Below are 141833 nucleotides of genomic sequence, written 5' to 3' on the forward strand. Positions count from 1 at the left end.
TCTGTAAATAAAGCACAATAATAATTACATATAGAAAAGTATTAGATTAAAACATGATTAAATGTGGAAGTAATAAACATTATTTTAAATGGTACTTTGTTTTATTGTTCCAGAATAGCCCATCACACTAGGGGATACAGACATGTACGGAGAAGAGGCCACAATCTTGAATTCTATCTTAACAAAATCTCCCATTTTTATGTTCACTTTATATTTAAAATGTGAAGATCAAAAGATGATCATCTTCCTTTTAGCTCTGAAAACAAATAACTATATCCTTAGAAATCCACTAGTTTCTGATTGGTTGAAGCACAGAGAGTCAATTCTCTGGGCTAATCATAAAATATATTTTTATGAATGGTGATCACCATATAATCAACATCCATCAGACAAAATGACAGCACTTACATTACACTGGCTAGGCCATATGAGTAATGAAGTGAAGTTACTGGAAAAGAATATTTTTGCAAGAAAAGTATCGGCTCTGAGCGTAGCTATCTTTTGCCAAGAAGTTTATTTTATATCAGTATCTTAGCTTTGACTTTGTACAGATTTTGCAGCATCAGAACATGCTATATTTTATTAGCATTACTTGATTTAATCAGCTTTTTTCTTGAAAGCCAACTTGAGAGCACGCTACATGCCAGTACAATCTGATATAAAAGAGATACTCTTCTTGAGGTATTCCTTGCCCCCTAGAAGTTAACAACTATTCAACATGTTCCATTTCAGAACATTCAGACAACAAGCACGTTATAATACTTTGCATTTCTAGGACCCCTTTCACACGAATATCTCAAAGCATTTAACAAACATGAATCCTCAAATCACCTGTTAGATGGATAGATATTCTCATCATCCCCATTTTGCAGATAGAGAAACTAAGGCATAGAAGTTAAGGCCAACATTTTCAAACTTGTGTGCCTAAGGATGGACACTTAAATCCATAATTAGAGGCCTGAATAAAACGGCCTGATCTTTAGGTATTAAGTACCCAAAGCTCCCGCTGAAGTCAATGGGAGTTAGACCTCCAACTCAAGCCACTTTTCTTCAGGGTCCCTATATATGGATTTAAATCTCTAATTTTAGGCACTCAAGTTTGAAAATGTTGGCATAGGTTATTTGCCAAAGACAAGACTGAATCAGAACCCAGGACTCCTGCTAGTGCCCTATTTTAACTCCTAGATTACACATTTTTATTAAGACAACAGTTATGGGGCAATAAGTCTTAGGGTGTCCAAAAATTCACATTGCATATTGTTTGGTGGGATAGCCATGATTTATGAAGAGCCAGTAAAATTAAACTGTATCTTACTGAGGATCTAATGCGGAGTCTGTTGCATTAAGATTTTTGTATTGAAGGAGGTCATGTGGTCCCTATTGTATGTAGCTAATATGCATTGCCTGCAACATTTCTATCCTTTATGGGTCTATTGACTTCATATCCTCATTAAGGAAACAAATTTGGGGGCTAAACTACATGACAATCACTTTAAAATAAGTGTTATGTAGATGTTTGAGTGAAATCTCAAAATGCCCAGTCCCTTGAAGATCCCAAATGTATCATATATACGAAAGACTGCTGTCTGCACTAGGAAAAGCATCTGTTGACCAATTCTCCTCTGCCTTTCTTCAAATGGGGTTGAAAACAGTTTGGCTGCTAGTGTAAACAGGGAAACCATTTGGATAGGGTCTGGACCTAGCAACCAAACCATTTTCATCCCTGACCCAGTTTTAACCAGTTTTTTGAAACAATGCTGAACATTTGTTCTGATCCACACTGGTAGAAAAGCCATGTCCAGATGAACCTGTTCCTGACACCCATCATCAGCAATAGGTTATTTTCCTCACACAGGCAGCACATTCAGACTGTGGGAAGCAGGACTCAACAGCAAAACCTCCAAGCTGTTTGGCAGTCTACAAAGGAAGTATCACTTAAGTCAAAAGGATACAAACTGCAAGAGCATACCAGGACAAACATCCTAAGGACAAGTTTGTGGACGTAAAAAGGATTTGATACGCTACCCCTGCTACATTTTATATGTTGGAATGAATAAGCGCCTTCTATTCATCAGTTTGCAAGACTAGTTGAGGGAAAAAAAATCTCTGAAGGATTTGTGGACAATAGTTTTAGTTATCAAATATTTTTAAGACAATAGGAGTTTGTACTCAAACAGTCATCTTCCAGTACTACTGAAGACAGCTGTTTGAGCAGACACTTTCAGGCAACATCAACTGGAGAATGAGGTACTAGACACAAAGAAATTGAAGTTAACCGATTGTGGCTTTTGTTTTAGTAACATGTTGAAATCCTTCTGCAAGGACTTAACATAAGATGTAGAGGGATATTCTTAAAGCTACAGTACCTGACTCATTGCTACAGAGAATTATATTTTTCCTCCCTCTTTTACACAGTGAAACATTTGTAAATTGGATATAAACCCATTTTAAAGGTCTAGTTTCCTTGACTACTCCCCTTGATATTGACAGGAATTCAATGGGCAGGTTAATGACAAATGCAGTACCATTGAACTTCTGTATGAGGTTTAAGGGATACCATACCACTTTTGAAAACATATGGGTGCTCCCTGCCTGTTTTTTTTGTTTGTTTTGTTTTATTTTTTTAACTCCTAACCCCTGAGGGAAGAAGGAACATGAATCAAAATGCAACTGGAAGTTTTCAGCCTACCTGTAGGCGGGAGAGATCAATAAATGAAATGTAAGAAGACCTCATCCTCTATTTTAGAAGCTTAAGCAAGTTCAAACAGATCTCTTCCGGATGAACAGAGAGCTTTTTCCAAAGAACTAAGTCTTGGCATGATACCATCCAGATGAAAGAAATTGTAGAGACTCGGGGTGGGTTTTCAGAAATGTTGGGCTAGACAAGTCTTTCCTGGCCAGGTTGAATGGCAGAGCTTTTGAAGCTCTCTCAGAATCCCACATAGGAATCTGAAGGAGGAAACAAAGACTAAACAGAGTCATTGAACTATTTTTTAAAAGGAATCATTTTGCCTGTGGCTCCAAATATAGAAATATCTGCAGCAAAGAGCAATTTCATCTCTGCAGGACAGTGTAGATCAGAAGTGCAGTCCAGAACAAGTGCATGCTGAGGAAGGAAAGACTCTGCTTACTAGGACTGGGGATTCCTTAAAATTAACTGAAGTGGCCTACAACCAGAAACTAATACTCCCAATAGTTATTTGAAAAATTACCACAAAGCACAGGCTCGTTCAGTAGTTTATTCTTCACAGATGTTTATGAGTCCTCTGAAGGTGGGTAACAATGTGTTACCAGGTGATCTGAGAAAACACCATTCAATCATCTAACTTTTCTAAAGCATAGAGGCCATCTCATTCTACCATGCATGGAATCATTGTGAGTGAAATTATTTCATTTGCTTGGGCAGCAGGCAGAGGGATCACTCACACAATGATCAACTCTTGGGGCTATTTGTCTTCTTGCAAAAGCTGGTCATAAAGGACAGGGCTTTACTTCCTACTTCCTTTATGCATAAAGGACTATGACTAGCCAAAAGCCTTAGGAGACTCCTGGTGAAGTAGAACAGACCTAAAGCCAAACAGGAACATTCTATACAGACAGTGAAGGGAGAAAGTAATAAGAGATCTTCATGGTCTTTCATTGAAGTCTTGGATTACAGCTCCACTCCACTGTAGCCCTCATATTTTGTACTCTTCTTTGATATATGACTCAGTGCTTAAATAGGGCTTGGACTCTTTCTCTTTCACCCTGTAACACAGCATAATGTTGAAGCAGGGTTTGGAACCTTCTTTACAATAAATGAATGTACCCATGGACAGAGATCAAGTTTCTGATCTATCTTCTATACTTCATGGATTCTCACCTTGATATTCCAAACATATCTCCCCTAATACACATTAATGTAAACTGAACACTCTTCCTACCTCAGTTTCTCCATCTGTAAAATGGGGACTATACTTATTTGCTTACCACATAGGGTATGTCTGCACTACAGCTGGTAGCCAACCTCCCAGCATGGGCAGACAGACTTGCACTAGCAGAGCTCAAGTTGGGTGCTTCAAAATAGCAGTGTGGATGTTGCATCTCAAGATGACCCCTTAGTTTGAGTTCTGGTGGCTAGCCTGAGCCTCTGCCGGGGCTGCAACATCCAAGCTGGTATTTTCAGGGTACTAGCTCAAGCCCCACTAGTGCAAGTGTCTACCTGGGCTGAGAGGCTTGCTCCCAGCTGCAGCGTAGACATACCCATACAGGTATAGGCGTTTGAGGATTAAAGTTTGTAAATCATTGTGGAGATATAAAGAGCTACAAGTGCTAAGTATTATCACTATGCAGAAAAATAAAGAAAAACTGATTATTTTAAACAAGAAGTTTATTTAAACAACAAGATGCTTTACTTGAAGGGAAAACTATCTAGGATCAATGTTTTTTGGAGTAATTTACCCCTACTTAGACAGAGATTGCTCTACATGTAACAGCTACGTACAAAAAAGTTATAAAATCGTCCTTGGTTTTACAATGATAAAAGAAAAACATTGAAATTATCCAATCAAACAAAGTATGCAATATTTTTGTTTGTCAACAGTGAGAGCAAAATAACTTACTGGAATATAAAGATAAAAGTTGAAGGAGCATGCCACGATGGAGAAAAGGGGTATTTTCACAGAACCAGTTTTTTTTCCCACCCCATCTCCGTTCCATGTTGATCAAAACATACCATTGGCCATTTAGTTAAAAAAAATATGCATTGTGTCTGTGCACATACACCAGTTACTTTATGTACAATAGAAGGAAGAGGGAAAAAGAGAGAAGAGAAAAAACTATACTGCAGTAGTCAGGATGTGGCTGAACCAAGTCTCATTTTTCTAATTGTGAATGTGTCATCTGTGGGAGCACAGTTCTGGAGAGGAAAGTAGCAGGTTCTCTTTTTAGTAGACTCCTCCTGTCTGCTGCTGGAACACATCAATTGTATCTTCATCCTCCATTTCCAACTGCATCAGAAAGAAAGAATTGTTTTCAGCTCAGCTGATTAATATTAGACATATTTGAAATGTTCTTAGTTTCACATCTACCTCTAACCACAACTTAAAATCAGAACAAACTCCCAACGTATTGCATTCACCCTGCTTCATAGGAACATTACATTTAAAGAGTGATATAAAGAATGGTGGATAACTATTTAAAATAAAGTAAGATACATGAGTATAGTGATCTACTCCTCTCTAAGGGCCTCACAGACATTACTATGTTTTAATCTTCTTGCCTGCTCCATCAGACCACTTCATCCCTCCCATTTCCCTTATAACACCACCTCCGTCCCACTTCGTGGTTGTTCAAACGCACAGCATCTAAGTGGCTTAAGCTACAGTACTAAAAGCAAATTATTATGGCCAAAGTCCCTACATCCAATAAGTAACAAAAAAAGAAAATGGGATACCAGTTACTAAGTACGAAGAATTTGAGGATAGAGACTGTTTCTAGACATGTTATATGGTAAAGTAAATAAAGTACCAGAGTACTAAACTGCAGGCCATATTACTATAGCAGTCTTTTCTATAATGCAAGTCTCGCAACTGGCACTCTGGGGCCCTTACAGGTATGTTTACACCGCAAAAAAAGGCGCGCGGCATCAAGTCTAAGATCAGGTCTACAGTACATCGGAGCCGCTGCAGCACTTCTAGTGTAATTCTAAGGGCCAGATTCTGCATCTATCGGAAGTCCACAGTGTTTGCTGTTTTCAATAAACTGATTTAGCTTTAACATAGCATGCATAGAGAGGAGTACAAATTGCATATGATTTTAATTCTCAGCATTTCAGGTTCAATCAAAAGTTTAAATTTAAATAGCTAGAGTGGCAAAAGTCTGGAGACAACCACCCTATGACAACATTGGCAAAACTGTGAAGTCCCTTATTTATCATGAAACGGCATGCTGAAAGTGTGAACTTCAAACAGCATGCAATTCAGGGGCAACTGCTTGTATGCAACTATAGAGAACACTACAGAAAGACATTCTTGGGCATCCCCACCCATTACTGCCACAGTGAACCAGCATCCTACATTACTGGATTGATTTTTGTCTTTAACTTACATACTTCAACCAGCCCAACTGCACAACATTTGGTAACTTCATATTACTGAGATACTAACAAACTAGAGATACTGGACAATAATTTTCACATTACAGCGTACAGTTCCACAATACAGAACCATCACCTGCCAGGCCTGTCAATATGCTAACGAACACAAATTATTATTTGAAGGAGAACACCAATACTTACCTGCCAGGACTATTAACCCACCACAATCATTGAACCCATAAAGTAATATCCTTACAGGGCTTAGAATCAGTAGAAGCTGTAAATCAACTTATCTGGCGCTGTGGTGGTATAAAATTAATATTCTAGATGCAGAATACAGTGTGATTCTATTCCCAACAGTTCAGAACTAGTTACTGTAAAAGTCTGAAGTTATACCAATGGTCAAGTTCTGTTACTTAAGCATCAAGAGTTACATGGCTGTTTCTCTTTAGCAGTAGTGTTATACACAACTATTAATTTCTGTAGCAAACTTTAAGTATAATTTTTACCTGTGCAGGTGTATCTGTTTCATTGATTGGCTGCCCATCGAACCGGAATCTGATTTGCCTCATTGACAAACCCTGGCGCAAAGAGAAATAAGTGACATGTTAAAAAACTGTTCAGTCTTCACTCTGACTTGTAACTGGAGCTATGTTTTGATTATGACCTGTTTTGAATAACAAATTGCAATGTGTTTAGTTTCTGAAAGATGCATCATTGTCCCTACTAACTGGGCATTAAATAAAGTGTACTAGAAATCCCAAATCAAGTCCTGAAGGCCAGAAGCCACTGAAAAAAAAAATTTTTTTTTTTACAAGAATTTTAAATAATTCAGTTGGAGGAAAGTTAGAAGTAGCACTTTGGGTGATAAGTGTCACAAGGGGAATAATATCCCTGCTCAAATGTTCAGCACAGCTCAATTTCACTTTCTTTAAAAGCAGCAATATTCTATGAACCCTTTCCTTCTTCTCATGGAAAGCCCACATCAATCTGTTAGTCTGAAGTGACTCAAGAAGTAGCTGATTAATCCTGAATGGTTACTTTTGGAATTAATTTAAACTTCCAGCATCTAATGCTGATATCAAGTCTAACCTCCTTATTGAATTTAAGAGACTCATGAGATGAAATTACAGAACCTTGACTATTTAGAACACACACAAGATGAGAAACCAGTAGAATGAACCATTTCAGAGAGCAAATGAAGTTAGGTTTTAAGGGAGTCATATACCTTCAGAGGGAGACTACCCAGATAAGATAATTTTAATTAAGAAATTTCTATTATCACTCTCACTAAAATCATTTGGCGACCCTTTCCATCCCCCGAAGTACTGTTTCTCATTCTCACGTGGGCTGACAGACTGAAAACAAACTAGCTAAATAGTAATCACAACTCTGCACTTTGTTTTCGAAGAGCATTACAAACTAAACTTCACAGCACCCTTCTTCAGCTGGTCTATCCTCATTCTACACATAGGGAAAGATTAAGGGTTGGTCTTCATTTAAAACTTATAGCAGCATGACTATGTCAGTCAGGGTGTGAAAACAAACATCTCTGAGCAACATAGCTTTGCTGACAAAACCCCTTGTGAAGATGCAACTATGACAAGAGAAGAGGGCTTCTGTTGGTATAGCTAACACTGTTTAGGGAAGTGGTGTTCCTACAATAGCCTAAAACTCCGTCTGTCAGTGTCCATTATGTCTATGTAGAGCAGACAGCCCAAGTGAGTTAGGAAAGGATACAGTCAATGGCAGAGCTCTGTTGTCTCAGCCTCCCAGTTCTGTCCTCCATCTAATATATACTGTCTAGTTTTCCTGTAGGAGTCCTGAGCATTCAGCAAGATTATTTGTTTTTCAAGTGAGGTTAATGTGGTGGAAAGTGCTGGACTGACAACCCTGATGAGTTAAGTCCTCAGTTAGCCACGGAACAGATATAGGAGAGGAAAAAGAAATCTGTTTGATTAATTACTTGTTATGGGGGATTGTGTTGCCAGGAAAAATATTTTAGCAAGAATATTCAGATTAGCAACATCTTACCAATTTATAGTTCACAATGAAGGAATCTCCCCACTAGGGTAACATCTCACCTTGAAGGACTGAAATAAGTTTTCAGATTCTGGTATTGTTCATCCATAAGCTCATCTGAGTTTAAGATATAAGCCTGTGATTATTGATTATTATTAAGGTGATTGATTATTATTAAGGTGATGACCAAACAGAAAAGTGGCTCCAAAACCCTCTGCTGCACAAAGGAATTTGGTTCAAGCTCCAGTGTCAAAGGACAGAGTGCTGCATATAGGCAGCTTACTCAGCCCTTGGGATGAAGCAACTGATGTTGCCAGCCTCTTCAGGAAACTAAGTCTAGTTACTAAAATAGTGTATTTGAAGGGAAGGACTAACAAGAGATGGAAACTGGAGGCTCCACTCAAGAGAAAAAGAACATACTACTTTCTCTGATGTTGTGGATCTTATATGTTGCATTCTGAAAAAGTTAAGTTATTTTGTAGTGGTTCCTGGCAATTTTGTATGGGTCCCAAGTGAGACTTAACAGAAAAATATACATTTGAGAACTCCAATCTCACAAAGAGATGGATTTTTCTGCATTTCAATATATTGGAACAATTTCCAGTAATACATTCTTCCCAGAAACAATGATCCTCAATAGCCTTGATCTTCTGAACCTATATCTGAAGACCATTATATACACTACATTACTTCTACTCTTTAAAGGTATCTAGTCCTCTGCATTGACTAGTTTTTGTGTCTCCTCAATATGCATGAAGTTTTTTGCTTCAACTTTATGTTTCTTAGCCAAAATTTTCAAGCTTGGGAGTCTACAGCTAGGCACGTAAGTTCTGATTTTTAGAAGTGCAAAGCATTCACAGTCCTCAATGACTTCAGATGGAAGTTGTGGGATCTATGAAAGCACCTATGAAAAATCTGCCCACCTGTTTAGATGCTTAAATATTTACATGGATATTTGTCTTTAGGCCTTCAAGTTTGAAAGTCATTGCCCTTGACTTGTGAACCCTTTAAAATAGTTGCTTACCTCATTTCCTATTTTAACAGGATTTTGTACGTTACTTTATTCAAAATCTGGTTTCTGCTCATTGCAAAAATTGCCTAAATCCTAGTACTCATCCTGCCTCAGAGCGAGGGATGGGCTAGAAGACCTCTTAAAGTTCCTTCCAGCCCTACATTTCTAGGATTCTGATGGATTTTTTTTCTATGGGAAAGCCAGAGTTTCTTGCATGAATTTTAATTAAAGAAATATGAACTCAGCAAGCATTTTATACTGACTAATGTGGATATGAATGATACTTTCCACACATAATTAGTATCACCTTTCATCCAGAATTCTCAACACACTTTACAGCAGTTTGATATATCTCACAACACACCATGAAGGTGGTGATATCCATATTTTACAATGGGGAAAACTGAGGTCAGATAACTTACCTAAGATAACAATGAGCCATTAGCAGGGCTAGAAAAAAAGATTCAACTCAACCATTCACTAATTTATCCTCATAATACCTAGTGGGGTAAGGAAGGTGTATGGACGGCACTCCTTCCCTTACATACTGGGACAGAAAAGGAGTACTTGTGGCACCTTAGAGACTAACAAATTTATTTGACCATAAGCTTTCGTGAGCTACAGCTCACTTCATCGGATGCTGTAGCTCACGAAAGCTTATGCTCAAATAAATGTTAGTCTCTAAGGTGCCACAAGTACTCCTTTTCTTTTTGCGGATACAGATTAACACAGCTGCTACTCTGAATACTGGAACAGGGTGCTTATAGTGCAGTAGTATTCCTAAGTGAAAGGATGCACCATTCAAAATGGTCTCTGATTCTGTCAAGTGCAGTTGTCACTCAAACCAAATCCACTCTCACCAATAAGCAAGTCTGCTGAACTCCTCCTGCATAATACCTAGGTTTCCTGAGGCTCCCAAGATTAGCTCAAACCCGGACATGGAGAAAAGTACATTATAAGCACCTTTGATCATATGTTATACATTGAAATCATACAACTAAAGCAGAATAACTTAAATGAGACAAAAAGAAAAGGAGTACTTGTGGCACCTTAGAGACTAACCAATTTATTTGAGCATGAGCTTTCATGAGCTACAGCTCACTTCATCGGATGCATAAGTGAGCTGTAGCTCACAAAAGCTCATGCTCAAATAAATTGGTTAGTCTCTAAGGTGCCACAAGTACTCTTTTTCTTTTTGCGAATACAGACTAACACGGCTGTTACTCTGAAACCTGTCCTTAAATGAGACAATAGCTTTCATTTGATCTTATTGTATAAATCCCTTGAAATAATCCCATCTCAGAAGGAGAAAGACCGAATTGCTAGATTTAGGCCTGGCCTACACAGTGCTTGTATCAATGTATCTGTTTTGGGCAGGAATCTGATTTTTACTGAAATAGTTATACCGGCACAACATACAATGTACATAGAGTTATAGAGGTATAAAGGTGTTTTAACTATACCAATATTGTTAAAGCTTGCATGTACAGATTAATGTTGAAAACAAGCCTTTTAGAGAGGGAGACTTTTAAAAAACACATCCATGAGAAACTTCTGGACCAAGTGTCTCAGACAACTTTTTCCACAACTATAGCAACAAAATAGGTGTCAGTAAATTTCCTAAAATAAGATGATATTTCAAGCTCTGGGTATTCAACTCATCAAAAAAATAGCTTCTCTGCTGTCATTCTTATTTCTGCAACCACTGTTTGAAAACTCCTTTCTTCCAATATCTATTTACAACTTATACGAAGGCTCAGTTGTTTGCATGATAACAGACTACTTGTTTACTCAGATGAGTTACTTAATCCACTAGACAACTAATCCACTAGAGCAGAGGTTCTCAAACAGTGGTCCACAAGCTTCATTCAGGTGTTCTACGGATAGTTCCCTCTAAGGTGCGTGCCTGGGCGGCCGAACATGAGAGAATGAAGGGCCACCCACCCAATTAGTAGAGCCATGCAGGCGTGGCTCCACTAATTAGGTACCTGGACCCTGGAGAAGATGCACATGTAAGGTGAGGTGGTGGCCTTGGGGGGAATAGCAGGTAGGCAGGAGGGAGGAGAAGTGGGGGGAGAAGACGGGGTGGGGGGAATTTGGGATGTGCAGGGCCGTGGCAGCCAGAGAAAGAGGCGACTTTCCCCAGCTCTGGGGCTGCAGCTGCCAGGGAGAGACGCCTCCTCTTTCCCAGCCCTAGCTCGGGGGTTGCCACAGCGGGGGAGAGGGCACATTCATCGCATTAGAAAGGTAAGACTACTGATATTAAAGTATGAGTTGTGTGCTTTTATTTGTAGAACAAAAAACGTTGATTATTATTAAGGTTTTTTTTATATAGCGCTTTTATCCAAAGCGCTTTACAATAGTTAGCTAATAGTACAAACAACATTTGGAAAGATCATTAAGTGGTCCGCTGAGACCCTCAGCAATTTTCAAGTGGTCCATGAAAAAAAAAGTTTGAGAACCACTGCACTCCAGAAAATGAAACTGATCATGAAGTCCACCTGTTCTTTCCCAGCCCACCCCCATATACTTTTACATTTCAAAGAAATCTATGACCAGCTATTGGCACTTCCTATCTCAGTACAGTAAAACTAAGGCCATAAATCAGAAGTCTGAGATAAGATCAAGACCAAACAAACAACTGTTATAGAAGTACCATTATTACTGTTCAACTGCCTAGCCACACTTCCTTCTTCCACACCCTCTCTATGTTTTGGAAGATAGCAACATTAAAGCTGCCTTCCAACAGGAGGGGGCTGTAAAGGAGATAAAGATAATTTAACAAAAAGAAAAGGAGTACTAGTGGCACCTTAGAGACGAACCAATTTATCTGAGCATAAGCTTTCGTGAGCTACAGCTCACTTCATTGGATCCATCCGATGAAGTGAGCTGTAGCTCACAAAAGCCTATGCTCAGATAAATTGGTTAGTCTCTAAGGTGCCACTAGTACTCCTTTTCTTTTTGCGAATACAGACTAACACAGCTGCTACTCTGAAAAGATAATTTAACTTTATCTATTTCTTGAAAACTTTCTTCCAGTCTATTTAGCAACAGACCCTTGAAGCAATACATATTCGGCAACGTGATATGTTTTGTTAAATATGCAATACTGTGATAAGACATTTACTGTCCTCATCCACCTTAATGAAGATGACCCCTCTTATGGACATTACTTCCTTTAGTGTTCACACAAGCACCTCACCTGTCGTTCACAATAAGCTTTCATTAGTTTACTAAGTGGCGTGTGCCTCTTAATCTTAAACTGCACCACAGACCCATCTTGCCCTGCCACCTTCAGATTAATGTGGTCATTGTTTTCAGTCTTCACTCCTTCCTGTTGAGGAGAAAAGAAAGAAAGGAGAGGTATGATTTAAAAAGTATGAAATAAGTTAACATTTTACCATGTGGCAACAGGCCATTACAGAGGAGCAAAAGTACTCTACAAGCATCACACTTTGAATTATGAAATAACGTTAGTCTTTCAATTTTCCTAGTGTGAAACTCTTCCTAATTTGGAAAAGCAAAAACCCAACAGTATTGAAATTAACAAATTCTTTCTAGGTCTACTGAAATTCATTAGTACAAACAATGGTGATGGAAGATAAACTTGAAAGGAAGACAGACACATACTAGCTGTTTAACTACAAAAATTCTTCAAAGCTAAAGAAATAAGAAATAAGAATATTGTTGTCATGTGTTCATATACAACAGTACATTTTATCCTTTTAAAGAAAACTAAATTTACATTTAGGATTATAATCTCAAATATCCTATAAAATCTCTCTCTCACTGTATTTCAACTAAACCAGTAAAGCTATTTCTGCCATTTACAGATTACAGGAAAGTTTAAATTTAACTTCAGTACCACAGCTCTCAAAAGGAAACAAGTTCAGACCTTGCATCTTGTTAGACTTCCATGAGAGTCCTTTAAAGTGATTAAGTCCTGAAACTGGCAGTTCTATTCTTTTTTAAACAAGTAGAAACAATTTAAACCTTCCGCTTCAATAAAAACATATTATACACAAATAAAGCAAAAACTACTTTAGGGTTTTTATTTTCATACATTGATAGATTCCAAAGGCCAGAGGGATCCATTATGATCTAGTTCAGCCTCCACAAGCCATAGAATTTCTCCAAAATAATTCCTAGAGCTTATCTTTTAGAAAAAAACAAACCCAAACTCAATTTAAAAATTGTCAATGATGGAGATTCCACCATGACCCCTGGTAATTTGTTCCAATGGTTAATTACTCTCACCATTAAAAACGTATGCCTCATTTCCAAATAATTTGGGGGTGGGATGGGGGAGGGCGCTCTCTAATGCCAATGATAAAAAGCTACCCAATGCAATAACACAACAGGAGTCAGTTCAAACTAAGCATCAGACAGCTCTTTGAGGCCTTTGCGTTTAATAAAAAAGTAATACCAAAGACACTGAGCACAGGGGGCTGTGTTCCAGCTTCACCCCATGCCACCCTATTGGGCCAAGTCCTCCCAATTCCAGCCTCGCATAAGATTTCAGAAGAAACAAGGTATAAACAGGGGGCCAGGTCTGCGTGTGACAGATTCTCCAGCAAAAGGGGGGGTGGGGGGAGATAACCACAGCCTGCTGCCTAGGGAGAGTTACAGTCAGAGCTCTGGAGGAGAAGGAGGATGGGTCCTTTAAATGGGAGAGGCTTTTGGCGCCTTCAAACTCCATTTAAAATGAAAACGCAGCAGCAGGGACTCACAGGCTGCTCCATGCTGCTCTCATCCCCCCCTGCCAGGCCGCTCAGAGCCTCCTGAGACCCGCCCAGGGCAAGGGGCGCTGGGCAGCAGGAGGCACAAAAGAGTGAGGCGCGGTTGGGGGGGTGTTGATCAGCCTCCCCAGGCCCAGAAGAGCTGGGACCGCCGCGCTGTTTCAGGGTCCCTCCTTCCCAGGGGAGGCCTGGGCAACGCCAAGGCTGGGCTGAGCTGCCCCCCTCTCAGAGGGGGAGGGCTGGGAACTGCCTCAGCTCAGGGTAGGTGCGGGATGCTGCAGCCCGTCTCCCCCTGCAGAGCAAGGCCCGGGCCCACATGGGCGGGGGATCCAGCCCCTCGGGGAGGCGGGGGCCGCAGCCGCGCTTGGGCCTGCCTCCCTGGGGCAGGGGAGGAAGCACAGCTCCGGTTCGCCCCGCTGCGGCCCCCAGGGATCCCCCTGGCACGGAGCCAGGTCCTCCACCAGGGGAGACAGCGGGGCCGGGGCGGGCGGCCCTGCGGGGGCCGGAAAGCGGAGCACGAAGACGGCCAGGCCTGGTCGGAGGGGGGAGGAAAATGGCGCGCAGAGCCGGCGCGGCAGAGTCAGGGCTGCTCCCCCGCCAGGCCGGGGCCGGGCCTGACCTCTCCTTACCCCCGTTCGGGGGTTTCTCCCTCACCTTGGGCTTTTCGTCGGCCATGGCAAGTCAGTAGGGTCCGGGCCGCTCCGAGCGCTTCACAAAGGGGGGAGAAAGACCGAGCGAGGCGAAGAGAGAGAGAGGGGGAGGCTTGGGTGAGCGCGCACGCACTGCCGCGGGGCCGCGCCTTACCTTGCGTGCGCGCGCCCGCGCCGCCCCCCAGCCCGGGCCCCATTGGGTCCGGCCACCGGGAGCGCGCTGATCCGTTACATAACACGGCTGAGAGAAGGAGCGTGCGCGCGCACGGGCATCTCCCAGCCCTGCGTGCGCGCCCCCCGCCCGGCCGGGCGCAATGGGCTGTGCCGTGCCCGTGCGGAGTGTATTGTCCTCTCAAAATGGCCGCCGGTCTGCGGCTACGGCCTCCATTTGCCCAAGTGCCCCACCACACACCCCTCTACCCTCCTATAGCAGCCTTCCTCAGCCTTGTGCACTGTGCAGGTCTGGCCCTAGGTGGGTCCCCTGAAGTCCCCTAGATACACACCCAGGGGCCAAGGGGGCTCGTAACCAGTCCCTCCTGGGCCACAGACCTGACTCAAGTCACTCCAAGGTTCACCACACTCCCATCATATACAGCTCCTTCTGGGCCCACACACGCCCCTGCTTCAGATGTATCCCCAGCTGGAGTCCTAGCCACAATTGTACTGTGGCCCTCATACACTGCCATGTCCCCCATACCCCCTTATTCAGCCCCCTTTGCACAGCACCGTGTAGGCTCTCAATTCCCCCCTCCCTCCCCCATCTTTGCTACACAGTCCTCTGAATGCCCCCTTCTAAACCCACCCTTGGACTACCATGCCCCTCAGGTACACCTGCATCTCCCTACATAGGAAGGTGCAGGTAAGGGTGTACATACCTATATGCCACCCTGAACCCACATCTGCAGCACCACCCAGTCCCTGGCCTTTAGAGATATCACCCCCCATCACTGCTACCCCCAGCCACCCGCTTGCGCCTCTGCCATATAACTCTCACTTAGGCCTTGTCTACACTAAAACACTACAGCTGCACTAGCTTTGAAATCCTCCTCCCCAAGAGCTGTTAGCACTCAACAGAAGATTTTTTTCCATTGAACTGGTGCTGGCTACAGCCAGGGTTAGGTTGGTATAGATACATTTTTCAAGAGGTGTGGATTTTTCACACCCCGAGAGACACAGCTATACCGCTGTACAATACTAATGTAGACCAAGCCCTGTACACCACTTTGTGGTTGTAATGCTATCATCCTTTCCATTTACTCCTATACTATTTCCCCACACAGTATTACCAGCTAGAGTAGCAAAGTCCCAATATAGTAGCATTACATTGATCCTCTTCAAACCTTCTTGTCCGGTGCTTCTCAAATTTTTTTTTCCGCAGACCATTTGAAAATCGCTGAGGGTCTCCGCAGACCACTTAATGATTTTTCCAAATGTTTGTACCATTAGCTAACTATTGTAAAGCGCTGTGGATAAAAGAACTATATAAAACCCCCCCATACTTATTTTTTTGTTCCACAAATAAAAGCACACAACTATTTTTAATATCAGTAGTCTTACCTTTCTAATGTGATGGATGTGCCTTCTCCCCACTGCTGCGGCAGCCCCTGAGCTCAGTCTGGGAAGGAGGGGTGTCTCTCCCCCCACTGCAGCCACAGAGCTGAGGCTGGGAAGAAGGGCTGTTTCTCCCTGGCAGCCGCAGCTCTGGAGCTGGGGAAAGTTGCCTCTTTCTCTGGCTGCTGCAGTCCTGCACATCCCAAATTCCCCCCCACCCCCTCTTCTCACCCCACTGCCCCCTCCTATTCCCCACAAGGTCACCACCTCACCTTATATATGCGTCTTCTCCAAGGTCCAGGCACCGAATTAGTGGAGCCATGCCTGCATGCCTCCACTAATTAGGTGGGTGGCTCTTCATCCTCTGTGTAGTCGCCCAGACACGCACCTTAAAGGGAACTATCCACGGACCACCTGAATGGAGCTTACAGACCACTGGTGGTTTGCTGACCATGTTTGAGAACCTCTCTTCTAGTCTTACCCTTTCTCATTGCTAGTGGAGGGTCCAATACATTATATAAAGTGTTTATAAGGGGCTAGTTCAATTGTGAAGGACAGAATTCTCCCACCTCAAGGAATTCTGTGCTGGCTTTCCTCTCAAGAAATCGTAGGCATAAATCAAATCTGGTGAGATTCTTTCAAATTTAGTAGCTTCTGCTGAAGTCATGGGGCCTGTCCTGCATGTACACCGAAGGCAGAATCTGACTCAATTTTGAAGTTTATTTTTCAGATCCTTGAACTCAGGAAGAATGTGATATGATACTTAGAAAAATCACTTGATAACAGATATACTGGGACTAACTCAGAGCATTCTATTGTGAATCTCATTGATTATTTGACCCTTTCAAGTCACTGCTGCCATGCTTAAAAATGTCCAGGGACATTCAGGTGTTTCAAATCCAGCTATACATCAGAGAACCAATGATGTCTTAGTATATTTTGCTGGATCCAAAAGACTCACAGTGACCGTTGTCACACATGCCATCTGGAAATTCATCCAAGAATTTATCAAGGTGATGGGAGACACCCATGGAATTGATGTTGGCACTTGTGAGACCTTCAGCTGATATCTAACAGTCTGAGACTAGGTTCCATCAAAGCTGTTCTTGAGTCTTTAAAGTTTAGGTCTTGCTAATGGAACTGTTTTCATCATATCCAGCTGTTTCAAGACATACTTGGGCTATGAGGCAAAAAACAAAACAAAATGTGTACATTTTTAATACATAAAGTTTGTGGGAGGTGCATTTTAGGAGCAGATACATTACAAAAATTGCACAGATGAAAACATTGAAAGTTGTGCAATGTCAAATAAGAAAACTTCGATTCACCAGCAAAACTCAACCTTCCTTTCAGATTTCCCCAGTATTGTTTCACTATGGATGCTGCTCCCCTTTTTTATCGTCTTTTGCCATGGATTTTTCTTCTCGATTAGTAGTCCGCTTCTCAAAGCCCATCTAACTTAGCCTTACACAAGGTTGGCTGCAAACTGAATTCTCACACCGACTTGTTAGGGGTTGTCTAGAAATTAAATCTTCACACTAAGCTAGGTCCAAGAGTTTGAGGTAATCACAGGGCATCAGACCTACAGGAGGGACTTGGCCTATTGAGTCATACACTCTGTGGATTGACTGACCACTACCTACATCCAGTGCAGGGAACATAAATTTGCTTTGGGGAGCTGCATTACAGTCTGGCCTCCCATGTACTGTAACATTTTCACTCTATCACAGCACTGATAGTTGGAATCTAACATCAGATACCATGCAACCTTCTGGTCTCAACATTCTACTCCTTTTCATGTTCAAGGGGCCCAATATGGTGCCTTCATAACATGATTATAACATGGCTTGGATACAAACACAGGAAAGACCAAACTGTATTTGAACACTACCAATGTACTATTCATTCTGTATCCTGCTATGGAACACTGCATTCAGTTCTGGGCAACACATTCTATCAGAAAGATACTGGCTAACTGGAGAGAGTCAGAGGTTGAATTGGGAAGGGAGTGGAAGTGAGACATTCTTCCAAGCTGTATCTGCTTGAGGCACAACAACACTCCACTCACAGTAGATTGGGCAGATCTTCCTACAATAACTGTTCTTTCTTACATGTTTTGATCAGAAGTTAGTTATCTTTTTTGTTCTATGTTTGTATATCAACAAGCGCAATAGGATCCTGGTCCATGACTGGGGCTCTTGGGGGGGGATGTTTATAATACAAACAAAATAATCTTTATGCTTCAGTCTATACTCTGAGACGAGAGGGAGTTCATATCTCAACTATTGTTCCAGGTTTTCTGTCAAATAGTCAACAGTTTGAAGATTAACTTAGTAATCAAGCACTCCAGACTTGTAGGCTTTTTTTTTTTTTTGTTAAACAAAAGATTAGATTCTGGAACTCAAGATGACCAGGTCCACAAAAGGTACAGTTTGCAAAGATGCTACAAGCTGATGCAATTCAACTGCCAGAGACAGTTGAGTTTCAGGATGCGAAGGGTTAACATGCAAGGAATAATTTAGAGATAAAAGGGAAGGCGTAACAAAAGTCCACAAATTCTCAAAGGATACCAACACTAAGGAGGGAACAAAATTCTTTAGCGATGTACAAAAGTGTATCTACCATAGAACCTCTATGAACAGAAATTCCATGCTTGAGCAGTATGAGAATACTACCAACAACCTGACCAGAATGGTGATGTGACTGTGAAATATGCAGGGAAATTAGAGAGGCTACAAAAACAGAAAACCCAGTAACAGGAGATTTCAACTATCCCTATATTGACTAAGTACATGCTACCTCAGGACCGGATGCAGAGATAAAATTTTTAGACTATATTAATGACTGCTTCTTGAAAGAGCTAGTCCTGGAACCCACAAAGGGAGAGGCAATTCTTGATTTGTCCCAAATGGAGGATAGGATCTGATCCAAGAAGTAAATATAGCTGAACCACTCAGTAATAGCAACCATAATACAATTAAATTTAACATCCTTGTAGAGGGGGAAATACCAAAGAAACCCACCACAGTAGACTTTTACTTCAAAAAGGGGAACTACACAAAAATGAGGAAGCTAGTTAAATAGAAATTAAAAGGAAGAGATACGAGAGTGAAATGCCTACAAGACACAGGGAAACTATTTAAAAATACCACAATAAAGGCTCAGACTAAAGGTATAATCTAGATTACAGGTAAATCTAGGTTTCAGAACCCAGGATGAATTTGCATTGTTGGTAGTTATTAAAAACTAATATGTACCTGTAAATTAATCAAATTTGACCTAGAAATCATAGACAATAAGCGAGTCTCCTCACAATGGTATTTTTATAGGGTCACATTTCAGATGGAACCATACTTTAATGCTTCATGTGATTAGCCAAAGTGCAGCCATATTAGCTTTTTAATAAGGAAATTTGAAACACTAAATAGACCTCTCCACAACCAGATCTCAGGATCTCTACGTCATCCTGAGTTTCCCCTGAGCTCTCAGCTGCTTTTGAGACCATCTACCCTGCCTTCCTCCTCCAAATCTTCTCTTCCTACCTCTCTGGTTGTACCTTCAGTGACCCCTCTTACCACCCTGCTCCCCTAACTCCTTCCTACTCTCCATTTAGACACCACAGTTTTCATGGTCCCTTCTCTTTACACTCCTTGGGTGACCTCTTCTACCCATACAGCTCCAATTACGTTGATGACTTGAAATTCTATCTTTCCACTTCTGACCTGACTCCCTCAATCCAATCCACACCTCAGTCTCTCTGATAGCTCTTCCTGGGTATTTAATGTCAATTTAAATCCATCCCGGTTAAAAGTGAACTAATTTTTTAATCACTACCTGTCACTATGAAAACACAAAACAACGAGGAATACTTGTGGCACCTTATAGATGAACAATTTTATTTAGCATAAGCTTTCATGGGCTAAAACCCACTTCATCAGATGCATGGAGTGGAAAATACAGTAGGAAGATATATGCTAAAGAAAATTGTTCGTCTATAAGATGCCACAAGTACTCCTCGTTGTTTTTGCTGATACAGACTAACACAGCTACCACTCTGAAACCTATGAAAACACAACCACCCTCCTTGTTACTCAGACCAGTAACTTTGGAGAGCGCAGCAGGAGAGATGCATTTTTATCTCCTTTGCTATCCCTTGACCCACACATCCATGCTGTGCCTAAATATGACTGCTTCTTCCATAACATTTCTAAAATCCTTTCTGTCCACACAGCTAAGACTCTTGTTCAGGACCTCATCTCCAAACTTGATTCCTCCTTTCCGACCTCCCCAAAACCAACATCACCCCATTTCTGTCCATACAGTTGCTAAGATCATCTTCCTTACCATGGGACCTCCCCACCCACTCCCATTCCACTGCATAAAGTCAAGCTTCTTGTTCTCATCAAAACTATTCACATCTTTGCCTCTCCCTACTTATCTGCCCTTCTGCTCTGGCAATGCTGCCTTAACCTGCTCTCTGTTTGTTTCTCCTACAAACAATTTTTGCACTTTCTTCTATACCACCCCCTAACTATGAAAGAACTTGCCTGAACTGTGATGCCAGTGGTACTTGTTCTGGTGTAGGGGCTGAATCTGCTCTTAAAAGTTAACATTTAAAGAATGATTCAAAGTTGATACCACAAATCATTAGAAACATTACATGGTCATATTCTCTTTGGGTTTCTTGGTTAGTGCTCATGGATGACAAAAATTTTTTAAAAACCAAGGACATTCACAGACAAAAAATAATGTTAACAGAGTTCAACTTTAGAGAACATAGTAGTAGTTTAAGGATAAAATATATTAGAGGGATGTGCTATAATTGTCCCAAAATCAAGTGTTATAAATTCAGGAAATCAACCTAGAGCTCTAGGTCTTGGGCTGCCAATGAGCTAGGAGCCAGGCAAGCTGCTGTGGGGTCAAGAAGTCCAGGCTCCTTTGAAGCCCCACCAGATGGGCTGCTGAGTAGCCGGCGGGTGAGGTGGCAGAAAGCCAGTCAGCTTTTCTGTCAGAACCTTCCCTGAGTTCCAGCAGAACTTTGTTGGAATTGAACCACCCCCATGGAACGTTTTGTTTTAGATGAATCAGCAAAATTCTGATGAAAAGATGTTTTGTCGGAATTTTTCCAACCAGCTCTGTTAAGGTGTGGAAATACACAGTTAGACTCAGACTTTAAAGTCAGAAGGGACCATTATGATCATCTAGTCTGACCTCCTGCACAATGCAGGCCACAGAATCTCACCCACCCACTCGTGCAATAAACCTCTCATCTATGTCTGAGCGATTGAAGTCCTCAAATCATGGTTTAAAAACTGCAAGTTAAGGCACCCAACCAATCTTAATTCTGCCCTCTGCTGACACCATAAAGGGAAAACTTCTAACATGTCTTTAAAAAAAACAGTTTAATCTAATCTGGGACTACAAACAAAATACCTTAATCATAACATTAGTTATTGCAGAATGTCACTACAAGACAGAGTTAAGTTTGTTCATTTCCATACGTGGATTGTTTAGAAATTAAATGCTCTCATTTCAGTAAGAGCCATAGATATCACTCTGTCACATGTCCTTTACAAATGTGCTGTACAATTTCGTGCTCATCTCATCAACATCTGAGAAAGACGTTATTTTGTTTCTGTCAAACTATGTTCTAAAGGGCAACAAAAATACCCTCATCTTTCCTTAAGTGTTGTGCCCAGAACTAGACAGTACTCCAGCTGAGACATCAGTACTGAATAGGACAATTACCTCTGTATCTCACATATACTCGTTAATACACCTCAATGATTTTAGCCTTTTTTCCACCTGCATCCCATTGACTCATTCAATTTGTGATCCACTATAACCTCCAGCTTTCACTTTGCATTAATTCTAGTTCTGTGCATGAAGTAGAAAATGCCACTCCAAACCTTCATCATTCACAATCAGACCCTCCGCCCCCCCCCCAACTTTATGAGATTGGTTTAGAAAGTATAAGATTTAAAAACTAATCAATCACTTCATTTTTCAACAAACTTCAAATTTTCCAGGACACAATGCTTTTTTGCTTCTTGGCTAGGCAAGTGGTGAATTCACTTTTCTGTTTGCTGTTTGCCATGTTCCCAGATAGCTTGAAAAGCTTCAAGATCCCCAAAAAGGGCAAGATGAAGTTTCATGCTGACCTGACAACTCCCTAGCTTGGCCTAGGTAGGCACGGAGGCTAGGACCAGCACCCTCTGGCCTTGGCCAGATACTGCATGAAAGGCAAGGCCCATCTGGGGCTCTTAGAGAAGTTAATTGTCAGACCAAAGGAGGGGAGAACAGAGAACCTGAAATCCCATGCTAACTTCATGATCCCAAGTCAGCCTGGTGAGACGGATGGAGGCTAGTAATATTTCAAAGCGCCTAGCCATCTGCTGTCCTGTTTGTCATTGTTCAAGAGCACCTGTGTAGGCACGGCAACCATTAAGAAGTTTCTCTGAGCCCCTTCGCAAGAAGAAAAATTTTAACAATGACGATCATAAATGGCGAGGCATATGCCAGCTTAAGGTCCCCGGGTGGCAAGGGATGGATAACTACACTCTCTACACCTCAACTCACACAGATAATGATACCCATCAGTGTGCAGAATAGATTACCAGCAGCAAGGCCCAGGATGTGGAGCAGATCAGGCAGCCCCTCCATCACACCAATTTACTCCATCCTCCCCACCTATGCAGACGGAGAGAAAGACGAGGCCAGCAGACGGGGTTTCTGCCAGCCCTGCTGGGACAACCATCTCTCTCACCCCCGAGCTATTTCTGGGCTCACGGGGATGGGGAAGTACCCCCCCCCCCACGGGAACACACCAACACCCCCGGCGTTCCCGCTCCATCCTGAGGGGGTGCGGCTGCCCACTGGCGCGATATGAGGGCGCCCTACAGCCGACACCAGGATCAAGGGAGACAACCACAGCACGGGGCAACGTCTCGCCGCGAGCAGCTCAGCTGCCCTGCCAGCGCTAGGGAGGCACAACCAGAGGCCTGACCTACGGACAAGCCGGGCTCCCGAAGAAACCCCAGTAGCTGACCCAGGAAACGGGTAACAGCCGCCAACTACCCCACCCCCATCCATCCACACACAACCATAAGCCCCATCACACACTGATTGACTGGCACGCCTCCGCCGACTCTCCGCCTATATACCTTCGCGGGGCCCTTCCGGAGCCCGTCGCACGACCGGACTGTCCAGTTCAGGGCCTCCCCAAACTCAACATAAAGCCCACACAGGGAGGATTTATCCCCCCCACACACTTTCTAACACACACTAGTCCCCACCCCGTCCCCGGGAGCTGATCGAGAGGGGAAGCTTGAAGCGGTGAGGGCCCGGAGGAGTAGAGTTCTGCAGGCATCTCCAGGGCAGCCCCGAATCAGGGGCCTCTGTCTCTGCGCGGCGCCCGGTGTTGGGCGGGGCTCCCTGGGTGCGGGCCATCTGTTGAGGCGGCGGAGCTCGTTCTCTTCCGCTGCCTGTCGCCGTCCCCGGCCCGGCGAGCCCGCTGCTGACATGGAGGAGCTGGATGTGGAGCCGCCGCTTACTGTAGGACAGAGCGAGCCCCCGTCTCCCGGGGGGGGGGGGCGGACACCCTCTGCCAGGAGCACTAGGGTGGGGGAGGGTACAGGCAAGGGGGCACGCTGGGCAGAGGGGAGCGGCTGTGGGGGGCAGGGAACTGTTGTGGCTCACTTCAGCTTTTCGACCTCGGGAATGTGCATTACTGGTTGTCTTCCTTCATTAGCACAAATGAGTCCTCCCTCAAAAAGATGCAGGGATAATCAGAGCAGCACCCTTCTGCAGTAGATCTCAAAGTGCTTACAAGGGAGGGTAGTATCATTATCCCCATTTTACAGATGGGAAAACTGAGGGCATGTCTCTACTGCATCTGAGAACAAGACTCCCAGCCCATATAGACAGACTTGTGCTAATGGGGCTGGGCCTAGTGTAATAAAAATGGCTGTATAGATGAGCCTGTGGACCGAAGTTGGGAGGTTCACTCCCGGATGCAGGGTAAATATACCCTAGAAGGGGAAGAGGAATCCTGTTTGCCTGTTCAATTCTCTTAGAGAACAGCTGCATTCTTGACAAACCCTCTGCCCTATTTCCTAACAGCTGATTCCTGGGGTGGACTCCAACAGGAAGCAAATGTGTTTTGCCTGGGGACCTGGAGAGATGCTGGTGTATGAAACTTTGTTCCCAAAAGGTGGATAACTTCTTTTTCATTCTTGAGTGTTTATCTTGGTGGATTTTACTAACTACTAATGCAGAGTAAACAGGGGTATGCCTAACCTCAGGTGTATGCCTAACCTCAGGTGTTCAGAAATTGTGAGTTAGGTCCCAAAATAAATTAGCTTAAAATGAGATATTTGAAAATAAATTTGGGGTTCTTTTTATTTGCCTTTCCAAGAGTTTGGGGTACTCTCAGATCATGTTCTTTCAAGTTTTCTGCAACATAAGAGCTAGAAACTTCCTGGGCAGTCATTTGACTCCAGGAGTTGAGGCTTCAAGAACACCATCAAATGGTGTCAGAGTTGAGAATTCAGTCAGTGTTTATAAAGCATAGGTGATCAGACTTAAGAATTAATATATTGAAGAGATTTGTATTTGCATTGTTACACACAAATTATTAGCGGTTTTTGTTGGAATTGAGTTTTACAGAGTGTTTGATATTTTATCAGTAGTTCTGTGTCTCTTGCCCTGTTTTTGTGCTGACTCTTAGACTTCTTACCAAATAAATTGCTAGTTAATATTTTAAGAACCATTACTGTAGGCTTTAACTTTTGAAGGGTTGAGATGGATTATCTGCATTAGACACTGCAGAGCATTCATTTGGTTATTTTATGGTTTACATGCTTCATTTCAGAACATGCAGAGAAAAGGCCAGGCTGCCCCAACATTTTCATTGTTCGCAAAGATCAAGATGTGTACTCGCAGACCTTACGCAAACTCTTCAATGAATCCCATGGGATCTTTGTTGGACTCCAGAGGAGTGAGGAAGAGTTGGCTGGGAAGTCAAGGAAAGCACAGTGAGTAAACAGAAATGATAGATAGTTTTGAAACAAACAGAGAACATGTCAGCTTCCCTGTCCCCCATGGAGAACTTGTCAATAGTGAGGTGCAATTCAGATAGTCTGTTCTGTGCTACTTAATAGTGGAGGGTGAAGGCAGGTTGGGAAGGGTTCCCTCAGATCTGTTCCCCAAATAGTGTGGTGTCCATGCATCTCCTTAGGTGGTAACCTTGTGAGAGTTATTAAAGGTACAGTTCATACAGTACATACCTGTGTACATACCTGTTGTTCATTTACTGAATTTATTAAAGAAACATATCTTATCTTGATTGTTCCCTTTATTTATACCCAGTCTCCTTCACTGTTGATGGATACTGCCTCATCTAGAGACATGAGGTAGGAGAGCAACTCCCCTTTGACCGGTGTATTTGCCTTTTACAGATTGTCTTGTTAGGAAGCGAGGCAAGGTGATACAATAATAATTATACTGTGCAGGAAAGGACCAATATGTTGCTCCCCTTCTACCAAACATATGAATCTATATCCAATGAGGAAGATAATGAAACTGAAATTCTCTCGGCAGCTGATCCTCTGTAATATTGTGAAACTAATGTTTCCAATATCCATTTTACAAAATTAGGCCCCAATCCGGCAAGTAGACAGACCTCTTGGCTGTGTGGAGCCCCACTGACTTCAGTATAGTGCAGAAGGGGTCTGCCTCTGCAGAGAAACGTGCAGAATCGGGGCCCTATTAGCCTATAGGTACAAGCTAACAATAAATAAATCTCTAAAGAAAGCCTTTGTATTCTTGGCAGATTGGTTCGAGTGAGTAAAAACTACCGTTCAGTCATAAGAGCCTGTATGGAGGAGATGCACCAGTTGGCTAGTAAGTTCTCCATTTAAGAAGAGACTGTATTCGAGACCATAAAAATAACATTTGCAATTTGTTATAACTGCTGTAAAAGTGTTTTCAGATTTCACTCCCTGTTGAGACTGCAGTTTCACTCCCTTGGTGCCATGTCAATTTGTAAACCTAGGGAGAGACTTTGTGCATTATTTTTTAATTGAATTTTCAAAATTTACTCTTGCACTCACTTTTTAAGATTCTTATTCTTTCTAATTTATTTCTCTACTCTTTGATTCCCTCCTTAATCTTTTCAGCTGCTTCACAAATCTGATGTTTTTCCTTTTCTCAAGATGCTTTGTAATCTCCCACTTCTAACTGCCTCAAACAGTCATTCTTATTGTCCCTCTTAGAATGCCAGGCTTCTTATTATTTATTTGTCACTCCATTAATTTAAGATTCCTTCTCATCTTCTCTGCTGGGAAATGCAGCTTCTAACTCTTAGAGTCAGAAGAGTAGGTAACCATACTGGATCATTATTACAAGTGTAATGTCCCTGTTTTGTTGTCACTTTTAGGCAGAGTCTGATGACAGTTGGTTCCATCCTTGTTCTGTTTAGTTAATAGGCTCTCTCTTGCATGTGGCACCCCATCTATAACTTTGCTGTCTTCCTTACTCCTACTCCTCTTGTACCGCTGAGCATCGTATATCATATATGTAATAATGACATTTAGCAGGACAGTTACCACAATCAATCAATGTTGAAATACAGTCCAGCAACCAAAATTGTTTCCAGATATAACATCATAGAACGTCAGGTCAGGCTATGCGTGCTACCGTAATGAGAGTAGATGTACTACCTCATCAAATCCACTGCCTTGTGGGGAGCCCGGGAGGGTGTAAGGCTAAGGGAGCAACCCCTGACAGAAAAGCCCCACTGCCTTTTTGAGGAATGCAGGGCTATGAGAGTAAACTCAGACAGAAAATCTGGAGTGGAGCCCTAAAGGCGGTCGGGTACTAATATTTTAGTATCTTTTCGGCAACTCCAGCAGTAGATTGGGTACCAGATGTATTGGTTCTTCCTCTTGTCTGGATTTACCGGTGATGTCGAGGAGGGTGGGGGGGGCTGATGCATGGGCAACTCAGGACCTCCATATCATCCGTCCAGGCTTATGTCCTGGAGAGGTACTCCAGCTTCACCTCGAGCATCGACACGACACGGGAGGCAGCAGTCCACCAGTTCTAAGCTCTTACTCGATTGGCATAGATCAGGGGGTGTCTCCGGTGGTGGGAGAGATCATCATATCTAACTAGACAACCACCGCCCGCATACAACTGGGCAGTCTCCAGACAATAGGGTGTTGTCCTGCCGCAGTGTGCCTGCTTTAATGGGTGCTTGGAGGTTATCAAAACATCTTTAAATGTAACCGATATGGCAAAGATTGTCTCTCTCGAGTGGGTCTCTTCAGCCACGATCGCAGCTGCCATAAAATCAACTGAGTAAATTCTTTACCTCTCAGGGGTGCATACCCCAGTCTCTCGAGACTGAAGGATGCTTACTACTATAACATCTTATGAATATTATCTTTTCACAGAGCTCTCAGAATGATGTTATGCATTCTGTCACACTTATAAAAGAGATCAGAACTTATACAAAATAAATAAAAGGTGCTAAGTAACTAAGGAAATAACTAATAACATTTAAAAGTCTATGATAGCGAGACTGGAGAATGACCACACATATCACTGGATCCAAACGTGAAACTGCTTCATTTCTGAGCAGTGTCAGAGGGCTGGAAAAGTGTTTTTGGGGTGTTTTGACTTCTTTCTCTCTTCCCTCAGTTTCTACCCGGGACCCTGAGCTCCAATGCCAGCACAGCACCCAGGTAATTTAAAAAACATTGTATTATGAAATCTAGTCACAACCGGAAAAAAAACCTATTGCCGGCAAATACAGGCAATATTGCAGGCAAGTGTGTTGTGACAATGATATGCTCTAAATCTGCTTCCTTAGTCTTTTGCGTTGGTGGTATAGGCAGCAGTATGCTGCTAATGTTGCAAGAGACACAAGTTGTAGGAGTTATCTGAGAGCTGTGGTTGCTCTGATGTAATCTATGTATAGATCCAATTTTAGAGACCTCCGATACTCTCATCCTCTAACAAAGTCCAACCATGAACTAATACCCCAGCCTCCCCCCCTCCCCCTTAGAGCCTACCTCTCTGATGTCCCACCCCAAAACTGCTGAGGCTTGTAGCGAGCCTTGAAATCATGCACTTGAAGCAATAGTGGGACTATTGTCCAGGAAGAGTAAAGAATGCAAGCTGTGGCATTATCTTGTCAGCAGTAATGTTGCCATATTGGCCTTTTCTCTCTATCATAACTTTTCCTTGGGTTATAAATTCAGATCTAAGTTATCTTTATAGAACCAAAATAAACATTGTAGCTTTCAATTGAGGTCTCACTGAGAACCAAAATAAACATTGTAGCTTTCAATTGAGGTCTCACTGAGAACCAAAATAAACATTGTAACTTTCAATTGAGGTCTCTTAGATTCCTGAGCTTTAATGTCAGAAAGAATTCCTGTACTATCTTAGTGTTGACCACAGATGGGAGATGTTTTATTTTAATGCGCAAGCAAAAATGGTATATTTTAATGTGCGAGCAGCATTGAAACTTCCTAAATCAAATATGTGGCCCAGTGTCTCATTTGACTACTGATCTTCTCTGAAATGTTAGTAAAACACTTCTGTCCAAAGTAGTAAACTTATCAGAGGAGTGGATAAGGAGGAAGGCTGATATTTGACATGTTGTGGTTCAAATGTCTCTTTGGTTGCTATGTTAGGAAACTCTGGAGTGATTGTTGCATGTGAAACCTGTACCTGTTGCTCCTCAGGTCTCTATTCTGTCCGCGATGGAGCTGATCTGGAACTTGTGTGAGATCCTTTTCGTTGAAGTAGTGCCAGGTGAGAATTGGAGTATGATGTTTTTGTTTGCATAGGTATTTGTTCTAGAAATGTATAACGTGCCCATCAGAACATATCTTGGCATGTCTCTAAAAGTCATACTAATGTTGCCAGGAAGTGGCAACAAACCCTACCCCTAATGCTTCCTGTCTAGGACAAGAGTTGTCTTCTCTGTCTTGCACTGTGCCCTAAACTAATAGAGCTCTTTCCCTTTTCTTTTCTGTTCCAGTTTTTGCCTTCCTCTGTACTACAGTGGAACTGGAGTGGGCTCATAGTACTTGAAATTAATAGAGAAGTGTGATATCAAACAGAATTTTTTTCTCAGGTTGTTGAATTTCAAGCATAAACAACCTCTAAGTACAAAATACTATTAAATTCATAAGCATAGACTATATATAAATGCTAAGTATCACTTACCCATTAGGGGCCACGTTCTTTGGTGCAGCTCCACTGATTTTAGAGTGTCTTCACTGACGTCAGTTGAATTACACCAGGAGAGGATTTGGCCTAGGATTTCAATCCAAGTTACTTTTTAGGCAGTCAAAATATGTAAACATATGATGCCTATTCACTCACACACTCCAGAAGAGAGGTTCTCAGACTGGTTTGTTGAGAGTAAATGAATTACCTGGTACTAGTTTTCCTCCTCGTTTCCAGCGAAGAGAAAACAGATTGGAGAGGAAAATAAAATGAAGAGTAAAACTATGTGCATCATGTGGCCAGTATAAGATTATGATAATTATTCATCTTCTTGTTTTTGAAGTGCCTGTGACAAGTGACAACAATGTTGTTAGCTAGCAATCTTAACTAGCTTTGTTTTGTCTCTGTGTCATGGAGCAGGTTAATAGACAAAGGAGCAAATCCCCTTTCAGTCTGTAAAATTCTGAGTTTGTTAATTTGGCAGCAGCCTGCTGTTCTTCCGTGGCCTTTGGTGGATTGAGCCTGGCAGATAAAAATCCTATGAATGAGCCAGAGGACTAGGTAGACTTGTCCTCTGCTTTTGCCTGCGGGAAATATATTATGAAACTAATAATGTTAGAATCTTAAAACAACAGGGATCTGATGGAGAGATGTATTCTCTGCCTACAGCTGGTCATCTCCTGCTTCACCTTCTCGACTGGGTTCGTCTTCATATTTGTGACGTAGACAGCATGGTCCGTGAAGTTCTGAGCAGTGAAAATCCATCAAAACATAAAGACTTCTGGAATGCTGTGAGTAAAGAAATTAGTGCTCTCTCCATCAAAGGAGTTTATACATTTGCATGCGTGTTCTGTCCCTCCTTCCTCATGAGTGGCTTTGTACACTAGATTGCATCTCAGAAACTCACCATTTGGCAGAGTTGCTAAAGCCATCATGAAGACTGTTACCTTCACCCCTGAGAGGATTTCAGATCAAAATAGAGGCCAGGGCCAGCACAGTATAGGGATATGTTATAGGGCCACCCCACTTGGGGTGCCCTCCTGCAGCAGAACCTGGCATGACAGGTCCGTCCATAAAAGGACCAGTCTCTTTCAAAGTCTGATTCAAAAGCCCACCTTTAGGCATAATTAATTCCTGCACATATACAATAGTCTACAGTATAAAACCCTTCTCCCTGAAATCCGCAAGTACAGCAGGTTCATAGCAGTTTTTCATGCCCCCTCCTGGGACACCATTTCCAGCTCACCCTCTTGAGGGAGAGTCCATCGCCAATCTTCTCTGTCTTTTCACCCTTATTCCAAGGCATCACTCTCCAGGCTATCCACCTGAGAGCTCCCAGTGTCAAACTTCCCCCCATGATGCTTCTCTGATCACTCCAAGTCTGAGAGAACTCCCTGCAGTGTTCCTCCCATGCAGGCCTCCCTGCCTGAGAGTCCTACCCATGCTCAAGGAATGTCCCTGCAGGACCAACCCCTTGTTCTGGGTGTGATTTCCCACAGTTCTCCATTCAGGAGTGTTGCAGGGGGTATTCCTGTAGTGTTTCATTCACCCCAGTCCCCCTGCCTGTGAGTCCTGCCCTTGCTCCTAGGATCCACCCTCCAGCATCAACCTTCTTGTTTTGGGTTTGGTTTCTCCTAACCAGGGCTGGTTCTTCCCCTGGTTCCTAGAGGCCTCTGCATGAACTGTGCTGTAACTTAGCAGGGGTTCCCCAGCTTTGGCCAGTCCCCACCACCAACATGCTTTACCTTCTTCCCGCTGGTTCTGTATACCAGCTCTCCTCTGCTACTTCTTTTTCTGTCTGGGTCTCTCCTCCCCAAGCAATTCTCATCTCCCCCTGTCTTGTCTCTCTCAGGCTCTTTTCCTGACTGATTCCTCCACTGTCTGTCTCTCCATTTATATGATCCAGGTGCATTTAAACTCAACTGGGAAGCAGCTGAGGAGTCATGGACTCTCCTCCCTCTTAAAGGGGCCCTTCACCCTGTGCCAGGAGGCTTGTGCTGTGCACGCATTTGAGTTAACAGGATCTGTAGTTTAAGCACTTTTGGCTCCTTTAACTTTTCTAAGCCACAAATGTTAATTCAGTTAAGATTCACCTTTGGTCTGAATCTGCATGAAGGTGGTGTCTCAGCATTGCTTCTGCTTGGTGCTCACGAACTGTGGTGGTTTTTGCAGGTGGACATCTTCGTGCTGCAGGGCCGGATGGATGATGCACGGCACTTACTCTCTAAGGAAGCCAGTGCCAACCCCACGTCGATGGGCATGTGCAAAATTCTGGATGACCTGATGAAGAAGATGCCCATTCTTACTGTATGCATGCAGCAGCTTTCTCATACAGTTCCACTGGGGAATAATGCATGCAGTGGTCTGTAGTGGGGGTGGCATTTGTAGTCCACTCTGTATCATCTCACCTGTGGGCCACTATAACATAACATCCTGGCCTACTGACTACTAAAATGTCTGAATTCTGATGCCTTCTGCTGTAACATACATGTTCTATAACAACCCAAAAGACCCATATGCAGGGAGAACGGCATATTATGTTAAAAGGTAACATGGCCTTGGCGGTGATTCCTGTTCTTACTCAACGCTGGGGAGGGGGAGCCATTTTTCTAGTTCTTCAGAATGTTCCAATTGACAACCTCCCAGAGAACTTTCCTTGTAGATTTCACCCGCACATGCTGCAGTGGTCTTTTCATGGTGAAAAGGCGGCAGATGCTACATTGTGGTCCCCTGTGGGTTCCTGTACATTCTGTCACTTTGATATTTAAATGGCTGAAATGATGGAGAAGCTTGGTAGCAGCACACATCAAAATCCTTGCCGGGGGCCAGTGTTTTGTTGTGCCCATGAAAGTCTTGTTTGAGAGTCACACTGAATGACCATTGTAGAGGTTGGACTTTGCATTTGCTTTATGGTATGTATGTATCTTCCCGGTTCAGATTGGCAACACACAGACGTTGACTGAGATGGAACTGAAATGGCAGCATTGGCATGAAGAATGTCAGCGGTACCTCCAGGATGGGACCTTTGCTTCTAATCCCCACATGGAGTCCATCTGCAAGGTGTGTTGTGGCTGGGAAGGAAGGAGGTTATGGTCACACATTTGAAGGCACCAGTAGCCATCCACTGGGGATTGGGAGTGGTGTGTGGACACAGGTAAGGTTGGTCTGCTGGTTAAAGCAGGAAATCTAGAGTGTTGGACTCTGCATGACTTTGGGCAAATGGCTTCCCCTTATTTCACCTCTCCATAAGTCGGGCAGCAATGCTGGTTATAGAATTGAGCTCACAGGCATGTTTCGAGGCCTGATTAACTGTTGTGAAACACTTTGAGGCTCTCTGCTGAAATCTGCTATCCTAAGTGCAAGGTTGATACCATCAGCTCAGACTCTCCCCTCAATACAATGCTTTGGTCAAGGGCGTGCCCAAGAGCTGCTGTTCTTTTCCTCTTAGTTATTTGGTTTTAATTAAGTTGTTGTTGATTGCATGTCCTGTTAAGGGCGTGATGCCAAGAGAAGCAGAGCTGAGGGATTAAAAGGAATGAAGCTAGTAATGAAGATGTGAGTCTTCGGGGGCTTATGGAGGTGTTTCTCTTTTGTGCTAGATCCTGCTGGGAGATGAGAACACCATACTGGAGAAGAAGGAGCTCATGACTACTTGGTACCACTTTCTGGTCACCCGACTTGTCTACTCCCATCCAACTGTGAAGCCAGTGGAACTTCGCTTCTACGCACAGGTAAGTCTGGGGTTATTGCATTCAAACCACATTGGGAGGGCTGAAGTTTTACAGGACCCAGATACTTGTGTGATTTTCCTACAGAGTTTGAAAGTGGAACAGCAACCTGCAGGGAGTTCCACACATGTGCTATGAGTGAAAAATTTGCAGCTGACCAAGAGTTTTCAGTGTGCCATGTAACTGGTTCAGTTTCTACGTGAATGTTGCAAACTGCAAATACCTATGCTAATTTCCTTAAGTCATAGCGTTGAATCTGTTCTAGGAAAACACAGATGAATCCTGTTTAACCCTTTCAGTCACTTTTTTTTGTTTATCTCTCAATCTCCCCCCCCCCCCCAATTTTTTTCCAAAACGGTCTGAATAAGGCTGATGCAGCCAAACAAATTTCTTCTCCTGCACTGTCCCCATGGCCCTTTGCATTGACTGTGTCTTGTCTTTTTGGGGCTTCCACAGTCTAGCCTGAACCTGTTCCTGGGAGGAGAGAGCAGCCCTGAGCCTCTAGACAGCATCTTAATGGCAGCCTTTGAGTTCGAGATCCATCAAGTGATTAAAGAATGCAGGTTGAGTTTTAGTAAGACTTTGACTTCTTGGTTATACAGCACTGCTTCTCTGTGCCTTCAGTCCAACAGCAAGCTGGCATCTCTTGTGGAGAGGAGTCTGCCTGCATGTGAAGATAGGTGCACATAAGAAGAATGATTGAGCCTTTCTGATCTACCTTTTAAAGACTTTGGCAAGAACACCTCAGGCCAGACAGCAATTAAAATACCATTCCATTAGGTCTGTGACATAGCGTCACTCGTCTGCAAGCCTGCTGGGTTAGGGCAGCGTGTTGCTTCTATGACAGTCGGAAATGTTGCCAGAAAACATAACATGTCACTTGTCAGTTACAGCAGCGTTTCTCAAACTGGGGTCTGAGGGTACTCCAGGGGGGTCTGCAGGCCCCACTGATCAACTCCTCACTCTCTCCCAGCGCCTCCTGCACCCTGGGGAACAGCTGTTGAACACTGGGAGGAAGGGGGAGGAGCAGGGATGGGTCGTGCTCATGGGAGGGGGCGGAATTATGTCTGGGACCACCAGCCCTGCTGATCAACTCTCCTCTCCCCCCCCCCCCCCCCCCGCCCAGCCCAACAGGGAACAGCTGTTCAGTGGTGTGCAAGAGGCACTGGGAGGGGGAGGGAGGGACGGGGCATGCTAGGAGAGGGGGCAGAAAGAGGGGGGGAAGAGGAGGTGCGGGGGGGGGGGAGGTGGGGACTCGGGGAAAGGGATGGAGCCTGGGGCTGAGAGAGGGGCTTGGCGATCTGTGAAAAATTTTAAATCAAAATAGGGGTCCTCGTCGGGTTGCTAAAGTTTGAGAACCGCTGATTAACAGGCTGATATTTTCTTCCTTTGCTTTTTGTAAATGTAGCATCGCCCTGAGCAACTGGTGGTTTGTGGCTCATCTGGCTGACCTGCTGGATCACTGCAAACTCCTGCAGTCTCACAATCTCTAGTAAGTGCCTCTGCATTGTTTACTCAACTGTCCAGAGGCCAGAGGTAGAAATAAGGAGTGGTGATAGAAGGATAATGTAGTATTTTCTTGGTGAAGAACCACATATCAGAGATTCAGAGAGAGGGGATGTGCTGTATATTCCAGTGAAACCTGTGGAATAGAGAGGAAAATCCAAGTGCTGCAAGAAGTAATGTTGCAGGAGAGAATGCCAACCTGCCACACCTCTGAGTTGATACTGAACCAGCGCCTCAGAGTGATGTTAGGGTCTTCTGTGCTGATGGCAGTGAAGTTTTTCCAGTGAAATATAACTGACTGGTTATTAGAGATCTCATGGCACATTTTGAATGAAGTAGGAGTATTAATCCTCTTGCCTTTGCTAAATTCCAACTTGAGTAATTGCGTTCTATCTAAATTTCGCTTGCAGTTTCAGTTAGCTAAAGGATCTTCTAAATTATTTTTTAGCTGTGGAATGTTATGCAACAGCTGTGATGTCTCTCCCAAGAGGTGGCCGATTTTCAGTGGAGTTTGTAAACCACACTCAGATACTCTAGGATGAAAAGTATTTATTAACAATAGCTTCAGCAGAGTCTTTTCATTGAGATACAACCTTGCAGCTGTTAATGGGTGTGTACTGAGGGATCCCACTGCAATAAAAAACCTTGATGTGCATGTGATGTAAAAAAATAGACTAGTTTAGAGACTTCTTAAAAAAACAAAAACAACTTGTAGCCTGGACTGTGTGAGACACTTAATAAATTATCAAAAAGAAAAGGAGTACTTGTGGCACCTTGGAGACTAACAAATTTATTTGAGCATAAGCTTTCATGAGCTACGGCGCAGTAGGTCTCGAAAGCTTATGCTCAAATAAATTTGTTAGTCTCTAAGGTGCCACAAGTACTCCTTTTTGCGGATGCAGACTAACATGGCTGCTACTCTGAATCCTGTCATTAATAAATTAGGTAATCACATGGTAGTCTGAGTATACGTTAGGATTAAAATGTGTTACTTTTCTGTTGCAGTTTTGGTTCCAATATGCGTGAATTCCTCCTGTTGGAGTATGCCTCCGGGCTCTTTTCCCATCACAGGTAACAACTCCTTCCCTGCTTTCAGATACCAGACTGACATTGGGCAACAAAAGAGAAACCTTCATGTTAATGATGTGAAAGGCAGCACAATTAAGTGGCTCAAGTTATGGAAAGGGATATCGATCAAGCTGTTTGACAAAGCCTTTGGGCTGCTTCTGCTAGAACCATGAATTAAAGAGGGAAGAGATCTATTAGAGTCCATCAAGTCCCTATACCATAGTTTTAGTGCTTTGTCTTTTCTAGTTATAAATGTCACAACCCGAAGTGTGCAGAGCAGCTGGTGCAGGCGGCAGTATTCCAGAGCGGTTACTATAGGATCAGTACTAGATAAAAAGTAAAAGCCAATTTAAGTCTCAAAGATGAGTGACCTAATCAGGGGTCTCCTACATAGTGTTACTGTTCTTAATCTGGACTCAAATCCCTCTTGTGACTATAATAAAGTGCTTTAATTGAGAGTTCTCCTTAGAAGGAACATTTGACCTTTCCCTCCCCTCTTTTGTAGCCTGTGGCAGTTGGGGGTAGATTATTTTGATCATTGTCCAGAGTATGGCAAGGTTTACCTGGAGCTTCATATTGAGCGAATCCCCCTCAACACAGAGCAAAAAGCCCTCAAGGTGCTGAGGATCTGTGAGCAGAGACAGATGCACGAACAAGGTGACTAACTCTTCATGACATTTCCTTGCCTTATAGTGGCCTGGGTGTAACTACTAAAAACTGACTCTCCATTTCTCTCTTCTCCCCACTTCATCCCGAAGTTCGCAGCATCTGTAAAATCATGGCCATGAAAGCTGTGCGGAACAATCGCTTAGGCTCAGCACTGTCCTGGAGCATCCGAGCCAAGGACGCAGCGTTTGCTACGCTCATATCGGACAGGTGGGTCTTTGTTCTCTAGACTGAGCAGAACCTTTTAAAGACATTGCAGTAATGGTTGGGGGAGAGGACCACTGTCCTGAGAAGGCTCTTCTGAAGGCTAGTTGAGACAATCTGTTTTAGAATAGAACCTTCCTCCCCTTAGGACAAACTAGTGCAGCATCTGTGTTAGTGAATTAAATTCTTGACCCCTTTCAGAGACAAAGGATTATGCAATGTTTGCAACATCCTTCTTCCTTAGCCCTTTCTCTTTTCCTTACCACTCTCCTCCCCACCTTCTGCGATCCTGAGAGGACAAGAATAGGGAGATAAGACCTACAGATTGACTTAATCTTAGGTAACAGAGGAAGTTAACCTTATTTCACAGAGATCCTAGTTTTGAACTGAATAAACTATTCAGCACTTAATCTTGTGGGCAGTGAGGGGGCTGTACGGGAGGAGGAACACCCTACTAGTTTGAACACAGGGCTGGGAGAAAGGAGATCTGGTTTCCATTTCTGACCTGCTCTAGGCTTCCTGTGTGATCTTTGACAAGTCGTATCATATACCTGCTTCATTTTTTACAGCTGGAGGAAATGGGGAAAGTACCCGTGTTTCAGCTAGGATTAAACTGTAACTTTGAGATCAGTGGGTAGAAGATACTCTAGAACATTAGTTCCCAAACGTTTTGCTAAGGTGACCCACAAACTGCATTTTGTCTCTTTTTTTTTTTTTTTTTTTTTTTTTGTGATCCACCATTACCTACATGCGCACTCTGCCCTGCCATCGCAATCCTAATCCTGGGCAGCTGAGTGGCACTGCAACCCTGTGTGCCAGGTCACAATGCCCCAGAGCAGGAGCTGGGCCCAGCCCCTGGGACAGGAGTTGACACTGTTGGGCGAGCGTGGGGCAGGCTTGATCTCCAACCCACACTCCTTGTGGGCCACCCTGCTCTCTGGGCTAGGAGAAGTGTATGTTTGCTTAGTGTCCTGCGACCCATCTAGAATCTTCCCACAACCCCCAGGACCCATTTGTTTGGGAAAAACTGCCATAGAAGCCCAAGGTATTATTTCACATTTCAGGGCTGAGTAACCTGAGAAAGGAGTGCTATTTTTGTCTTGTTTTAGGAGGGGGAGGGACTCTATTTACTTGAACAGAATGTGGAAGAAAACCAACCCAGGAAGCAGGCACTGAAAGCAGCAGCATAATAAAGGCTCCACTGGAAAAACTCTTAAGACTTAATTTGCTCCTGCTGCTTATCACCTCTTCTGTGCAGCAGAAAAACAAAGCCTTTGTTATGAGCTGGCAGAGCTGTTTATGCATCTCTTTGCCTCAGGACTGCTTGCTGTGCTGCTGCTGTTCCACCTTTGCTTTGAAAAACAAATCCTGGTGACTGCAAATATCCTGAACAACAACAGAAATAAAGGGTGCATGGACGGGTGTATTAAACATACACAGTAACATCTGAATGGGCCCTGCCTCCGTGGACTGGTTTTGGCTCTTTGGGCAGGTGATTAAAACAGAGTGACATTGGGTAATTAAGCTTCTGGGAAGCGTAGGCTGAACCTGGTGAACACCAGTCTCTGACCTCCAGCGTGTGCCACTTCCCTGTAGGTTCCTGAAGGATTATTGTGAGAGGGGCAGCTTCTCAGACCTGGACCTTATCGACAACCTGGGGCCCTCCATGCTGCTCAGTGATCGGCTGACATTTCTTGGTGAGAATCTGCTGCCTGCAGACCCTTCCTAGAACTGCTTTAGAGTGGTGTTCACCCTGCAACCATTTCTCTGGAGCTGCTACTGGTTCTCTTTAATTTCTTCTCCCCTTTACATCCTGAGTCCATTAGAGATGTCAGGGAGAGAGCAAATTACTGTGTGTGGTTTGGGGTGCCGTCCTCTTGCTGTTGTTGGCAGACTGTTTTACCTCAAACTGCATTCACAGAAGGTCTCTGATGTTCCACCCGTTTGTGCCAGGCAGTCTAGGGCTCTGGGATTTATAAATCTAAACTAAAGTCTAACTCAGTAAGCATTTAGTTTTCCCATCTGTTTCCCTATCTAGTGGTGCTTCCTGTGAGGAGTTAGTGATCAGAACCTGGAAAAACGTATGTGCCGATTTTCCTAGATCCACACAAGGGCAACCCCCCTTGTGCTAATTACCTTGCCCATATGGTAGTTCTGCCCACTACTTAGAGCTCTCCAGAGTACATTTCCGCAGCTCTATTTGTTCAGCATGGAACTCCAAGCTCACAGTGAGGAGGACTTGACTCCATACAGGAACTAGGGGGCTGGCCCTCTGCCAAATAGCACCGGAAGGGCTCCATCCGCTTCCTTTGTATATGCACAACTTCTTTCCCTTGGTGGCACCAAACCATACGCTGTCAATACCTGCCTGTCTTTTGGTGAAATCCCTTCCCTCCTCAATTAACCACTTCACTTCCTAGGTGTCAGATCTTCTCCTAAGCAGGTCCTGGGGGTTCCGAGACTTACAGGTTAACAAAGATCTAAATTTCCAATATAAGCAATCAGAAAAATCAATGCTTTCCGGAAAGCCTTTCAAACCCTGTTATGTTCTAAAGCAGGTCCACAGGGCAGAGGCCCATTTCTTCCCTTGCAGGCCACTTTTAAAGGAAATGGTGACTTGCAGAATGTGTTTGATTTTAAAACTGTTCTCTGAGCTATTCTGGAAGATGCTGCACAGACACTCGCTATATTGCCCTGAACAAAACTGGGGTGTTGTCCTTTAAGCAGGTTCAAGTGGTAAACATCAAAAAAAGGCAGTTTTCCTTCTGTCCTCACCCAGTATTTATTAAGCTATTTGGATGTATAAATTGTACAAGATTCCAGCGTCCCTCTTTAGCCCAGACCTGCCAAAGGGCCCAGTCTTCCACCCATTTAAGTTCTGGGAGTTGTACCACAGGCTTTGTATTAGCAGGATTACCCTCTTATTTTTTTTGTAACCAAAGCCTGGGATCTTCTGACTGCAACTAACGTTTTACTCCCCTCGCCCACCACACGCACAGGGAAGTACCGAGAATTCCATCGGCTGTATGGTGAGAAACGGTTCTCTGAAGCTGCCAAGCTGCTCCTGATGCTGATGACAGCTCGTATTGCTCCGTGTTCCTTCTGGATGACCTTGTTAATTGACGCTCTTCCCCTCCTGGAGCAGAAAGAGGTGAATGTGGGTTCTGATGCAATGGCAGAACCACCATACTTGTTGACCCACAGGCACCCCTCTTTTTCCTGACTGGAAGTAGGTGTACACAAATATGACAGGGAATCTCAGAACTACGTGTCCACCCCTCGTGACTGACGCAAGCGACTCTCCATACTTCTCATGCAAATGAGTTAGATTTGGCTGTTCAAGAAATGTGTGGCCATGTGAAAGTCATGGCCAGTGGTGGCGAGGAGTATGCAGAGGCACTTAGGACAAAATTAATCTCTGATGCACATCTTGTGAAATTCATATGTTTACACTAGGATTGCAGGTGGTGAGGGATAGGGGTGTAAATCAGCACTAAATTCAGCCCTCTCCTTTCAAAGTAGCAGACTCTCAATGCATTGTTGAGGATTTAGGCTTGCTACAGACTTGCCCAGTTGTTTTTGGTGCTTGAATTTGGGATTTTCCGGTGTGCATTCCTCTGGCTTACGGTCCATCCAGAAAAGTACAGCCTTACAAGTGCAAGACCCACGATTTACCAGGTGTTAAGTGGTCCAAATGGAGTCATGGGCATGCAGAAGCATTCTCCACTCGTTGACCTATCCCTCTGGAGCCTCTCATTCTGGATCTCCTAGATAAGTGGTTAATGTTTTAAGCAAACAGTCTCTTTCCCACAGGTAATATTTTCAGCAGAGCAGACCTATGAATTGATGCGCTGCTTGGAGGACCTGACAGCTGGAAAGACAGACAACCAGAAACTCCAGGTAATGTTGGCCTGAGGTCAACTGGATGATTCAACTGGGGTAGCATGGGAAAGAGGAAGCAAGTCTCCATAAAACTATTCTTGTTTCTAGGTTGATGACTTTGAGACCACCAAGGTGGAAATCCTGAGACTTGCTCTTGCACGAAACCTTGCCCGAGCTATTGTCAAGGAGGGCACGTTGGAAGGATCATGAGAAGGGGCTACTGAAGTAACTGGCATACTGTACATAAAACTGACTGCTTTTCTAAGAATAAATGTCTTGTTTTGCATATTTCTAGCTGTTCTTGTGCCAGTGTTGTTTGTCTTCTCTAAATGTTGTTTTAAATGACAATGAACATGTAGGAAGTCTCCTCCCACTCCACATTCCTTTAGTGATAAACTGTCCCCAACATGCATTCTGTGGCCCTAGATTCCTGTGAAGGATTTGGTTGCTATAAGTCAGCTTGCAGGGGGATGCTTGCCTGGCTTACCTACATGGTTAGTCAAGTAGCTAAACGTGTAACATTTGCCTCTGATACCATTTCAGTTGTGTCATCTCTTGTAACTAGAACTGAATTTGAATAGCCCACCTTTCAAACCTGATGGATGTAGCAGACACCACCTCCTTGGGATTGGTGGATTGAATCTCTTGGCTTCCACAAACGGCAACCTACTCCTTAGTTTGTCACAAAGTGTGGCACACAGAGCAAAGTAGGGAAAACAGTTTATTTAACATGCAGCAAAACAAATGCATTGGAGACATATTTACAATGACGGCTCAGTATGAAACTGCAACCTCAACCTATGAACAAGTAACATTCATAAATAGTTTAATTTCCAAAGCTTGTACAACACTTTTCCCCACAGTGAGACTATGGTACTTTGCCCTTTGACTGTACAGCATGGGCACTGCGGTGCCGTTAACAAGGAGGATGACGCCATTCTGCAGAAAGCACTTGTGCTCTTCTGATTTCCTCACAGCCACCGTGAGAGTCACTTCTAGGCATCTAAAGCAGTGAAATCTGCTTCCTAACAATACGTTACAGCACCTGGGCAGACTTAAAGAGCTAAGCGAAGCCCCTAAATGTATTGTCTACAATGCCAGTGAGGCCCACGTTGAAAGCAGAAAGACTGTTCCTTGCTCACCACCTCTTTCCATCAGTTTAAGAACACAGCTGCTGCTTTTTTTATCAGGATCCAGGAGCATCTTCCACTCAAAGACAAGTGAGGAGGCCACACGCCTTGGTCCTGAGTGCCAAACCAGCGCTGACATTCAGCAAGCTGAGTTTGGATTTTTACTTCTACACTTACCTTTCAAGGGCTAGTGCCCCCTTCGCATCAGGGCGTCTGCTGTGTCTTTCACGTCTCCTTGTGGTTCGTATTTCTCACTACTCTGAAGAAAAACATGGAGCCACAGTGGAAAGTATAAGATGGCTAGAAAGAATTCCGAGCTCTACTTACAGTAATGTGTTTTATAACCTCCACTAAATCCAGCAGCACTTCCTCATTTTAGCTTTATTCTTATAATAGGCTGGAGTATCTTCCTGCTGTACTGAGTCTGGACAGTCAGGCTGACTATTCCCTTCACCATTTAAGATCTGTTTGCCTGTACCTTGCACTGCTAGAAATACTTTGTCTAGTGTAATTAAGTTTCCATACAGCCACCCCACATGCTGTCTTCACAGGAGTGTAAAGTTACAGACTTAAAACAGGAAAAAATGCTTCTTTAAAACAATTTGCTAAAAGGTCACTGAAGGATTGTGTAGGTTTTAAATTAAGAGTGGGGGGAGAGACTGCTGGAATCAAACTTTCAGTGTATTGAACTACGTCTCCTAAGTCATGTAGATAGCGGGCTCACTTGGCTGAGCCCCATGATTTAAAAATACAGTTGGTTTTCCCCGTGTGGAGACAATTGCACTTAGCCACTTAATACTGGGAACAAATAAAATAGGGTTCTAAACCCAGCAGTGCACCGTCACAGCCTCGTGGATTCTGCCTTACTTTTGTCAATCTGCTCACTTATCAGTAGATGTCCTATAGCTCTACTATTTACATCTTGTATTCCTAGTCTTTTTAAGAGAACACACTATTCAACTTTAATAATAATACCGCCTGCACAAGGGAAACTGAGAGGCTTTTCTCCGTACCCCTGGTCCAGCCTCTGCACCTGATTAGTGGTTGCACTGAGGCTGCTGCACTGTAGTTGCCATCCTTTATCAGTGTAACCTGTGCTGCCCACTCAGTCAAAGACAACTGGAGCCCTTTGGCCCTGTTGGTTGTACCTCCTCGCTACACACATTTCCTCTCCCCCATACTATGGAATGTGATGAAGGCAGAAGAATATTCAGTACAGGCATGTGAGTACAAAAATTAGCACAAGCTGCCTGGAAGACAGACAGTGCAGAGGCAGCTGGAAGTATAAAATAAAAGAAAGCAACTAAAGAGAGTGTCACACAATGTGCAATTACTGTCTGAACGGGCAGCACTGGCTTAGGCGGGCCCTTGGAGAGGAGAACAGAGGGGGCAAGAAGTGTCATTTTACTGTAAAAAAACCCTCCCATCTTGGAGCCAATGGTTACTGCACAGCATGCCTAGAAGGTTCAGTTCTGGTGTCAAGGAGACAATAGCCTTAGGGCAGGCACAGACATTAGGGCTCTGCACCAAGGAAACTCGGGATGGCATCATAACCCTACCAGTCTGTAGGCATCTCTGCACAAGAGCAAGGGAGGAAGCCAACCAGTCCCCTTCTGGCTACAGGTCTCCCTTCCAGAACACCATAATTTCAAGTTTAATAACAAAGTGGAAGATAGAACCAGATTCACCCAGAGGCCAAGATAAAGCAGCCAGCAAAGCCTCTCTCTGGCTGCCACTCAGTTCATTCTTGGCATAGATGCCCCGGGCCCACTTCAACCCGAGGTAAAACATTCCAGACTAAAGCTACAAGCGAAGTGGTCAGGACATGTAAACAAAGCTAAACATCACCAGTGGATAGCATGTGTGCCCCTTCCACGCCACATTCATTTCAGTCCCTTTGGGATCCTTGCCTGGTCCTCTCATGGAGACTGTGGCAGACTCGCTGGGTCATAGATTACCCCATTGATCTACTGGGGGAAACTGATCCACTTCCCCAACTTCTGTGCTGGGCTGGTCTCCCAAAGTGAAAGTCAGTCTGTACCTCAGCCTCACCTTCTCCTGCAAGGAAGAAGAAAAACAAGATGTTAAAGTAGCAGCCTGCCTTGGAGCAGGAAGGCCATGATACCAGTAGCAGCAGGAGAACAATGGTAGTGCTTCCAAATGACACACTTCTCTGTAATAACATTTTAGAGCCCACAACAGCTCTGTCTGGACACACCATATGGGGTAAGGGGCCAGCATATGTTAATGGAGCATTTCTGGATACTTAATAAGGCTGATTTATTTATTCTTTAGTTTGTAAATATGAGAGATCCATCTCTTGGAGTGAAACAGCAGAAGAAAAGCACTTACATTGCAATACAGATTCATTGTATACACTGACCAGCATTCGTAGTTCAGCTGCTTCCCAGTGATCCTACTGAACACATGCTTTAGTAGTGCTAAAAGAGTATGAAGCTTCAAAACTATACTGCAGGATGTAGAGGAAGGATAAAACCTGACAGATTCCTATTCCTTAGAGAATGACCCAGGGAAAAAGAAATCTGCCTTCCCCTGGTTACATGGCTTTTCTAGATATTCCACAAAGTGAGTTTATAGAAATCCAACAAAACCCCATTATCTTTGTACCTTGGGATCCAACACTTTTTAACTGATGCTGTAAATGCCACTTTTACCATAATCTTCAAAAATAGTAAGTAGCAAATGTCCAGGTTATCTGAAAAATCAAAAGACTACTTGAGTTCAGACTCTGAACTTTATATACTCTAGCAATGTAGGGCTGGAAGGGGCCTCAAGAGGTCATTGAATCCAGCATCCTGTACTGAGGAAGGACCTAGTAAACCTAGACCATCCCTGAGAGGTGTTTCTTCCAACCTGTTCTTAAAAACCTCCATTGATGGGGATTTCACTGCTTAGAAGCCTATTCCAAGACTTAACTACCCTTACAGTTAGAAAGTTTTTCCTAATATCTGACGTAAATCTCTTACTGCAGATTAAGCCCATTACTTCTTGCCCTACCTTCAGTGGACATGGAGAACATCTGATCACTGTCCTCTTTATAACAGCCCTTAACACATTTGAATACTGTTATCAGGCCCCGCCTCTGTTTTCTTGTCTCAAGACTAAGCATGCCCAGTTTTTTAACACTTCCTCATAGATTGGCTTTTCTAAATTTTTCATCATTTTATTGTTCTCCTTCGGATTCTTTCCAATTTGTCCACATCTTTCCTGAAGAGTGGCACCCAGAACTGGATGCAGTACTCCAGCTGAGGTCTCACCACTGCCGAGTAGAGAGAAAAAATTACCTTCTGTGTCTTACATACAATAGTCCTGTTCATGTACCCCAGAAAAATAGCAGCTTTTTTTCCACAACGGCATCACATTGTTGGCTCCTATTCAAAATGTGATCCACTATAACCCCCAGATCCTTTTCAGCAGTGCTACTACCTAGCCAGTTATTCCCCATTTTGTAGCTGTGCGTTTGATTTTTGCTTCTTAAGTGTAGTACTTTGCACTTGTCTTTATTTAATTTAATCTTGTTCATTTCAGACAAACTCTCTCAATTTGTCAAGATCGTTTTGAATTCTAAGCCTGTCCTCCAAAGTACTGGCAACCCCTTCCAGATTTGTGTCATCTGCAAATTTTATAAGCATACTCTCCACTCCATTATCCAAGTTATTAATGAAAATATTGAATAGTAATGGACCCAGAACTGACCCTTGGGGACCCCATATGTGTCCCCTCCCCAGTTTGACAGTGAACCATTAATAACTACTATTTGAGTATGGTCTTTCAAGCAGTTGTGCACCCACCTCACAGTAATTTAATCTAGACCACATTTCCCTAGCTTGCTCATGAGAATGTCATGTGGGACTGTGTCAAAAGCCTTACTAAAATTAAGATATACCATGACTAATGCTTCTCCCGCACGCACTAGGCCAGTAACCCTGTCAAAGAAGGAAATTAGGTTGGTTTGGCCTGATTTGTTCTTGACAAATCCATGCTGGCTATTCCTTATAACCCTATTACCTTCTTGGTAATTACAATCTGATTGTTTAATAATTTGTTCCAGTATCTTTCCAAGTATCAAATTTAGGCTGACTGGTCTATAATTCCCTGGGGCCTTTTTGTTCCCCTTTCTAAAGGTATTATGTTCGCCCTTCTCCAGTCCTCACCCTTCTTCCATGAGTTCTCACCCTTCTTCCATGAGTTCTCAAAGATAATCACTAATGGCTCCAAAATTGCTTCAGCTGGTTCCTTAAGAGCCCTAGAATACATTTCATAAGGCCCTGCTGACTTGAATATATCTAACTTCTCTAAATATTTGTTAACCTATTATTTCCCTACTGTGGCTTGTGTTCCTTCCCCCTTGTTAATATTAGTTGTGTTGAGTATCTGGTTTTGGAACATCTTATTCAAATAGATAGCACACAACTGGGATAGCAAGGTGCTCCAGGTAAATATGATAGCTGAATGCTTCTAGTATGATGATCAGAAGAGAGGGGGTTAACTATGTTATTTAAGTGGTCATAATTAAACTTCAGTTAATATCGCAAAGGTACAGGGGAGAAGGACCTTTCTAGGTGCTATTAGGTCAACTTAGTCTGGTTACAAACTCAATAAAGCAATAATATTTCTATTATACCCGATCACTTCTTACAATTCATGTCACCCTGTAAACTATCACCATATATAGTCACGTGAATGTTATCCCATAAGGGGTGAGGGAAGAGTCCCTGGTGGAGCCCTAACTGTTCCTTGCCACTGAAGTGTTAACATTATGGGGAATTGTACAGGAACTGATCTAGAAGGATTGCTGTGGAGTGAGGCAAAAGCACAGTCCATCTCTCCCTCCCCTGACTCTCTGTCCCTGGGGTGAGATACTGCTAATATACCAACATACTCCTCTGCGATGATTAATCTCACTCTGCCTCAAGACAGCACTCCAGGGTAATTCCTCTTTGGGGACAGACAATCACGCTTGTACAAATATTTAGTCTAAACCCACATGGAATTTGATCCTCATCAGATTCGTAAAACAACAAGAGAAGTCACTTTTGCTGAAGTTTTGAGCCCCTCTCACCTTCACAGGGTTTGCCAGCAGCATGACTTGGGTGATGGCAGCGGGTGCCTGGATGGGGTTGAATGGAGAAAGTTCTGTACCCGAGGGTGGCTGCAACTTCACTTTCATGGACTGCAAATGTGAAACAAAAGGAACCCTCAGGTACCATGACCTGCGCTGGGGTAACAAAGGGTTTACGCACAGGGTGCACACCCAAGCTGTGTACATGAGCAAGTGTTCATTTGGGAGGAGCAGGGGACACAGATAAGCCTGGTCTATACTGAGCATATAGTCATAGGCACATACTAAAATAAATCAACACGGAGATAATGCACTGGCTGGGAAAACCATGACAGCACCTTTCTAGCACAGCGGTGTCCTTGGAAAGATTTTAATACAGATTCCCTATCCCAGTGGTTTTCAAACTGGGTTGCGGAATGTGAGGCACTGGGTCGTGGTGGCTCTGGTCAGCACCACCAACCGGGCCATTCAAAGTCCCGTCGGCGGTGCTGCCTGGCTAAGGGAGGCTAGTCCCTACCTGTTCTGACACCACGCTGTGCCCCAGAAGCAGACAGCAGCAGGTCCGGCTCCTAGGCGGGAGGGAGGCCACGGGGCTTCCCATGCTGCTCCCACCCCGAACACCAGCTCCACACTCCCATTGGCCAGGAACTGGCCAATGGGAGGTAGGGGGCGGTGCCTGCGGGTGAGAGCACCTCTGCCTAGGTGCTGGACCTGCTGCTGGCCTTTTCCGGGGTGCAGCACGGTCTGTGGTGCCAGCACAGGCAGGAAGCCTGCCTTAGCACCCCCGCTGCGCTGCTGATGGGGAGCCGCCTGAGGTAAGCCCCAACCCCACGCCACCCCAAACCCCTCATCCCCAGCCCCAGCCCAGAGCCTGCACCCCCAGTCCAGAGACCTGACCCCCTCCTGCACCCTGACCCCCTGCCCCAGCCCTGAGCCCTCCCAAACCAAAGCCCCCTCATGCACCCCAAACCCATCCCCAGCCCCATCCCACAGCTCTCAGCCGCGTGCCCCAATCCTGAGCCCCTCCCACACCCAAAACCCCTCATCCCCAGCTCTGCTGGGTCACGGGCATCAACAATTTTCTTCAACTGGATCGCCAGAAAAAAAGTTTCAAAACCACTGCCTTAGCCAATGCAGACAGAATACAACCAAGCTCCGAGCTGATGTTCAAACACTATAATCAGGCATCCAAAACTAGAGAGGGGCAAAAATCAAAAGCTCACATTGAAACCACTCCCAGGGCACAGCGCAAAATAATATTAGCCCCTGAAATTGTCTCGTTTTTGTCTCTTCCCCTTTCTAAAAACATGACCAGGAGCTACTTCCACTGGGGCTCTATGTCTTTCAATCCCCTTCTGTAAACTGGACACCCCCCCCCGAACCATTTGCTTTGTGTCTGCATTTTAGAAGCCAGCTTTCCTATTCTGTTGAATGACACTCTCTGACGTTGGTGGAGGAGGGATTTCAGAACATGGGATCATTGCCCCAATGTGATCAGAAAAGACAAGAGGAAAAGCCTTGTTAGATCTTCTAGTTCAATCCTGGCCAGGACAGGATTATTCCCCATTGTATATTTTCTGGTCGAATGTCCAGTTTAGTTTTAAATGTCCCTTTCAATGGGGTTTAAACCCACCATTTGGGAGTTTATTCCATTTGTTGATCGTGCTGTCAGGAAGCTGAGGCTTTAACCCAGTTACAGGGACATGGGTAGCTCTCAGCTACACCACAACTGTTAGCCAAGTTTTAACAGGATCCCTGATGCTGCTATGAGCTGACCTTACCCTGCAGGGGGAACATGCTCCCTACCAGCAGTATCTGTTGCTGTATGTTACTTAGGATACACAGAGACCGTCTCTCCTCTCTTCTAGGGCTCTTTGGAAGCAGAAAGAGTAGAGGCCCAAGAAAAGCTAGTATTGTAATGTCATGTCTGAGTCCCAGAGCTCACACCCATTGTGTCGAAGTATGATCCCAATCTATCTTTGAGTCTGTGTGTCCCTACCTTTGGTACTGCAGCCTGCAGTACAATGTTCTTCACAGGAAGAGGTGCTGTGTTTAACATGGACACCACCACAACCAGCACGTCTGACCTCCCCGGTGGGCACTCCTTGGCAAAGTGTAAGAGGATTCTGAACCCGTTCTTATCGTAGGCTGTCACTGGAAGAGCACGGCCTGGGGACGGAGGGAAGGGGAAGAGAAACACAAGACTATATATGTGGTAGGAAAAGCAAAACGTTTTGTGCTCTGAATGCAACAACAACCTACTTTACCCAAAGTCCAATCGCCTGTTCATCAGCACAGACACCCTGCATGTCGCTTTCCTGCTTAGCTAGGGCTGGACTGGGCTTTAACATAGCCAGATGGTTTTTAGGTAAAACACAGTGGAGGTGTGTAATGGCAGTCGCACAGGCAAGAAACATAGTGGGGTGTGTGTCAAGATGACAGCACTGCTACACAGTAGGGACCCTGGCTCAAAGCTAACCACGGTTTGCAGTATCAGGAGTGAGGCTCTTAGCACCTGGGTTGAGTGGCACGTTGCAGTGTGTTGTTTCAGAGCACTCCAGCACTGTAAGTGGCAGCACAATCTCAGAGGCAACTGTCGGCTCTATTGTACGCATACGGCAGTATACCGAGAACACAGGCAGGGGATTCCAAGGAGAAACAGTAGTTTCAAATTAAGGGACTTAAAAACCTCTTGATTCTCTTGCTGGTTGGAAAGAGTTGGCCATAAAACCCTGGCCTGAGACCCTACAAACTTTTGCACATATTGTATTGTGGGCAGGACAGGACCACGTGAAAGAAAGTCCATTCCATGCTTAGCTGCCAACAGCCCCATCCTTGGGAACCAGAAAGCTACAACCAGAACTGGTTGCATAGCCTCCCTAAATACGGTCTGTGCTGAGGGCTGGATTCTGCTCTCAGTTCCATCCCTGCAACCCCATAGACATGCTTCAGTGTTATCTGGGTGCTACAGAGAGAATTTGGCCCTATACCGCTAACTGACAACGTCTGAGAGTTAGAGTATTGGAACAGCAACAGTCCAGGATTGGGAGCAGGCTGAAAAGGGTCTGAGATACTTACTGGGTTTAATGGATTCCAGTGGAACATGGACATTGGCCAAAGAAGCATCAGGCCCTTTCAGAGGGCTGCCCTGCTGTTGGAATGAAGCTGGCTGGTATAGAGGGCTTCCTGAACCTGCCGTGCAGATGCTTGGAAAAGGAATAGTAGGGGCCACTGGAGCAGCAACTGGCAATCCTGTGGTGGATATTAAAGGGGCAGAGGTGACAGTGGCTGGCAAGGTAACCCCAGGGTGGAATACTGAGGGCGCTGACTTCACTTGGGCTGAAGGCCTAGGAGGGAGACAAAAACAGAAGTGGCAAATTAAGAACTATATTGGCTAGCGGAAGTGGCAGTGACAGCACTGAGCATGAAGCAGGCTTTCACTCCATCTCCCGCACTACCAGAGACAATGGCAAATCACTAGAGTGAAACCAGGGGCCTGCAATCATACCCTCGTGCAGTGACACTGTAAAGTCTTCTGTGTTGAGCAGTGTTGGGCTGGGTGAACATTACGCAATGTTTCAGGGAGTGGTGGTGATTTGGGAGGTGTCACTCCTCTCCAAATCAGCAATGAGCCAGTGCCTCAGCATTGTGCTGGGACCCAATACTGCTGGAAGATGAGATGAAAACAAGGGTCCTGGTCACTTACGGTCATTTAAGGATCTCAGGGCACTTTTCACAAGAGTAGGCCCTGTTAGCCCCAGTGTTCTGGTCAACTTACCAATCTGCCTACCTAAACCATTGTGTAGTGTAGCTGTGCAGTGCAAAGCAGATGCTGTGCTTCACCACTGAGATGGCTGCATTTCAGTGGTGGGTCAGTGACCTTTGGGTATAATTTGTATATCAGTTTGTAAAGTGCTTGAGATCCTTCAAGAGGAGAGATGCTAAATAAATGTAAGACCATCACTATCCAACAGTAAACTTCCATCAAACTAGAGTGAGAAACAGGACATCCTTATTGCCAACCTGACAGCTATAGCAAGGATAACTTTCAAACGGGAGAGAGGAAGCAAAATCCAGGACTTTTACCCTTTGACCTCTTCAAGAAGATGTCCCAGTGCATCCATCTTATGCAAAGCATTGTCTCCCACGGCTGAACTGAGGTACTGAACTGGCATAGTCTTTGGCGGGCCCAGAGGGGCTGCTGGTCCAGCAGAGAACAAGAACGGGGCTGTATTAGGTGCAGGGATATGAGAGGCTGTGAAAGTGGAAGGCAGAGGCGCTGATGTTCCACACACAGACTGTGATGTGTGATGAAGAAGAGGGTTCACTGCAGTATTGCAGCCGACAGTCACCAGCTTCGGACTAAAGAAGTCAAGGTCCATTTGGTCATTCTGCAACAGAGGGGACAGGTGCATGCTATTAATTCCTGCCATGCCTTAGATACCATGGTAACTCATTGATATAGGCCTTACCCATTAGGACATGAAGGGGGAGGAAGCAAGCAGAAGAATATGTTGCATCTGTTGGACTACATCCAATTTGTAGTTTACTTGACAGCATATGGTGCTGTGCTCGACTGGATACTACTAGTGGAAAGGAGCTAAGTGGGGAGGAGTCAGAAGTTGAGGTGGCCATGTTTATTATGGGCATTTGGATGGGGATTCCTAAGGGCAGTATCCTAACAGAGCAGAGAAACTTACAATAGCCTACTCCTGGGGGAATTCTGTGCCACTGTGCATGCGCAGAAATGATGTTCCCCGCAGATTTCTTTGCTTTCATGCAGAAAAATGACTTTCTGACAGGGAAGCAAAGGGAAGCCACAAGAGCGGTCATCCAACCCTCCCCAGCAGTATGTTTTGGGTGCCCAGGGCAGCCAGCAGAGTGGTAAATCGCAGGGGGCAGGACTGGGGAAGACCTGGCTGGTGGCTCCTACCCTGCACTGAGCTCAGCTACTAGTCCTGGCTGTGCTGGGGAAGACGGGACTTGCAGAATTTTAAAATATTGTATGCAAAATTTTTATTTTTTTGGCACGGAATTTAATTTTTTGGCGCAGAATGCCCTCAGGAGTAAATAGCCAGAGCAGAGGGGAGAGAAGATGGACAGTACATTTCAGCGTAGCAACAACTGAAGGGTGCTAACTGTTCATTCAGCAGTCCCAGTTTCCTGGGACGATGGACTCTGCCTTTGGCCTCCGAGTGTATTCAGTCCAGAATACAGCTATTCCCTTGCAAACTGGGTGCATCCCTTGTGTTTCTATTCAGTCTAGTCTTACCGACATCCTCCCCATGTGAAAGGGTAGCTTTTGTATCAAGGTTTGTTAAGATACCAAAAAGCAGCACATACAAAGAAGGAAAGTGAAAGCAGAGATATCTTCTCTGTACTGGTTCAGATATCCCAGTTACACAAGGCCAGAGGCAAGACACAGGCCTTCACGTCTGGAAGTTATCATCTCTGGCCTGCGTGTGAGCACTCCCACAGGATATGGTAAAAGCATACATCGAGAGTGCTCAGAGATCTCCCACAATGACAGTCTTTCTGTCAATAAATCTCTCTCTTCGTACCTGGAACATATTCCACTGGTTGTTTTCCGTCGACTCTTTCACTGTACTGGGGGCTGGGTCATTCAGGCCTGAATGCAGAAGAAAAGATTTGGATACTGGAATAAAATTGCAAAAATTCTCAACATTAAAGTCAAGAGGCAATAAGAAGGGGAGCTCGACGGCTAGTTTTTCTAACCCTCTCCCACCTCCTATAGGGTGTTTCACCACTGTGGTAAAACTACTCAGTTCAACTCTGTACAGTTTGAAAGCTTCATTAAAGAGACATGCACATTCCGTGTCAATGATCAGCCACAGCCTCAATGATCTAATGCAGGTATGTCCTGCACACACAGGCAACCTTCTCCATGCAGCACTTCCAATGTTCCTGTTTCCTGACCTGTAGCATCCTCTGTTATTCAGTATCAGAGTCCCAAAGGCACGTACTGTGCAGGCTGCTGTATGCAGATTTGCTAATGCACTTTTCTTCTAACCATAGCACCCACTGCTATTTCAGTCCTGAAACTTGTAACCAAGTGTGGTGGTGGTTTTCTGATGTCGACAAGCACCCGCAGAGATTAGACTGGGATTACAACAAAGTCACTGCATTTGTGACCTACCCCTATTTCAGGAAGAGTCTCCAGAGGTTTTAACTCTAGCCTACTGCCAAATTCCCATTCACAGGGCCATTCTGTGGAGGGAGCTTCTTAGGTGTCCAGTGGAGGACGACATCCAAAACAAACCAGAATAAGAAACCACAGAATTGGCAATCTATGGCTAGTACTGATACACTGTTCTCTGCAGCCCAGCTCAAGAACCAAGCTCCATGATAAAACCCTTTCCCCAGAACATACCCTAGCCACACCAGCAACCTTCTCCATGCAGCACTTCCAATGTTCCTGTTTCCTGACCTGTAGCATCCTCTGTTATTCAGTATCAGAGTCCCAAAGGCACGTACTGTGCAGGCTGCTGTATGCAGATTTGCTAATGCACTTTTCTTCTAACCATAGCACCCACTGCTATTTCAGTCCTGAAACTTGTAACCAAGTGTGGTGGTGGTTTTCTGATGTCGACAAGCACCCGCAGAGATTAGACTGGGATTACAACAAAGTCACTGCATTTGTGACCTACCCCTATTTCAGGAAGAGTCTCCAGAGGTTTTAACTCTAGCCTACTGCCAAATTCCCATTCACAGGGCCATTCTGTGGAGGGAGCTTCTTAGGTGTCCAGTGGAGGACGACATCCAAAACAAACCAGAATAAGAAACCACAGAATTGGCAATCTATGGCTAGTACTGATACACTGTTCTCTGCAGCCCAGCTCAAGAACCAAGCTCCATGATAAAACCCTTTCCCCAGAACATACCCTAGCCACACCAGCCTCTTACCTAAACACAGCAGCTCCTCATCCAGCAAGAAGAGGGAACTGGCCGTGCTGCTCTGATGAGTCAGAGGAGCTTCTGCTTGGCTGGAGGACCGGCTCCGCGAGTGACCAAACTTTTGGGGAGGAGGTGGGAGGATGGGGATTTCTGATGAAGCTTGTGTCGGCACTAGCGTTAGTGTTGCAGGTGGCACTGGTGGTGGCGGGGTGCTGGAGATGTCCATGCCAGCGAGGTCAATGAGCGCACTGAGATTACTGGTGGGATCGCTCCCTGCAGAGATGGGGAGAAAAATTATAAGAGGGACTGCAGTCAGCTGGAGCAAAGGCTCTGAACAATGTGAAGGCAATAGCCAGGGCAAAGTTATCAGAGAGATGCTCTGGGTAAGGGAGTTTCTCTTTTAATCAGAATTTTGGACTCGGCAGAAGAAAGGAAACCTAGATACTTTCCACTGGAGGATTTGCTGTTACACTGCTACTGAGCTGGACACTGTATAGTTAGGAAACTTCTGTATAAAAAGAGGAGCCCAATCCAGCCACTGCTCTCTCCACTGCATGTACTATGTGTAGTGTAGTTGGCAATCCTTTCCATGCCTGCTTAGCTCTGGCTAGAACTTGGGAGACCCAGTGTGGTGACAATAGGCAGCACAGGTTACACTCAGTCAAGGTGTTACTAGCGAGCCAAAAAGAACTACGGGCTTTCTCTGTGTCCAGAGTCCCCTTCAAGTTCATCACAAGCAAATCCTCACTCTTCCTTGTGACAAGGGACACCATTCTGTACAACGATCATTTCCCTCATGTTTTTCATCCAAGAATCTTAAGAGTGTTTTCCAAACAATAATTATGCCTCATGGCACCCCAGAGAAGTGGCTATTGTTAGTCCCATTTTCCTGATGGGGAAACTGAGGCAGATAGTGGCAGCATAAGGGACTTGCCTAAATTCACAAACTGAGTTGCTAGCAGAGCCAGAAACAGAACCCACATCCCTCGACTCCTAGGCCCTGCTCCAATCCCTTAGATAATGCTCCCAACCTTACATTTAAGCACAGAGAATAAGATAAACAATAAATGTATGTTAACTTCTCCCCTGATGGTATTTAACCCTTCAGGTGGGGCCAGGACGGTTGAATAATCTAACTAAAAGGTTGCATTCCACATCAGCTGTTAGTAATCCAGACAGGAAAGCCAAGGTCACATGCAGGTCTGCTTAGTCAGAACGTCACAAGTCATAAAGTTTCATTATTAAAAAGCCAGCAGTGCAAATGGCAGAGCCTCCCAAGTCAAAGCATTGTCACCGGTGGCTAGAATTATAAACTCATCCGTGTGTCCATCATGGCTGCTGTTTGGGAGCTGATTTGTCATTCCTACCTGGGCAGATTTTAGCCCAAACAGCTGATAATACTGTCCTTTACTGCAATTAATTGGACACCCTTCACAAGAGGAAATTCAAAATGACAGGATTCAAAACAGAACCAAACAGATGGCTACTCACCTTCTGTTGCAGACAGTGTCGGGATATCCACTTCACCATTGATGACTTGACCCTCGATTATTTTTTTATAGGAATTTATTACCCAGGATAAATTGTCACTGGCCTGCAGAATTTCCCCTAGATGTGGGAGAGAGGCAAAAACTCCAGTAGAGATTTCAGTCACTTTGCTCTCTCTACTGCTTTGGATGCTCAATAATCATCATCAACAACAACCCATTATTTAGACTGCAAGTTCTTCAGGGCAGGGGCTGTCTGTGCAGCACCTCACACAATGGGGCCCCATTCTCAGCTGGCCCTGAGGCACTGCTGTAATAAATAATAACAACTCAGTGATTAGCTCCCATAGGGACATCTCCCCTCCTCTAAGAGCCGTATGCCCCCTACCTTGTGTTCACTGAGATCGTTTCCCACACAGCCTCCCTCCCTACCAATTCTTACTGCCAGGGCCCTGCTCTAATTTAGATTGTAAGCTTTAAGGGCCTTGGGTTTTTATCTGCCTGTTAGAGGCCACTCACATCCATGGAAGCACGGAAAGAAGTAATGTAACATTAATATCCCCCTTGCTGTATCCCTGCACAGTTACTGGCCACACCAGCCTGGCTGCAAACTCCTCCTTAAGCCACATACCCTTCCCACCAAAAAGGGGAGATGGTTGTTTTACCCAAACTGCTGTCGTTATCCTCTGTTTCACTGGCCAGTTTGAATAACATCCGTCTTTTGGTTTCACACCTTTCGTAGAGCTCCTGGGAAGAGAGATCAGGAGAAAGCATCTTATTAGCCAAAAGCCATTGACAGCAACAAACCCTGCTCTTGCAGTCAGCATGAAATGATTCATCCGCATGGAAGTCCCAGTATGAAGGGAGACCCAGAGTCTTTTCTTGATGCGAGTGCTGGTCCAACTAGGTGTCCAAATTCCCCTTTCCCAGTCCCATAGGGAGCTATTCACCATTTTAGCAGCATAAGGAGACCAACCCGATCTACATTCTCAGTATAATAAAGATGAATACCAGCCAGTGGCATGCTATGTACACAAGGCACACACTACATGCCCAACTAGTTGTGCATTGTCCCACTGGCAGATCGCAGGACTATTCTGTCCAGCCCCCAAGGGGGATGCCATTTTGTAAAGCTTGCTGTACTTGGAAGGTCATGCTGAATGGAGGACACCATTTGGACCACATAAGGCATGCAAGTGAGTTGTTGCATGTCTTATTACAAATGTCATGGCCTGCCACTGATATCATCAGTCCTCCATGCTATTGGCATTTATACTTAATTCTCTTTGTACTCCATATGCTGGACTATTTTAATCATCATCTCTGCTACAGTAGCTCCTTAAGACCCCAAATGAGGATGGGGTCCCATTGTGCTAGGTGCTGTACACTCCCTGCCCCAAAGAGCCTACGATCTAATTGGAAGAACGGAAGTATGGTCATCCCCATTTTACAGGTGGGGAACTGGGCACAAGGAAACCACATGACTTACTCAAAGTCAGAGCTGGGAACTGAATCCAGATCTCTTTAGTCCCAGTCAGTGCCATAACCAAAATTCCTGTCTTCAGTCCAGGGAGTGGTCCATGAGCACACAGGTCACTACCTCCACTCTGGTGGAGATGGGTTCAAGGAAGGGCAAGTTTCTGAATTAGTTGTGGGGTTTTTTTACCATCACCTGAGGTGCTCATGTATGTATCATTTTTATTTTTTATATTATAGAGTGAAATTTGCATGTACAGCCACGGAGAACCCCTGGTGGATTAAAAATCTGTGTCTATTATAGAAATTAAACCAATCTTTACGGTCCTTTTCGATTATTATTTTCTTGGTGCTCTCTCCATTAAATACAGTGTCGACAAGCTCTTCCCCTGAAGGGAAGGAAACCTTTTTGTTTGGATCAAAGATTGTAAGTTTATTTGAATATGGTCCTTTGAGAGATGACTTTTTCCACCACAAGCAGAATGGCCAGTGGCACTGGGAATCAGAAAATGTGACTTCCTGATTCTGCCACTGACACACTGTGTGATTTCAACAAGTCATGCATTCTTGGTGTGCTCACTTTCACCACCTGTAAACAGAGATAGTGCCTGCTTCTTTACAAGGAACTTTGAGTCCTTCAGCTGAAAAGTGTTAAGTACATAGTATTATCATCTCCAGCTGATTGTTCCCATAGATTGCTCTCAGCTCTGGTTGCTGCTCTTCATATCATTGACCACTTTGTTCTGCGTATTTGCAACTTTGTGCAAAGGTAAAGCTCCATAAAGTCTGGAAGAAGGAAATGCTGAAGGACTCCTATGCAGAGCGATGAGCTTGTACTCACCTTCATGAGCTCCTTATCAGCCTCCGACGAGTCCTCTTTGCTGTAGTGAAGCAGCATCTCATTCAGCAGCTTCACATTGTTATTCACTTCCTCTAGAGTGTGCATGCGTTTTGTCACCTTCTGGATCCGAGCCTCATCCTTCAAGGTTTAAAACAAAAAGAGGAGAGTGAATCTTCCCACAAGATCTCAACAGCAGGAGCTCAGCTGTGAGTCGCATCAGATGAAATGCTGATGCGTATTTGAAATAGAGCTGGGCAGGAACTAGATTTTCTATTTTGCTGGAAATTCTGCAATTTCAAAAAAGCCTTCCATTCTGACACAGAACAAAACCAAAACAAATTCAAAACTTCTTGTGAAAGAAATTTAAAAACAAAATTGTTTAGGGTCAATTGAAATGTTTTGTTCCCATTTTGACTTTTTAAAATGTTATATTACACAACATAATATTTTTTAAAATTAAACAAAAAGGCATTTTGAAATAGAAAATCAAAACATTCCGTTCCGAAGAGTAAGAATTGGAATATTGGAATGCTCCATTCTGTTTTTTCCCTAAACAAAATTTTGTTGAAATCAACACGTTTCCGCAAAATGATTCACTTTCAACAAATTGGCATTTTCCATTCCAAAAACATTTTGTCAGAAAATTTCTAACCCATTCTAATTAGGCATGTATGCTGTCAAGGTTCCTTCCCCACTCTGAATACTAGGGTACAGATGTGGGGACCTGCATGAAAGACCCCCTAAGCTTATTCTTACCAGCTTAGATTAAAAACTTCCTCAAGGTACAAACTTTTGCCTTGTCCTTGAACCCTATGCTGCCACCACCAAGCGTGTTAAACAAAGAACAGGGAAAGAGCCCACTTGGAGACGTCTTCCTCACAAAATATCCCCCCAAGCCCTACACCCCCTTTCCTGGGGAAGGCTTGATAAAAATCCTCACCAATTTGCATAGGTGAACACAGACCCAAACCCTTGGCTCTTAAGAACAATGACAAAGCAATCAGGATCTTAAAAGAAGAATTTTAATTAAAGAAAAAGTAAAAGAATCACCTCTGTAAAATCAGGATGGTAAATACCTTACAGGGTAATCAGATTCAAAACATAGAGAATCCCTCTAGACAAAACCTTAAGTTACAAAAAGACACAAAAATAGGAATATACATTCTATTCACTGCAGCTTATTTACCAGCCATTTAAACAAAAGGAAATCTAATGCATTTCTAGCTAGATTACTTACTAACTTAACAGAAGTTCTGAAGAGCATTCCTGACCGGGTCTCGGCAAAAGCATCACACAGACAGACAGACCCTATGTTTCTTCCCCCGCTCCAGCTTTTGAAAGTATCTTGTCTCCTCATTGGTCATTTTGGTAAGGTGCCAGCGAGGTTATCTTAGCTTCTTAACCCTTTACAGGTGAAAGGGTTTTGCCTCTGGCCAGGAGGGATTTTATAATGCTGTACACAGAAAGGTGGTTACCCTTCCCCTTATATTTATGACATATGCTCTCCACCAAAGATAAGGGAGACCCCTCAATGTGATGCCTACAGTTGCATGGGAGCAGGGTTAACTTATACAGAAAAGAGATTCCAGTGACTTGTATTCTCTCCAAATTAGAAACTGTATTTCTCCTTGCCAGAACAACATTGGGTCACTTGAACTCCATGACGCCTGGATACTGGAGTGGATGGACACATCAGAATTTCATTAATAGGTAGGGTTGGATGTATATGTGCATGTAGACAACTTGCGATAAGTGCCAGATTGACGACCCTGGAGACAGTCCTCTGTATCCATAGATCAGATATTACAAAGACAGCAGCAATTCAAGCTTCTCCCTCACCAATCCCTGATGCAGAGTGCCCCCTTGAGGAGTGAGAAGGTAGTTCATTCCCCATGGTTCATTTGATCCTTGCCCTTTCTGCTATTATATTCCAACTAGGGAACCAGCTATAGAGGTTTTGTGATGCAAACACCTGCTAACTAGGACCCAGAGTGAAACTCACCAACAAATTCATTTCACACAGCCCACTCAACAGCCACTGGATGATATCAACTTTCAGTTACTACGGACTGGATGTGACTGGCAATCCTAAAGGTGAAAGGTTCTAGACTTCATTGCTAATTCCCTTGAGTCATTCAGTCCCCAAAGCTTCAAGCACAGATGAGCAGGCCGGTTTAAATAGTTGAACTAGTGCAATACTAATGGAGAGTGAAAGAACAAGTCCAGCGATTCTGCTGTTCACGAGTCACTAAAGCTGTGTACCAGCTGGTGTTAAAATGTTTACAAATGACAAAGCAAGCCCCTGATAATGATCATTACTACAGGGTTTCTTAAATAATTCTATTGTGTTTTCTTACCTCTTTTACCATTGATTTAATAAGCTTGTTCGCCTCTTGTAAGTCATCTGGGTTTTTGCTTTTTAACAGTTTGGCTAAAAGCTGTAAGAAGAGAAGAGAACTTTTTAGGGAAAAGTAGCGTCTTAATAAACGGAGGCAGAAAGATCATGTATCCAATGGCTGCTGCACTGGAGAAAGGGAAGTGGACAGTTCAGAGAAAGCAGACTTAGGTCAAAGCTTTTCCAACTACAGTAACTTCCTTAGGAGTCATTCAATGGATTTGCTATTTTGGTTTTTGTTAAATTACCAGATTTTCATTCATGTACAGTACAAGCACATTGGGATCTTGGAGACTTTCTGATACTAGACAAGAATTCCTCCCGGTGCAGAAAGGTGAAAAGCTTTTCCTCTCCTCCATTACAGCAGTTGGAGAGCGACTTAACTAGAAATGGCCAGACAGTGACAACACTGAGATGGTCTCTAACTCAGGATTTCAACTCTGAATCTCCAAGTGGTAAGAATCAAACCCACAGTCCAAGTGAAATCAGGCCCACATACCAGCAGATTAGAGCTGAGTCAGAGCACTTCCTTTTACTTTAAGTTGTTTTGTTTTGTTGGTGGGTATCAAGATTCCAGCCTTCACTTTACCTTGGATTTCTCCTCATCATCAAACACAGGGTTTTTGGGGCGAGGTGGTGGAGAGGGGATCAGAGTTCTATCCACTGGAATTACAGGGTCACACATAACAATACCTGAGAAGAAAGAGAAACAAAGTAGGTTTGTACATGCAGTCACTCAGGATAGTGCTAATATCTGTATACAGGCAGCACAGAGAGGGTGCAGCGCTGCTATTCACATACTGGGTTCAGAGGGAACATGCAGCCCAGCTCTTCGAACACTGAGATGGAAGGATATTTCAGTGAGGATTAATACAGCAGCAAAATCCCTGTGCATGTTATCTGGTGAACTGAGGGATGTTTTCCTTAGGGAAAGGCCAACACTCCAGGGGTTAGTTTGCCACATCCTTACAACCCACATAATCGATAGCTCTCCACTCTGGGTCTTTCTCCTTTCACATTGGCCTGGGAACTCCAATGTAAGGCCCCATGTAATCCTGCTTTATGCAAATCCAAAGCCATGTGTATTTTTAGCATAAGGGAAGCAGAACAGACAAGCAGAGAACAATAATGCAGGATGCGGTATCCACAGACTCGAGCCACTAGTTGGAGAAAGGATCAAGTTTCACAGCCAGGCCCCACCACAAAATCCTTAACTTTGCATTATACTCATAGAGGCTTCCGAAGGCAGACTCTTTGTGCTGAAGCTATGAGCGTCTCTTCTGACCACTTTAGGCCTTGCCTATGTGAAAAAGATGCTCTTATTTTGGTTTAAACCAGGCTTGTTTAGTTTAAATTAATTAGGAATCAATTTAAGCTAAATCAAGATAATCCACTCAAACTAAAATAAGAGCGTCTACACAGAGGTTTGCACTAACTAAATCAGCTTAAAAACCAATTTAAGTTAAACCAGTGTAAAATTCTCACATAGACTTTTCTAGGTCTTTTCTACCATCTGATTGAACAAGTCCTGCCCCCAGATACAGGCTGCTTTCTTGACTGACCCCACTTTGTGACATTCCTGCTTAAACATGTAGGGTGCAGGAATGCACGTATGAGAAGCTGCTTCCCACCTTGTCTCTTCAGCATATAGTAGGCATCTTTGATTTTGGATTCCTCTGGCAGTGCTACTGTCCAGCTGTACAGCAACTCAATAACTTTGGTTTTCACCTTCTCCGAGACTCTGTCTCCCAGGTACTGAGGGGGCAGGGGGAAGAAAGGAAAACATGTCAATCTCTCTCTCTCTCTTTGTAAAAAAAACAACAAAACAAAAAAAAATACCAACCCAACCACTCAATATGGGAATTCATTATGTGCTCATTAAAGTCTGTTTTCACATTAGATGGGAGTATGAATATCCCCCTGTATCCTGTCTGTGCTGATCTGGGATACAGTTTCGTAACACAGATGGCCAGGAGCACTCATCACTAACTACACTGATACAAGATGAAGTTTACCATGACATAAACTTCCCTTACCTCTTTAAAGTAATATTTACATTGTGTTTCATGATAAAACATCATCTTGTCTCCACCTGCCTGAGACAACATGAGCCAAATTCAGTTTGGAGTTATTCCATGGCTAAATGGGATGCTCTGGGCCCAGTCCTGCTCCCAGTGAAATCAGTAGGAGCTTTGCCAGTGACTTCAATGGAAGAAGGATCAAACTTCCTGTTAGTATCCAGTTGCTTTTGTTATAAGAAAATGATGGTGATGATGATACTTTGCACTGACATCACCTTTCACCAAAGAATCTCAAAATGCTTTCCAAACATGAATGAAGCCCCATAAGATCCCTAAAAGATATGTAAGTATTACCCGCCTGCTACACCGATGCACAGAGAGGTTAAGTGACTTGCCCAAGACAACACAGCAAGTCAGTAGCAGACCCAGGAACCAAACCCAGGAGCCCCAACTCCTAGTCCCTTTCTCTAACCATTGAATTACGATTCCTCTCCCTGCTGATGATCATGTTTAAACAAAATGAGTAACACAAGGTCTAAAAGTGCTTGCACCACATTAAGGGAATGAGCAATGCTAAGTATTGCACAAGCAATGAGAAACAACTGGTGCTTGCTGAGAGAACTAGTAATCACAGTGCAAAACACCCAGCAAACAAAAGCTACAGACTAATTCACACAGTGAGCCAGATACTGTGCTGCACGCTTTGGGAGCTACTTGTGGTTTTAGAAAGGCCAGACTGTTACAAAATAGGTATAGAAAATAGCTTAAAGACTGACCTTTGGAGACACAACTTTTATTAACTCGTTTAAAAACCGAAACTTCCCTACTTCATTATGAAATCTTCTCCCACAGTTCTTCATACAAGCTTCCAGCACCTGTGTTCAAGCAACAGAAACAGGTGGTGAAATCAACACATCCCAAACCCAAACACATCCCACACAGCTGGTTTCTTCTAGGGGAGGCCCCAACTAGAACAGGTGACAGGTAAGGGTCACATTTCATTGAGATAGAGGAACTTCCACCCAAGGACACAAGGCTTGAACCCCACTTCTTTGACTGTGAAATTATCGAAACAGGCAGCTTCCCCAATCTCGAGAGAGCATGCTGAGGAGCCCTCTCCTGCGGAGGGGTGGCAGCGGTGGGAAAAAAAAAACCTCCCTGAAGGTAACAAACCAAAGGACCTAGAGTGAAACTGAGTTTTTCTGGCTCCAATACAGTTAGTAAACTAACTCCATGCTTCAGTTACATGAGTCAAGTATCCTTCTTTCTTGGTCTTCCTCCCCTTGCAGAGGAGGAGAATTAAGGAGTTGATTGTGTCAGTTTCAGTGAGCATGGGAATGATGGTACTAGATAACCCCACTGAACAGTAGGGATCGCCCCCCCATAAATTCCTCATTGAAGAGCCCAGCTGGGCTCTGGGCTTTGAGAGAGGAGATAAGGACTACCTACTGTCAAGGCCTGGACTGCCTCCCATTCCTGGGGTGACTGGATTTTATGAGCCAGCAGTCTCACCGCTATCTGTGGACTGAAACAAACCAAGGTGCCACATTATAAATAAAACAGACACAGGGATTTTAGGACTTTCTAGACTTTCACAAAATCTTCTGATTAGACAAGTACGGTATCACAAAATTAAAAGGAAATGCCACTTTGCCCTTCTATAGCTTTACATCTTCAAAGCACTTTAACAAAATAATCCTTACAGCATCTATGTAAACTGGGGTGTTTACACATGTAAAAGGGGAACATGGTCTAGTGCACATGGTCTGGGCACAGGACTGGTAGCCAGGAATTCCTGAGATCTAATCCTGCTTCACTGAATGTTTCATGGTGTGGCCTTTAACCTTCTCTGTGCCTCACTTTGCTTTGTCTGCGGTAGAATAATACTTCCCTACTTTGCAGGAGTGCCATGACTCATGAGGGTTCGTTAGTTATTGTTTATAAAGTTTTCTAAAGATGTAAAGCTTTATATTAACTTGTAAATGGCTTAGTCAGAATGGAGAACACTCAATATATAAAAATTGCAGCCAGGGAGGTGTAGGTTGGACATTATCCTAACTATCATGGTAGTTAAACACTGGAATAAATTGCCTTGGAAGGTTGTATACTCTATCATTGGAGGTTAAGAGCAGGTTAGACAGGCACCTGTCAGGGAGGGTCTAGATAAATACTTAGTCTTGCCTTGAGTGCAGGGGACTGGACTAGAACTCTTGAGGTCTCTTCCAGTCCTATGATTCTGTGAAATATTCTATGAAAATAAATGATAAGGATTATTATCCCCATTTTACAGATTGAGAAATTGAGGCAGAGAGGTTAGGAAAGATTCCCAAGGCCAGATAAGCAGTCCACGTCAGAGGCAGGTTTAGAACTCATGTTTTCCTGGCACCCAATCCTGCGCTCAGATCACGTTGTTTTTCAAAGAAAAGAGGAAGAGGTTTGCTATATGCTTCCACATTACCCTACTTCCTTTATGTTCATGTTTTCCTTGTAATATCAGCATACTTTTCCAACATAAAACATCAACAGCTGGACATAAAATTTTGTTTCAATTGAGAATGTTAAAATAAAATACTAAGTCTGACTGACTTGGAACACACACCCTTCAAGTTCTTTGTTGATCTGGTCACAGAACCCAATGATGTACTCCCAGTCTTCTTGCCTGTTAGACGGGTTGGTGGCTTTATCTTTAGTAAAAAAAATAAAAACAGAGAACACATATTACCAAAACACATGAAGCAGAATAACTGGCCTTTCCGAGGGAGAAGTGCCAACTGCCACCCATCAAAATTGAGAAATGAGTTCACAATTTCCATTCCCATATATCTGTGGGTGCTCAGTCAGGAAGGCGTGTCAAAGTCAAGTCAGGCCACCCAAAATTAGCAAAACACCTAATACAGTTTTCTGCAGAACCAGGCAATGAAGCTCATGTACTTACAGATTCAGTATTTTCTAGTTACTGAATAGAAGAGAACAACCTCACAGTTGTACCCCAGCTAGGCAGGCTTGCAATGTTGTCTCTCTCCTTTTTGCCCGTTTACTTAGGGCCAGAGCCTTCAATCCTGTTGTATGCAAATCTCCCTTTGCAGTCACTGGGAGTTTTGCATGTGTACAAATTGCAGGATCTGGGGTTTAACACAGTACATAGATCCTTTACCTTTGATGCCTTGTTCTTGGAATACCACAGAATTTATTAGATGCCTTTGCATTTCTTACTGGAAATGAGATTCACAATCCAGTTTGTCAATACCTTACTTTGGGATACTCCCTAGCTCACAAAGAAGCAGGTTGCAGAATCCTGAAGCTATTGAGATCTATTTTTGTTAAGAATTTATCTGCTCCGGATAAGTCAACTCAGATACAGTGACCAAGGCTCCCGCTTCAACCTAATTTTACAGCAGAGCCAACTGAGGCATGATTGTAGTCGAGCGGAAATTTGTTTGTTATAGGGGCAGCAACAACATGCTGCAGTTTTGCATTACCAATCCGGACTCTCTCCCTCCCGCAATGACTAAGTTATCAACAGCAGGAATCAATACCAAGGAAGAGAAATATGTTACAAATCCAGCTGAAATACCGCAAATCAAACCATAGTGAAAGTATGTAAACATGCATGTACTGTAGTCTTAAATGCAAATGTAAAAGAATAAGTTTAAGTGCACACTACTCTACAAACTGTCATTAAATATCAGCATTAATTTAGAAAAACACATCCTTCCACCGGTCCACTGCCACAAATATAACAATTGTCAAACTACTGCACTGAAACGTCTGTTTTAAAGTGCATCCGAACCCTCTTGCTGTTGTATTCCTACAGTTTCAGAGTAGCAGCCATGTTAGTCTGTATTCGCAAAAAGAAAAGGAGTACTAGTGGCACCTTAGAGACTAACAAATTTATTTGAGCATAAACTTTTGTGAGCTACAGCTCACTTCTTCGGATGCAGTGAGCTGTAGCTCACGAAAGCTTATGCTCAAATAAATTTGTTAGTCTCTAAGGAGCCACTAATACTCCTTTTCTTATTCCTACAGTGTTTTCTTGGCTTTGCTTTCCCCAGAAAAATGCTCCCATAATCTCACAGGCCCCAGTCTTGTGAGATGCTCCACATATGTGGATCCCTGTGCCCAGGCTGAGCCCTAGTGGCTTCTATGGGACTCTGGGAGAGCAAAAGGGCACACACTACAAAGCTGCTTCCCTTAGTCTTTAAATTAAGCTACCGAGCTTTGTTTTAAACTCAAGAAAGTTTAGTTAAAAATGTAGTGCCATGTATTTGTTAAAAACACTAAAACCTTATTACCATGCCCTTGATTTCTAAACACCATGACAGCAGCATGAAAAACCAGGCTTACAAAACAGCCTGTTATCTTCATGTAAGCAAATCGGCATTCTGTATGGCTCTGTGTTCCAAAGCACCCTTCCATTGCTAGCGCCACCAGCTTGTGCTGCTCTTTGCATAATGCAGACTTAAGAAATATACAATGGGATGTACTATTATTACCAAAAAAACAACTAATTCCTTTCAATCAATGCACATTTGGGTGGCTGCGCAATCTGACACCAGGAGGGAGATCTGGCCTGGGCAATGAAACATAAATGACATTTCCACGGTAGTCACTAATTTTAAAGCTGCTCTGCTTTTTAACTCGAATGAATTCTCCCAACATCTCTTGGAATCTCAGAGGGTTGCATATTCTCAGTTTAGGCTTGGAGTCCCCTCACAAGCCTTGTTGTTTTATACCCTGAACTCTCATGATAGTCAATTCCAATAAGAAGAGACACATTATTAGGGGGAGATTACATTCCATATACGGAAATCACCCCTTACAAATATCAATGTAATATCTGCATATCATCCTATTTCATAGACGTCAACATGCTCTATCAGAAATTCTGTCCTGGCCTGGAGAGTGAAATCCTCTGTCTACAGAGCAGGTAAAGTGCAGGCAGCAGCAGAACAAGCTTCCCCACGTTGCCTCATTAAGGTGCCTCAACCATGATCTGGAAGGGTCACCTCTAGGAGGAGAGATTTACTCCTTAGTGTTCTCAGTCCTTGGCCTCTCTGTTAATACTGCCAGACAAGGATCCAGTTAGCACCCGTTGTGGAAGCAGATTTCATGTGAACACTTGGTCTACTAGGACACAAACTAAAACTTATCAGCTGATTTCACGTCAACCACTGAACAGCCCTCGGTACATCTGAACCAGCACTTAGAGGAAAGGGCTCTAGAACACATTACCACAATCCCATCACCATCCAGTCCCTTGGCTTTTAGAAACTGAAACATTTGAGTCACACCTGATGGTATAATAATGTTATCTCATACCTGATCTGAGTGTCAAAGCCACTCAGCATTTCTTTGCTGTTCTAAATCCTGAAACACTAAAGAGGTGACACTCAGCTGTAAACCAAGGGTACCTATTTCATTTATATAACAATGCTTTTGAACCCTGGGGAACAGAGAACTTTAATTGTCTAATGAATTATTCATATTTTCACTGTTTTACTTCTCTGTTGAAAGAAGGAAAACTTACAAGCCAACATTCTAGATGCCCATTACCAGATTGAGGGCCTGAATTGGGATCCTCAGCTCCTAGCAGCTGTATGTCTGGTGTTCTCACTCTGTCTGTATCCCAGGTAGAATAAGCAGAATGCTAACTGATATAACATGGAAATAGTTGACAGCATTTACACACACTCACAGATATAGTAGGTTTTATCCCTCTTTCCCCTCCCTCTTCTTAGCTTATGAGCTCTTTGGGGCAGTACACAATATATTTACTATATGTGTGGACAGTGTCTAGCACATCATGGAGGTAACTATAATATAAATAAGCTACCTTGTATGTGGGCATCAGACAGAGCAGACAGTGTTAAGTAAAAGGATCCAGCTGTGTGAGAGCAACTGAGATTCATTTATTAACCTCCTTCAGCTAAGGCTGGATGTGGAACCGCATGCAGGGAGAGAAAGAGCCCTGTCATCCCAACAGCCAAAAGTAGGAAGGGAGAGAGGATAAAGATGCTGGGTCATCACATATTGAAGCACATCTCCTGCTGCAGTGTGAGGACTGGAGGATGAGATTACTGTGGCTTTGTGACTCCCATCTGATGACAGAATGGCTCTGCCACTCAGGTGAAGGGCAAGTGCCATTGATTCAGAAAATTCCTGGTAACACATGTCATGTTCTGTCCTTTCCTTGATGTGGGAGGTTGGTCCATACTGTTGTATGGATTTTGCCCCTTCCTTCAGTAAGGACACAATAGGTACAAATCTTCTAGCTTAGCATCTAACACAACACTCTTTTTTATAGAAAGTTATCAGAAAAACAGTCTAAGCCAATGGTTCTCAAAGCTGGTCCACCGCTTGTTCAGGGAAAGCCCCTGGTGGGCCGGACTGGCTTGTTTACTTGCTGCGTCCGCAGGTTCGGCCGATTGCAGCTCCCACTGGCCGCAGTTCACCGCTCCAGGCCAATGGGGGCTGTGGGAAGGGCAGCCCCTTCCCACAGCCCCCATTGGCCTGGAGCGGCGAACCACGGCCTGTGGGAGCCGCAATAGGCCAAACCTGCGGACGCGGCAGGTAAACAAACAGGTCCGGCCCACCAGGGGCTTTCCCTGAACAAGCAACGGACTGGCTTTGAGAACCACTGGTCTAAGCAGTTCCGCTTCCTAACCAAGTTTCCCACTCCCATAATCACACAATTACCATGAAGTAATGAAGAGTTATACAGTGTCACACATTCCCCTCACCTTTATCCAACAGAACGGCCAAAAGGCACCAGGTACCTCTCCTGTATATCTCCATTGTGACCTTTTCCTCCCAAAACTCCACTTCCCTAAGGGAGGGCGTGTCATTTGGCAAAGACACCCGGACTCCCCGCACTAGCCCACATACATTTCTTCAATGGCCAACAGAAAATAAATTATCTGTGCTCCTCTACAATGGGAGGATTCTATAATCAGCCCAGCATGAGTCACTGTACCAGTGATCAAGCATAAACGTATTTTTTTAAATTAGGAAGCAACATTCAAGTCTTATATCTAGGCTTGGCATATTCCATTTTCATTTTTGTTGATAATTTAGATGGATAATATGTTTATTTTTAAGCTTTTCTATTTTTATTGATTTAAATATTCACACCTGTGGGAAATTATGCGGAGGGTCAGAAAATATGGGTCATCAGACAATAATTATTAAAAGACAGTAGACACTGCCATTCAAAAATATAAAGCTTTAGAATTATTAAAATGCAAATTTTTAATATCACACATAAAAATACACAAAGTAAATATCCTTAAATCAAACTCTATTAAGTTCTCAAGCAGTGTTTTTCTTACTTTGCCTCTCTGTACATTTCAATTATCATCCATGGAAATATTTTTGTCAGTTTGTGCATGTGAGGTGAAATCGACATTTACCAATAAAAAACAGATCCTTTCAAGCCCACTTATGTCCCATGAAAAATATGCCCTGCCCTCAGCCCCCAATCAGGCTCACAGAAGTTAGTGATATGGCCTATCTAGTTGTAAGTGACCAAGCCATAGGATATCCGGTCCCTCAACTTTCACGGTCTTAAAATTCAAACTATTGGGAAACTTTTCTTGCTACTCAACCTAAAATTTCCCTCATATTAGACATATTTTCATACATGAGCTGTATTCCATTAACCAGTTCTCTTTGGGGAGAGAAAGAGAGAGAGACTGGGTGTTTCTGATTATGTCACTGGCTATAATTAATACATAGCCAGAAAGATACTGACACATTGTGAGGAGCTCACAAGATCAGCCAAAATAATCAGCAGGCAAGAAGAAATGATGTAAAAGAAAAGACTAATAGCTAAAAACAACTGACATAACTACAGATATAGATGATAACATTCTACACCTATTTGAACAGTGTAAACACCATGCTGGAAGAGGAATTATTTAAGCTAATGTATGGAAATACAACTAGGAGTAATAGATTTTAGATTGTAAACTCTATAGGGTAGGGACTATGTTCTGTTCTACATTTGTACAGTACTAGACCCTGGTTGGGGCTTTTAGGCCCACTGTAACACAAATAAAGAAAGAAGTGGGATGAAATAAAGAAAGGGAAAAATCTAGGCAGTAAGATCTAGTGGCTTGTGGAGTAGTCTCCCTAAAGGAAGTGGTGGAAGCCCCAGACCTTGGAACATTTAAAAACAAATTATTACCATTATTATCATTTATTTGTATTGCAGCAGCACCTAAGAGCTCCAGACATGGACCAGGACCTCATTGTGCTAGATGCCGTACGAACACAGGACAAAAAGACAGTCAGATTGTACAGAATAATGTACAACTGGGAACTGTTCAGCACTGGCTGGGAGATGGACTAACCAAGACTTTTTCTACCTTAACCTTCCAGGATTCTGTGAATAGAGAGTGACTTGCCCTTAAAGATATGATTCCAAATACTGAAGTCTGTAACAGTTCCTGTTATAAAATCTTTTTAAAAGACAAACTCTATTTATTTCATCTGAAGCCTGTAAATCCTACTGTGAAATGATAGCTCTGAATAAGGCCTGGGTTTCCCATGACTGTATAACGTATCAGAGAGATACAGTCGGTGAGGTTGTAGCTGTTGTAGCTCAAAAGCTTCTCTCTTTCACTAACAGAAGTTGGTCCAATAAAAAATATTACCTCACCCACCTTTTTTCTCTGATATCCTGGGATCAACATGGTTACAACAACACGTATAAGGTATGACTGATTTAATGGAGAAAATCCGATAGGTGTGGACTAAGACAAATAGCACATTGTAATTGGCCAAGCGAAGCGAGGTCTCACATTCAACTTGGTGGCATTTCTCCGTCATCTATCTATTACAATAACTTTGAATGGTACACCTGATCTATTCCAAAATTTCAGGGAATGTTCTAGGCATCAGTGGGCAGAATCCTATTGTTTTAGGTGAAAATCAGAAAACTGGAAGGAGGAAATGGTAGGCACATGGAGCTCCTTCCGGCTAGTCAACAGACCCAGCTGCTTCAACCACCTCTGTAATTGTCTATATATCCAAGAACTAGTTGATGACACCAATTAACACTTTCCAGCAAAACTATCTCCCCCATCTCATCTCTGCCCATCCTTCCAATAGAGTTTAACATGTTGACACCCTGAATGACTTCCCATTCCCTCCCACAAAGAAATAATAATGGTGTGTAGAAGGCATTATAAAGGAACACACAGAGCTCCTCACATGGAGGGGTAGGGGGAGCACACAGAGCATTTAGTATGGGAGGGCAGAATGGGGGAAGGGGACATAAAGACCATGGAAATTGGAGGGCCCACAGAATCCCTGCTATAGTGGAGAAAAATGGGGGACAATGGTCTGGGGGGAGGTGGGACAGACAGAGCCCCTGACATATGGCTGAGGGGGCAAAGAGGGGGGACACAGACTTCTGTCACTGGAGAAGAAGAGGGCCCCAGTCATGGGGGCAGAGGGAGCACAGGGAGCTCTAGCATAGGAAGAATGGGGGAGTATGGGGACACACACAGAGCTCCTGGCAAGAGGGGGTTGCAGAGAGTCCTTGAAATAGAGGGGGGTGGGAAAACAGCACACAGGGAACCTGTGGAAGGGAATGGAGGAATGCAAGGAGCTCGGCTTACAAAAGCTACAAAGTGTGTGGCCACCTAGTACAGTATACTTTGCATATGAGAATCCAAACCACAGGAAAATTTAGAGAAGAAGTGAATACGGACCTTTTATAGCCAAAGAACTGGTAGTTTGGAGGAGGTGGGGAATGAGTAAAGAATTTCCCTGGTTCACAAATGAATCACCAAATAACAGGCCAGACCTGCTGTTGTGGCCACTGCAATTGCAGCTCTGGATTTCTGCTTCACTCATGCAGACACGATGAGTACATTGAACACTCAGTTGGACAAGTTATTGGTGGGGATATTTTTGAGAGGAGAATCATTCCTCCAGTGTGAATACATAACAAGCCGTCTCCCCTTCCGCCCCAGCTCTAGCAGAGAGCCAGTCTACAGAGTAAGTTCCTCCTTGGCATTACCCCATAAGCAGGCAATCCCCTTTAGCAACAGGGATGGTGGAGCGGTTGAGCAACAGGAAGTCAGTGGCAGGAAAGGGACAGGGAGTGAGTGACAGGGAGGCAGACAGAGAATGGGAAAGAAAGCCAGGCAGTGAGAGAGAGAACAAGCCAAAACTGAGTGGGGCGAGTAGGTGGAGATAGCCAGCAGGCACTGGGAGAAGAGGGGACAGGCACAAGACAGGTCAAGTACATACTCAGAAATTATCAGACTTTCAATTTAAAAGCAATGAGGAAAGACTGTGCATGACTCTAGGTGGGGGCTGGAAAGGGGAAAAGGCAGCAGAGACAGCATCAGGCTATTAGATAACCTGACAGGGACTCAGAAATGGGCAGTAAGGACAAACAGACACATGGGATAAAACCCCAAATGCACTGGAAAGCCCTATTCCAGGCAGATGCTCGGTACATTGTTTATAAAACAGCTAGTGTAATAATAATTGCATTCATAATCATTTCCCTTTGCGAGAAACCAGAAGGCTCTGTCCATCTACACACAGAGAAAACACCTCTATAGCCCATCATGCTGCTAAGAGTATTTTTTCATGTGAGCTGGTGGAGGTGACAGAAAGTGGGTGGAGGGGGCATGGGCACAGAAGGGGAGAGGGAACTGGATATGGAGTGGGAGGGCATGGAATGGGCATGGGAGCATTTGGCAGAGGGGGAGACATAAGCAGAGAAGCAGGGAATGATGGATATGGGGGCAACAGGGGCATGGACAGGACGGGGGGGGCCATGGACAGGGAGACACAGGGGCATGGACAGGATGGGGGGACACGGTCAGGGGGACACGGGGGCATGGATTGGACAGGGGGACATAGGAGCATGGACAGGATGGGGGGACACATGGATAGGATGGGGGGACAGGGGGACACAGGGGCAGGGCTGGGGCAGTGGGTGGCAGACAGGGAGACACAGGGATGAAGGGGTACTGATGAGGGGGAGGGCTGTAGACAGGTCACCGACGGGGTAGAGTGGGGACTGGACAGGGGGACATGAGCTCCGAGAGCAGCAGTAAGGTGGGCACAGAGGCATGGAGGGGGCGGAGAGCAGCGGAAGAGGGGCACGGAGGGGACATGGCCAGGGAGGGCGGCAGGCGGGTGCTGAGGGGACAGGGGCTGGGGGCCGCGGTCGGGGGACGGGACGAGACGGGAAGGGGATGGGGACGGGGGTCACTCACTGAGCCAGGACTCCAGACTCTCCCCTTCCGCCTCCGCCATGTTGCCGGCCGGGCCCGAGACTCCGCCCCAGCCGCGCGAGAGCCGGGCCGGGCTGGGCCGCGCTGGGGGAGGGGCGCAGGGGGCCCCAACGGGGGCGGGGCGGCAGATCTGTGGGGCAGAGGAGCCTGCAGGGCGGGGGACTGGCCCCCTCCCCGCTGTGGCCCCCTCTAGTGCTGTTCTCAGAGGGTTTCATGAGCCTCCCGCAGCAGGCTGGGGGTATTCTAACTCCCAAGACCAAATGGCTAGTCAAAGCTCCCCCCCCAACTCCTCGCCCTAGTGGACCTGGGGCTCAGACTTCCCTGATCACTGGGTGCGCACAGCGCCCCAGGCTGAGCCGGGGCTGTTCTGATTTACTCACAGTACCCAGGAGCTCCCTCTACAACAGGCCCCAAAGTTTGCCATGCCAGGGTGCGTGCCCCATGGCAGCGGAGCTGACCCCTGAACTGGGTGGCAGAGCTTTTGGCCAGGGGAGCCGGCCCCAGAACTCAGGCCCCGGGGTCTAGTTTCGCCTGGGTTCTCTTATCCACAGCACTAGCCTAACCGGACAGTACGCAGCTATGTCTGAAGTGGAGCCCAGAGCCCCTTATGTGGCTTGGTTTTATTTATTTTGTCAACCTTAACTAGCAAACTGAGGCCCCTTCCTGGCAAATAGGTCCGCGTCAGTGGACTCTGCACCTGTATGACTGCAGTTGCAGGACCAGAGCCTGAGTTGCTACCCAATTTTAGCTCAAAATCCAGTGGATGGAAACTCCATGCATATGGAAAATGCATATTTTGGACTTGAAATCTAAACTGTGGTCTGGTACGATGACAGTAATGTAAAAAGTGATCATAAGACAGGCTTACACTTCATCCTACCAAGACATCACACCGTACTAAAAGCACAGATGCTGGCACTTTGGGTGACATTTTCAAAAAGCCCAAGTGACTCATGGGACTTAGGCTCCTAAATAGTTTTTTGAAAATGAGATTTAAGCTCCTAATTCACTTTGCAAAAAGAAAAGGAGTACTTGTGGCACCTTAGAGACTAACAAATTTATTTGAACATAAGCTTTCGTGAGAATAATTCACTTTGGTATTTTTGAAAATATTACTTTTTGCTCCTTAATATGCAGAGCTGGTGCTGAGATATCCTGAGTGCTCCAGTCTGTCTCCACAGAGCACTATGCAGGGGTCAGGGCCCACAGAGATGTGTGCCAATGCTTAGCCTAGGGTTCTCAAACTTCATTGCTCTGCATCCCTCTTCTGACGACAAAGTTACTACTTAACGCTTGGGGAGGGAGTGTGGGGGAGAAATGGAGACTGAGCCCCACTGGCCTGGTAGGGGGAAGAGGGAGCTGCAGCTGGAGCCCTGCCACCCCAGGTCGGGGTGGAACTCAGGATTCAGCTTCAGCCCTGGGTCCCAGCAAATCTAATGCTGGCCCTGTTGGCCACCCCTTTAAAATGGGCTCCCGACCCACTTTGAGGTCATGCCCCCCCAGTTTGAGAACTGCCGCCAGACCGCTGGCTGAGATCAGATGCCAGTATTTGAAAGCTGTAAAGAGGGGGAAACTGAGTCACCATGCCTGATTCTGATCGCACACGAGCGTAAATCAGGATGCACTCCACTCCAGTCAATGGAGTTGCATTGGAGTAAAACTGCTATGAGAGGAGAATGAGACCCACATTTCACTCTACTGCAATACACATGACGGGGGGCGGGGGGGTGACAGAGTGGGGAAAACAAGATCCCGCTACCACAGGAAAGCGGCCTGCCCCTCATCAGCAGGCCGGCGCGCACGGGTCTGCTCTGCGCACGCAAGTGGCAACCGGGCGGGCAAGACACAGCAACGCAGGCTGCGGCCGGGCAGCCTGACGGGGTCCTGCAGCCCGGATGCAAGATGGCGGCTCCCATGGCGGGGCGGCTTGCGGCGCTGGGCCGTCGGCTGGCCGCTCCCGCGCGGGCCTGGCTGCCCGGGTAAGGAGCAGCCCGGCGGCGGAGGCTGGGCGAGGGCGGCGGGGCGTGGGGCTGGCGGCGCGGAGCGGCTGGGGCAGCGTCACGCGCTGCTGGAGGGGAGCCGCCGCCCCCGCTGCCGGGGCAGGTTGTCCGGCAGCCTCGCTAGTTCCTGTTCTCCGGGAGGGGACAGGCCGCTCTCCCTCTCCCCAACTTCGGCCCTGCTGCCGGGGGAAGAGCGGGCAGCGGGACTGCCCCCCGACCTGGACATTCAGGGGCGCTGGAACAACTTGTATCGTGGGGGTGCTCGGCCATTGAACCAAACTAAACTCTGTATATCAGAGGTCCCCAAATTGTGGGGCGCGTCCCCCTTGGGGGGTGCAGAGGAACGTGGGGGCGGCGGGGGGCGTGGCTGGGAGCTAGGCCAGTCCCCATGGGGGTACCCAGCTCTGCTTCCGGTCTCACGTCCTTTCCTGTCCCAGGGCCCTGGCTGTGGCCCCAGCCTTGGCCCCCTTACTCCCATCTGTGACCCCCCCTCCGGAGCTGCGGCCCTGCTCTGGGCCCGGGGGGGGGCACAGACAGGGGTAAGGGGGGGGTGACCCTGAAAACTTTGGGGACCACTACTGTATATCATAGAAACCACTTTAAGCAAGTATCCCTAGTTCCAGCACACATGGAGGACATATGTGTAAGGCCAGCCTCGGGCCCTGGCATCCTATGGGGGGAAAGGTTCATTCTAGTGATGCTTAGTAAGGCGATGGCACTTCCTAGCTTCCAAGCTTTGTGCATGCACTAGCCGCTCCTCGCAGCACCCCCGGGAGGATGGTAGGTGAGCAAGTGAGTGTGTTCTGGTGGTGGTGCCCCACTGCAGAGTAAGTGCCACTGTAGATTTTGGTCTTTTGAGTTGCCAAATCTCACTTATTATGGATTATTTTAAAATCATTTTTAGAGCATCCAGGGAGGATTTTGTTGGGTGTTTCAAGAAAAGGCTTGAAATCTTACTGACATTGACCTGGCTTTGCCTATTATGCCAGTGGAGTGATTTTTCTCAACATTTGCTCTGCTCTCAAAGCCTTTCTGCCCTTCATCTGTACTGCCTCTCAGGCCTGGAACCAATCTCCCCTCTCCTCATTCAAATCCCTTCTTGGAGCTTGCTTCTCTTTTAAAGCCCTTCCATTGCTATTCCACCAGTGAAAGATGTGGGCTAGTATAAGATGTATTGTTGCCCCTGTACTGCTAACAACTTTAAAAAAAAGTTTCACTGTTAATGTGGCAGGGGCCTGTGCTTTTGGAGCAGGAGGATCTAAGGTCTAGCCCTACTGTTTCTATGAAGTTCTGAGCAGTCACGGTAGGCTGCACAAAAAACATGTTTATTTTCCACTCCCTCTTGTGGGTAGCAGTCCATATCCTGTGGTCTGTTCTTTCACTATGTTTTTGGTCTGACTTTAGTCTCCCATTCTGCAACTGGTTTTACACAGGTGGAAATTTGCACCCATGCTGATCCAGTTGCAGGATTGGGATCTTTGATTTCAAAGGGTAACCAGGATCTTTGCTCCCGAGGGTAGGTACCTTGTCTCTGTATTTGTCTGTAAAGCACTGTGCCCTCTAGTGTACCTCTAACAATAAAGTGGCAGACAACTGCAGGATAATTGTGATCAAAGCAATATTACTGAACTGGAGACTCTGATTTGTATGTTAAAGCTCAGGGCTGCCACTTCTGTTTTCTTCCTTGAACTTCAGTTGTATTTTTTGCTATTGCCATTCTTGTATGTACTTTTAATTACTATTATAACGTTCACAAGTGTACCCCACTTTAAATAATGAGCCGGATCCCATTTCCATTGAAGTTAAAAGGGACCAGGATTGGGACCAGAATTTTAAATTCCTCCTAGAACTGAACCCTTTTGCATTTATTATTCTGTGGATTGTATCATGGATACGTTATTAATGTTACATTATTTGGAGAGGCTTTGGTGGTAGGATCCAGAGGTAACCGTATTCTTCCTTTGTCCCTCCAAAAACCCCCATAGTTCCCTGTTAACAGTAACTAAAAGGGAAAACATCACCCTATTTAGGACCCCTGAACAAAGTACATCTATATAACTTTTGCTTTTACGGAGGAGCTGTTTATAAGAAATGCTCCCTCCCCACCCCCCCATATCTGTCAAAAGTATTAAGAACATAAGAATGGCCATACTGGGTCAGACCAGAGGTCCATCCAGCCCAGTATCCTGTCTACCGACAGTGGCCAATGCCAGGTGTCCCAGAGGGAATGAACCTAACAGGTAATGATCAAGTGATCTCTCTCCTGCCATCCATCTCCACTCTCTGACAAACGGAGGCTAGGTACACCATTCTTTGCCCATCCTGGCTAATAGCCATTAATGGACTTAACCTCCATGAATTTATCCAGTTCTCTTTTAAACCCTGTTATAGTCCTAGCCTTCACAACCTCCTCATGCAAGGAGTTCCACAGGTTGACTGTGCGCTGAGTGAAGAAAAACTTCCTTTTATTTGTTTTAAACCTGCTACTCATTTAATTTCATTTGGTGGCCCCTAGTTCTTATATTATGGGAACAAGTAAATAACTTTTCCTTATTCACTTTGTCCACACCACTATTAAAATAACTTTACTCTTTAACCAAGATTTGTTTGTACTGGAGCCAGTGAGAGGTGATGGCACTTGGAACCTCACAGTTTCAGGCCTTTAATTTTTTTCAGACTTTAGGGCTTGTGGGATTAGCATCCCTGGTGCCTGCACAGAAAGGGGTTGGCAACCTCTCAGGAGCCTTCTGTATATCCTCGCGGGGGAGAGGGCACCATTGCTGTTTGGGAGTAGCTCAGGTGAGTGGTTGGCAGAGAGGGAGAGACGCATGCTGCTATCCAGGCGCTATATTCTTGTTGGCTTTATATTAATTATTAACTTTAACATTCAGCAGTTTATGGGTGACCAGAAGTTCACTGTTTGCCATGTGGACATTTTTAGAACCTATTGATATTGCAGTCTCTTTCAGGAAGGGACTCTATTACAATGTGTTTCTACAGCACCCAGCACAATGGGCCCTGATCCTGACTGGGGCCCCAGAGCAATACTAGAATACAAATCTCACTAATAAAGGTGGAAGGGTGCATATCCCCAGTACCAGTCTCTTTCCCTGTCTGTTCTGAGACTTGTTCCATAACACTGGAGATGGACTTGGTGAGCCAGACTGAGGAATGCTGTATATAATGATGCTAATTTACAGACCCCTTCATCCCATCTTACTCTTTGCAGGCTGACCCAGGTGAGATGGAGCCAGTATGGCCCCAGTTACCTCGAACCAGAAGTGAACAAGGAGCTGTACCGCAAACCCCTGGAGGAGCTGTCTGAGGAGGAGAAAATGCAACAGGAGCTCAAGGCCCTCCAGCCTATAAAAGCTACCCCTTCTAATGTCACCAGCTCTGTGTTCAGTGACCCTACAATCAGGTCAGAAAGCTGTTACACCAGCTGTCTCCCAAGGATCATGGACAGTTGATCCTGCTCCCACTGAAGTCACTGGGAGTTTTGCCATTGACTTCAATGGGAGCAGGACTGGGTTCATTGCTCAGAAGTGCTGAGCAGCCACAACCCTGGTGGATGGCTAGAGGTCAGCTCCTAATAGGATCATGTCCACAGAATTCTCTCTTCCCCTCTTCAGAATGAGGGCAGCAGATGAGTTGGATGCAGAGGTTTGTTAGTGAGCTCTCTTTATCTGGATAGGGATTTGCTGTTTATATTTGAATAAATAGCTCTTATTATGAAACAATGTAATGGATGGAGTAATTGAGTGCTCTGCTTCTGAGCCCACTACTGCTGAGAAGTAAAGCCATTGCAGTGCCTCCCTGCCCCCAATCAGCCTTTGTCTACCTGGCTGCCCATTGCCTTCCTGTTACTCTGTGTAATCCCTTTATTTTGATTAATCTCTTTAATCTCTTTCCATGAAAAAGATCCATTGAATAATAGTGGTTAAAGATGAGCACAGCCACCCAAAATCTAGCAGGGATAGGATTTAATCACAGGAACAACACAATTAGGGACCTCTGGTGATGGAACCAAAGTTCCAGTTATATCATGTTTGGTTTTATGCTTGCAGTAAATTCACCAACATGATGATGAAGGGAGGAAACAAAGTGCTGGCCAGATCCATCGTTACACAGGTGAGGGGCCTGGACTCTCTTCGTGTTTAAATATTACATGCCAAAAAACAGCATTAAAATAACCTTATTAAACTTGCCAAGGGAATCACTCAGAAATGCCGGAAGTAAGGTTGCCTGTGCAGAGTTTGTCCCCTCTACAATCAAATCGGGTAGCTTTCTTCATGCTACCTGGGCCAAGTAGGAGGGTCATTGAGAATACAGGAGAGACATGCTCCCTGCTTTCAGTTCTGATGCCCATCACTGGCACAGACTGCAGAGGCACAGAGCTGCAATTGCAGTGAAAGTCTTACTCAGCCTTGGGATGGAGCATGCCTACTGCAGATGGAATCTAGCTGCTAAGCTCTAGCTAGTATCTACTGAGCAGGTGCAAACTGCAGTTTTCTTCAGTGGTTTATAAATTGGCCACATTTGGGTGAATTTTCACAGGGATTGCAAAAAGCACATCCCTGACACAAAGACCACCCACCTTCCAAATTTGAAGTCCTTGTTCCAAAGCAAGGGGGAACTAGAGCTTAAAGAAAAGATTGCAAGAATTTTTTAACATGTACAAAATGTTTTTTCCCTAGCATCGCTTTCAGAACTGTTCTGGATAAAAATTTCCCCAAAAAATTCATGCTGAGGCAGACACCCAGCATGGAAAATGTCAGCCCAAAGAGTTGAAATTTGGCCAAGTTATAAGCAACTGAAAATAGTGGTATTATGAGAAGTGTTGGGCAACACTAATAGGTGGATACTTCCTTTCTATAATATTATTATTTAGCACTCTTTATCTGAGGATCTTTAATCTCTTCACAAAGAAGGGGGATATCGTTATCCAGTTTTACCGGTGGTAGCTGTGATACAGAAAAGTCAAGTGACTTGCCTAAAATCAGACAAGACAACTGGGGCAAAGCCAGGCATCAGAACCAGGTGTCCTGCCTCTCAGGGTATCCTCAACTCAGTTCACTGAACCAGGCTGCCTCCCTTTGGCTATTAGTTGATGTAGAGCTGAAGTCTAGAAGCCTTCTAATTTCTTCAGTACCGAACTGCCCCAACTTAATGGGCTTCAGGATTCCTGATTTAGGAGGCATCCACTGGTGCTGTAAAGGGCAGTGTGTGTTGCACGGTCAGTATGTGTTGGATGGTGGGTACAAGTTGACCAGAAAATTGGTGAATGCAGCATAATCGTATGATATGTAAACTGGTGTAACTGATACGCTGAGGAGGTAGAAGTGCATCTTGGGAAAATCTAATAGGTAGTTGTAAGGTGAGAGTGAGGGCAGTAGTGCTTTATCGCCTCTCTACTACCCCCCATTTGTTGGTGATCACTGCTACACTTCACACCCACCAACAGGCTATAAGAGGGAAAACCAGTGAGGACTGGACTCCAGCAAGGGAATGTGTCTGTGTGTGGAAATCTGGGGTAAGGAGGTGAGAGGATTGAGTAAAACCTGTAGTTGCTCAAGAGCACTCTCTACTGGCTTACTTAAGGTGTAGCAGGGTGGAATCCTCCATGGTCCAGATTTCTCAAATGAAGGGGAGGGTGTGTCTGAAATTATCCTGATTCTAACTTCACTCTGTACACTGAGGTGCCGGGGCATGTTTCCTTGTGTTTGTATTTAGACCCTAGAAACCATTAAGAGGAAGCAGATTGAGAAATACCATCAAGCCTCTGAGGAGGAGAGGGAGAGTATTGAGTGCAACCCTTACATCATCTTCCATCAGGCACTGAAAAACTGCCAGCCCATCATTGGACTTTGCAACATCCAGAAAGGAGGCAAAACCTACCAGGTAAACAGGAGAGGGACCTGAAGACCAGCCCAGGATAGAAAGAATTGGACAGGGGGCAAAACTACCAGTGTCTTTCCCACCCCTCCGAAAACTTGCTTGCATTTCCCTTGGAAGTACCATTTTATTATCATCTGTATTATAATGGCACAATGGGGCTCTGATCTTAGCTGGGGTCTGTAAGTGCTGAGTGCTGTACTTACCCATAATTAGAGAGAGTTCCTGCCGCAAATTGTATGCAATCTGAATGGATAAAGTGCGGGAGGGGAAACTGAGGTACAGGGAGGTGAAATGACTTGTCCAAGGTGACTCAACATACCAGTAGCAGAGCCAAGAAACCCCCCCCCAGGTCTCTGGAATCCCAAGCCAATGTCTTATCGGCTAGACCATGCTGCCTCTGTGTAGAAACAGCAGAGCAGTTTAGCCCCTGCAGAAGGCAGGTTAGCAAATAGAAAAGGTTCATATAGATACCTTGTTTTATGTAAAGCCTGGACAAAGGCTGTCTCTTCAGCTTTCCTAATTAGGTAAATGCACCTAGATAACCCATGGGATTGTTAATGAAATATGGAGTGCTTCACCAACCTCCTATCCAGCCAATAAATTACTGCCCTCTGCTGTAATGCATCCGATGAAGTGAGCTGTAGCTCACGAAAGCTCATGCTCAAATAAATTGGTTAGTCTCTAAGGTGCCACAAGTACTCCTTTTCTTTTTGCGAATACAGACTAACACGGCTGTTACTCTGAAACCTGCCCTCTGCTGGTTGATCAGAGACTTGCAGGAAATATCTTGGTCAAGTTCCCATAGACAAGAGTTTACATCGCAAAAACCAGTCTGTAAGTGGCAGTCTCTGCAATGAGGCCAAGAACCAAATGGAACTTCCCTCTAGTCCCAACACTGCTACTGCTCTTGAGCAGGTTTGAGGCAAATGCTGCCTGCTGCGCCTGATCTGTGGATTGATAGAGGCAGACAGTTTGCTGCTGCTGGAGTCAGAGTGGAATGTTTCACCAGTGCTAAACTCACTCATTCTTGGCTAGAGTTAATTTCTTCCCACCCCCTCAACAGCAATCACTTTCTTTTTAATCACCTGGGAGTGTTAAACAATTGAAAAAAGGTATTTCAGCATATGGTCCTATTGTGAGGTAAGGCATTTTTAACCGTGTTACTGCTTGAATGTCTGCTAGGTCCCAAGCCCCCTGAAGGACAATCGGAAACGCTTCCTGGCCATGAAGTGGTTAATTACTGAATGCAGGGAACATAAGCATCATCGGACATTCATGCATGAAAAACTATCCCAGGAACTGCTGCAGGCCTTCAATAATGAGGGCCCTGTGATCAAGAGAAAGCATGACATGCACAAGATGGCCGAGGCTAACCGGGCGTATGCCCATTATCGCTGGTGGTAGGGGATCCCCTGAGAGCGAGAGAGACCTTGCCTTACAACAACAAAAACATTTCGTCACGCTCCTATACTTGTGGAGCCCAGACCTGTGAAGAAGTAGCCTCTGTCTACTTTCTGGAGAGATGATGTATAGGGGAGGTTGTCTGCCAGCTGCTGTTAACTGCTTCTAGGCTGGGTCCTTAAGCAGATAAAAATCAAGATGAAAAATGCACCCATAAAAGCTTCCTTTCCTTTAGATATTTTTCTGAGCAACACCATATAAAATTTCCTCTTTCCTCCATGTACCTGCTTTCTGAGAGCAGGGGAGGGGATGTCTTCAAGTCAGTCTACTCACATGACAAACAAGTTTTTGCTCGTTAGCATCCAAGCCAAGGGTGAGCAAGCTGGAATGTATTGTGAATGTTCTTTGTGTGTATCAATGCTAGAGACAGAAAAGAGCCCAGTTTGAATTTTAGATTGTTGCAATACTGTCTGTTAGCAGAATCATTGTTTGACTGAGCACATGTGACCTGGATGTTAATGAGAAAATAAAAATGGAACCTCTCTATCATCCTCAGTTTGACTATCACCATATTCTAGTGGTGGCTGTTTGCCTTAGGGTTTTGTACTGATGCCCATCACTCTACCAGAGCAGCAATATTTCTCAGCCCTCCAGCGGCTCAGCCAAAGGAAGGGTTATTCTCTAGGAGATGCCTTCCCACCTACACTCTGCTAGACAGAGTTGAAATCCTTCTCTTGTCCTGTAAAAGAGCTGCTAGCACTTCTGTACCTGTTGTGCTTTGCTAGAAAGCACAGAGCACTTTTGCTCACTGCAAAGGAAAGACCGATTAGTTTGAGGAGGAGGATGGGGAAGAATTCAGTACCACAAATTTTGGCCTCTGTTTTGATTTAAAAATCTAATTCTGTGCTCACAAGCAACTGTGCCACTCTGTACTAGAGGAAAACTAACACATGGCAATCTTACAGAAGAGATCTTCATGCCCTGTTTGTAGCTACCTCCATAGTAGCCCAACTCCCTAGAAATGTTACAGAGCAAGAGCTCTGTGGAGAGAGAAAACATGGTGTTCATTAGTGTAAAACTTTTATTAGAAAAAACCTCCATAGAACACATTATTTCCCCTTTACCTGTCCCTTTTGTCAACAGAAATGTACAATATTGAAGTTCATTACATTGCTTTTTAGAAAAAAAATTCCATAGTGGTTACTATATAAAACTCATAAAAACAGTTTCTAGCTACATGTGCTCAAGGAAATTGCTGCTATGACGGATGTACACTGGGTGGTGTCTCCTTCCTCCAGGAGCAGGTGTTGCTTCTGCTTTCCATAGGCACCCAGCCTCCCAGAGGGCAGGGTTGGGAGAAATAATAATTGATTGCCCATGTAAAGGGCCCTTGATTTCACAGGGAACAAGGTGAGACTCATCCTGGAGGACTGTTTTTAAAACTTGGTTTGTGTGTTATGGGCTCAGATTCCATGTGGCATAAGCAGCAAAGAGGGGAGTTTTCCAAATAAGCTGCGAAAGCTTTTCCTTCCACTTGTCTTAACTCGGTTGGTGGCTGACAGAGTTGATACAAAAGAGCTGACCTCAGTATAAACCATTGGCTGTGCTTTCCTGACTGCTACTGTAAAATGGTTTGAGAGGCATTAATTAACATGGGCCATAGATAAAGAGAGTGGAAGCTCTGACTAGGTTAAAACTGCCCTTGCCCCCAAATCAAACTGTCCCCTGTTGCAGTCCAGCAGACACAGTACAAAGGGTCTACTGGGAGTAAACAATATAAATCCTATTTAGAAAAAGCATTAGAAAAAATGTTAACTTAAAAATATCTGAAACATAATTGTGACGTTTGCTCGTGAAAGTGCCAGGGTGAAACTATTTGAGCCCCTGGGTGAGAGTTCTGGCTGTGGAAGGTTTAATCTGTGACTTCACTGTAATAGTATTTTTGAGCTGCATCTGTCATCTTCCAGTCTGCAGCCCGGAACTCTATGATCTCCAGCAACAGGAGCTGAGAGAGCGAGCTGAGCCCCTCCTCCAGGAGAAAACCATCTCGCAGAAGGGAGAAGAGCTCATCCATTGGCTGGGAGTTCATCTTTTCCAGCTGTTCACCAATGCGGTGCAACTGCAGCACCAGACAGTCCACCTTAAAAGAGGAAAGGAAAAGGCCACCTTAAGATGGAGTGTGGGCCTATGATGTTTCTAAATAGAGCTCCTGCCCCAGCACCTCTAAATTAATCCAGGCTGGTTCTCCCCACCCTGTTCCCCTATATTTCTACTACATCTACTCTTTGTTGCCATCAATCTCTGGTAGTGACTAGGAACCTGAATGTTGATAGCTGCTTGGAGGGGGCTCTCTCAGAAAGAGGTGTCTCCATGAGATCCCACAGCTTCACACATGAAATTACTGAAGAAACATGCTGGCAGCAATTCACACCATTAGACCCGCATCAACTCATACTGAGGGTCCCAGCAGGTGGCAAAAGCTAGATCAGCATTTCCTCAGAGCTCCTTCAATGGGTGCAGTGTAAGCACCTGAATAGAACAGACAGAACTGTCTGAACCATGCTCTGTTTCCAGGGTGATTTGGATTCTTTTGACCATATGGTGGTTGCTCTCACAACTAACAAGGAACAGCAGCACCTGTGCTATGAGCAGGATGCTGGTAAGGCTGAGTGCTTGAAGGGTATGTTGTGGTAGGATGCCAGGGAGAACATCAAAGCAAAAGCAAAATTCATGTCCAGTGGCTTATGAACTTTATAACAGTCCTTTGGTTGTTTCAGTGCTTTTGGCATTTCAGAGGCTCTGATCACTGCACAGCTACATCAGCCACAGTCAGATCTGGAGCTTGAACTAAAAATGTTTGGAATGAGGGAGGAGAATGTAACCTTGGTTGCAACATAATTATGGATGCACCAGCACCTCCATAATTCCTCCATTCTGGGGCTGCAAGGAACGTCCCACCTTACAAGCCTCCCTTGTTCCCTACCCCACCCCACTTACAATAGGTATGAGGGAAAAATAAGTTCTGTTTGGCTTTATGCCTCCCTTTTGGTCCAGACATCAGTTCAAACCTTTCTGAGCAGCCCTCACAGGACAGTATTTTTGCCAGTCACTTGGCTGTACAAACTCTCCTTGCATGTTAGCGTCCCACCAGCACTCACCTCCTCCTCCTTCTTCAGGCTATCAGGTTGTGCCAGTCGGAAGAGGCATTCATAAACTGGGTTCACCAGCGCCATCATGGGCATGTTGTTCACCTGTTAATGGGACGGATGCACATATCAGCTCATGGGTAGAGGAGGAAGAGTTTTATTTTTAAAGAATTGTTCCTTCACTGTTCTCAAATGGGACGGGAACTGCTCCCCTGGAAACCAGTCACAGTGTCACTCTGGCTCAGAGCTCCTGTTAGCAGGATTTGCCTAAGAGACCATATAGACACATCTCTCTTAGCCAGAGGACCAGGGATCTTTGCATGGGGCAAAGGTACCAACAGAGATGGGACAGTGATGCAAAAATACACATTTTCCAAAAATATTTGGTTATATTTTAAAATTAATTCGCTACACCCATGCTTTTTTCCCACATTTCAAATGTGTTCACAGTCCTTTCGCCTTCACTGCCTACCAGTATCTGAGCCCATGAGTTCTATGACCACAAAGCTCCCAGAAAACTATTTTCAGTATGCATGCTGGGAGGGCTTTAGCACTCATCCAGTCAGGGAACAGGAAATAATACCATGGAACTTCCCCAACCAATTGCAATTAAGCAACGAGACTTGAATTTAGAGATCAGTTGGAGCAAAGAACTCCAAAAAGTGTGTGCCAACCAACGAATAAAGGTGTGTGCACCTGTTCCAGGAGCTGTGAGGGATGCTAAATTTGTTCAAAGTTTGTTTATTAAGAATTATTTGCTCAGCTCTATATACCAACAACTCTTCCTTCATCCCCTACTTTATTGATAAGGGGAACAGCAAGCAATGGTCTCCAATATGCAGAGGGCAACATAACAATAGTGAAGAGCCTGAACTGTAATGTTTGAATGCAGATCCCCAGTCCACACAAAGAGTAAGGAGTTCAGAATCAAGATTTTTGGGTTTAGCCACAAAATTCAGAATTCACTCCAGGTTCCAAACTCTGGCCCCTAACTCTGGAGGGGTTTGGTTCAGATCCTCTTTAGCCATAAGGCAGCAGATAGGGATGTCCTCTGCATAGGCACCTTACCCTCAGGTAGTCAAAGATGTTACAGATGAAGGTGACGTAACAGATCCATGCCTGGGGTGAGCGGGCTCGCAGCTCTTCCCGGTCCTTATACTCCTGTTGCAGTCGGTTAAGCAGACTCCGTCGGAAAATGCTCTGGCCCACCTGCTTGCTCTCTGCCTACGACCCCAGAACAGTGAGGAAAGCGGGGGGGGGGAGACAATGTGGGTACCCACATTACTAGCGTCTTTACATATCACTCATTATCAGACTCCCATTGTTGCACAGAGAAAGACGACTGGTGGGAGTCTAACTGCAAGCGGAGTTGAGGCTACTGTCATGGCCTGCACATCCCTTCCCATTCTCATCCTCTATTTCACTGCTTCACTGGAGCTAGAGAATCTCCTCCCAGCATGCAGAATTCCATAGGCCAGACTCACTCCTGATCTTATGGAAATAAACCTTTTATATATGCTGGATAAGTTCCTCTGCCATGAAGGCCACTGCCCCCAAGATTAGGGAACCCTCTTCCAGTTCAGCCTGAGAAACTGCACTCACAGACAGGGGCAGGTTTGGATTTCTGCATATCTGTGGCAGATGGGGCAAGTGGTGGTAGCCTCCATTAAAACATTTACAAAGACAGAGAGCAGCTGGTCTGGTGATCAGAATGCAGGACTGGGAGAAAGGAGGTGCTGGGTTGTATTCCCTGCGTGACCTTTTGCAAGTCTTTCCTTCTGTGTGCCTGAATTTCTGCTTTCTTTGAAAAGGAGATGATACTCCTCTAGAGGGTGGCATTGGATGACTCAGTAGTGCTAGTAAAGTGCTTTGCAGATTAAAAGTTCTCTGTAAATGCTGTAGGACTGAGGCAGGCCCAGCTGAGATGCCAGGGTACCCACTAGCACTAGCTGTGATCCGGAAGGGCAGGCTGTGACTCACTACGGATTTGCTGTCAGCATGCTGACATCCTCTCACCTGGATGATGGTGTAGCAAATGCGCCCAGCCTCCTTACTGAACACAGAGTCTTTGAGGGACTGATCCACGATTATATTAGCCACTTTCTCCAGGTCTACACTGCTGGGGTCTGCAGGGAAAGACATGATACCGTCAGCATAGCACACTCACTTCCCAACACTGCACAGATTCCCAACTTCACACCCTCCCTGCTCGTGCTTCAGACCACCAGCAAAGCAGCTACGGTGCACATGGGAGTGTGTTGAGCTACCATGCTGTAAGAACTCAGTCTCACTCCCAGGCTGGCAGGGACCAGAGACAATTAACTCAGCTGCTGTAGCCCCCCTACAGACTGCATCAGGGTTGGCATCTTCAGAGGGTGCTTAGCATTTTTTGGCAGAGAGACAGTCATCACAAGGGGAGGGGAAAGGGGAAAAAGAGTGAGAGTAGGGGGCTAGTTTAAATTTGAGCTGAATAGGCAAATTTTCATTATGCTTTGAATACAGATGCTATAGCTGAGAAGCCGGGCTGGCTTTTCCCTATGAGGCCTCCAACCCCAACCCCTCCTACCTGGGCTTTTCCCTAGGACACCAAACTTCCAGAAGGGGAAAAAAATGCTTAAAAAGGATGAAAAACAAATGAATATGGCAGTGTCTGTTAAGCCCCTGATGAGGGGAGGATGCTGGTAACAGGCTGAGGAGTGACCGGAGCAAGGGTACAAGAGTCAGGACATTTGCACTTTATTCCTGCTTCTGTCACCAACTCTCTGTGAGACCTTGGGCAACTCACTTACCCTCTTCGTGCCTAAATTTCTACACCTGAAAAACAGGGACAATGTCCTGTCCTACATTTCTATGATTCTATACTGCTCTAATTCACAGGAGGCTGCAAGAGTTAACGCCTATAATTGGAAGCCACAATGAACTTCACAGTTGTCACTGTGCTGCACCATCAGGGCCACCTGAGATTACATGGTGACAATGGACACAGAATTAAGATCCTTCTGGTCAAAAGCAGAAGCCCTAGCCACTTGACCTACAGGAGAATTTGTTAGTGGCACAGAGCCTAAAACACAAATGACCAGTTCTAATTCCACCCAGCTGGGAGCAGTAGTATGTATACACACAAACACATTCTACAGTTATTGTAGGCAGCACCCTTAGCGCTGCCTATAGTTAAGGTTGCCCTACAACAGTGGTCTCCAACCTTTTCACACCCAAGATCATTTTTTGAATTTAAGGGCAACTCAGGATCTTCCCCGCCCCTTCCCCGAGGCCCCACCCCTTTCCCAAAGCCCTGTCCCACTCATCCCATTCCCCCAATCCGTCGCTTGCTCTCCCCGACCCTCACTCACTTTCACTGGGCTGGGGTTGGGGTTGGGGAGTGGGCTCTGGGCTGGGGCTGAGGGGTTTGCAGTGTGGGAGGGGGCTCTGGGCTGAGCCTGGGGCAGGGGTGCAGGAGGGGGTGAGGGATACAAGCTCTGGGAGGGAGTTTAGGTGCAGGAGCGGGCTCTGGGAGGGAGTTTGGGTGCAGGAGGGGGCTCCAGGCTGGGGCAGATTGTTGGGGTGCAGGAGGGGGTACAGGGTGCTGGCTCTGTGAGGGGGTCAGGGCTGGAGCACGGGTGCAGGAGGGGATACGGGGTGCTGGCTCAGAGGGGGGTCAGGGCTGGGGCTTGGGGTGCAGGAAGGGGTTTTTGGGTTCTGGCTTTGGGAGGGGGCTCAAGGCTGGGGCTTCGGGTACAGGAGGGGGTTCAGGGTGCAGGAGGGGGTATAGGGTGCTGGCTCCAGGAGGAAGCTCAGGGCGGCTGGAGGTTGGAGTGTGGCCTTCCGCCGGGCAGCACTTACCTCCGGCAGCTTCTGGTCTGCGGTGCAGCATGGCTGCTGCTGAGGCAGACTCCCTGCCTACTCTGGCCCCATGCCGCCCCCGGAAGGGGCCAACATGCCCCTGCAGCTCCTGGGGTAGGGCACGTGGCTCTCCGTGCTGCCCCTCTCTGCAAGCATCGCCCCCGCAGCTCCCATTGGCCACAGCTCCCCTTTCCCGGCCAATGGGAGCTGCGGGGGCGATGCTTGCAGAGAGGGGCAGCATGCGGAGGGAAACCCCTGTCCCCCCTCCCACCCAGGGCCGCGCTGGCCACTTCTGGGAGCGGCGTGGGGCTGGGGCAGGCAGGGAGCCTGCTTTAGTGGCAGCCCTGCTGCACCACTGGAGATTGCGATTGACTGGGAGATCCTCTAGGATCGACCAGTCGATCACGATTGACCGGTTGGTGACCACTGCCCTACACTTTCCATTATAAGACCTGGTTTTCAGCTGCTAGCTTTGCCAAACAAACTGTTTGACGTGAAATTTTCTATGTTGGATGCCTGCCTTAGGCTGAAGTTTTTGAAATATTTCAGCTAAAATGGTTCAGCTGTTTCTAAGAATGAAATTAGGGGGAAACATGTTGTTTACTCATGTTAAAAAATTTCCTACAACTGTTTAGTTGAGATGCTGTAGTATAGGGTCTCCATGCTTTGAGGCACAGACCCACACATTTGTACACAGTCCCACATGACATTCTCAAAAGCAAATGAGGGAAATGTGGTCTAGCTTAAAATTATTATAAAATGGGTGCAAAATTGGTAGAAGGACCATAGCCAAAGAGTAGTTATCAATGGTTTGCTGCTAAACTGTGGGGATGTAATACTGCAGGGGTCAGTCCAGGACTATTCAATATTTTAATGAATGACTTGGATAATGGAGTGGAGAGTATGCTTATAAATTACATTTGTGGATAACACCAAGATGAGTGGGGTTGATAGCACTTTGGAAGACAGGATAAGAATTCAAAACGATCTTGACAAATTAGAGAATTGGTTCGGAAATCAAGAAGATGAAATTCAGTAAAGACAAGGGCAAAGCTACACATTTATGAAGGAAAAATCAAATGCACAACTATGACACAGGGAATAACTGGCTAGGCAAGAATACTGCAGAAAAGGACCTGGGGGTTATAATGCATCACAGATTGACTGAGAGTCAACAATGTGGTGCAGCTGCAAAAAAGGCTAATATTCTGGGCTGTATTAAAAGTGGTATCATATGTAAGACACAGGAAGCAACTGTCTCGCTCTACTCGGCACTGGTGAGGCCTTAGCTGGAGTGCTGTGTCCAGTTCTGGTTTCCACACTCTAAGAAAGATGTGGACAAACTGGAGAAAGTCCAGAGGACAGCTACAAAACTGGTAGAAGGTTTAGAAAATCCGACCTCTGAGGAAAGGTTAAAAAAACTGGGCTTGTTTAGCTTTGAGAAAAGACGACTAATGGAAGACCTGCTAACAGTATTCAAATATATAAAGGGCTGCTACAAAGAAAACGGTGATCAATTGTTCTCCATGTCCAGTGAAGATAGGACAAGAAGTAATTGGCTTAATCTGCAGCAAAGGAGGTTAAGGTTAGCTATTAGGAATAACTTTCTAACTATAATGATAGTTAAGTACTGGAATAGGCTTCTAAGGGTGGTTGTGGAATCCTGATCACTGGAAGTTTCTAAGAACAGGCTGGACAAACACCTGTTGGGAATGGTCTAGGTTTACTTGGTCCTGAGCGCTGGCGACTGGACTAGATGACCTCTTGAGGTTCTTCAAGCCCTACAGTTCTATGATTCTGTGCTCATTAGAAACGTGTGGAGAAATTCTCTGCCAATTCTGGCTGCACTGAGCACGCTTCAACCTAGGTCTGCAGGGACTGGTCAGGACTCTCCTTGCAACTGCTTCTCCTGGCTGTCAGAGCCCACTGTGGCAGCAGGCACAAGAATTGAGAGCAGGGAAAAAACAACGAGGAGCCCCTGTGGCACCTTCGAGACTAACAAATTTATCTGGGCATAACCCAAATAAATTTGTTGGTCTCTAAGGTGCCACAAGGACTCCTCGTTGCTTTTGCTGATACAGACTAACATGGTTACCCCTCTGAAACCTAAGAGCAGTGAGACACTCTCCCTTGTGCTCTCAATGCTCCCCCTGCTGGTGGGTCCAGGAGAAGGAGGAAGCACCCTGACTGCAATGCAAAGGAGCAAGGAATGGGGTGGCAGGGGGAAGAAGGGAGATTGCAGGAGCAAGAGGTGGGGAGAAGCAGAAGGGGAGCAGTTGCCAGAGGGTGAGAGATGTACAGAGGGCAGGGGAGGAGAATGGGAGAATATATAGGCACAAAGGTGGAGGGGGCAGAAGGCAAGGTAGGGGGGTTGGATAGGAGCAAAGGGAATTGGGGCAGGAGGAGGAGTGGGAGTGCAGAATCTGGGATTGGAGGATGTTGATTATTTGCTGAAGGGGATGGGGAAGTAGCTAGGGATGACTCGGAGCACGGGGGAGACAGACAGCAGATGGGGGGACTGGGCAGGAGCAGAGGCTGGGGTAGGAATAGGGGGATGGGGGGATAGTAGCAGTATGGGAGAGCAGAATCTGGGATTGGGGGAGAATGAATAGAGGGATGGCCGGTGGATGGGAACAGAGACAGTTTGAGGGCACAGGAGCAGAAAAATTATAACCACTAGAGGACACGCCCCTCCAGAATCTGGAATTGAACTCAGACAACTGTGCCTTAAATCTCAGGGAGGAGGTGGCAGGGAGTAGAGATTGTGTGTTCCAGCACTAGCTCACCCATGGTGGGGAAAAGGCCTTGGGGGTCAAGCAGCAGCCTAATGGCATTTCTGACGTAGCTCTCCTATTCGGAGCCATCAGTGTTAACAAGACAAAATGGCATCTGGTTGTTCAGGAATGATCTGCCAGCCAGCTTGAGCATGGAAGCCATGGCATGGGGGCTGGAAAGACAGGTGCTTGCTGACCTTTGAGAGCAGTTTTCAGTAACTGCTGCGTCTCGGTGTCGAATGACTGTATCTTATACTCTTCTTTGCCCGTGTCTCCCATGTCTGGCCTGCTCCGACAGCGCAGTTAGGGAAGTGGCTGTTAGTGGCAAACCCTGAAGAAGAGATCAAACACGGCTTAGTTAGACAGGGAGATGGGTGAGGGTAAGTGTTGGTGTTTTTGTTGCCATTTGGGGAAACGCTGGAGTACTGTATAGTTTAACCAATTCACTAATGTAAAGAGCACTCAGTTATTTTGGGGTTGTAAGATTTTTCCAAACTGCACCGCCCCAAATCCTGGGAAACCATCACTACTATTTTTTATAATCCCTTCCGTCTGCCACACTTTCACAAGGGGTTTTGGGCCAGTGGGCTCTCTTCGGTAGACCATATATTTTCTGATATAATAACCTATTTAAACTGTTGAGCTGCAACTTCAAAAACAAACAGCCCACCCAGAGGCAACAAAAATATGTTATTTTAAAGGGAGTAACAGCCTGAGTCTGTCACAGGGAAATGCACACAAGAGCACGGCATGGATCTGCTGATTCATTTGCTCGCATGTGGCTTTGAACCCACAATTCAGCTGATTTTGCTCAAAGACATAAGAAAGATTCAAAACATACGGATGGTCATCCAGTCCACCTCCCTCCTGCACTGTCAGTTAATAGCAGAGCTGCTTTCACACAGTAACATCGACTTCAGAGGGGCTGCGCCAGAGATGAATCTTGCTCACTGAGGCAAACAGAGATAGCGAGCAAATTCTACAGCCAACAACATTATTAAGTCTCTAGTCTCCTTTAGAGCTCGCAGTATTCTCCCTTGTATGAAATGATCCTAAAAACTCCTGGGTTTTCTTCTGCTTAGTTATTTTGGGGGAGTAGTCATTTCACATACGCATCCAGTCTTACCTAATGTGAGACCAGCCACTGGTCGGTGCGGCACCAAAGGTTTACTGCAGGGCTGCAGTGGCCTGTGTCACAAACACTGGGAGGGCAAATGTCCAAGTGGAGCATTCAGTGGGTTTTGCCAGCTCATCAGAATTCCACAGTCACTGTGCAAACTGCCCAGGAAGCAGATATCAGGGATTAGCGAGATGAAGGCCTATATAAGAGGTGTGCCAGAAGTAAGAGGGTATAGCCCTGCACCTCACAGCAGCCTGTCCCAAGCTGCTTTTAAGTTAGAGCAACCCCTCAATGCTCTGACACAAGCGCCATTTTGGTTCCTGGAGCAGCCCAGAAACTGGAGAGTGCAAAGGTGGGGTAAAGCCACCTTTGCTCCCCGCTCGGCTGTACCCGAAGCACAGCACAGAATCAGACCCAGTCATTGCAAGTTTCCTGTTTTCAAACACAGCAGAGACCTTCTAGCTCTCTCACAACTCTGTGTCTGACTATATTCCAGACAGCAGAACACTCTCCTGTAGTCAAACATGTTGCCTGCCTAGAGACTTGGGTTTAGATATAGTTTATACCCCCTAATGCATTTATAAGGAGATGGGAGGTCCCTTTTGGTTTTACAGCAATGTTTAATTAGCAAACATTCTCTGGTTCTAAGTTACGGAAATTCACACAAGTTACAATCTCTTGCTCCCTGTCCACAAGGTGTCTCTTCCAGGTAAACTCCTCCTTGATTTTATACCATGTACTTACTCAGATCTCTGTGTGTATTCTCAACTAAATCGTCTCCATGCCAGAACTAAAGTAATATCGTCAACAATAACCGAACTTCTGTACGCACATGATTGTGCTGTAATTGCACACTCAGAGGATCTACAAACAGCCCTAAATTGCTTCTCTGAAGCTTACAAAAGCCTAGGACTAACTCTAAACATCAGCAAAACAAAAGTTCTCCACCAGCCAGCAAGGAAGATCTACATTGAAAAAGAAGAACTGGAAAATGTAGAATACTTTGCCTATCTTGGCAGCCATCTCTCACAGAGAGCAGACACAGATGTTGAGATTCAGCAATGATGATGACTCACACAGAGCTCTGTGTGCATTCTTGATTAACCTTCTCTTTCCTAATGAGGATGTGATGTCATTCTATCAGACAGAGCTTCATGAATGGCTGGTAGGGTAAGCAGTAGTGGTAGTCCACTTTCCGATTGCTGAGTCTGGCCTGGCATTTTGACACACCCTGCGTGGTAACACTGTGCAGCACCTCCACCTTAGGCTGCAAGCTAGAGCGCTAGGAGGCTACAGGATCTGGTTCTCCCCTAGCCTTTTTCCCCTGAAGCATCCCACCATTGCTAACACAGGAACAGCTAGCGGCCAGTGGTCACCTTAGTGTAGAGAGCCCATAGCTGCTGGCCTTTTTACCACTGCATCAACTAACCCTGCTCAAAGCAAATGCAGATAGCCTGATAGTAAAAATGCCAGTGCTGTGTCTATCAAATGATCCTACTGTGGTTAGCACTGGTGGGATGTATGGGGAGAAAAGGGCCTGTGAAGACCAGCCATGAATGCTCAGCGTAATAAACAACAAATCCCAGTTGTGTTCACTACTCCTGAGTCCCATCATGTCTCTATTCCAAGGGACACTGCAGCATCAATGACTCTCAGTGCAGTGAAGATCACAGAGCAAAGGGGAGCAGGGTATACAACACCCAAGTCTTTAAATCAAGATTGGGCATCTTTCTAAAAACAAGATTGCCTAGCTCAGCCACAACATATGGCACCAGTTGTCAAACTTTTTGAGCTGAGCCCCCAGTTTGAGTTACAATTTTTGGTTGCTCTCCCCAATACCTGAACCTCCCCGCCGCAGATTTTCAGGGTGGAGGAAGGTGTGTGCAATGGTCTTTTGGGGCGGAGCCATTGCTGGGCACGGAGGTGTTGACACTGACTCACAGGCTGGGTGGCCCACTAAGATAAGTCGGGTTTGGAGGTGGCACTCTCTCCCCAAGCCCCACCACCCACAGCCAAAGCCTGAGGCACTTGGCATCACCACTAGCACCCCCGAACGTTCCTCCGTGCGCCCCCAACATGAAAACCTCTGACATATGGGCTCTATGCAGGAATCAGTGGATGAGTGTGCCTGGCCTCTGGCTACGCAGGGGGTCAGACTAGATCAGGGGTTCTCAAACTGGGGGTCAGGACCCCTCAGGGGGTCATGAGGTCATTACATGGTGGGGTCGCGAGCTGCCAACCTCCACCCCAAACCCCACTTGCCTCCAGCATTTATAATGGTGTTAAATATATTAAAAAGTGTGTTTAATTTATTGTGGGGGGGGTTGCACTCAGAGGCTTGTGATATGAAAGGGGTCACCAGTAAAAAAAAGTTGAGACCCACTGATCGTAATGGTCCCCTCTGGCCTTAAAATCTATGACTGCATTCAAGTATCTGCCACCTGGTCCCAATACCCCTCCCCCTTGTTAACTTCAGCATTTGGCAGTCATTCAGTAGTGGCCAGCCACACAGCCTGACTCCAGCTCCTTGTGCAACGCAGATGGGCAGGAACAGAACACAGAGGCTGGGGCAGACACATACACTGTGGATATGAAGAATGGAGCTTCTATTGATTGACAACCAAACACCCCCATCATAGGTGCTGACTCCACGGATGCTCTAAGGCTGGAGCACCCATGGAAAAAATTAGCGGGTGCTTTGCACCCACCGCCAGCCAGGCTCCCCCGCCCACCAATCAACTGCTCCCCCTCCCTCCCGGTGCCTCCCGCATACTGCAGAACAGCTGTTCAGTAGCATGCAGGAGACGCTGGGAGGGAGGGGGAGCGGGGATGGGGTGCTCTCGGGGGAAGGGGCAGAATGGGGCAGGGAATAGGTGAGGTGGAGTGGGGGCGGGAATAGGTGGGGCCAGAGCGGGGGCAGGAAGACGCAGGGTGGGGGTTTAGGAGAAGGGCAGGGTCTGGGGCTGAGCAGGGGTTGAGCACCCCCAGGGAAAATTAGAAGCCAGCGCCTGTGACCCCCATTGGCCTCTCAGGAATTTCAGGCCACAGCTTGAGACGTCCCTTCTTTTATTAAATCCTCTAAAGACTCAGTCACATTTCTCCTCTCTTGGTCCTCTCTCCCTCTGTCTCCTACCACAGACATCTGGGCCAGAGCACAGTTGCTGCTCATTCTCCAGAAAGAAGAGGATGAGAGTGTTTCAGAGGATGTGTGGTGAGAGCACCCAGAAGTCAAGCGGGTTGGCTGGAGAGAAGGCCCAGCACTCTTACTAACTGTGCAAGCACTCAGCTTCATCTGAGCCTGTTCAGGTTTCTGGAGAATAGGAGGGTCTCACCCCTCCAAATGGGGATGAGCTGCCTGCTGCTGCCAGCTGAGTGCAGAGTGAAGCCACTTACCAACCCCAGCATGTGGGCTGCTGCCCTGGCTAGAAGCACATCACTCTGCACAATGCACCTTCATAGATTTAATACTGCCACAGGGAGGTGAGGGGGGGGGATGAGCTCCTGCCTACCTTCCACACCCAAACACGGAGCTTCCCAGGCCTGGATCAGAGATTCTCAGAAGCCCAGGAGAAAATAACTCAATTTAAGATGATAACAAGTGATCCCACCAGTAACATGTTTCATCTGTCCTTGAAGATCCTTTATCCACCACAGAAGAGTCATTACATGGCTGCTGGGGAGGAGCAGGATAAAACACAGGACTTGGTACATTTGAAACTGTCCCAAGCAACTCAGTTTGCTGCTGGTTCCTTGGTATATTTTATAACACTGCTGTGGGAGTCCCACCACCACTACTCCCAACTATGTCCTGTCAGTCCAATACCAGCCTCCCCACATTAGAGCTCAGAGAAGGCTCCATACAAACAGTAAGAGTGAGCAACAGGATTGAGGTTCCCTCACTCAAGTGACTGACTATAAATACCCTCCCCAAATCTTGGGACTCATCTCCTGACATGTGGGCAGGAAAAACAGTAGGGCAGCATAACAGGGCTCTCCCAACACTAAAATCTCTGATTCCAACTAAAACCACTACAAAAGAGAGGAAGGACAGTCCCAGTGATTTGGATGCTAGCCTGGGACTTGGGAGACCTGGGTTCAACTCCCTGCTCTACTACAGGCTCCCTGTGTGACCTCAGGCAAGTCACAGTTTCTCTGTGCCTCAGTTCCCAACTGTAAAATGGGGATAACAGCACTGTCCTGCCTCATAGGGGTGCTGAGGATAAAAACATTAAAATTGTGAGGCGTTTTGATACTTTGGTAATGAGAGCCATGAATAAAAGATAGAACAGGGGGTCAAGATTTTCCCCTTGCCAGGACTAGGTTATCTATAATGTGTGTGGGTGTGGCTGGTGATAATGGTGGTGGGGTTGAAGGTCCATCCTGAGAGAAGGGGTTAAATACCCAGAACTTGATGTGGGTTGATTTACTTCATAACACAATTTTAGGGGCATGTCTCTCTATCCATTTACCTTTTAAGAAGGAACCCCATCACCAGGGTACCTAAACAGCCACCTATATATTAATTTACAGCAGGGGAACACTTTCAGCAGGAGGGGGGGAAATCAGGATATCAATGTAAATTTCAAGCATAAAACAATTATGAAAGTGCCTGCCCTATCACCTGTTTTTAGGAATTTATCTATCTAGGATAGCTGGTTAAGAGAAAAAAGTGATTTTAGGCCTCAAAAACTCCAGAAAAATTGCCTCAAATTATGGCCACCATTAAAATTACAAACTCTCTCCCTAGATGAGGAAAAAACAACGAACAAAAAATTTACTGAAAAACCCTAGAACGGGATCAAGGAATCAGGTGTTTGGTTTGCTTTAAAAGCAGGACAGCAGTCGAGAAAGTCAGCAGAGAAATGTCCCGGCTTGAAAAATAATTGCTACTCCACCCAAAAGAAGCAAAAGTTTGTTTCTGAGCAGCCCAGCCCAGACAGATTTGCAAATATCACCAACCTGCTCCGGCTTTTCTCTTCACTCTGCCAGAGAGTTTTTTTCAGGACTCGAGCGCTCGCATCTTTGGTGCCTTCTTCGCATTAGAGAAGAACCGCCCCTACCCCTAATTCTTCTTGCTTTCAGGTTCGGGTTTTTGGAGATAGATCAGGAAAAAACCCAGCGCCAAGAACAGCAGCAGCAGAAGCAGGAAAGGCAGCAGTTCAAGCATGGAATGCAAATGCAAGATAGGCATCCTTCATACATTCGCCCCTCCACCAGGAAAGCGCCCTGAGAGACCCCAGGCGGCACAATCAGGCGGCAACTCTCAACTGCTGCTCTTACTTTTCAGCTTCTTTGGGGTCAGTGATTACCACCAGACGGATTCTTTCCATTGCAAACGCGCGGGTTTCCTCTTAGGTCATTTCCTAGCAGCCAGAGCCAAGGGGAGGAGGAACTTGGGAGTGCTGAAACAGCAGCGCCACCGCCTGGAAGAACCAGGATTTACGCAACCTTCTGCATTCACCTATCCATCTCTTTCCTTGCAACCCCCTGCTCTCTTTCACCATCCTACGACTTGGGGGAGTGAGGGTCAGAGTGTGCCCGTTTCCCTCTGACTCAGACTGTTGTCTCCCAGTCAGAAGATCTCTTCGTCCATAGCTGTATTTTAATACTCGGTTTTGACCACACAATCTTTTGACTTTTCTATGAACTTAGCCCTAGCGAAAGGCTACATCCCTCTGTTTAAACGCAGGACAGATACAATACAGCAAAAGAAGCTGCAGTGCAGATTCCCCACACTGTCCTGCAAACGTGCCCCACTCCTGCCCTGTAGGGATCTACTTTCCAGGCATGTGAGTCCTTCCCACTCCATGGTCCATTCAACCTTTGGCCTCTATTGGCACTACCAGCACAGGGAGACGGGGTGCACGATTTTCACTAGTGGTTATGGTGATTAATGAAACATGAAAAACTACTCACTGGGAACTGGGCATGCCTATATCCAACAGGCCTCATGTGCCTCCAAGCAGACACCACACGGTTGTAACTTTCAGATCAGTTCATGTACTTGAAGCTGACGGTAACTTTTCCTCTTTTCAGGCTATTCCTTTTGTACAGTAGTAGTCCATGGCTTCACATTCTCCTCTGTTAGCTTGGAAGTCTGGGGTTTGCTCATAAACAAAGAGCTGAACCTCTTATTCTTGCTTTCGTATTTTCCTTCACAGTTTATAAGCGAACTTCAGAAGCTTGAAACTGAAATCTATTTACTCTTCTATTTTTCCTTCCCTCTCTAAGATAGGCAACCTGATGAGTATTTTGGAGCAGAACTGCTCAGGTCTTGGCACTAGGGGTTTTACTTGCAAGGTAGGAAAAAACATTTGAAGAATTTAAGAATGGGGAAAATATATGAGCTTTAAAAGAAATAAATAAATGGGGGGGGGGAATATGCCAGCTCACGCTTTAACAAGGTCTCAAAAGAGCAGGTGCTGTAGAACACACTTTATGCTCCAAAAAGAAAATGAGTACTTGTGGCACCTTAGAGACTAACCAATTTATTTGAGCATGAGCTTTCGTGAGCTACAGCTCACTTCATCGGATGCATACCGTGGAAACTGCAGCAGACTTTATATACACACAGAGACCATGAAGCAATACCTCCTCCCACCCCACTGTCCTGCTGGTAATAGCTTATCTAAAGTGATCATCAAGTTGGGCCATTGATGATCACTTTAGATAAGCTATTACCAGCAGGACAGTGGGGTGGGAGGAGGTATTGCTTCATGGTCTCTGTGTGTATATAAAGTCTGCTGCAGTTTCCACGGTATGCATCCGATGAAGTGAGCTGTAGCTCACGAAAGCTCATGCTCAAATAAATTGGTTAGTCTCTAAGGTGCCACAAGTACTCCTTTTCTTTTTGAGAATACAGACTAACACGGCTGTTACTCTGAAACCTGTCTTTATGCTCCAAAGTTATCAAGTGCTTAATGTGTGATGAGGGCTGGTCATTACTCCTTAGCATTAGCATATTTATAAAAAGTAGAACAAAGCATACTCTTGAAGCTAGAAAGCAGCTTTAGTGAATGAAGAATTAGCAGCTGTTGATAACATTCTGCAACACTGTGTTACAGATACATATAAACTAAGTCTGAACTTGTCTACCACAGATTGGCGAAGTAGGTCAAACATCTGCTTCTTTAATTCTCACACCGTGGAACGATCAAGCTTGTGCAAATCCATTTGGACAATCACTAGTTATTGTGCAGTAATGGATATCTAAGCACTGAAGCCATCTCCTGCTTTGCGGTTGGGGCAACGGTACCCTCTAGTGACCAAGCCCAGGAACTTTGGAATTCTAATAAAAAATATGGTTGCATCTGCAGTATAATTCATGAGCCTTGATCTCACTGCAGGCAACAGGAGCAAGATCAGGCACTTGTTAGAGGGTGTTTGTACAATATGATCCAACTGCATCACCCCATCATATACATGGTTTGAGTGCTTCAAAAGAGATGAAAGGAAAAGCCAGACAGGAACATAATAAATATTTAATGTTTTCTTTCCTCTCTTTAGAGACAGGCACACGTTAAACATATATTGTGGAAAAAACACAGCTGGTCAGAAGCCTTAAATCTACTGCATTTGCAAAAGGTCCATTCAGATGTTCGCTAGAAATGCTGCAGAGGATTAAGGCTCTGCATTAACAATGGAGGCTTAAAATCAAAAGGGAAAATGACTCACTTCAGTAACCAATCCTAGAACATTTGTTTTTCCTCACTGAAGCACCTAATACGGCTCTGTGTAAACATCCTGAGAGATGAATGTTACTGTACATGAGTTCAGGTAATCAGTGCTATTGGAAATAATACACATGCTACTGGAAAGTGTTCATTGCAGTATTTGCACATAGAGGATCTACTGGCCAAGGCTAGGCAGCAACTGTTGTGGATTCCATTACAGCTACTGCAATATTAGTATGCTGTACTTTGCTTAGTAAAGTGCTTTGCTTTACCCAGATGATAAAAGGTACTAGGATAAAAACAAATGCAATTGCTGAGCAGCTTGTGGGGTGAATTTCAGGCAAAGCAAATCCTCACTGATAGGATTACATTAGAAGAAAATTCCAACAATCGCCACCAGTTAGACTGGGGCACAGTCTCACGAGGGAAGTGGTGCAAGCCCTATTGATTTGAGTCACTGGAAACTGGACTGAAGTCAGGTATACAGTCAAAAATAACAACCCTGCACTTGCAAGTGGGAGGAACAAGGTGACCTAATGAATCTTTTCCATCACTTAATTTATCTGATTCTAGGAAATACAACCCCGACGTACTGATCCTGCAAAACTCAACAGGAGCAAAATAAGACCCATCTTGCTAATTCTTTGTATTAAACCAGTATCTCTCTCCTTTACGTAAGGGGAATCAATGCTCTTGTTTTTAGCCACTTCCCCTCCTTATGATGTGACTCATGTTTAGAGACTAGTGATTGGCACATTAGAAATACTTTAAAGACACAGACATCAAGGATGGGAGATGAAATGACTGTCTATCATGGTTTGTCTTTTCATTCTATTACAGAGGCCACTAAATCCCTTCCCCACCAGCTAAATGATCATATTATATAGACCCATCACATGTATCATCAACAGCCCAGTGTGCAACAAACCATGATCAGTGTGGAGACTCTCTGCTCATTCATTCCCTCCTAGTGCAAATAGAGGCTCACCAGGCTGCTTCAGAAAAATTAAAAACAAAAACAAATCTATACATAAACAACTCCAAACTCCTCAAGCTTCTTTGCCCTTCAGTCCCGACAAGGGACTGTGACAGGTTTAGATCATTTAACCCACAATAGAAAAGGTTTGGAAACATTTCCAGGGAGGAAGATCAGCTCCAATGCCCTGCACAGAGCAACTATGTCATTTCTTTCAGTCTATCTGGCAATTCTCAGGTCTCTCTCAAGCCTCAGCAACAGATTCAAAGAATTAATCTCCCAAGTGCACCAGGTGCTCAGCAATTCCTTGGCTCTCTGATGACAAAAGAGTCACTAGTTTCCACAGGACTATCTTTATTATTTTAAGGTAGGTTAAAAAAAAAAATCTTTATAGCATCTGTTTAATCATGACAATCTAATAGCAAAGCAGAGCCCCAACATGTCAGTGCAAAGCAAGAATAGGTTTTGTGCATTGAGAGACCTTCCTGGCAGCAAACAGCATTAGACCTACAGACCTGTTTGTAAGAGCATTACACTAGCAAAGTAGAACCCTAAGAGGCCCACAGCAGAACTCACAGGCAAAATAAGGGACACTTGTAAAACAAAAGTAAGCTTGCCACTTGTAGTGAGAAAGCAAATCAGGGTTGGCATAAACATTGCTAGATGACACTATGTTTAAAGTGGCTCAGGATGTGGAGCTGGTAAATGTCAATGGCAAAGAGAAGACAGGTGTCTATGCAGAATAAGGAAGGGGTTACCTGTACAGCAGGGAGATGAGAATATGCAGCCAATAGACAGGCCCTAAGCAGAGGGCTGAATCTTTAAAGATGTGGCATCATTAGACACTAGTCGAGTGGCACTAGCAAAGTCAGATGGGTCCCTGTGCTTGAAGGATTTCATATATTTGATCAGATGCCACTTCAGAGCATGTTGCCAGACGGGTAGTAGCATTAGGTTTTTATAAAACCCCTTCTCCCGAAATGAATGCTGATACTATAGGAGATATGATGGAAGATGCTCAGTGTACCCCAGGGCTCAGTGTCCTCAACAGAAGCCGCAGTCACCTGTTCCTTTGGTTTTGTTGCAAACAGATCTTTCCTCCAAAGCTAGTGGACACGTGTTTTCAGAGCCCTGGCAGGGAGGAGCCATTCCCCACCCCACTCCATGTGACAATGAGGCCACTAGTCTTACTCCTCCACAGAATAAACTGCAGCTGATGAGTCCTGCCTCTTCAGCCCTCCTACCCCTTAGTGCTGCCAGTGTCCTTCAGGGCATACAGCAGGTTGCAGAAGAACTCATACCAGAAGAAGGTGAAGCCAGTAGAGAGAGCAGCCTTCAGCAAGCTGGGGGAGAGACCCTTAAACAATCCAACAGGCCCCTCCTCTCGCACAATTTGCCCAGCACAGTCCATTAAACCCTTGTACGTCCGCACCTGGGGGGAGAAGAGTTGAGACAGTAAAGAGAGCAATAGCACAAGCTCAGCTCATCTGGGCAGAATTCTCTCAGAAAGCTCTGTAACATATTCCACACATCCAGGAAAGGGACTCAGAGGACTTGAAAGAAAGCCAAGGGCTGTTTCAAAAATGTACTCTCGATAACGTGTAATGGAGATTCTAGGGATATTCACTATGACTAATTGGCAGCGTTAAAGAATCAGTCTGAGTGTACACTGATTTGTAGATGCAGGCACCACAGCCACAAATTACATTTACCATTATCAGCAACAGCTTACACGCCAACTGAATGACAGGAAATCCTTTATACCACACCTCATGCACTGTTCATGCTACAGAGTTTGCAGAACAACTGTTTCAGAATGTGCTGGTATTATTTTCCATATAGACTCAGACACTTTTAGGCCAGAAGGGACCATCATGATCATCCAGTCGACTGACCTCCTGAACGTTGCAAGCCATAGAACTTTACCCACCCACTCCTTAATAGACTAATAACCTCTGGCTGAGTTACTCATGTCCTCAAAACATGATTTAAAGACTTCAAGGTGCAGAGAATAAATCATTTACACTAGTTTAAACCTGCAAATGATCCCTGCCCCATGCTGCACAGGAAGGCAACCCCCACCCCCACGGTCTCAATCAACCTGACCTGGAGGAAAATTCCTTCCCAACCCCAAATATGGCAATTAGTTGTACCCTGAGCATTTTAGCAAGACCCAACAGCCAGACACCTGGGAAAGAATCCTCTATAGTAACTCAGAGCCCTCCGTATATAGGGTCCCATCACCAGCGATTAGGGATATTTTCTACAAGCAGTCGCAGATCAGCTACATGCCATTGTACCATCTCATCATACCATCCCCACCATAAATGTCTCAAGCTCAGTCTTGAGGCCAGTAAGGTTTTTTGCCCCCACTGCTGCCCTAGGAAGGCTGTTCAGAACTTCACTCCTCCGATGGTGAGAAACCCTCATCTAATTTCAAGCCTAAACTCATTGATAGTCAGTTTATATCCATTTGTTCTTGTGTCAACGTTGGTGCTTAACTTAAATAACTCCTCTCCCTCCCTAGTATTTACATCCTTTCCTCTCAGGACTATATATCTGTCATTGGTTCAAAGATTGGGTACTACCCAATTTGATGTCAGGCCAATAGAAACTGGAAGGTACATTTTCATATTTGGGGGAGAAAGGAAATATTTCTCTAATACAATTTTAAAATGGGTGTCTATTTCAAGGTGGTAAGGAATGCTAGAAGTATTTAATTTGTTTCGATTTATACAAGTCTCTTTAGGTACCCACCATGACTTCTGAGTGCCTAGAAAAATAAAATAAATCCAAACTCCTCCACACTTTCATTCAACCCCTCTCCAAGAGCACAATGCAAGTGAGTTAGGGCCAGATTTTTAAAAGGTATTTAGGCACCTAATTCCTATTGATATCAATGTGAGTTAAGCACCTAAATACCTTTAAAAATCTGACGCTCAGTCAATAGTACAAGATAAATGCAATTTATTACATGGCCATGACTACTGTCAATCCCCTAGGCACCTTTGAGTCTCCCAGCCTAGATCTATACATACAGATATAGTATACACGGCTCAGTTGGGTCATCTTCCTGAAAGGCAATTTATTCCACTAGCAAACAGCAGTAATTGCTGATTATTTAGAACAGTACTAGCAAAAATTCTGCATTTGTTTAAGGAGTTTAACTGGGTGATAAAATATCAGAGTTCAGAACTTCAACACCAGTTTAACACAGAAATTACAAAATTACGAAGACAGGTGATTTTTTAAAAAAATCATGGTTATTTTTACTCATTACAGTATTTTATTTAATTTCAGGTCTTTTCAGAAATTTTTGTTTCTAGAAGGAAAAATAATCTCCTAATCAGGATAGCTGCTTATCTGGGATGACTGTTCCACCCCAAATGACTGTCTAATAAGAGGATTCTCTCATGTATAGTATATTGTGAACAAGTCAACCAACAATGCTTTGGTAGGCTCGGAGAGGAAATAAACAGAACCCTGTTCAAAATCAGATGTTATCTGGGTAATGAGTTTTCTGGGTAACGTTGAAATGTAGACCAAGAAATAAACATATGAAAACCAGTTGATCAAAACATCTCTCACCTGCCCAAAGGCTGCCCGGGCCTGCTCAAAGCCTCCCACCTGCAACCGCTTTTTAAATAGGTCAAAAGGGTAAGTAAGGGTTTTGCTGATAACTCCGGCACAGCTGCCACACACGAGGTTTTTAACATTACCTGAAAAGCAGAGAAGTGGAAAGAAGATTGTACGGAGGAAATGGAGGATTAGAATGGAGTTCTGATTTACAAAAGCATCATGGAAAGTAAATCAGACCCATTTATTCATAGACTGTAAGGCCAGGAAGGACCATTATGATCATCTGGTCTCACCTTCTGCATAAAACAGGCCATGAACCTCACCCAAGAATTTTTGCATCAAGTCCACAACTCCTTTGAGTGACAGCATATCTTTTAGAAAGATATCCAGTCTTAATTTAAAGACTGATTTATTCTGCAGCTTTGTCAAATGGCAATACACAAAAGAAACCATAACAGAAGGGTTTATCATCAATAACCAGGCAAGCTTTCACATTGCTAGGGAAAAAAAGTACTGGAGATTGGTAATAGGGTATGGAACCTTGTACTTCCAGTTGAGGGTTCAAATCAGAACAGGTTGGTAGAGATCATAAATTGGTAACATCTGGTGGTTGTACAGAGGCCAATGGGAAAGGAGTTTGGTAGTCTTAGTTCAGGTCCTAATTGGCAGGTGTCCACAACACAAAACTACCATCACAACCTGCTGTCTAAGACTGAATAAACATTGAGGATGAGCTGCTCTCACGCATAGGAGGTAATCTCTTTATTTGAGAACACTCTGATGGAGCAGAAACTTGCAGTGATCCTACCCATGACGTATGTGCTCTGGTGGATGGAGGTCCCATCTCCAGGGCTGTCAAGGTGCCACTTTTCATGAAATTCTCTTAAAAACTCAGAATAGCCAAAGAGCAGGAGATTGATATTAGAACAACTTGGGAGATTTAACCTGCACCAGATGAATCCTCTTGTACAAGCCGAAGAGGGGAAGCAACTTTAGAACACACACTTGTTCAGAGATCCTGTACTCACTGACAGTCCTATCCCCACAATATTACTGAAATTGAAAGAAATAAAGGCTGTCTCAGCAAGGTCTTTCCACTGCACAAGCCGCGTGACTCAAATTGAGAAATAATATACTGGACTGGAGAGTTCATCTTCCTGTCGATAGTACTTCTATGGGCCTCATTACCACAATATCTGAGTGCCTCACAGTCTTTAATGTATTTATCTTCACAACACCTCATCATAGGGTATTTAGGTATTTTACAGGTAACGTATTTAGGCATAGAGAAATTAAGTGACTGGCCCAGGGTCACACAGTAAGTCTGTGACAGGAGAAGAAATTGAACTCAGGTCCTAGTTCTAGACTAGTGCCCTAGCCACTGGACCACCCTTCTTCTTCCTCCATGACTGAGTATTTCACAGTCCCAAGCACCCACCTGCATTCCTTCCTTCCGATGGCATCACCCATTTATACAATTGTTGCAGGAGATTGTAAAAGGAAAACTGGAGACCAGCATATGGAAAGACAGCGATGATAGTGGGGGTCAAACCCCTGTAGAAGGTCAGAGGCCCTTCTGTTTGGTACATGGTCACCACAGCATGACGAAGATTTCGATAAACCTAAACAACAAGAAACAGAAACAGTAAAGTTCTCCTGTTAGATACACTTACAATCAGCTATTCAGAAATCGGTTACATTCCTGATACAGATCATGGGGATTCCCATCTCCCAACATATAACAGGTTGATTTTTAGCACAAACAGATTAACAAAACCATTTCACGTATCATCACATGAACGCTCACTGCTGAGTCTTTGAAATCCTGATAATAATTAAAACAGACTGACAGAATAAACATAGATCTCTGCCACATGAGACTAACTGAACCAACAAACCCTCAGTTCTGCTGGACACTGAAAGGCATGTCTGGACACTGTATCCTGAAGTTGCCTGAACTTTGGCTCTGGTGGGAAGCAAGCCCCAGAGATGGGTCCCCATGACTGAGAACACCCTAATCTGAATAGCTTCAGAAAGTGACAGTAAGGGGAGACTGGCAGATTAGGACAGCTATTATGGGGCAGATGGAAAGCTCTGGGTAACTGAGCAAAACACAGCTGAACTCACAGATAGCGTGTCCTTCAAAGATTCTTAATTTACAAGAGTGATGTCAAATATGCCAGTCACAACTCTTTACTCAACAAGCTGAGAACATTTCTTGTCCAGTCTTCTTTGACTGTAGCTAGAAAACACCAATACTCAAAGACTTATCGTACTAAAAAATCTAACTTCTCATATTTTTGGTAATTTTCCCAATGGCTTTAGCTCACCAGCACTTATATTTGTATCAGAGGTGTGATTTCTTCCTCACAGCCTAGTTTCACCATTACTCCTGCAGTGAAGCCCTGACTACATGGGAATGGATTGCGATTCCATTACAAGTCAAGCAGAAACACAATGAGAAAATGGCTCTGATTCAAAATTAAGTGTCTCCAGTAAGAACAGAGGGGAGACAGAACTTGGTTGGGGGGAGACAGATCCTTGTATAAACAAGGACATAAAACTGGATTACTAGAGGACTGCTTTAAAATCTTCATACCTGTAAGAACCTGCACATGACTCTTTGTACACTTTGCATATTTATGAGCCAACAATGTGACGCAGTGGTGAAAAAGGATATCATCATTTTGAGGGTGTATTAACAACAGTGTTGTACGTAAGACAAGGAAAGTAATTATTCCACTGTACTTGGCACCGGTGAGGCTTCAACTGGACACTGCGTCCAGTTCTGGGCACCACACTTTAAGAAAGATGTGGACAAACTGGAGAGAGTCTGGAGGGGCACTATAAAAATGATGTAAGATTTAGAAACCTGACCTATGAGGAAAGGTTAAAAAAACCCTGAAGATGTTTAGTCTTAAGAAAAGAAGACCGACGGGGAACCTGGTAACAGTCGTCAAATATCTTAAGTGTTGTTGTAAAGAAGATGGTGATAGATTGTTCTCCATGTGGACTGAAGGTAGAACAAGAAGTAATGGGCTTAGTCTACACTAAGGGAGATTTAGATTAGATATTAGGAAAGACTTTCTAACTATATGGATAATTAAGCACTGAAATAGGCTCCTAAAGGGATGTTGTGGAATCCCCATCACTGGAGGTTTTTAACAACAGGTTAGGCAAATAGCTGGTAGGGATTGTCAAGGTATACTTGGTCCTGCCTCAGTTCAGAGGGCTTGACTAGATAACCTCTCAAGGTCCTTTCCAGCCCTACATTTCTTTGATTCTTTGTTTGAGACATGTCCCCTCAGGAAAGGCCGAGGAATAAATCCCTCGTGCAGCTGAGTACCAAAATGAGAGCCAAATCAGCCCTGCCAAAAAGAAAAGTTCCTCCTTCTCTCTGCCAGGACAAAACATGTGTCAATGGACCAAAGGATAACTTTGCAGTAATGACAATACCACCGATTAAGGGCTCCAGCCTTCCCAGATCACCTGCTGGAAGTTGTGATGTTTTCTCCACACTAATTTGAATGAAACATGACTACTGGCAACAAATATAACAAAGCTAAAGGTCTTCTCTCCTAACTCATACCTTAGGCTCGCCCTGAGCAGCAAAGCGGGTGCGTAGTGTGTCAAGAGGCTGAACTGTCATGGTGGCAGTGCAAGCAGCCAGGCCGCCACACACAAAGTGCACGATGCAGTTGCGGGTGTTGTATGATGTGGCATTGTGCACCAATTCCGTCAGGCACTCAAAGGTCACAAACTTAAAAGAGAAACAGAAACATACGTCACAGAGAAAACTCTTATCACCCACAACCCTCCTAGTTCCAACACATTCTAACAAAAATAAATAAATCCATCATTTGCAACCTCCAAGGATGCAGCCATCAAATTAGGGAATACTCTTGGCATTCAGAATCTTCAGTTCTCCCTTTAGGAGAATACAGTCTGGGATTTAAAACAAAAAGGCCTCCTAGGACGATCCCATTTTAACTCTCTCTCCTCTCCACAATTTATTAATTAAATAATACACATTTGGCTCTTATACATCACCTTTCAATAGATGGTCTCAATAGGTTTTAGAAACATTCATGAATTAAGCTTCACAACAACCTATGAATCAGTATCATCAACACTGTCATCCTCAATGAACAAAGCCAGTAAGTGAACCAGAAAGATAAGTGACACACCCAAGGACTCATAGCATATAAGTATGTCATCTGAGACTAGAACCCACATCTGTCCTCTTGGTCCACTGCTCTACCATCACCTAATCACACTGCCAGAGTCTTTACTTTGGCATACAAAGTACCCTATGAATGGTCTAGCCCTACAGACAGCTGGGTAAGTGATGGGCAGCTATGACAGGATGAGGCTGCTGACAAAGCCACTATAGGAACTAAAAATTTCAGAACAAAGCTAGCCCTGGATGATTTCCTGACACCTTACCTGGACAGCTCCATAGCTGACTGAGAGAAGCTGAGCGGGCACATGCCCCTTCCAGAATGCTGTTGGCCCTTCCTCATGGCAGATCCGGTGCGCCGTTTGCAAGATGCCATAATATTTAGCCAGTGGGTTTCTGGGGGAGAGTTGTTCAATCTGAAGCTGAAAAAGAACAAAGAAATTACTTTACTCTGTGATCTGCTTCAAGGACCTGAACTGATCTTTGAAACGCTCAGTGTCCTACATTAACTCAGACCCCTCTCCTTGTGTGCCCTCATGGCAGCTACAACTGGCTCAGATACCACTGCTGCTCGTCCTTAAGAGTTGGGGGCAGAAGAAGAGGTATGTGCAATGCTAAAGAGCTGTGATATTCAGCAAAAATGTTAATAAAACTAAATTAGGACAGGTAGATAGGGAGGGGGAAAAAAGGAAAAGCAAGAAAAACATAAGAGCTATGTACAAGAAAATAAGACAGAGCAGAAAAATACATTAATTTGTTAACAGAAAGCAGAAACAGCCCCCAAAGAGAAATAGATCTGTCTACCTTGTATAATCTGTATTTAACTCACACACAGAGGTTTAATCAGCTATGTAATAATAGCTTTTGGGTGTATTTGTGACACTGGCAATGATTTATTTAAATACTATAAAAGGTTAAAAGAAAAAGCATTGCTTCTTTTTATTCTCTGCATGTTCCTCTTCCAGGTGTGTCACGGGGGGCTGTTGGGAAAGGTACCTGAAAGCGAATCTTGATGACATCCACAGGGCTGATTAGAGCCCGAGTGACAAACCCAGATGCAGATCCTGCCACAGCCACCTCCACAGCGGAGATGGACTTCACTTCAGATTTGGGGTCATAGCCGACCATCACTACCTGGTCCACAGGCAGCCTCCACTTGCATCAACCTCCAGGAGTGCTACAGTCCAAAGATAGAAGAGCATGAGGAGTTTTCAGTGAGAGGTCTACTTCTGACCTCTCGCAGAGGAGCAAAGAAGTCTCTGTCACACAACAAGCTAGCCTCAGGCCTGTGAATATTTTTGATCCCAAAAAGGAACCCCCGACTCCTAAAACTGCTCCCGCCACCAGAACACACGGACTATTTAAACAGGGTCAATAATAAAGCAAAATAAAAGGTCTTCATCCAGCCTAACAAAGGCAACAATAAACACACCTTGGCTTGGGAGGATATAACTTTTGGAACAGACATGCTGACACCAGCCCTACTGGAGGGGATGGTTGCTGGTGTGGGGCTCAGGTGGATGGGGGGCAGAAGTGATGGTTACTGGTCGGGACTTGCAGAAGGGACACTTCGCGGGTTGGACCGGGACAGGCTGGGGGCAGAGGCGCCGGTCGCTGGTCAGGCTGGGGACGCGCCGCGAGCCCAACGGCCGGTGGCCGGACGCGGGGACGCGCCGAGGGGACCGGTCGCTGGTGTGGACGGGGACGCGCTGAGGTCGAAGCTACCCGGGGTCACCGCACCTCAGAAATTCCCCCTCAAGCCTCTGCCCCACAGCGCCCTCCCGAGGAGCCATTCACCACGACGACGCTCACCCCGGTGCTGCCCAGGCCGGCTCCCGGACGCTGTCGCCTCCTCACGTCGCTGCCCAGAGCCTCTCCTCGGCTGCTTGACAATCCAGCCAGTGCCCGGCCCTGATCCGGGAGGACAAAACACACTGCGCATGCTCAGGATCATCGCAGGCGCCAGGCCTGGTGGGAGATGTAGTCACGCCAGACCTCGTAGCGTGATGCGGGGGGGGCGGGGCGCGCATGCGTGCAGGGCTAGGGAACTCCCCTACTTGCTGGGCTTATAGGGTGCGGAGGTGTTGGCCACTGCGCCCTTCACTGCCCAGGAGCCCGTGGTGGGTGGGACCTAGGCAGCCTTAGGCCGCAGGCAGTGAGAACACACAGGAGGCGCCTGGTTTTCAACCCCCTCTGCTCCCATCCTCCCCCAGTCCCTTACACTGGTCCAAAGGCCCGATTGCATTGCAGCAGCAGCAGCCAGCAGGCTCCCAGTGCCACCGTCTCCTGCTCCCTGGCTGATGGCAGCAGCGTTACAGACAAGGCACCAGCACCCACGAACCACTGCTAGGGAGAGGGAGCTTTTGCACACCCCACCCCAGAGCAAAACCTTTACACAGTTATAACGTGGCACTGGGCCACTGTTCCCCTTAATTCCTTCCCCAAACTCAGGCTCTAGCTGGACACGTTTCCTAACATTCCAGGCACCAGGGGCGATAGGGTGGAACTGAACTCCCTTCTCCCAGCCTCTCCATCCCCTCCAACCAAGCTGTCATAGGAAAGCAGTTGGGGTGATAGGAGGAAAAAGGTCCCACATTCATTTTGGTCTTTGCAACAGAGAAGAAAAAAAAGAGGGACAGTATAACAGGGGCATCTGCCCCTTTGAGAACCTGGAGCCAGCCAATCCTAGTCTCAGGCAGATCCCCCTTTTCAGAACATGTGCTTGGGCCCCCAGAGGCAATTATCACACCTAGCTCAGAAGGGGCCAGGCATTTGCTATAGAGGATCAAATCGCTCAGCTGAGGGAAGTCCCAGGTAGATGGCCTGTAGAAGGATGGGGGAAATACATTTGTTTTGTGTTGGGTTTGTGTTCAAACCAAAGATTCACAAGGAGTTTTTTCTTTTAATTCAGCACACCTACTGCCCGCTAGCCACCATGCAGACAGGCAAGACATAGTAAGCCATTATCAAAGGCACAGACCAGCTGTGTAGACAGAGCCCAGATTATTATGTGGATGTTAGAGCACAGAAGCATATCAGTCTAGCCCTAAGATTACTTTCTTTTTACCTTTTCTCCCAATGGGATTTTATTACCCAACACTAATCAGTCCAGGAGAGCCACTCAAACCAAGCAGAGCATAGAATACAGCACTGGCCCACCTGCACCTGACAGAGCAACACCATTTCATTAAAAGACAGGATTCCCTCGCCCACCCCTTAACTCCTTCTACCCAGCTGGTTTTCCATGGTTTTAGTTTTCTAAATTAATAGCAAGCGTGATAAAGCAAATGCATGCGCTGTGCAGATTGTACTTTAAATAGTCTTCAACCCTTGAAGATGGGTTATTCCTATTTCACAGCTGGAGAAATGGAAGCAGATTAAAATGACTCTCAAAGGGCTATTTAGGAGGCCATGGCAGAGCTGGTAGTAAAAGAAAAGTTTCTGGCTCTTCATTCTGAACGTAGTGATACCCAGGCTTTGTACATACTACCACAAGAGAGGGAGGAGCTAAGAACTGCACCTGTAACATTATGTACTACTCACAGTGGCAAGCCATTGATTAGTCATGCTGCTTTGGCAGCAAATATTCAGTCACATCATTCACTCACCTTCTAACATGGCCAGCTCATATGGTTTTTTTTACTTGTGTTAAAATAAAGTGAAATACTGAAATCAGACTTTCTGAGTCTCAAGGTAAGTGCTAGGTTTTCTGTTTTTTTTTTTTAAAATGCAGAATTAGGATCATCGTAGTTTTATGTGGAAGCTGATCATTTCTTAAAGGAGTCAAAAAGTGTAAAATATATTGCTAAATATAACAGGCATCAGCTGCATTTTATTGTATGCCTCATCACATTACTTTGTTCTGTGCCTACAACTCCAGTTCAAACAATCCTTACATATAGCATCAGCAGCCGAAGCAGTTGCTGTGGTGGCAGTAGATATTCAATGGATACTTAAAGGCCTTTTATATATAAGCTGACTGCCAGGATTTGAAATTTTGGCCATATCACTTTTGCTTTGCTAGTATCAGGTAGGATAACAGTCAGGTATGTAGAGATTTTTAAGCAGCTTTTTTATTTTTTCCAGCGGGGTGGGGGGAGAAGAGGAAGGAGACCTTTAATCCTAATTTTGACATTTGCATTGTCAGGGGAAGGGGGTGTATGTGTGCACACATGGTGGTCGTTGTATGTGCATGTGGGAGAGACAACCTTAACCAGATACATGATTTACTCAGAAGGGGTTTTGACCAAAACCAAGAACCAAGCACCATCATTAATATTACACAACCATACAAAATGGCAATAAATATATGTTTTGCTTCCTTTACAAGCCATAAGGAATTTTTCTAAACTTTCAACAGAAGATAAAGACCACTGAGAATGTGAAGGTGTCCCAGTTCAACATTATAAATGATGTCCAACTCAAAGTCACAAGGCAAATCATTACAAGGTTGGTTGGGATACTGACTAACATAATTGGCACAACTCAGGAAAAACAATGAAAAATTCTCACTGGATAATTTAGATATTGCCAAAGACAGCAGGCTCCAGAACAGATGTGGTGAAAGAATTCCTAACCAAACAAGAATTTTCTTTGACAATTCAAAGGAGCTTATATCTCAGCCTTTCAATTGTTGTGCTTTAAATCCCGCTATGGAGTTTGTGAACATAACCTACACAGAGCACAGGGTTGATATTTATGTAGACAGGTTTTCAAGGACCCCATTTCCACCACTGCATTCATACAGCTTATTAGCATGATCCAGGCAAGCCATTCTGGTCCCATTTGAAAGTGCTTTTGGAACCAACTCTCATAATTGGGTGTAATCCATAAAGGCAGCTAGGCTGAGGTGGAAATCGAGCAGGAAAAAAAATAACACACTCATTTGTCAGTTGGAAATACAGTTACTGTTCTCACAAGTCAGATTCCAGTAAACCCCCTTCCTCCTCCTCCCCCCCCGTCCTTCAGTAAAAGAGCAGCAATAAACTACTCAGACTATCAATCAGAAGTCAGATCGGATACACCAAAGCATCTTCCACAACTGGTTCCTTAATATGTGTCAGCAATTCATGCCCATTTGTAGAGATCAATAAAAAGTTTTGAGCAAGGAACAAAAACATCTAGGCTCCACCTACTGTTCAGATAATGGACAAAGGATCTTTAATGTCTGCAAGCAGCCGACAGGATTTTTATCTGAACTCAGAAGGCCATGCATGCTAACCTATGCAATTCTCAATTTATCTATCTTGGTAGGATGAAGGACTAAGCTATCTCCTCCTTCCCACTGAATTACATGTTATAAATTAGTTTGACTGGCTGATGTTTTGCTCAGTTAATGGAAATAACAGACAGATGCTAAAGTGAAGAATTCATTGTATATTTATTATTCACAGTTAATTACTATCTACCAAATGCTGCTGCAGAGTTAAAGGATTAAGTACATAGGCCTTTTTATTTAAACACTGATTTTTTTTTAATATATGTACACACAAGACATATGTCTGCAAGGCTGTATGATATACACCAATTTCAAAATAAGGAAACAATCAAATGGTCCAGGTGTAGAATGCCATAGATTCCTTTTCCAATCATTTTAGAAAGACGACAAAGTGAATGACAGCTAGCAAGGACAGGGAGAGAAAGTAATACTCTACAGGGTAGCTCTCTCTTTCATCTGCTGGAGAAATGAAGTGTAAGGCAGAGTCCATCTCAGGAATAAAACATTTGTAACACTTAGTACAAAAAAGGCACCCGCCAACACAGGAACATCTCCACTTGGGCAGGAGATCTCTGTTGCAGTTTTGGGGTTCATCGTTGGGGTGAAGGGTTCAGCCACAGGGCTGCCAAGAGGAAACAATATAACTGAAGATTGGCACAAAGCTCTGCAGTTTGATTTATCTCCTTTTTGTCCACATCAACGTCAAACTGCTCTGGCAGAGGAGCTAATGGTATTAACGAATGCCACTGTGGTGAGGGAAGGGGGAATGCAGTCACCACACAGCCTGCTGTGAACTGGGAGTGAAAAGTAAGAATCAACTTCTTAAATTGTGTAACACTGGCATGAGGAGGAGGAGGTAGGGACAAAGTGGAGAACAGTGATGCCACCCCCTCTTTTCAAGAACAAGACATGATTGCAAATATTCCCTACCCCAGCCTAAAGGAAGCCAGGCTCTTGATTACATGCGTATGTATGGACATTCACTAATACCTTAAAAAGTGTACTTAAGTACTATTTCTTGAGGTTTCCCTGTAATATAAAGCTTCCTGTCAAGAGGAACGTACATTTCGTCAGACACCTCAGCACTATTCTCTCCCATCATGGTACTTTGATAGAATATCACCCACCTTCACCCCCAAATATGTTTGCCCATTTCCCATAATACTTAGTCCTGGCTCAGTGCAGGGGACTGGACTAGATGATCTATTGAGGTCCTTTCCAATCCTACATTTTTATGATTCTATAAACAGTCCTAATGAGGCAATCCTTCTCTCCCCTTTTTCCTGAGGCTCCTGGCTGCAGCTCCCCACCTCTGAGCAGCCTGTGCTGCCACTTACAACACTGTATATGCCTTGTATTTTTCCTTGGAATAAAGAAAGTCAGACGGTAATACAAATATTAAAGCTCCATCTTTTTTGGAGATGTCTTTTTATATTCATGGATAAAACTACCCCTTCTCACCCTCAAAAAAATATTTACACGTATGCAGAAAAAAACCTCTGGACTGTCCTTTTAACTTAAAAATAATAAAAAAGGAAATAAGGGAAAAGGCACTATGGAAAAAAATTACAGACTGTGCTCAACCGTACACCTTTAAGAAAAAAAGCTGTCACCAAAATAAAAGAGAACAGACTTTGATTGTAGTTTGGAATTTCTCAGAGCCGCTCTGACTTGTGAAAAAAAGCTGGTCTCCTCCACTCTGCTCTGAAGCTGCTGAGCCTCAGAGGGGAGAGTGGCTAAGGAGAATGAAAAATAAAGAAAACACCATTTTTTCCCAACCAAACAGAGCTGAATGCTGAAGGCAAAAAGCAGTTTTGTTTTTTTAAAGGCAGGACAGTGGATTTGGTTCTTCTCTCAAGTCCCTCCATGTCAAATGAAGACTGTTTGCACAGAGAGAAAATACCAGCAGAGTTTCTCCCTTTTCCTTTATCAGCATGGCTAGGACTTTATATAGCATTAAACCTTCATGCACTGATGGACAGAGGAGGGGGAAAAAGGAAGAGTGAATGAAAGGGACAACCCAGGAGCAGCTGAGGAAATCTGTTAATTTTTTTAATTTAAAGGTAAATTTTGGCATGTAAGTTGAACTCCCACCCCCAAAGTTCCATACTGAGAGAAGGAAGATCACTTTGTGGTAAGAAGTGATTCAGGTTTTACCATCTTGTGATTTTAGATCACTGGCTGTAGTTAGACTCTGTATGTGTATTTACTGTTTCTCTGGTTTCTTTAAATAATCTCTAATATTTATCTCTAGATGTTCCGGTTCACGGGGGTCACATAGTTGCGTGGAAACATGCCCGTCTGTCCGTGACAGGCTCCTTTCCACCAGTTGGGATCAGAATTGTCGAGGACCTGGATAAAGTCTCCACGGCGGAAGCCGAGTTCACCTTCCTCCTGGGGGTCGAAATCGAAAAGGGCCTGAACGTATGTGGGTTGCTGCATGGGGAAAAAACCAAGAGCGAGAGTCATTCACAGCATACAAATCTCCCACTGTCCCTGTTTCACAGGCTGCATTCTACCTCTGCAACAGAGTTCAGATGCCACTAGTAAATATTTGGGCTGTTTCATTTCTCTGCAAATTGCCTCTTTCATCAACTGTGACAAGATGCTCAAAGGATAAGTTTAGAATACACAAGGCCTTTGAAAATGGTCAAAATTAAATAAATAAGTTACAATAAAACTCTACAAGGTGGAGTCTCTTGGGCATTTTCACTGTAAGACATCCCTTTGTGACCATGTTGTATCAGAGGCTCATACTGTATATGCTACTGGGTCTCCACTAGATATTCCCTTCACCTCTGCATCCTTGTCCCTCTTCTCCATTTCCTTTCTGCACCCCAACAGCTTCATTACTCTTATTCTTCCTCAGTTTGCTTCCCACACAGATCACAACATTCAGTGAGTATTCTTAACCAACCCTAAACCGTGACACTTAATTTTCCCCCTAAACAATGACCGTTGGATCACACTGAAATTTTAAATGCTTCCATTTCAAGTTTTCTAACCACCATTCATTCATGTTGAGTGAAGGTTTCTGGACAGACTTTATCCAATATGTTTTCTGCAAATCTGCATACTGTGTTCATGAAAACGAAAGCTTCATTTTAAAAATGAGTTTATGGTGCTAGGAAGTACTTTTATTTTAATTTTTTCTGTATTTTTCAGGTCTCTCTCTTTTGATATTGTTAATTTAATACTGGTCCAACAGCCCTGATGTCCTGTTTATCTATAGACTAGGTACAGCATGGACAGAGCAGCATAAAGTATGTCTGCACTAGAGCTGGAAGGTGTAAATGTCAGCTTGAGGAGACATAGACCCACACTAGCTCCGATTGTGCTAGCATGCTAAAAATAGATGTGTACCCATGGTAGGACGAGCCATGAGAGGGGCTAACTGCCCCAAGTCCATACCTCTGGACTCAGACAGGATCATACTTGGGACAGCAAAACCCTCCTGCTGCTTGTGCCATTGCAGCTTCATTTTCCATTTTTAGCACGATAGGTAATCAAAGCTATTGTGGGTATATCGCCTCAAACTGGAATTTATGCCTTCACACTCTAGTTTAGACATACCTTAAGCTTCCCCCACTCAGCCTTTCCAGCATGTCTCAAGCCTGGACTGGAGGGGCCACATCTAATGGTGAGATGGTCTTCTTGCAGAGCCCAACAGACACCAATTGCCAACTGTGATGGTATTTTGGTGTGCCTGGGAGCTGAACTAAAACCAACAACTTCCATTAGACCATAACTTTTAGTCACTACCAGTTTGTACTAGATTCAAACCAGCAACCTAGAGGAGATAAGTTCCATACACCAATATCCTTAACTATTCTCTACAGTGTGCTTCTGAAGAGGAATGTGCATTAAGATATTGAGGGTATGCAGTGTACTGCTGAGGGCACTGCTGGCTAAAAACTAATTCAAACAGAAATCAAAATTCCATGAAAGCAGCAGGTGGAAGGGAATATAACATATGATTACGACCATTTCTACTGGTGGGAACAAACACACGGCCTCACTATGGTGCTTTATGTATTGAAGGATAGGCATAATCCAAAATTATTCTTAAAGATGTGACCTGAATGATCAAAAAGTCATAGGGACATCCTTTGCCAGAACAAAAGGGGATTTACAACTTTTTCATAGTGGTACAAAGCCCATCCAAAAGAAGGCAGAAGGGCTGCATTTATTTTTCAGTACAATTAGTCTGCAGAATCCAGGACTCAGAATTGTACAAGCAGACAATTCTACATCAGAGAGGGAAAGTTAAAAGGTTAACTTCTCTCTCCCCACATCTTCCTACTGAAAATTCAAGCAATCCTTCAGACCCTGGGCTATTGACAGAAAGCTCTCATTTTGGTTATAGTGGCAATGCTCCTCTCCCCCACCATCTTACCTGTGGCACCTGCTCAATGTCCCGAAGGAATATCTGCTGGTTCCTGGAGACAGAAGTGGATCTGTGATAATCTACCAGCTCGTTCAGTGAATTGAACTTCACCACCCAAAGGAAATACTTGCCAGCCCCATCTCGGAGCACCTTGAAGTGCTGCACATCATTTCCAAACCTGGGATGTGGGAGAGGGAGAGAAGACAGACTGCATGTATCAGTCATACTGAGTCTCTCTTCCTAGAATGACATGAATGGAAACTGATTAAATCCAGGAAAACAATTCCAAGCATAACTAGCATAAAAATGTCTCCCTTCTTAATGGCTGTGAACCTAGGTCTCAAATGACATTAACCCACTGTCATCTGTGCAAGCTAAGGATTGGTGGAAAGGAGCTTTTGCATTTCCTCAGAGCTTGCACAGGGAAGAAGGGATCATAGAGATGATCAGTGTCTGGGGTGTGTTTTAAAAGTATAAATACTATAAAAAAAAGCTTGTGACGATAGCTTTCATGAAAGAGGGAATGAAAATACTGGCTGGAGAGGCAAATAGAATGGCAGGCAGGTGGAATGCAGACTCCTTCCATATAGCTATGCCAAGGCACTCAGTCCTGACCTAAAGCAATGGCTGCTCTCCCACCTCAACAAAGACAAATGTATGGGGCTGGAAGAATGTCATCTTGGAACCAGAAACATTCCACTCACAATATGAGCCAAGATTGAACCCATATTTATAGAAATAAAGTGCCACCTTTCCAGAACATCCCCTATGCATATTACAGGCAGGCGTGAAAGAGCTGAACATGAAGTCAGCAGAAGATTTAGGTTTTACTTCTAGGGACAGGAATGAAAAACTGGTTCTTTCAAATGATTCCAGATAAATAGCTGATAATGGTCTCTTTTTATCAGCACAGCTAAGACTGTAGAAGGTGTTACCATTTTATGTGCTGACAGAAAAGGTCAAAAAAAGAAGCTACAGAAGACAGGACCTGTTAAAGGAATACTATAGAGTGATTAGATACTCCATACTTAAGGTTGCAACAGGGTTTTGCTTTAAAGCCAAATTTTCAAAGCTCTCTAAAGTCCATCAAGATCTATGGTGCAAATGTGGTCAAGAGGTTCCCAAGATACAGCTCCCTACCAATGATGGCATTCCATGTGCATGCACATTATATATTTATGTGCATCATACATATGTACACCATAATCACCTGTACTCCTGGGGAGATCACGTGGGATGTTTGAGTTGTAGAGGCCATAGGTCCATGTTGTGCATGGTGCAACTTGCTTTTTTATTAGTAGTGATTAGGCATTTTGTCAAAGTAAAGAGATGACTTGAGAACTGCCATGCATGCAGGCTTTTTCTGGTGCTGGCTGTTTCTGAAGCACCTGAGTTGAACTCCCCAAGACTCAAAGAATGTCTAACATTGTCTACTAAGGCTTGATATCCCAGCCTTGAGAGAGTAAACCCATTCTGTTGACAGAGATGTGAATGAATCAGGCTGGCTGGAGGTTCTCATGGGTTTAAAAACAAAAGAAACGTACTTATAAAATACTTTGTTAAGGGGGAGTTAAGGTTGCTGCTGCACAACAGCACCTTTTTCTGTTTCCCATCCCTTCTGGGTGGTTGAGTTTGGGATTTTGAAGTCTAACTTCAGAACAAGTGCTCAATTAAAATCTCCCCACACAAAGCCTGTTAGCGCTACAAGAAAAAACAAAACCCAAAATACTTCTATAGACTTACACAGCAGTATCTTTAACTCAACTTTAACTACATCTTTTGGTATGCGAATAGACAGAAGTTTTGATATTTAATAAAAACCTGTCTCTTGCTTCCAATAATTTTCTTCTGAAGGAAGAGGAGATCCAAACAGGCTACCAATAGAGAGTATACGTAGACAGAATTATACCATTTTTCCCTTTATAGCTCTAAGAAATGACAAATGCAGGCAGCAGTTCTCATTTGGTGTTTAGTCTTTCAATATCTGGAGATGTACAGTCTACCGTTGCTATGAGCAAATGTCAAATCTGCAGCAAGTATTTCATGGCTAAATGCTTCAAGTCTCCCTTTCTCAGTCAGTTTCTTTCCATTTCAGATCCTGCAGATAAGGTTTTAGTAAACCTTTAAAAGAGCTAATCAGCAAAAAAATCCCCAAACTGAGAAATATATCAGTAGGTGAGCTATCACTGAGCTACTAGGCAGACAGAGATGACCGTGGTCTCCCAGCATTTCGAATACATTTGTTAGTGTTGTAAAGAAATATGCTTCCTGGAATGAAGGTTCCATTTACATCTTGTTTCTGGTAATTCATATCGCCTTTTGTGTACCCCAGCTTATCTGATTATTGTGCCAAAGGCACAATATAAATGCACTGCTAAAACAAGCCAGCATGATGGCAAAACTCTATGCTGCCTCACATGAGGTCCAGAATGTAATCACAGAAGGAAAAGGCTGGAAACACTCCTGAGGTACTGTGCTTGATGGGCATGGAAAACTCGGTATTCTGTAGCAACCTCAGCTGGATAATCAAAATATGATGCTTAGGTTCCAAAGGATATCTTGCTCAGCTCTTCCAGTTGCATGCCCTTTGCCTGGAAGTGGAGGGGAAGAAGGGCATCAACTGCTAAAGGACAAGAGTTTGTTCATTTAAATACATGACCCATACTGTTAAAGCTTGTAACATTTCCATTCTATTTCATGGCAGCCGCTTGGGGATCTCCCAGCTTGTGAGGGAATATGAGAGACTGATACTGACACAGAAGCTACTGTTAAAGCTATTTAAATAAGCATCTCTAGATGCTACTGTAATAAAAATATTAAATAATAGCTTGTCAAGATTCCTTCCCCACTCTGAACTCTAGGGTACAGATGCATGAAAGACCCCCTAAGTTATTCTTACCAGCTTAGGTTAAAAACCTTCCCAAGGTACAAACTTTGCCTTGTCCTTGAACAGTATGCTGCCACCACCAAGCGTTTTAAACAAAGAACAGGGAGAGCGACCACTTGGAGATGTCTTCCCCAAAAATATCCCCCCCCCCCGCAAGCCCTACACCCCCTTTGCTGGGGAAGGCTTGATAAGAATCCTCACCAATCGGTACAGGTGAACACAGACCCAAACCCTTGGATCTTAAGAACCATGAAAAATCAATCAGGTTCTTAAAAGAAGAATTTTAATTAAAGAAAAGGTAAAAGGATCACCTCTGTAAAATCAGGATGGTAAATACCTGGGTAAACAGATTCAAAACATAGAGAATCCCTCTAGGCAAAAACTTAAGTTACAAAAAGACACAAAAACAGGAATATACATTCCCTCCAGCACAGCTTATTTTACAAGCCATTAAACAAAAGAAAATCTAACGCATTTTCTAGCTAGATTACTTACTAACTTTACAGGAGTTGTAAGGCTTGCATTCCTGATCTGTCCCCAGCAAAAGCATCACTCAGACAGAAAGAACCATTTGTTCCCTCCACCCTCCAGATTTGAAAGTATCTTGTCCCCTCATTGGTCATTTTGGGTCAGGTGCCACGAAGGTTACTGTAGCTTCTTAACCCTTTACAGGTGAAAGGGTTTTGCCTCTGGCCAGGAGGGATTTTATAGCACTGTATACAGAAAGGTGGTTATCCTTCCTTTATTTTATGACATAGCTCCTTGCAACACAGCTACATCTCCAAAATGAAATAGTTAGGTCTGTGCCAACATGGAATCTACTGACAAGAGATGGGAAGCATGCTCAATTTTACAACTCCACATCTCTATGCTGGAGAACAAGGACATTCCCAAAATATGTGCCTCCCACAGAGTTATGAAAAACTGCACATTTGAAAGGTGCCAGATAACAAGAGCAGAAGGTGGAAAGAATTAGAGCCTCAGAATAGTAAAGAAGAAGAGCAGAAAGAGGGAAAAACAGTATATCATCATTCCTCAGAATCCACTGAGTCATGTCGTCCCATTCCCCTGCTCTCACCACTGAACCAGTATATCGTTTCACACAAAACAGGACAATATCTTGTTACCATAATCTCAGCAATGTAACTCTCAGTAGGATAGAGCACCCATATTTATTGTTACAAAAGACAGCATGGGTGCATGTCACTGGAAGAGAAGAACTGCTACTACACATGTGGGAAACAGTGTCAGAGGTGAAAAATAGGAATACTCATTTGTACTTTTATCCCACAAGGGGTGTCCTAATTAGCACACTGGATGCTACAGAGCATTACTCACTTGACTGAGAGAGAGAAGTCCCCAGGAGCACTCTCACTCTCCCTGATGAGAAAGGCACCATCGTGTCTCTGTTTGCCTAACATCTCCTCAGCTTTTGCTCGGGGAATCTTCCCAAAAAACCATCTGTGGAAGAAGAAAGATGAGAGAATTAAAGTCAATCCCCTCTCCATGGAAAAAAATCAGGATTGGACATGTACATAGCTGTGAAGTGATTTCAAAAGAATGGTAATGAATTGAACTGCACCCTCATACTACTCTACAGAACCTTCACCAGCACAAGTAGCTTGCCCCCTCATCTTGAGAGCAACGGTTGCCATGATTCCACCAGGAGGGGCTTTACACTAGCCTTTTTCTACTATATTGGGATGACTCAGTATGTCTGTAAATTAAATCACTGAAATTGCAGAATTTAAAAGAGCAGAAAGAGAAACTACTGTAGGAAACCATGTTGAATCTGTCCAGTTACTTAACTAAATCTAAAGGCTATAGAATGGTTCTGGAGAGTATTTTGGTAATCAGGTCCTATAACTTTAATTGTTTTTGTTTGGTTTTTGTTAGACTAAACAGCTCCCCTTTTTGGGCAAGCCAAGTGCTAATAGAAATCTTCCTGTACAACTTCAGGTGTAGAGGCCTGTGTTTCTGAAGCAGAAGATACCCAGTTCTACTTCCCCATGTTGCGCATACACAGTTTAACCAATGACTACCAAGAAATCTGCATCTACGTGGGTCAACAGAAAGTAATTATACACATTCTTTTATTACTTGAGTTTGCTAAGGAAAAATGCAGTGCCTCTGTACTGACTTGCAAAGCAGACACTTTGCAAGATTGATGTGATGGTTCTTGGGGTTCCCAGGACAGGTCAGTCCCCTTGTCACTCCCTGCCACCAGTGAGGAGGAGTCTTGCTTGTGCTTAGGTTGGTATCAGCTCAAACACCACCAGTCAGTCAGCCCCTCAAGCACACTCTTCTGGGCAATGCTAGCCCTTCCTTTGCCTTGCAGATTAACAATAAATGTATCCTAGACTCAGTCCCTTTGAAGCATTCCCCTGTGATATTCATCCCGACATTGGCTACTCACAGAACTACCAGGCTTCCTGTTTCCAAAGGAACAGTATATACACCAGTTTAAGATTCAGCTCAAGACAGCACTTAGCGTAAAACCACTGCACTGAGATATATTTATGTGAAAACAAAAACAAGTTTATCATCAAAGCCTAGAGATTCAGGAGACAGTGAACAAAAATATTGGAAACAAACAGTTACACATAAAACAAAATTGTAACACGCTTTCTAGAGACAAAACTTCCAGGTTACCCTTACTGTCAAAAGGAATTTATCTCACCCAAACTCTTTAGCAGCGTTTTCAACCAAAGCTATCCTGTTTTCATGAATGGCAGCGCACTGCCCATCTCCTTTTTAAGTGCAGGATGAGGTGTCTTCTTTGCTTTTGACATATACCCACCCTCCCAAGTTCATTGTCTGTACTCAAAGAGGATAACCACCCATGGCCTTCTTTTCATATGTGCTGCTTCCCTGTTGACTTCACATCTCTTCACTAACATCTCACATTGTACATCAATGGGCATCCATTGCATTGGTTTACAATGCTTAATTTACATCCCAGGAGAGATACATTTCTTACCTCCTGTCCCAAGGAAGACCTGTTTTTCACCTCAGCCTTGATACAGACTTTAAAACATATTTTCAGTATATATATCCCGAGTATCTGTATATACATTTCTCAACTATATTAATGATCAATGTGACTCCGGCTGTCATTTAAGACCTCACATGACATTCTTTGGTGAACTAGAACACACACCAGAATCAGTGTATTCCTGTAACTCCCTTGCCAGTTGGCATTAAGGGGGTCTTGGGTCACAATAGATTATACTGGATTAAGCAAAGAAATCTTATGGGAAAAACAACAACTGTCGCTTTAGTAGCACTTAAGGGAAAGCAACAAGATTTCTTCCGCTTTTAAGTAAATTGAAATGCAGACTTCACCCACAGGTTTCTTCAAAGGCTACACTTCACAATATAGCTGTAAATAGTTGAAACAGGAGCTTTTCACGCCTTAATAGGGGCTCCGCACCACTACTGCACAAATGGAAAATGCATTTTGTGCCAAAGAACAATTTCGAGCCTGTTCTGGATCAGGTGATTATGAATAATTCATACAGAACTGCAGTGAGGAAAGTGACTACATTCAGTCAGTAGCTGGCTGTTCCTGGGCCAGGGTGAAATTAAATCACAGGCCTAGTCTGTTAGGTGCTGCCCACAGCTCATTGATCACAGGTTTCTAATCCAGACTCCAGTCCAAGAATAGCAAAAACAAACCGGGTTTGGGATGTTGGGCACGTGCTGTGTTGGGAAAACTAGAGCTACCTTCAGTTAGAGACAGAATGGCTAAAATGCTGAGTGATACGTTATCTCAAACTGGGTCAAGAGACACTCATTGCCACAATACATGAGCATGCGGGGTAATTCCTGTTGGGGGCCCATTTCATGGCTAAACCGCAAGGGCTCCATACCAAAGAACTTCCTTTCCATTCCCACACCAAGGTCTCCTTTTGCAGGGAGGACACAGATCTGTAAGACTGGACTTTATTTAGCTGATGTTTTTTGTGAAATCCTCAGAGATGGAATAAGAGTTTCTGCTCTCCAGGATCAGGCATGATCTAGAGGAAGAGAGACTTCACCACACCATGAGCAGATTCTTCTGTAACTGGCAGCCCCAGCTCCTCTCACCATCTGCCTATGGTGTCTGTCTGATACAATGCACAGTATATAAATGACATCACTGATATAAAGGACACCTGATACGTTCATAGGGATATTTTTGCTATAGGCAGCATGTCTGACAATTGTTTCCACCACTGAAAACTTGTGAAGAAAATTTTAACTTCACTCCAAGTAGTTCCATTTATGGAGAGTTTTCAGATTGGAGGAAACATCCTCTATTACAAATCCCAGACATTACTCATCAACTACATGTATATTACTTTACTGTAAGTTTTGTGTGCGCGTGTGCGTTACACTTTTTCTCCCTCCCCCAAACAGAAAGGACAGGCTAATTCCCACCCCCACCCTGTATCCAATAGCAAAGGAGCTGCTATCAGAGTAGCAGCCACATTAGTCTGTATTAGCAAAAAGAAAAGGAGTACTCATGGCACCTTAGAGACTATTTAATTTAATTTTAATATTAATTTAATATGTAATATTGCCTTGTTTTTGCAATAACCTCATTGAAATCAGCACTTTGTTGCCACAGAGCCAGCAGAGGGAGCTCCTACAACCATCACATCAGTGTGTTGTATTTTTTTCAAAATCAGTTGTGAGCAACCGTTATCTGCGACTCACTGTGTCAAGATATTGATAGGGGGTTCTGTTTCCCACATTCTCGCTTTTTGGTAATAGTAAAGCATTACATTTTACTTTATCCTAATACTGCACTTTGCAAGTTTTATATTAAGAATTTGAGGATTCTTTCCATAGTTTCTGCTTATGATTTTCACTATTGTGTGATTGCTCTGTTCTAATTCTCAATTACTCAGATATGATTGACATTTTATCACCATGTTTAAAGTTGACCTGCAAAAGGTAAAAAATGTTTTTGTGCATTTTTTTTTGGGCTGGTTTGAATCAGAAATATTAACATTAGTTTTCCCTGGTTTTGCTGGCTCATTAGAGATTTCAAATGTACATTAAGAAATATCTCCGATTATTGAAGAGAAACAATTTTGAACCGAATCCTCAGCACAGACATTTTTAAATAAATTTCCCAGGTATCTGAGTTAAATAGGTGAAAAAAATTATTAAAAATCCTCTTTACAATGGCTCAGCTTTGTCTCTTGTGAGGTCATAATTCTACTAGCTCTCTAGTCATCCACAGATTTCTCAGGATAGAGAAGACCTGAATTTTTAAAAGTAAAAGCAATCAAACACACAATCATAAAAACACTTTTCAGGCATTCTTCACATATAAAAAAAGAAAAGAGGAAATCTGTATTTACGGAAACATATCTGACTGCTCAGGAGCACACATCCAAGGCACCAATAAAATTTCTGGCTTTACGGAATATTGCACACAAATCTTTTCTGTAGGTTGGTTCAAAAACTAGCAAAATCCTCAGAATAGCCAAAAAATTTAAACCAAAAAAAAAACAAACATCCACACTATTCCAATGACAGGTTTCAGAGTAGCAGCCGTGTTAGTCTGTATTCACAAAAAGAAAAGCAGTACTTGTGGCACCTTAGAGGCTAACAAATTTATTTGAGCATAAGCTTTTGTGAGCTCACTTCACCGGATTTCCACTGAATGCATCCAATGAAGTGAGCTGTAGCTCACGAAAGCTTATGCTCAAATAAATTGGTTAGTCTCTAAGGTGCCCCAAGTACTCCTTTTCTTTTTGAGAACCTGGAATGATTTTCAATTTAAGACCTGTCAGAGGGGGTGGGCTTTAAATCCTAGAGTCCAATAGCAAGCCTTCAAATGTAATGTGGTGTTTTCCCCAGATCACATGGTACAAAACTTCCAATTTGCTTCACAATTATTAACAAATGAAGCCTGAAAGAAAAGAATTACTCCTCCAGTTGCCAAATTCAGAAACCCTTTTAAAACAAAGGGTAATTCACACCAATTAATACAGTAGGGAGAGGTGAGATACTCAATGAAGAGTAGCAGGAAGCTCTGGGAGGGAGACTTCCTGCTTTGTTCAGCTCTGCATTTCATTGGCAAGGCTTGCTTTTTGGGGTTGCTTTCATGGTGTGGTTTGTGTTAGACTTTTGGCCTGTACATCTTAAGTGCTTGTGCATGCATACTGGGTTGTTCACACAGATCTTGTTGGAATATCTCTTCACAAACATTGTGACTTTTATGTATGGAGGAAATGCAGCCAAGCTATATGATTGCAAAGAGTGAGGCCAGAAGAACTGCCAAATTGCTGCTTGCACAAGCAAGAAACTAGTCTGTATGCCTGGTGAACTTGATATTTTACCTATCAAGGCATCCACCTCCAGCCTTGCAACATCAGCAGTAAAATCTGGATTTGTTTTTGCAGTCCTGACTGGACAAACTTCACCCAGCAAAACATTTGTCTCCAGCTTGCTTTGTAATTAACAGACCTAACCATTCAGAAGTGAGCTGTAGCTCACGAAAGCTTATGCTCAAATAAATTGGTTAGTCTCTAAGGTGCCACAAGTACTCCTTTTCTTTTTGCGAATACAGACTAACACAGCTGTTACTCTGAAACCTGATTCCAGGTTCTATAGATAGCTCCTTAGTTTCCAACCCCTCTTGACTGAAGTAGTCTCCATACTGCTCACCCACAACAAGCCCTTTGAGATTCTGGTCCTACAAAAGAACCTAGCACTTTCAAGTCCCTGTTCAGTTGCCTGCAACTTGCTGTTTATACGAAGTGCTAATCAAGGGTGCTGGAACATTTTTTATAGTGGGAGTGATGAGAGCCATTGAACCAAACTATAAATCCTATATATAAAGGAAATCACTTCAAGCCCGGTGGCGGCAGCACCCCTAGTATTCCTAATTCCAGCACCTATGCTGCTAATCTATTTACACTTACAGCCCTGTACCACAGTTAAGTCTGCACTACACTAGGGAAATTATGGGAAAGTTTTCCAGGATTACTAATACATGTTTAGCTCTATGCTTAAGCAATGATGGGAGCCCACGGGCCACTGGCTTCTATCAGCAATTTAAATATTCATCTAAACTTGCTCAGAGGAAATATAATTGACAGTGCTTAAAATCACTGGCAGGCCAGCTACATTAGGGCTCCCAACACTACTGATACCAGCAGAGCTGAACAAGCATTAACAGCGGAAAATTTCTACAGAATTCCCCCAGCGTAGACAAGGCTTTAAATGGTTATAGAGACCCTTCACAGGTCTTAACTGACCTCTTGCCATGTTTCCTACCTAGATGATCTACCACTTCTGCGATATTCCTCACCACATTCTTAGCGCACTTACTGGGAGAATCTTCATCCTTCTGTTTGGAAGGCAGGCCCCACGGAAATAATTTCTGTTCAATATTTAACTGCAATTTCTTCTTTATTATTTAAATACTGAAGCCAACTATTGACAAAAGCAACACCAACACAGTGTTTAGCAACCCCGGTGACAGCTTTTATTGGACTGCCCAGAAGATTCTTTGCTCGACAGAATTGCACTGCACAGAGCTACTGCTTTCTTGTCAAGCACTTCAACTAGCTAGAATTTCAGTATAACCCGAGAACAAGAGAAGATGCAAAAGTGTCTGAAAAGAAATGATCAAGAGGCCAGCCAGAGTCATGGAACAGTATTGTTCCTATGTGCTTGTTCTTCAGTATTTGAGGAAGGACATGTGTTGAGAGGCTACTCAAGGCAGGCTTCCCTGGAAGTGGGAGCCAAGTAACTACACTGGTACATTTAGCATGGACATTTCACATCATAAAGGTTTACCTACAAAAGTAGCTTTATTTAGGTGACATGCCAGCAATTTTCACTCTTACTCTGTTAAAATCTACGTTGCAAAAGTATCGAATACATGAAGGTCAGAGTTAAGGTGAAACACATGGCATTTCTGATTTTTGCAGCACTTAACCATACAACTTTGACAGTCTCTTAATATACGATTGGGTTTTAAATAGTCTCCTATTTTTACCAAAAAAATATAGAAAATTACATAAGGAGCTACACTAAGACTTTGAAGCTCTTCTGGCTGCCAGATTTGACAACATCGTGAAATTTCCAGCCAATTTATTTAGTTAGGTTCCACTAGGACACTTTTTCCCCTTGCTCCTCAAGAGGTATGCAGGAGAAAGTCCCACTACTACAAACTATAGGAGCTGTGCAATTAAGATTCATCACAATAGGGCTGATTTCTGGATGCAGTCACCAGTAGTAACCTCTTTATATCTTTCAAAGTCCATAGGATTGTGCCAGTGACTAAGGTCCTGCACTCATTACAATGTGCTCAGCAGCCCTCCCTATTACTTCAAAGGCAAATGAAAACAAGGCAGAGTGAGGGAAGGGGATCAGTGATGCTCCACTTACGGATGTGGTTTCATTTCTATGTAGTTCTTGGGAATGAAGCCATCCTTCCCATTGAGTTCTGCCTTGTACCAGTTCTGATCACATTCTTCATTCAAAACCTACAGGAAACAAAAACAAAGAAACCATTTACCATATTTTAGTATATAGCAGGACAGACAGAAATGTGCTTAGGAAACCAGGGTGCTCTTATGATAGACATCTGCTATTCTGTTCCAATGCACCCCATGCACTTTGAAAGCTATAGCAGGCAGGGTGAAGGAAAAAAAAGTCACTTGAAATCATCTGAAACTTCAATGTTGAAGTTGGGTGGTTTAGTAGGAAAGTCATAGGCTATGGCTACACTACAGCTTAAGTAAACATAAGTTATGTCGCTCGGGGTGTGAATTAACCACCTCTCTGTGACATAACTTATGCCGATTTAAGCGCCAGAGTGGACAGTGTTATGTCAACAGGAGAGTTTCTCTCACAGACATAGCTGCCACTAATCGGTGGGGGTGGATTAAGTCAACGAGAGAGCTCTCTCTCATCGTCTTAGAGCGGCTACACTAGACAGCTTACAGAGGCTCAGTTGCATTGGTGCAGCTGCACCACTGTATGCTCTCTAGTGTAGCCAGAGCCATAGTCTGTAGGTTCTATATTTACCCTCAGCAACTTCTCTAGATCAAGTTCAGTTTATAAATCCAGAGAGTATTTGGTTAATTGCCACCACTGCAAATTCAACCTGAGATCTGAGAAACAAGTTGTATTCTGTCTTTTATCACCAGTAATAGTTATTCATTCAGAATTTACTTGGCAATTCTGATGATAGTCTCTCTCTCCTGTGGTTGTACTGGATCAACAGAGTTTTAAATAGTGCTTATATTAGAGTATTTTTTTGAAAATTCCCTAATGGTAGCACTGTTGGGAGCCCAACTGTAAACAAAACTGGCACCTTCAGGTGTTTTTACCATTAATGAAACCCCGATGAACAGGGAGCAGCAGTGGTGAATTTTTTTGGTAAAGTTCCCTAGTGTAGACAAGCTGTACATCAATAAAGTGAGTCAATGGAACTCTGGCACTTATCAAACAGATGTAGGAACATGAAGGTTCCAATTTTTAATATGCACTTTTCTGACTATGACGACACTTTAAAATGAGTACAAGACCAGAAAGTCATAAGGGATGAAGCTGTATTAATGAAGGACAGTAGAGAGCACCAGGGACACTGTGTGTTTTAAGTGCCTTTACTCCCAAATACTTTGGATCCCCATTGTTTCTTGTTTAATTTATTTCAAAGGGATTTAATGGATAAGGCAGGAAGGAGTAAAACCTAGGCACTTAGGTTGAAAGTTGCTTTTTCCCACAGGGTAAGAAATCTCCACAGGACAAAAGTCCAACTGCATTAGTATTTGACAGCACATTTACCAGCACCAACATAATTTTTACTTGGTTTTGGAAATCAGATGGCACAAGATTACTTAAAAAGACTATAATGTCCGTGTGTGTGTGTGTATAATTTTACACTTTTGTCGTAAAGGTATGCTTTTTGGCCAACATCCTTATGCTTTTTTATTCCCTCCCAAATCACCTCTCTAGAGATAGTTACTCATCCTGGATGAAACAACAAAAAGCTGTCAATCTAGAAGATTAAAAATGCAGAGATGGCTTTGGCCCTTTGTAACAAAAGCATCATGGACCAGCAGGCTGCCTTGGTAGATGAAGCTAAGGAAAGACAAAAGAAGGAACAGGACATGCTACTATTAGGCTCTAAATGTGTCAAATGTATGAAAAATAAGGTATACTGGTGCACCCACAAAGCAGTTACACAGTTCACAAGTTACATCTGTGTTGATTTACAGCCATCTCTATAATGGAGAAATCCTCTCAGGAAAAACCTGTTTTCACTAGCAATTATTTCCACTTCAGATGTTTTGGCCACCTAATCACTTTTCTTTTTTTTTTTTTTTTTGGGGGGGGGGGGGCGGAATGGGAGGAAAAGGGGGAAGCAGAATTACACAAAGCAAAGCTATTAGCACGTGCCTCACCAAGGCTCTTGTAGCTGATGACTGCGTGGCATTTTAATATCATAACCTATGCAACTCCAATAGCTAGATCTGGATAAGAAGAAAACTCCACTCTGGATTAAACTGGGCCCTAGTAAAACAGACAACAGTAAAATCTGAATAACTATGACTGATTTTAGCAAATGAGTAACAGCTCTCTAATAATAATGGATGATCATCTAATGGCCATTTCTTCCTTACTGCCAACACTACAACATAGACCAAACTACTCATTAGATAGGCATTGAGCAGCCATGGAATGTCCACCCTCTCCAAGAGTATCACAGAAAGGGTTGTCCCTTCTATGACGCAGACTCAAGAAGAATAAGAAATAACACGAAAGTGCATTCAAACAATTTAATTTTAAAGGATCTTTCTTTGGACTACCTTTTGTGCAGCTACTCCTTTGTTTTGCAAGTATTGTTTTAGTGTTTGTTAGCCTCCAGTTGCTATATATCTTGGCAGTCATCAGCAGGCTGACTTGCAGCATGTTTGCATTTAATTATATTGGTGTATTTGATAGTGTTCTGCACATGCTGAATGCCATGAGTGAATATTTACTTTGTGGGAATGTGCCTTTTTTTTTTTTTAACCATAGAATCTATGACACAGATCGCACCTTTGAGAAGTTCTTGCATTAAGATCCCCTTATGCTGGATTTTTTTTTGAAGTTTTATAGTGTGTAACTGAGGGAACATAACTGACTCCTCTTCCCTCCTCTACAATAAAAGTGAAGACTTATAGGTGGATCATAGCTCAGTATTAAGAAATACTTCCAAAACTGTAAGGATGCATTAAAATTATTTGAAATTCTAATACTCAAACATACATGATTTAAATGAGCTTGATCTTGGCTCTAGAGATATGCTTAGATATGGAGATCCAAATTCTATATGCCTGTGAGTACTCATTAACATTTGGCCCAGAGCCAAATGCCAGGATGGGGTCATTGCTGAGGGATGCATTAGTGATAGCAATCAAAGGACACTGGTCTTTGGCTTCTGAAGGATGGGAGAGCTGTCGATCCTCATGCAATTATATGACTCCAAAGGTCATGAGATGCAATTTAAAAAAAACAAAAACAAAAAAAACCCAAGCAGGAGTTACATAAAGGAATATTTTTAAAATGGCGGCAGTGGAACTGTCAAAGAGAGCCAGAAGCCACATAATTAGTTCAACGGATAACAGCTCTTTTAGTAGGCCCAATTTATCCCACAATTCTGCAGCCATGGACTGTACCCCTTACTGCAGAAGCATGCTGCAAAATTTCAGCTTTTATCTAAAAAAACTCCACACTTTTAATATTCATGGAAGTGAACACAACAATAAAAATGTGAACTGAGTAAACTAAAGCAGTGTTGTCTCTCCTGAGACTGCAGACAGCCTGAAACAACAGCTCTGAGGAGTAAGGACAGGCCCAATCTCAAGGGGGTGAACTTTGAAACCAAATGGTAACAAAGCGTCAGTTACCTATTTTGCTGCTGAAAATTTTCAGAGAAAAATCTGACAAACCTACATATCCCATAATCCCAAGCATTATTTTTATATCCCGTTTATTTAAAAAAAAAGAAATCTTAATTTTTTTAAATTTCACTAAAGCTGCCACAAATTTTTCAGACTGTTTCACCAGAATGCTGTAAAGTACAGTAACAGTGCTTCCCAACCTCAACCAATTGTACAAACTAATAATCTGAAGGGCATACAGAAAAAGCTAAATCCTCCAAATGAAAGTGTTAAACCAAATTTTGTAAGCTTTGCTGTTCTAGATGAAGGTGGTTTGGGGAGCCTACAGAAATGTGGAAGCCCTGTAATCCTCACTGAAATGCATTGAGCATTCCTGCTCTCTGGTTAAACATGAACTTGACTCTCTTTTGCAGCCAAATCCCAAATCTGCTGTTGATGTCAAATGAGAAATTAAAAACTGTGTTCCTTTTACACTGGAGCATTTGTGCATGAGAGGAAGGAGGAGGAGGGATATTTCTAGCCATCATATTTAAATACAAATACTGCCACATGATGGTCTCAGTCTGTAGTCAGCCCTGTGTTACAGTAATAGTGGCTCAAATACTACCTGTCAGTTTCCTAGTTCCATAATAGATCACTTATCAGCAAAAGCCCATCTGTGCCCATGGAAACCAAGACAATGCATTGCTGAAAGGCTGCTCAGAAAGGCAGCTTTGATGAAGTTTTTCCTGCAACAGCTTGAGGAAAATATTCAAGATATTCCCAGTCCTACACGCCGTGAACATTTCCAATAATTTAAGAAATTGCAGAAAGGAACCTGTGATACTTTGTACCCCAAAGCAACACCCTGGCACCCCATATTCACCACTGTTATGTAATCACAACAAATCTTGTACAAAATACGTCATGTGAGGGGTCAAGGGAAAAGTTATGGTTTGCTGAATATGATTATCCTATTTGTATGCATGTATCATTTTTTTATCTGATGTTATGAATATTGACTATATACCTGCATTTCAAATGTGTTTGCTCCTGTTGTAACTCCCACACAAGGTATATATCCAGTCTAGCCAGCACATTGTGAATGGACTATTCAAGTTGATGGCCCATCAATGAACACAATGGGCTATGGAAGAAGCTTATCCCCACCTTGATTATCATACATATTGTAAGGAGAGTGATCACTTTAGATAAGCTATAACCAACAGGAGAGTGGGTTTGGGGGGGGTGGAGGGGGGAGAGAAAACCTGGATTTGTGCTGGAAATGGCCCAACTTGATTATCATAGTGAGCTGTAGCTCACGAAAGCTCATGCTCAAATAAATTGGTTAGTCTCTAAGGTGCCACAAGTACTCCTTTTCTTTTTGCAAAGACAGACTAACACGGCTGTTACTCTGAAACCTGTCATTGTAAGGAGAGTGATCACTTTAGATAAGCTGTTACCAGCAGGAGAGTGGGGTGGGGGGAGAGAAAACCTTTTGTAGTGGTAAACACCCATTTTTTCATGGTTTGTGTGTATGAGAACATCTTTTGTATTTTCCACAGTATGCATCCGATGAAGTGAGCTGTAGCTCACAAAAGCTTATGCTCAAATAAATTGGTTAGTCTCTAAGGTGCCACAAGTACTCCTTTTCTTTTTGCAAATACAGACTAACACAGCTGTTACTCTGAAACCCCACCTGATGGACTTTCCTGTGGATACTCTAGCCAGAATATGGGTAATGGCCCCTGGTATGACTCATTGAAGCATGCACGGGCATGTGACTAGCTCATCTGACACTGGACTCCATCTTGTGCCTGGTTTCAGAGTAACAGCCGTGTTAGTCTGTATTCGCAAAAAGAAAAGGAGTACTTGTGGCACCTTAGAGACTAACCAATTTATCTGAGCATGCCACAAGTACTCCTTTTCATCTTGTGCCTGTACTTTTCCACTAACTGTGCTGGGGGCTTTGTTTGGGACAATGAAGTTCCCTCCACAGGGCAGAAGCTATAAAAGGGGGAAGTGACATCACTTGGCCTCATTCCCCCCACAGCTCAACACCTGGAAACACCTCAAGAACAAAGACTGATCTGGCAAGGTGGTCCCAGGTGGCAAAGGAGGAATTCCAGCCTGTATATGGAAGATTGGTGGACTGTACCATCAGGGTGAGACACTGCTTGATTCAAATCCTGTCTAGTTTATAGACCTTAGATTGCAATTTTGTTTTATTTCTTAGGTAATCTACTTTGATCTGTTCATTTATTATTAATCACTTAAAATCTATCTTTTTGTAGTTAATAAATCTGTTTTATATTTCACCTAAAAACAGTGTGGTTTGAGTTAAGTGCATGAAAAAAAAAAATCTTAGATCAGTTAACAAAAACCTGCATGTCTTCTCCACATTGAGGGAGGAGCGGACTGGGTAATAAACTTACACGGGTCAGGCTTTTAAGTAGGGCAAGATGGTATAGCTCTGGGGTCCTATGCTGGGGAGCTATGGGGAGTTGGCTGGGGTCTCTCTATTGCTGGTTCATGAATGGCTGGCAAAAAGGCTGCCTGTAATTGGTTGTGTGAGTGCAGGACCTGGAGGGGTCTGCAGCTTGTCACAGCATCACAGTGTGAGAGGGAGCCCAGGTTGGGAAGATAAACGGTTCAGTGGTCCCAGAGTTCCAGGTTGCACCATGCGGACCCATCACAGTGTTTCTGCCAAATTGAACATTAGCCTCTTCCTGATAGTTTCAAAACACAAGCTATATGTTTTGAGATGCCTGCAGAAACTGTGAATGGGAGAACTACAACTAAATCTCTAGCAACTGTAAAAACTGGAACCATATTAATTTCCAAACTGACACCCACATTCAAATATGCTGGTTGAGGGTGGAGATCCCCACAAATGTGACTATTAGAGTACAACTGCACTTTTAGCCATATTGGGGTGGCTTGTACTGATATACAAAGTGGTGGAGGGGAAGTGTGTTGACAATGTTTTCGTAGTTAGGTGCCATAAATGTGAAAAAAAGATACCACAAATTGCCAGCCCATTCTATTAAATTAACTACTGTTAAAATAATGTTGGCTGCATCAAGGTTGATCAGTAGGCTCAGGACAAAGCTGTTTATGTACCGAATGTTTTCTGCTTTATGTAGAGCTTGAGAACTGTATGTTGACTCCATGACTCACTTTTGTGGCAGTGCCTCTCTTAGAGGTAGCTCTGCAAAGTGACAGGGACTCCATGGAAAAAGACAGCAGCTGCAACTTGAATGTCATAATGCACCGTCTTGCAGTATATTGTATTTTTGGTCTATAAAAAGACAGCCCTATGTACTCCACAATTCCATAAGTGTAGAAACTTACTCAAAATCCTCCCTAGCTGTAGCTTTTTACTTTAGTATCTAAACTTCCTTAAAAAAAGTTAAATGCCTGAGAAGAAAATCTTCCAAACATTAACTGAATACAATCACTTCCTGAATCTGCAGACAGCCTGAAACAATTCTGAATGTTACGAACTGCGTAGATCATAATGAACTTAGTTACCTCATGAAAATTCCAGTCTCATCATTAACTATTGATAGCTAGAATTTCTATCCAGTTAGAGCCTCTTAGGTGCTGGAAATCCCGGGGCAGTCCCTTGCCCAACTTCTAAAACCCTTAGCTTCCCCTATCAACTTCTATTACAGTGTTATGAATTTTCAATACAACATTCTGCAGCATACTGAACATTAGTTTAGAGAGAGGATAAAATTTAACATAATTCAGGGAACATTTATTGATTATAGCATTCATTTTCATATTCAATTAATCTCATTTTAAAATTTCTTTCTAATCGCCATGGTGTCCCCAGACTGCTGCACTGGAGTTCCACAAAATACAAGACTCTTGCAGCCTTACCCCCGATGTACCCCTCTTACCTCCTTGTGTCCTCTTTGTGCAAATTAAGACCGAAAAAGCAACTGAACAGCTCTTAAATATATCCTTGATAATCAGCTGCTGATGTGGTTTCCTGCATTTACAATGATGGGTTGGCTTAATTACAATGAAAACAATGCAGCATATTGAGAACTCTTCCCTCAAGTCTCAGGCATCCAAGGAAAGCCCACAGAGCTCCACAACGAGAGAATGAGAATTCTCTCAAACTCAGAAAAGCAAGCAATTGTTACAAACAATCCCAGCAAGGCACAGAATGTTTTTACCCAAACTACATCCTTATGTGGAACAGTGGCTAGGAGGGGATTGTCAGCTGACTCCTGGCTGACATCAAAAAGCACTAAGAGGCTCCAAAGACAGCCAGGTCCAACCCTCCTCAGGAGACTGACTTGATAAAGGGGCTTTAAAAACAAAACAAAACCCACAAAGAAGGATGATGGGATTAAAAAGGGATGGCCCCATTCCAAAAAAACTGGACCAAATTAGCCCAAATGCAAGCAAGCACAATTACCAATGACTTCAATGTAAACTGAATCAGATTACAACAGGGTTGAATCTGGTCCACTGTGTTTAATTCCAAAGAAGAAAGCAATTGTGTAATTTAGCACCACAGAATACTAAGGCCTTGTCTACACTGCCATTTAACAACGCTGCAACTTTCTCACTCAGGGGTCTGAAAAAACATACCCCTGAGCACTGTCAAGTTTCAGCGCTGTAAAGTGGCAGTAAGACAGTGCACCAGTGCTGGGAGCTACTCCCCTCACGGAGGCAGGTTTTTTTAGGAATAGCAGTAAGAGGACATAGCGCAGAAGGGTGTGTTAAGGAAACAGCACCTTATAGCACAGGGTAACCTGTACATCAAAATAGCCAGCATTCCAATACGAGCAAGACAAATCAGGCTATAAACCACAAAGCAAGTTCCCCTTCTCTTGGTTTATGTCCACCATGTCATAATTTCACTGCATTTAATTCTAACTACACCAGGTCAAATATTAGACATTAAAGAATACAGTTAAACACCTGAGAAGAGAAGGCTGGTTCAGGAATACCCAACTTTCTAAATTTCACATTTTTTGGCTTTTCTTTGCATCTCAAACAATTTATCCTCACCACACCCCCTGTGTGCATGCATGAGGGGGAAAGATAGGGCAATATCTCCATTTTACAGACCAGGAGCTGATGCACTGAGCTTCTTGGACACAGTTGCGTAACAAGAAGAACTATAGGTTTCAGAATAGCAGCCGTGTTAGCCTGTATCCGGAAAAAGAAAAGGAGTACTTGTAGTACCTTAGAGACTAACCAATTTAGTATCTGTTTTTGTTAGCAGAGCAACATCCAGACAAATGCAGAGGCTGTGAAAAATGCAGACCATCAAATGAAGGCTTGAAACAGCCATCAGATAATGAGTGTAAATACATTTTGTATAAAGCCGCAGTCAACAATCAAGTAGCATAGCTTAACATCTCAACAACTCATGTCAACTGATATGAAAAAGGTTCAAAGGTTTGTCATTTTCCACCCCAGATTTCCTGTTGCCCATACCTCCGTATAAATACTTTCCCCATCCTCATCCCTTAAAAAAAAATAAAATAAAATAAAAAATCAGGCCCATGCAAAAGTAGCTAACAAGAGGGGCTCACATAACAACCAATCTGAAAAGTGGGCAAGGGTAGCCCCGTACTTCAATGCTTCTTTCTATTGGAAGGTTTGGCCAAAGTCTTGACTTACTACTTCAACATGGCATACACATTGTTGGGTTCTCATATTGACACCATTCACTGCAGCAAGAGCCAGGAAGTTTAAACACAACTAGAGCCAAGGAGAACTGGTTTTGTCGTGAACATTCTGAAGTACTTTTTTTGATTATACTGTGTTATCCCTGGACATTTTCCTCTCTCCTCAGAAGGTAACTAGCTGTTTCTCTCCGTCTCTGAAGGAGGGCATTATATTGGTCAGCAGTGAAATATAAAACAAAGCTGAAAGTTACCATAGACTTCCACTGTTCTGTATGTCACAGAAACCAGCCGTGCCAGGACCCATGATTCTTTCTTCACACTGCCTAAAATGGACAAAGGCTCTCCCCGTGTGGGTCACACCAATTCATACCTATCACTACAGTATCATGCTGCAGGAATGCTTACAGATATGCTAAAATAATATCCCAAAACATCGAAGAAATGAGAGGGAAAGACAGTTTTGTAATGGATACCCTTTCTAACACGCAAGTTAGAGACAAGTTGCAAGTACCATTCTATCTGTGACAGTGTGCTAAGCAGAAAACTGCTTAGCCAACCCCTCTGTCACTCCAGCTCCAATTATGGGAGGTAACTTGGAGCTGGGTAGATCACCTAGCCCTGACTGGGGAAGCTAGAACAGCTGCTGCCTCATCAGGCTGGGGCTGGATAAGAGCCCCAGTGGGAGGAAGCCAGGGAGAGGAGCTGGAAAGAGGGAAGATGTGTTAGGATATAGATATTCAGGCCTGTCTGTAAAGGCCTATACTCTAAGAATTTAGGTGTATTCTTATCACTTGGCTAATGATAGAGGTATAAAAGAAAGAATCAAAATCACTGTCTGCTGGTGTAAGGGCCTTCTCTTACTGTGACAGTCTGAGGCCCTGTGCTTAGGCTAAGGCCTTTGGCTAAGCAACGGAGGCAGCCATAAGCTGGGAAGCAAACAGTCACATCCTCACATTCCAAACTAGTCACACTGAAATAAGGTGCTATTCGGCTGTTAGGAATACAATCCTGTCCTGATAGTTCCTATCACCTCCAGAGAAAGGGAAGTGCCTAGAAAATGTAAAAGGAAACTTAGTTTGATAGCATCCTGTCTGGCAAGAACTCACTTACCAATAGCTGGAATGTGAAATCCTCACTTCTGTGTTGTCTTGTCATTGTAGTTCCCACTTTGCTATTGTTTGTCTGTATAATCTCTGTCTGGTTCTGTGATTGTTCCTGTCTGCTGTATAATTAATTTTGCTGGGTGTAAACTAATTAAGGTGGTGGGATATAATTGGTTACATAATCATGTTACAATATGTTAGGATTGGTTAGTTAAATTTCAGGAAAATGATTGGTTAAGGTATAGCTAAGCAGAACTCAAGTTTTACTATATAATCTGTAGTCAATGAGGAAGTGACTGGGTGGGGGTGGGGGTGGGCATGTGGGTGTGGGAAATGGGAGCAGGGAATGGGGGTAAGAAAATTGGAATCATGTTTTGCTAAAGGGGGAAATGGGAACAGGGAATGGGAGTAAGGAAGTTGGAATCACGTTTGGCTAAGGGTAGGAATGGGAACAGGGACACAGGTGTAAGGCTCTGTGGTGTCAGAGCTGGGAAGGAGGATACTAAGGAAGGAAACTGGAATCATGCTTGCTGGAAGTTCACCCCAATAAACATCGAATTGTTTGCACCTTTGGACTTCGGGTATTGTTGCTCTCTGTTCATGTGAGAAGGACCAGGGAAGTAAGTGGGTGAAGGAATAAGCCCTCTAACAAGATGCACTAGAAGAAAGGCAGTGAGGGGAAGCAGAGACAGATAGTTTGCCCCCTCTTGCCTGCCGGTGGATTGTAAGCAGGGGACTGTGTATGGTGGAAACGTGGTGGGAGCACAGCCTGTAAATAAAAGCACCAGGTGAGCACTGCACCAAAAGGTCCCTGTGCGACTTTCTCAGCCCTGCAGGAGCAGGAGCCAGGAGGGCCCTGCAGGGACCCCGTTACAGCATCATTTAAATTGCAAAACTCTGGACAGAAACAGAGTAAGAATTATGGTGGACAGGAAACCTACAGCACGGTGCCTAAACATTAGGTAGTATAAGAAATGCAGTAAGAGTGGAAGAATCACAGTCAGGAACATGTCAGGCAATCAGTGCTCAAGGTCCAGTTCAAAACTGCCTTTGTTTTTAAAATCCTACATGAATTTGCCCAAGCTAACCTCCCAAACTTTCCTACTATGCCCCTCCCTAGCACCAGCCTTCCAAACCTTCACTGACAGCTG

The 141833-nt window shown here is 44.2% G+C and overlaps 7 protein-coding genes across 14 annotated transcripts in view; 2 read left to right on the plus strand and 5 right to left on the minus strand.

Moving 5' to 3' along the window:
• Window positions 1–4351: 4351 nt before the first annotated feature.
• On the minus strand, window positions 4352–14647 carry SUMO2 (small ubiquitin like modifier 2). Its single transcript, XM_077833885.1, has 4 exons — window positions 14504–14647; window positions 12313–12444; window positions 6586–6657; window positions 4352–4988 (listed from the first exon to the last, which is right to left on the minus strand). Exons 1-4 carry the CDS (start codon window positions 14522–14524, stop codon window positions 4926–4928), a joined length of 288 nt encoding a protein of 95 aa, XP_077690011.1. The 5' UTR covers window positions 14525–14647; the 3' UTR covers window positions 4352–4925.
• An 8831-nt stretch (window positions 14648–23478) lies between these two features.
• Window positions 23479–40643, plus strand: NUP85 (nucleoporin 85). The gene is made up of 19 exons (XM_077834427.1): window positions 23479–23604; window positions 24172–24262; window positions 24923–25085; window positions 25883–25953; window positions 27754–27797; window positions 28806–28875; window positions 29965–30086; window positions 31468–31602; window positions 32233–32355; window positions 32895–33026; window positions 33480–33586; window positions 34432–34515; window positions 35535–35600; window positions 36103–36254; window positions 36356–36473; window positions 38064–38164; window positions 39467–39618; window positions 40281–40367; window positions 40458–40643. Exons 1-19 carry the CDS (start codon window positions 23572–23574, stop codon window positions 40557–40559), a joined length of 1953 nt encoding a protein of 650 aa, XP_077690553.1. The 5' UTR covers window positions 23479–23571; the 3' UTR covers window positions 40560–40643.
• A 414-nt stretch (window positions 40644–41057) lies between these two features.
• GGA3 (golgi associated, gamma adaptin ear containing, ARF binding protein 3) lies at window positions 41058–73012 on the minus strand. Of its 2 annotated transcripts, XM_077834426.1 has the most exons (18): window positions 72941–73012; window positions 64297–64381; window positions 63147–63222; window positions 62474–62572; window positions 61308–61431; window positions 60266–60369; window positions 59639–59719; window positions 57282–57419; window positions 55630–55711; window positions 54969–55085; window positions 53487–53750; window positions 52124–52191; window positions 50649–50953; window positions 49641–49909; window positions 48562–48731; window positions 46563–46673; window positions 43390–43537; window positions 41058–41738 (listed from the first exon to the last, which is right to left on the minus strand). In XM_077834426.1, the coding sequence occupies exons 1-17, from the start codon at window positions 72978–72980 to the stop codon at window positions 43427–43429; spliced, it is 2244 nt and encodes a 747-aa protein (XP_077690552.1). In that variant the 5' UTR covers window positions 72981–73012; the 3' UTR covers window positions 41058–41738; window positions 43390–43426. The 2 variants fall into 2 exon arrangements, with proteins under 2 accessions (XP_077690552.1, XP_077690551.1); XM_077834425.1 differs by having other exon boundaries at window positions 41058–43537.
• Window positions 73013–74789: 1777 nt separating this feature from the next.
• Window positions 74790–82806, plus strand: MRPS7 (mitochondrial ribosomal protein S7). 2 transcript variants are annotated; one of them, XM_077833003.1, is made up of 6 exons: window positions 74834–74937; window positions 76392–76474; window positions 78188–78379; window positions 79026–79089; window positions 80692–80859; window positions 82039–82806. In XM_077833003.1, the coding sequence occupies exons 1-6, from the start codon at window positions 74854–74856 to the stop codon at window positions 82258–82260; spliced, it is 813 nt and encodes a 270-aa protein (XP_077689129.1). In that variant the 5' UTR covers window positions 74834–74853; the 3' UTR covers window positions 82261–82806. The 2 variants fall into 2 exon arrangements, with proteins under 2 accessions (XP_077689130.1, XP_077689129.1); XM_077833004.1 differs by lacking the exon at window positions 76392–76474 and having other exon boundaries at window positions 74790–74937.
• A 514-nt stretch (window positions 82807–83320) lies between these two features.
• Window positions 83321–98596, minus strand: MIF4GD (MIF4G domain containing). 5 transcript variants are annotated; one of them, XM_077833007.1, is made up of 7 exons: window positions 98418–98596; window positions 93144–93295; window positions 92215–92348; window positions 87420–87529; window positions 86472–86627; window positions 85416–85508; window positions 83321–84397 (listed from the first exon to the last, which is right to left on the minus strand). In XM_077833007.1, the coding sequence occupies exons 3-7, from the start codon at window positions 92294–92296 to the stop codon at window positions 84170–84172; spliced, it is 669 nt and encodes a 222-aa protein (XP_077689133.1). In that variant the 5' UTR covers window positions 92297–92348; window positions 93144–93295; window positions 98418–98596; the 3' UTR covers window positions 83321–84169. The 5 variants fall into 5 exon arrangements, with proteins under 5 accessions (XP_077689133.1, XP_077689132.1, XP_077689136.1 ...); XM_077833006.1 differs by having other exon boundaries at window positions 98097–98596; XM_077833010.1 differs by lacking the exon at window positions 93144–93295.
• Window positions 98597–100604: 2008 nt separating this feature from the next.
• On the minus strand, window positions 100605–111494 carry SLC25A19 (solute carrier family 25 member 19). The gene is made up of 7 exons (XM_077833924.1): window positions 111358–111494; window positions 110542–110722; window positions 109812–109967; window positions 108955–109125; window positions 106804–106987; window positions 105375–105505; window positions 100605–103218 (listed from the first exon to the last, which is right to left on the minus strand). Exons 2-7 carry the CDS (start codon window positions 110671–110673, stop codon window positions 103027–103029), a joined length of 966 nt encoding a protein of 321 aa, XP_077690050.1. The 5' UTR covers window positions 110674–110722; window positions 111358–111494; the 3' UTR covers window positions 100605–103026.
• Window positions 111495–114908: 3414 nt separating this feature from the next.
• GRB2 (growth factor receptor bound protein 2) overlaps window positions 114909–141833 on the minus strand; it is a 70854-nt gene continuing 43929 nt past the window's right edge. For both annotated transcript variants that reach the window (XM_077833088.1, XM_077833089.1), the window contains exons 3-6: window positions 130435–130532; window positions 123376–123498; window positions 119160–119328; window positions 114909–117199 (exon numbers count right to left, since the gene is read on the minus strand). In XM_077833088.1, coding sequence (XP_077689214.1) covers window positions 117014–117199; window positions 119160–119328; window positions 123376–123498; window positions 130435–130532 — 576 coding nt within the window. In that variant the 3' untranslated portion in view covers window positions 114909–117013. The remainder of the gene's footprint in view (window positions 117200–119159; window positions 119329–123375; window positions 123499–130434; window positions 130533–141833) is intronic.

Source organism: Eretmochelys imbricata, chromosome 14 (genome assembly GCF_965152235.1).
Source record: "Eretmochelys imbricata isolate rEreImb1 chromosome 14, rEreImb1.hap1, whole genome shotgun sequence".
NCBI classification, from domain to species: Eukaryota; Metazoa; Chordata; order Testudines; family Cheloniidae; genus Eretmochelys; species Eretmochelys imbricata.

What these genes read in the sequence shown, in the direction of transcription:
- SLC25A19 (XM_077833924.1), bottom strand. Translation starts at nt 110,673, where the DNA reads ATGGTCGGCTATGACCCCAAATCTGAAGTGAAGTCCATCTCCGCTGTG. An exon ending in TCATCAAGATTCGCTTTCAG is followed by an intron (nt 109,968 to 110,541) that starts GTACCTTTCCCA and finishes GTTCTTTTTCAG; the next exon opens with CTTCAGATTGAACAACTCTC. An exon ending in CTGCTCAGGGCGAGCCTAAG is followed by an intron (nt 106,988 to 108,954) that starts GTATGAGTTAGG and finishes CTTGTTGTTTAG; the next exon opens with GTTTATCGAAATCTTCGTCA.
- GGA3 (XM_077834426.1), bottom strand. Translation starts at nt 72,980, where the DNA reads ATGGCGGAGGCGGAAGGGGAGAGTCTGGAGTCCTGGCTCA. An exon ending in ATGATGAGGAGAAATCCAAG is followed by an intron (nt 59,720 to 60,265) that starts GTAAAGTGAAGG and finishes CTCTTCTTACAG; the next exon opens with CTTTTAGCCAAACTGTTAAA. An exon ending in ACCAGTGGAATATGTTCCAG is followed by an intron (nt 50,954 to 52,123) that starts GTACGAAGAGAG and finishes CCTCTGTTGCAG; the next exon opens with AATGACCAAATGGACCTTGA.
- MRPS7 (XM_077833003.1), top strand. Translation starts at nt 74,854, where the DNA reads ATGCAAGATGGCGGCTCCCATGGCGGGGCGGCTTGCGGCGCTGGGCCG. An exon ending in TTCAGTGACCCTACAATCAG is followed by an intron (nt 78,380 to 79,025) that starts GTCAGAAAGCTG and finishes TTATGCTTGCAG; the next exon opens with TAAATTCACCAACATGATGA. An exon ending in CCAGATCCATCGTTACACAG is followed by an intron (nt 79,090 to 80,691) that starts GTGAGGGGCCTG and finishes GTTTGTATTTAG; the next exon opens with ACCCTAGAAACCATTAAGAG.
- SUMO2 (XM_077833885.1), bottom strand. Translation starts at nt 14,524, where the DNA reads ATGGCCGACGAAAAGCCCAAG. An exon ending in AAGCTTATTGTGAACGACAG is followed by an intron (nt 6,658 to 12,312) that starts GTGAGGTGCTTG and finishes TCTTTGCGCCAG; the next exon opens with GGTTTGTCAATGAGGCAAAT. An exon ending in AAACAGATACACCTGCACAG is followed by an intron (nt 4,989 to 6,585) that starts GTAAAAATTATA and finishes TTTCTGATGCAG; the next exon opens with TTGGAAATGGAGGATGAAGA.
- MIF4GD (XM_077833010.1), bottom strand. Translation starts at nt 92,296, where the DNA reads ATGGGAGACACGGGCAAAGAAGAGTATAAGATACAGTCATTCGACACC. An exon ending in ACTGAAAACTGCTCTCAAAG is followed by an intron (nt 87,530 to 92,214) that starts GTCAGCAAGCAC and finishes CTTTCCCTGCAG; the next exon opens with ACCCCAGCAGTGTAGACCTG. An exon ending in ACATCTTTGACTACCTGAGG is followed by an intron (nt 85,509 to 86,471) that starts GTAAGGTGCCTA and finishes TCCCATTAACAG; the next exon opens with GTGAACAACATGCCCATGAT.
- NUP85 (XM_077834427.1), top strand. Translation starts at nt 23,572, where the DNA reads ATGGAGGAGCTGGATGTGGAGCCGCCGCTTACT. An exon ending in GGAGATGCACCAGTTGGCTA is followed by an intron (nt 25,954 to 27,753) that starts GTAAGTTCTCCA and finishes CTCTTCCCTCAG; the next exon opens with TTTCTACCCGGGACCCTGAG. An exon ending in CAGACAACCAGAAACTCCAG is followed by an intron (nt 40,368 to 40,457) that starts GTAATGTTGGCC and finishes TCTTGTTTCTAG; the next exon opens with GTTGATGACTTTGAGACCAC.